This window comes from Dromaius novaehollandiae, chromosome 26 (assembly GCF_036370855.1).
Source record: "Dromaius novaehollandiae isolate bDroNov1 chromosome 26, bDroNov1.hap1, whole genome shotgun sequence".
NCBI lineage: Eukaryota > Metazoa > Chordata > Aves > Casuariiformes > Dromaiidae > Dromaius > Dromaius novaehollandiae.
In genome coordinates this window covers 8,562,590-8,666,679 of record NC_088123.1, presented here as the reverse complement: position 1 = coordinate 8,666,679, position 104,090 = coordinate 8,562,590, and the positions used below count along the sequence as shown (strand labels likewise).

Sequence of the window (104,090 nt, the reverse complement as noted above, 5' to 3'; positions counted from 1 at the left end):
GCCTCCTGTGATCAGAAGGTCCAATACGTCTCTAGATGCTGGCCTGTCACCTCCTGGGATGGGATGTGTTTCTGCTTTTTAATTATTTACGGCTAGCAAAAACAGAGCTAGGATCTGAACTTTAGCCCTGGATTTCTGTCCTTGCTGTGTGGATGCAGTCCCTTGCATTTACAGGCATCAAGATTCAATGCTCCTGTGCGCTGTGCAAGCTGAAGGGAACAGAAGGGACTACGTGGTTTCTGCAGCCTGCCAATGGCATTACAGGTCTTTGTGGCCAAGGAAAAGGCTGGCTAAATCATGTCTGTGAAACAGGCTGAGAAAGGAGCAACTCAAGATGCAAACAGCCCCTCTGATCAGCCAGACCCGTTCGGCTCCGTGCTGCCCGACAGCAGCTGCGCTGCTGCGCCGAGGCCCTGGCTGATACTGTGCCCTTTAGAAACGGGGAGATTGGCTCCGTTTTGATGAACACCAGACATTGATTTGGGTGTACCCTGCAGTGATGACTCCTTCGTGTATTGCTACAGAGAGGATTAGGCTACTGTGAAGGCACAGAGGCAGCAGAGTGATTCCAAGGAGAGAGGAGCGACTGCCTAATTCAGCGCAGAGCCTGGCAGTTTTCCCACACGCCAAAGCAATTAGTGGGCACATGGCTGTTTTCAGCACATCCCTGGCTGTGGCAGAGCACGCGGGAGACGCATGATGCTGCTTGGGAGGGAAGTGCCTGAACAGTGAGTATAATTCATCCGCGAGAGCAGGGGGGATTGCAGCAGGTTGTAATGGATGTTGCTGTTGCCGTGGTGGAAGCCTTGGGCTGACACGGAGCCGCTGGAAGCCCGGGCGGGCCGAACCAATGCAAGCGGAGAGCAGCGTGCCGCGGCCCTGCCCCGGCCCCGGAGCCTCCCCGCGCTTCACCCTCAGCAAATCCGTCAAATGGAATTGGATGTCAGATTGTCCTGCCTGGCTTCAGGGGGAGGCTTGCTGTCGGGGAGTCCGGGATTAGGCGGAGGGCTGAGCGAGGGGGTCATTCGTCACCAGTTCATTAAAGGCGGAAACCCAAAACCCAAGGAAGCGTCGTGCTCCGAGACGGCTCTCTGCAGCAGGTCGTCTTTGCAAACCCATCCGCAGCTGTGAACGTACACCTTTGTGGTGCCCCAAATCCATGCCCATATTAGGACATTCTGGTCATTTTTAGCATTGCTTACAAATTATTCCCTTTCTTTATCTTGAAGGACCAAATTGATGGTTTTAGTTACTTTTGGAGGCAGCAGCACTTTGTTTCTATGAGGTCTCTTGATAGAGTTGTGTTATTTTCACTTGCATTTTCCGTATATAACTCAGCGTGAGTCATGTAGAGAAAATGAGCTTCGTGCGTGCCGGGGGCCGGAGTGCCCCTCGCTCGCTGCTGCCGAGGCTGGGGTGGGATCGGAGCCGGGAGGCGATGAGGAGGACGGTCCAGCGCAGCCCTGGCCTGGGGGGCCGTGTCTGCCGCCGCTCGGGGCGGGGGGACTGCACCGTGGGAGGCAGGTGCCCGGCACTTTCCCCTCAGCATCTTCTCTGGGCAGCGACAGGGACAGGGACAGGGACGCATCCCGCGCCGGCAGGCACCCGGCCTGGGGGTGTTGGGCAGAGGATCTCACCTGGTAGCTGAAGAGTGGTTCCTGTAAAGGGTTTTTCATTTTCACTAGGGAGCAGCGTCCCTCTGCTCTGCCCTTACGGGAGAGCTGCTTATTTTGGAAAGGGAACGAGCCTTTTGGGCCCGCTGAGCCAGGGCTCCGTCCCTTCTCCCCACTGTCCCCATTTGCACATCAATGTGCTCTCCCTTGTGGGGTGAGTTCGGAGGAACCGCATTTGCACTTGAATATCCAGATAACATATGGGCAGGCAGCTGATGTCTCAATCCATTCCCAGGGCTCACCACTATGAGCACTTAACTTTGCCCTTGCCCAGATGTGCGTGCGTGTTTTATGTGCTGCGCGTAAAAAGGCAGAAATTGCACAGGGTGGAATGTGTCGGAATTGGCACTTTGGAAAACGCACACTCTGCTGGAATGTGCTAACATCCAGCTCGCACAGAAAGGCAATTAACTCTATTTATGTTCATGAGACTGAATCTAAACCCGGCTTCAGAAAGCAGCTCACTCACATTAAAGGGCTTTATAATCATTATGCTAAAGTATTTCTTTTGAAAACATTTTCAGTTTCTTAAACAGTTAGGATATTTATAAAATATGGCATCAATTACTACATATTTCTTTATTCACACTGATTATACAACCTATAATTATACTTAAGCCTCTTATTTGTATATCATGGCAGCATTAAGAAAAGCTCTGTGATTTGTCTGCATGTTGTTCTTTCCAAATAGCAGAGGGCTGCAGTCTCTCCCCTCCCTTCAGGGAAGTAGCACAGTTCTGTTGTCCAAATGACAGCAATCCAGGTGTCTGCTCCCCCCAGCCAGTTTTTCACAGAAAATAGAGGCTGTGGCTTACAATTTATCGTGACAGGTAACATTTGGCTTTGTATCATTTGGATCCAAACACTGTGTTTACAGCCAGCTCTCCACAATAATTTACTGACAGGAAAATATTTTTCTGGATCCCTTTTGCTTGCTGTAAAACAGCCAGTGCTGGAGTAATTAAGCTCTCGTGGTCTGTCACTAATAAAGGTAGCGTGGACCCCTGCCATCTGCAGCCCGCAGTGCCTGTCACCCTGCGCGCTCCCCTGGGACCCGATTCCCCGATAGCACCTCGTCGCAGGGGTGTGGGGTCTCGCTGCGGTCCCACGAGTACTCGGGGCTCTCGGGTGCAAGTCGGGATGGTAACAGCATCTTGGTGGCTGAAGTATTGGTCACTTTGGATCCCCCTCGTGTGAGTGGTTGCAAACAAAGGAATTGAATTAGGAAAACTGTCTGTGTCCTTTGGAAACAAAACTGGTCTGAAATAGCCTGGCTCTTGTTAACTTCTGTTACGGTTTCACTCAGTGTTGAAGTCTTGTTGCCTGTATGCAATGCCTTGTTGCAAAACTGCTTGTTATAGATGAGAAAGATCCCGCTGGCTCCTCCTGAGCTGGAGCAGCCGATTGCACAAGCTCCTCTTTGCTTCTGTGGTGACTTGCAGGGGGTCTGGGGACACAGAGGTTAAACCTCAGGCTGAACCTGGCATTAACTTGGGCTGACTTGAAAGAATTCTCTGCAGTGGGAAACTCATGAAAAACCTGCTCTCCTCCACTCTGCTAACTGTAATAACAGCTGATGCTTTTCAGCAAGCAGCTTACTGGTGCCCTTGCAGACTGGGAACTGATGCAAGTCCTTTCTTCTCGAGCCACTGAAAGTCCTCGCCCTCTTGGGCAGCACGAGCAAGGCATGAAGCCAGACTCCGCAGAAGGAAAAACCCTGAACGCAGAACATGAACGAGAGAGCCATAACCACTGAACCTGAGCTTTCTTTTGACAAGGTCAGTGGGAGAAGAAAATAAGCATTTCAGAAAGGAGAGGCAATTGGTTTTGGAGCATCATTTGTGGCAAGGTGGATGCTCTGGACAAATTTCAGATAGACTGTGCAAAAACGGGAGACAAATCAGTCTGAAGGACAGTCGCCTTCCCGTGCACCAACGTCAGCAGCTGTGGCACAGCCAGCACTTTTCTGCAGGAGAAGGTACTTGCTAAGCCTATTTTCAACCGCTGAAACACAGTGTCTTCAGAAAGGCCTGGAAGTGTATTTGTGGGTCACACAGCTGCGATGTTTGACTTACTCTTCCACAGCCAAAGAATGCTTTGGACCCTGACTAAATCCACCATCGCTTCTCTGCAAAGAAGCAGCCAAATCCCCATCTTCTGAGGGGAAGGATCCTTGCAATGAGAACAGGGTTTCGTGGGAGTCTCGCCTGCTGCAAGCAAGGTCTGGGAATCCAGGGCGCATCAGGGTGTGAGTAGGGGAAAAAGTCAGCAGCGGTGAAGTTATACTGAAGAGTCGTCAAAAAAAATATGGGTTCTGTGTGATGATTTGCTGCTGAGAAGTGCTGCAATTGCCAGCTCTTTGTATGAAACCTCCTGCAAGCAAAGTGATTCAGATATGAACCAGCTAAGGAGGAAGGCTGGTCTTGTGGGACCGGGCCTTGGCTGTGCTAGCTTCATTCCTGACTTGTTACATAGCTACGGGAAAGGATGGGGTGCTAACGGGGATGGATGTCAAGTGCTGAGCCTTAGATCTTTCTGCACCGCAGTTTCCCCGCACCATGGTGGAAAGAGCCGAGTTTGCCTGCGCGGACTGAGGCTGGGAGCTCCTCGAGGCGGCTGCGTGTGCTCTCCTGGGCTCCACGGGACCCCGACACCCCAACACGGACCTGTTTTGGGGGCTCGCGCAGCGGCACAGGCTTCCCACAGAGACAGCACCAGGCACTGAACCCTGTTCCCAGGGAGGCTGCTCCGTGGAAGCCTCGTTGAAACCAGCCTCTGTCAAAGCCTGAGGCTTTACAGCTCATGTCATGGGGGTCTTCCCGGGAAGGACAGAAAAACTGCAAGACAGTGGGAAAATAAACAGTCAAGGAGTCAAGGGTTGCAAACGTGTATATCACAGGGAACTGCTTAGAAACAGTGACATGCTATTTCTGAGAGGTGCAAAGAAACCAACATGTGCAAGGAAAGTCTGCTATAATAATTATACTAGCCATGCCCATAAATTATACTAATAAATCCCCAGAGGGCCCTAGCTTGTTTCTAAAACTATGAGAGCGAGTTGTTCTTTAATCAAATGTTGAACAAAGGTCTGGCCAGCATCACCAAAAGGTGTGACAAGAGGCAGAGGATGCTGCATTAAACAAGTCCAGGATATGGGACCAGAACAGACATCTCCACTCTGGACACCATGGGAATCCGTCCTTGTGGACTTGACGCATACTCTTGTCCTCCTGTTTTGGTTAAGCTAGTACTGCGGCATGTGAGCATATTAATGCAATTTAAAGGATTTTTACCTTTAAGCGACGACTGTGGAAAAGAGGCAAAGAAATGTCTACTTACTCCACCTCTGTTCTCACCACATTTCCCTGTGCGTGTGCATGGCAGCGCAGGGGTTAAGAGAGTGGAGCACTGAAATTTCAGTGCATAAAGAAACTCCCTTGCAGTGGATAAAGCATGTACACAGCTTTCCTTGTTACGCTTGACAGATGTGCAACAATAGACAATGAGTCAAAGTGGGGAGCCAGAAAAGAGCTCAGGAAAAAGCTGCTGAGAATTACTGGCATGGCCGGGAGACCGAAGCCCTCCTATAACGGAGCATTGTTCTCCTGGATATAAATCTCAGCTGAAATATGAACGCCAGGCTTCCAAGGACTTCCTAAAGCTGGAATGTGCATCATCAATAACCAAACCCAACGTGTCCTGCACAGATTCCTATTTATCACCTTTATGCTGAGGCACGAAATCCCCACCCTGCAAGGCTGGGCTGACAGACTGACTTCCAAGAGCTGGTAGAATCAGGGTCAGGCACCAGGAAGGCCTAGAGAAGGAGGCAATGCCATTTGCTTGGCAGGAGCAGTGGCCGGGGTGCGTGCAGCTCACGGAGGCCCTGGAAGTACGCAGGCCCTCGCACCTTGCTCTCACCATGTTTTTCATGAGGTTCTGTAATTGTGACTTTAAACTGTTTCTTTTGCCCTGATGCATGCGCTAGGAAAAAAAACAAACCTGGAGAGGACGTGTCCTTCAGCGTCACTGTCTTACCCTCAGAGGCAGGTTTCATCTACCCTCACTTCAGCTGCCTGCCCCGGGCGTGCTGTTGGGGTGTCCCTCCCAGCCAGCGGGGAGAGGCGAGGCACTTGTGTGTCACCATTCCTGCGTCGTCTTTAGCTGTCTGCCTTGGGCGAGGTCATGCATCTCTGCGTCTGGACAAGTACATCCTGCAGCAAGCTGGTGCAGTCATGCTGTGGGTCCACGCTCAATTAAGTTCACCAGATAATGAGCATTTTGGGAACGGATCATCTCATGCATCCAAAAGCCCCGAGCAACATCTCCTCCAAGCGTTCGGGGCGGCTCTGCCCTGCGCCTCGGAGGTGAGCAGCAGCTCTGCCTAATCCATCTGCCAAGCGCTTCCTGTCCCGCTTGGAGCAGGCACCTCATCTTGCTGCGAACGCATCCTTCTCGCACCCTCGGAGCTGCTGTGGGACGGGGCGTTTCTCACCCCGCTGTGCTCAGCCAGGGCGGTGCAACCCTCCTGTAACCGTGACTCGTGGTGTTGAAGTGTCTGTTGAGATACGGATGCAAGACACAGGTGTACAAAATGGAAAGCACATCTTCCTTGTTTTTTTGGGAAGGAATTCCCATTGTATCCCAGTACAGTCCCTGCAACCCGGAACATGTGAGTGGAGGTGACTGAATAACAAACCGAATGGAAATGAGTGTTATCTCTGCTCTTTGCCTCTCGCAGCAAGGAGCTACGCGATGTTTTTGTTCTCCCAGATTGCTGGTGAAAGTTTTCCGTGGATAATCCCTGCTCTGTAGCTGTTTACGGCGGCGCTGCGACCGTTCCCAGGTGGCAGTCTGGAATTCGCACTGCGCTGGCAAGTTATGAGCTATTGTTTCTCCCCTTGACAGAATGACTCTCTGCGTTCCCAGCACAGCAGGGGCTATGGATTTTCTTGTTCTGTTTATGCCTGTAAAACGCTGCATTGTTTCTGCTGACCTCTGGGTGCTTGAAATGCTTTTTCACTCTTGTGAAACTGGTGCTTGCCTTCTCGGAAAATTTGCAGGATCAAGAAGGTCGTACTATGGGAGAACTAAACCCGGTTTCATTTTTCCACCTTGTTTTTCCTCAGTGCTCCTTCCATTCCACTCAGGGATGAAATACTAGTACTAAGTCTGATAACTGATAAATAACATATATGCATGTACATACATATGGTAAGAGCAGACAGACCAGTCCAACTGAAAACTTTACTCATATTCAAAAACCCTATGGAATATTTCCTAGGCCACACCTGATCCTTAAAGATCCTCATTCTCCGTGATTACATCTTCTCCACTGTCTGTAGTGAAACTGCCTTACTGGGGGCTTCTCCCGAGCACCCTCACGCCATTCGCCTGGCTCCTGCTGTGCCTGTTTGCTATGGACCGGGATGCTTCTGGAAAGAAGGGCACCCCGACTCATCCCGCAGGTACATAACTGCCTTTCCCATCTTAACAAGGTCCTTGCTACTTCGGGCTGAATAGCTCAGCTGTAGCCGGCAACCGAAGGTCTTACTTTTTGATAAGCATCTCACAGTACCTGAACCGTTTCCTCAAAGTAAAAGGACTTAATGGCAGGATACTTGTATCACTTTCATGCAAATATCAGATTACGGTCTAGAAGCCAACTGTCTGCAGCTATGTGACTGAATTAAAGGGAGGCAGACAGCAGCAGGTAAAATATGAACAGGGCTCATTGTTCGCCTACAGATATTAAAATTTCTCAGAAAAGCACTGTTGTGTCTTCCAGAGCAGTATAAAAATTTGATCTGCTCCTGCTTTCAGTTTCGGGACGGAGCCGGGGAAGAATTCCCTGCAGATCACCTTACTTCCTCCGAGAACAGGAGCAGATCCTGCAGCACCGGTGCTGAGCAGACCCCGGTGGGAACGCTGCCGGTGACCTGGCGTGGAAGGACGCCTCCCGGCCGGGGATGCCGGGCCGTGGGCCGGCTGCCGGGGACCGGGCAGCGCCAGGCTGGACGCTGCCTTCCTGCAGCCCGGCCAGAGCTCCCTGCTTTACACTGGCCCCTCCAAAATGCAGTTTTCCCTGTTCAAGAACCTTTTAATGGCAGGAAAGCATGCGACTCCATACGAACACTCAAATACGGTCTGCCCTTAATGATGCTGCAGCTTTTGTCTCAAATCGCTTGTGCAGCTGGGACGTGCTAAGGCTCGCGCCTGCAGCCAGCACACCTGCCTCAAATCCTGCGGGAGAGGTTTGTTTGAGGACTTTAGCAAACAGGCTGGAAACTTGGTGACTTCGGCTATTTTGCCTTATCATCTCGACAGGCTGTGCTCGGGCGTCGTGCAATGAGCTGGAGCTGGTGCCAGCTTCGTGGCAGAGGTTGGTCCCCGTTTATGAAGCCACTGCTGCGTGAGTCGGCGGGTGGCTGCAGGGCGACAGGGCCTTCCCCCCCCCGGCGCTGTGATCTGGAGGAGAAGCAGGGATTTTCCCGTTTTCCCTCTTCCTTTACCCTTTGGTGCCTCCTGCCGACCGCGCTGCAGCCCCGCGGCGGCGTCGCTGCCGGAGCTGGGGTGGCGTTTGGCCGCCCGCCCTCCCGGCTTGGGGACCCCCCGCACGGTCCGGGCAAGGTGCTGGCCCTGGCCGTGCCGCGGGGCGGGGGGTCTCGGCTGGGCGCGGGACGGCCGTGCCGGGGCCTGGGCGGGGGTCTGCGCCGGTTCCCCGCCCCGGGAAGGGGCCCGGCCGGGCGGCTGCGTGGGGCGCGTCTTCCGCACCCGCCGGCTGCCAGGGCCCCCCCGGAGCTGCTGCGGCCGGCGGCGAGGAGTGGAGCCTCCCCCATCCGAGCGGATCCGCTCCCTTCCCGCTTAGACGAAGAGCAGTGGTGGGGGCGGGTGGCAGCAGGCAGGAGAGCGCTGGCGCTGGCCCGTGGCCCCCTCGTCCCGCGGGAACGGGCTGGGCCCGGGGGGGACACGTGGGGGCCGGCTGCTCTGCGGCCCGGGGGTCCGGCACTCCCGCGATCGCAGCCGGGGCAGCGGCACCGGCAGGGCCAGGGCGGCTGCTGGGGGCCGGCGACGGGGACAGCTGGGGGCCGGCGACGGGGACAGCGGGGGGCCGGCGGGCGCTCGCCCTCGGGCACCCGGTTTCGGGGCGGCGCGGGGCGCTGCCGGCGGTGCCCGGCTCCGTGCCGCCCCCGGGCCGGGCGTGCGGGGCAGGACTCGCGCAGAGCCGGTGCTCGCCGTCGAGGAGGCGGCACCCCGAAACCGGGCCGTTCGTTCCCCAGCCCGGTGCCCGCGCGAGCCGCCGGGCGGCGCGTTCTGCCCAGAAACGCTCGGCGCTTTCCCGCAGCGTCGCGTCCTGACAACGGCGCTGGATCCCCCGGCCGCGCTGTGCGCGGTGCTGAGGAGCGGGAGGAGGCGCCGGATCCCCGCAGGCAGAGCTGGGAGCAGGAGCTGGGGCTGGGGGCTTCTACGGTTGCTCTTGCCTCAGCTCAAGGCCTTTTCCTGCAATCGCGGCTCTTGAGAGAGTTTGCAAGATTCCGTTGCCCTAAATACTGCATTTTTAAAAATAAGTCAAAATGCTAGAAGCAGCTTTTTGAGCGTCCTCTGGCCAGATAATAATGTGTAAAATGATTTATGCTGAGCACATCATGATATTTGTGAGAATATACTTCTGAATTTTGCACGTCTCCTGTTTTGCAGTATCAGGTGCAGCAGTCAAAAACTTCCATTCCGGTCCAATTAGGATGGTGCCTCTTTATGGCATAACCAATCTGGACATTCAAGCTGCTGCTGTATTCGTTCCACTAATTGCTTGCGGCTGTTAAAGCTTTTCATGATTAAAAAAAAAGGAAAACTCAATCCCCAGAAAATTCAGAAATTGATAACCGTCTTCATGCTGGAGGAATGGAGATGAGAAGACTTTTGATTTGTAATTTGCTGTCTAATAAACTAATTAGGTAGGAAGGAAAAATAACGGATGCTTTGCTGGTTTTACATAATGTCTCAAAGAAAAACCAAGTCAGTTAACGTTTGCTACGTGTCTTTGAGTGCTAATTGCGGGGTAATTGGAGACCTCCCCATCGGGTGCCGGGGCCGGGGTGGGGACCGGCCCCGGCTCCGGGAAGCTGGGCGCTGCCTTTGGGCATCCCGGGCCTCGTCGGCCTCGTCTGCGTCTGCCGTGCCCAGGGGCAACCGTAAGCGGGAGATGGTAAAAACCGCTTGTTGTACGCGAATGGTGCATGGAGTTGAGACCTGGGAGCAGGGGAGGCCAGCCCCTGGGACGCGCTGAGATTTCGATCCCTGTTTAGCTCCACGTGTTGTTTTCTCTTCGTCCTGTCCTTGATACAAATGAGTTCTTAATTTCCTTTGCAGAGAATGGGCTATGATACCAAAATCCATTAAGTTATGGGGCCTGCAGCAAGGCTTAATGACAATTTAAATGAGGAGACTGAGTGGTGGCGTCGTGGCACTGGAGCAAATGGTGTAATTAGGAAGGTGGTGGTTTCCCCGTGACCTGCTGTTTTCCAAGCGTTTCAGCCTCGTCTCCGCAGCCCCCCCGCGAGAAGTTCCTCCCCAACGTGGGCCGTGTCGCCGCTGCTTGCAGGTGGCACGTTACAGAAGCTGCATTTTGCTTTCCAAAGTTAAAGTGTCTTTGAAATATGATTTTGCATCTAATGCGGAATGTAATAAAAAGACTCTAAAGAGCTGCTGACGCCTTGTGGAAAGCTGAAAAACACTGTCGAGAAACAATTCTGCGGCCTGTCTTATCTGCTGCTCCCTTTGCTCATTTTTGGTAGCAAGGGGCACTATAAATATACACAGTTATACATAAAAATGAGAAACCTTGGCAGCCGCATAGGAGGCTGGTTGTTTTCCCGTGCTCGCGCGGGGTGGAGCGGGGGGCGAGGGGAGCGCGTTCGCCAGCCCGGGTTTCGCTTTCGCGGCTGCTGGGCTGGCCGTGGCCCCGCTCCGCAGCTGCCGCTCTGTGCCGGACCGTGTCCGAAGGGGACGCGGGTGCCGGCGCCGCCTCTCCCGGAGCCTCTGCTGGTCTCGCTCCCGGAGACCGGGCGGCACAGGGAAGCCCGGCGGGTCCCTCCCTGGCGCGTGGGTAGGGGGCTGCAGACAGGACTTGCGGCACTGCCGTTGCGGAGCGACGCGCACCTTGGCTGCTGTGTTACCTTTTCCAGTGAGTTTCCAAGGCAAATTATGCAACTACCATTTTCTCAGCAGAAAACATTTTTTGCCGTAACCATCAGCCTTTCAGTAAGTGAAGAGTTATTTTGGCACCTAACTACCATACTTGACTTCCCTCTGAAATTGCATTTTATTTGTGCTGTCATAAATAGGAAAACTTACAATGCAGAAGGCAGTTGGAGTGATATTTCCATCTAGTATTTCCATCTACATTCCTACTATTAGCATTTTCAAAATTAGACCGCTGCTACAGAAATTCCTCTGTGCGCTATTAGCAAATCACGTGGAAAAGAAAGGTAGATGTTTGACAAAGGACAACTCGTTTTCAGCACACGTGTGCAAGTACTGCAACAAGCTGGTGACATGTGGGTAGCGGCGCAGCAGAGCAGCGATCGACCCTGCTGCAGCCTGGGCCACGCGAGCCTGCGAGAAACACTCCTGCTCAGCAGGGCAAAGCAAGATGCCTAGCAAATTAGGGAAGCCAATTTAAAAGAAAGGTTTAATTGGAAAACTGATATGAAACGTATCTCGTGTATGTATAGTCATATATGTATTCCAGATGTCTTACTGAATGTTAAGTACCACCTTTTCTGTTTTGCTGCACTTGTGGCCTGAGATTCTCTGAAATTGTGAAGTGACGTGCAGGTACGTTCTGCGCAGAGCAGTGCAGCGCGTGCCGGGGGAGGGCTCAGAGATCCGCACGGTATCATTCCCTCACCACCGACTGATGGTGATATAATTAGAAAAGTCATTAATCTTTGCTCAGCAGCGCTAGAAACTATTTATAGCAAGGCAGACAAACAGCACACTGCATCTTGGCATGGGGTGGGTGTGGAAGACATGGACCAAAATGACTCCTGGTACCATCTGTACTCTGGGGCCTGAATTCCGGAAAGATAATTTGCTTCTGGGAGGGAGACTCCAGTTCAGCTTTATGCAGACGGACAGAAACCTTCTGCTCTGACCAAGTATCCCTCTCCAGACTTGCCGTGGCGGATCATTTTGGACATCCCCTATACGTTAGCACCATCCTCAGTTTTGAGGTTTTCCTGTCCTGCCTCTGCCAGTGTCCCGATGGGCCGCAGGGCTCTGCACAGCCGCAGGACAGATGTGCAGGACGCCCGCCACTGCTGATGGCAATAGCACTGGCCCCGGGATGCACTAGCGGCCAACGCCAAGCACAGGCCCGAGCAGGTCTCGGTCAAGAAACATTAACGAATCGGCTCTGCTCAACGCGCCTCTTCCCCAGTGTTCCTGGAGAAAGGCACCAAAACCAACGCAAACGGCGCTCCTGATAAATCCGCAGTGACAACTGAGCAGCGTGCCGTTCCAGCTGGCACCCGGGTGCTGGGCTGCCCGTTTGCTGCTACATGCTTGTCTCTGGGCTGGGGAGCCGGGGAGCCCCGGTCCAGTAGCTTGAATGGTGCTAACGCCAGAGCAAACGCGTTCTGCACAGATCGGCCTGCGGGCAGAGCTCCGTGCCGCACGCGCTCCCTCTCTAACCAGGCTGCACCGCTCCCCGGCACTGGGGCTGCTGAATCAGCTCCCTCCATCTGCCCAGCCAGCCGGTCCTCTGCGGGGGGCTCCTGCAGCATCCTTTTCATCCTCTCCTGCACAATCCAAGAGGGTAACCGGGACCTATTTAAGGAATTAGCATGAGGCTTCCCCCTCCTTACAGTCCCGAACCGCCAGGCACAAGCCCTGGATTGCAAAGGCAGCCAGCACAGACGTGCCCTCTGCTAGCGGGGCTTTCTCGGGAGGCAGCGCCTGCAGGTGTGCCGGCTGCTCCTGCCTGCCCAGCTGCCCTGCATCTCCCATCACGGTGGGCTGTCCTCGCAGAGCAGCGTGAGCTGCTGGTGCTGCCCGTCCTGAGCCCTGCTGCTCCTGGTGCCTGCAGCACGCTGGATCCTGGCCGTGGCCCGGAGAGGGTGAGGGAAAGCAGAGCTGCGAACGTGTGCCGGGAAAGGTACCCGCCTGCGTGCCCGTGTCTGGGACAGGCGGTCTGAGACCAGCCTCCACCTGCCGTCTCCCCGTGCCTGGCCTTGGCCATCAGCCAGCGTCTTCCGAAGGCTGCGGCAGGTAAGTGTTACTCACCTCGGCTCCTGTTTGGGAGGCTCTCGTGACGGCCGTGTGTTCCATGCTGTATGTTGTTACTGCCTCGCTCTAGATCGCCGCTAGCGCTGCGGGCAGAGAGACTGGTCACCGTTTGCATTAGCCAGAGAAAACCCAGGGCGTTAGCGGCGCTCAGCTCTGCGAGCTGCAGCCCGAGCCAGGCTGTTATGTGCAGGCTCGTGAGATGCTGCCCAGCCTGGGCTGGGGTCCATGTTTTCCCTGGGCAGGAGCCAACCCTCCTGACCGGTCTTCCGCCGGCGGTGGCCCGTCCCCGTGCTGCCTCCTCGGCGCTTGGGCTTTGCCCTCTGTGCCAGACCTCAGCTGACCGCTTGCTGGCTCGCTGCACAGTGGCAGTTTTTGTGCTGTTTTGTTGTAAAGCGTGCTGGGGAATGCTCCAAGCTTTCTGAAGCAGCCGAAAGAGGCTGCAATGGAGAACTGCCGGGTGCAAATAGCGGGCAGAGAGCGAGCTGTGAGAGGGGTGCTGCGGAGGAGCTGGGGTGTCTGCGCTGCTGCGCCGGGGTCAGCTGCGTCGATGGTGTTTGGTGAAACGCTCCCGTCCGCGGGTTAAACGCTCTATTCGGCTCTGCCTGGTGAGGCACGAGCTGCCTCTCTGCACGCTGGCAGCTCGGCCCCAGGGTAACCCCGTGGAAAACGCGTTTCTGCCTAAACCAGTGCATCCTCTAGGCTTTACTGTGACAGTTTCTCAGAAGAAAACAACATTTTTTAGCCTGTAAGACTAGCGTAAGACTGCATTTCCACGTATCTCCTGCTACCTGTGAGCAGTGGCGTTGTTCCCAGTGTCTCAGGCCGGGACTGCCTGGGGCTCTTTGCTCAGGCTCCCCGGGTGCGGCAGATCCTACGCACGGAGCTGAAGATGCTCTGCCAGGGTCTGAGATCCCAGAAGGCGGCTACAGTTCAGGAGCTGCCTTCCGCTGTCCCCATGGACTAAAAGCTGCAGCCGAGGATAAGCTAACACAATTAAAGTAACCTATCTAGGGATGTCCCATAGGCATGTTTAACAGTGTGATGGAGCCAGGGTCAGCTACTAGATCAGGCTGCTTCAAACTGCACGAGCTGGCAGAACGGTCCAGAAGCCTCAGTGCAGAGGGACGCAGATAACGTCTAGGCCTGCTTCAACTTTGCACGTTGACTTTGCTAAAAGGATGGCCTCGCGTTGCATGCGTGTGGCTGCAGGGTTTGTGAACTCCAACAAGGAGACACGGGCCTGAGCAAAGCTTCATTCTCCAGGCATGCTTGGAGACTGCCGCTCCTGGAGCAGAGCTGCTTTGTGCCCTGCGTCAGGCTGCAGGTCTCTGCTCTGACCAGAGATGGGAGCTGGATGCGGGAGGAGTGGGTTGGAGTGGTGGTGGCGGTGCTGGGGGCTGCTGCAGCCCTCGCCTGCCCGCGGGCTCCTGCCCCAGTGCCACGCCAGGCAGCGGGCCCGGGAAGCTCTGGCAGCTCTGCTTGTCCCATGTGTCGCTGGCCGTGTGGAAATGGGAGTTCTCAGTTCAGTTTGCTGTGAGGATGTCTTCTAAACAACACACAGGTGACCGTATCTTTGCCTGTAGTTGTCTTTCCCCTCCCTTCCCCTGTGCTGGAACATGAATGCCACAATATAGCCCAAAGGAGAGAAGGGAAATGGCAAGCAGGGAGAGGAACAGCAGATGATGCTGCATTGCACAGTGGAGCATCATCCAGCCTCTCTCCAGAATGGACTCAGGATCCATGGGCTGATGTCGGATCAGCGGTGCTGCAGGGGAATGCCCGGCGCTGCCCTTTGCCGTCCACTGGACGACGCAGCGTTTGCCACGTGTCAGTTGTTTCACTGGAATGAGATAAAAGTAGGTTTTAAAGCACTGAATGCAGCTACTTCCTGCAGCGTCCCCTGTATCGGACAAGGTGACCTGTGTCTTGCTAGCCCTGGCTGCGGAGAGCTCGGGCAGCGTCCTCTGACATGCTCTGATGTGCAGGCATCGAGCTGTGAACGCGCACGTGAGCTGGGACTGCTGCGCATTGTGAAAACGCAGATGTTAATTTTCCTTTGTCTGTTTCCCTTCCATCCAGTGCCTTTTCCATGCCCCTTGACCTGGGCGGTGACACCTAATTAGCAAAATGGCTTTTAAGACAACTCCCCCCGCCCTGCCCTTGGGAACACGGGTAAATTGAGCTTTTCTATCAGGGCAGATCAATAATCCTGCAGGGCCCGGTTCTTATTTACCCTCTGGCCACGTTATGCCACAAGTTCCACTTCCACACTCGTCACTGCGCTGATGTGCGGTCTTAGCACCAAGGAGACCCAAAGCAGTGATTCGTATTCCCGGGTAGTAAAACAGCATGCAGCTGTGCTTGCAGCTGTGCTTGCAACTGTGACAAAAGTCTTGTTCGTTTCCAGAGATATTGTAATTATTCACTGATCCAGGAGCTTGGTGGTGCCTCAGGAACTGGGTGTCAGAGCAAAGCAGTAGGTCAGTAGCAGGCAAGACGAGCAGCGGCACTGAGAGCGGAGGGTCTCCGGTACCCGGGCCTGGAAGCGACCCAGCCCTGCGGTCTCGGTTCCCCTCGGCTCCTCTCCGTGTACGTGAGGTCTGTTTGGAAGCATCTGAAGGAGCAAGGAGCCTGTGTTTCCTGGTGAGAAGGGAGGTGCAAGATGCAAGGTTTCCTCAGGTGCCTCAGAGCTCTGCCCCCACCTCCTGTGGTGCTCCGGGCTTTTCGTGTGTGCCTTGGCGCTCTGTTTTCAGGCTGCTTCGGTACTGCAACGGTTGCTGCAGGACTTCTGGTAATTACACTGCCTTGGGAGCATGAAATGCCGTGCAGGTGCCGGGCGTTCGTTAAGCATGCTTTAGGCTGGAGCTGCACGACCACGTCTGATGCAGCTAACCAAGTGAGAGCGTTCCCGACGCTGGTGACTGGCCCTTGCTCCTCGAGCACGCCGACGCGGGAAGGGACGCGCTGCAAGCAGGGGTCCCCGCGGCAGCACGGCGGTGACCGCGAGGAGCCGAGCCCCGGCCTGCGGGCGCCCAGGCCCCACGCGTGCTGCTCGCTCCTCGCCGCCGTCCGTGCGCGGCGCGGCCCGGGTTCGGCACGGCGCTTTGGTCCGTCCGCTGCAGCGCCGCGCTGAGAGCCCCGTTCCCTTGGCACCTCTGCAGGCGCCTTGGCTCCATGAGGTTTTTGCCAATTAATTGCTGACCAGATAACAGTCCCATATTTTAACTGCAGGCTGAAAAATATTTACTAAACAGCCCTGCGGGGTGGTGGATCAATGTAAAAATGTGTTTGCCTTTGACAGAGCTTGCCCCCTCCTTTGGGGAGGAAGTAACGTTAGTGGAAGAGGCAATTAATCAACGTGACTGATGTGCACCGGAGTCAAATTAGAGAGAATTGTTTGTTTTCTTTTTTCTTTTGGATGGGCAAAATGGAGTGTTTCCATTTAAAAAAAAAAAAAAAAAAAAAAAAAAAAAAAAAAAAAAGGAATCTGAAATATTTCACAGCCATAACGTGTGTAAGAGGAAAGCTTAGCTTCCTTTAGGCAAAAAGGCTGGATGGGAAATTCAATTATTCAGCAGGCAGCAAGGCTGTTAGCCTCTCTGGGCGAGCGGAGGGAGCTTTGTGCCTCCTTGCCGAGGCACAGAGCAACCGATGCCCTTCGGACCGGGAGCTCTGGCGCGGAGCCGTGCGTGCTCCGTGCCCGGCAGCAATCCGGCGGTGAGGACGCGGCTCCCAGGAGACCGCCTGGACCGGCCTTTCCCGCGCGGGCAGGAGCAGCTGCTCCAGACGGGATGCAGCTAGGGATGTGCAGTGATGTTATGGGGAGCGAGCAGGTTTCCCAGACAGCGCGTGCCAAGGGAAGCGGGGGGGATCTGGGCTGGCCGAGGCTCCTCCAAGGGACGAAATGCCCCTGCTTGCCCCCGCAGTGCCGAGCTGGCCGGAGGCAGCGTGAGGCGGTCGCTGAGGGTTGCAGGGCTCGGCGGGGTCGGGCTGTGTGAGTCGTGCGTGCACGCTGCTTCCCAGCGCCTGGCCTCAGGTGCCAGCCAGACCCTTGCCTTGCCAACCAGGCAGCCAGCCTGGTGAGTGCACTCATCCGTCTTGATCTCTTTTTTGCTAGAGGCACTGTGAGAGACAGCACAGCCTGTTCAGAGCCTTTCCGGGAGGAAAAGGCCCTGCTTTGTGCTCTGCTTTGTTCCGTGGTTGTGGTAACCTCTCCCTCTTTGGAGAATAAGATGTTAAAGAGCTTTTCAGAATGATCAAACCCTTCAGCTTCGCTACTGTGATTAATCAATCACAGCTGCTGCTTTACTGCTCTGTATTTTGATGCATTTCAGGTTGTTCCAAAATTAGCCCAGTTCTGGGCCAGTAAACACATTCCTAAGCCCTGGCAGGGCGCTGGAATGGAGCAAGAGCTGAGTTTTCCAGGGCTGCTCTTCCTTCAAAGCCACGGCTGCCCGGGTCTATCGGGAGAGCTATGGGGCAGCCTTTTGTCTGGCACAGAGGAGGGCAGTAAAGAATGACTCAGTCTTGCTGTTTTCTGCAAAGGAGAGTTCTGCTCGGAGGCACTTCCGTCTGGGAAGCCTTGAAGTGGCCTCCCGGAGCCGCGCTGCGCGGGCTCGCTGAGCCGGCATCCCTGGGATGCTGCCAGGCTCCCTGGGAAACCTCGGAGAGCACCTGGGACCCTGCAGCCCCGGGGAAGGAAAGGCTCCTCATCTCTCCCGTGTAACAGCGGTCTCGGCACGGCATGCCAGCTTTCTGCCGGCCAGCTGGGACCAAGCGGCGGGAAGCCATAAAGCCTGTTCTTCCGTGGTTTATTTAACGACTTTTGGTTGTATACTGCGGCCCGCCTCTTCACTGAGGTGCAGAGCTGCGTATCCGGACGAAGCTTCCCCGAACGCGTGCGGGGGATTGCGGGGCGGTCGGTGCCGCTGAGCCTGCTGCGCCCCAGCACGTGCGAGGCAGCCGGCGCCTCCGACGCTGCCAGCCGGGCACCGGCACGGGGAGGGATGGGGGACTCCTCCGTCAGGGAGCCCACGAGGTTGCCGGGGCCAAAGGAGACCTTTTTTCATCAAGGGCATGTGGGTGCAAGGGACCTTTCTGTCCCTTTCTGGTGGCTCCTGGGGCCTTGAGGGAGTGATGTCCAAAATCACAGGGGGAAGGAGCAATGTGGAAAAACTACCCTGATACTTAAGTCCTTATGCTCCATAATAGACAGGGGTGAGTTTGCTAGGAGTTATGGTCATGCACCTTGAAAAAAATTTGTAAAATTTATTAACTTGTAAGTTATTTCTAACATTTCTTGTGCTGATGCTGCTATTACAAGAGAGCACGTGATGTTCCTGGGAGTTGTGTAATCTTAAAGAAAGTGAGGAAGAGATTTAAGAAATATCTATTCCCTGAACGGCAGCTGTGTCCCTGTAAATATTGTCTGATCTGTCCTTCTTAGCACTGGAGTATCTGAGGCTGCAGGTGGCAGCTCTAAGGAGCTTGTGTCAATTTTGGAGGCTTAGATGCTTGGCTTAAATGCTCTTTAACTTTTTTAAGCTAAAGAACCAAACAGGATCCTGGAGCATCACAGCTCAAATAGTTTGTAAAAACTGCTTGTCAAGCAGATTAAACTGGAAATGGAAAAATTGCTGGTGAAGTCTTTTCTTTCTAATGTTTCCATGATGGAGAGCAATTTAAAGTCCATTTCACCACCTTGGTGAGTGTTTCAGACCCTCGGTAGTAAGAGTGCAGCAGTGCGGCTCAGCCAGCTACTTGGTACCAGCAAAATCCCTGGGACTATCAGCACAGCATATTTAATAGAAACAAATCAAACTAAATAGACTCATTTCTTAAAGGTACTGCAACCACCACCATATTATAAGCATCAATCATAGCTCAACCGCAAGCACCTGGGAGACCTCCCACCAGCCAGGATTTTGCTGTTACCCGGTTATGTGTGCAGCACAGGCTTTCCAGTGAGATGTATTGCTTAAGATACAGCATTTTTATCAGGCTCTGGCAAAGGAGATACTTAGGAGAGCTCTTCCATGACAAACGGAGGAGGCCTGTAATCGCTTTGATCAGCCAAGCATTTGGAAAGGGAATGCAGCATGCTCTGCTTTACAGGGCTTTGGAAGCGAGGGAGCGAAGAAGTTTTCCACACTTCTGCATGGCAGATGAATTTCCCTCCAGGATGCAAGCCTGTACTGCCTCGAGCAGCAGTGAGCTTCGGCAGATCTCCCCTCCCGTGCGGAAGACCCAGCACCCCCGTCCCTACGGCGACGTGTGCTACGGGAGCAGAGGCGTGCCGAGCCAGATCAGCTGTCTGTCTCTGGGTTGTATGTATAAGTGTTACGGGCTGTAAATATCGCTTCCAAGCCTTGGAGCAGAACCTCGCCACGTACCAGGCAGGACAGGAGCTGGGGACTGGCTCGGAGGGGAATCGGACCACAGCGGAAAGCGGTGCGGGAGCGGCCAGCCCCGCGGGAGGGGATGGGAGGGCAGCGTTCGCCTTGCCCGTGGCAGCCGGCAGGTTTGACACCACGCAGCAGCCTCGTGCGAGCTCATTGCTGCAGCGCTGTGCAACTCCTCCAGCCCCCGTGTCCCCCGAGCAAGGTGGTTAGCCAGGTCTGTCCTGTCCAATGAGTTACTTAGTCTGGCTGTGCTAGCAAAAAATTGTGTTGGTTTCTTTTTTTTCCTCTCCCCTTTCCCCTCAAGACACTTCATGCAGAAATGGTGCTTGCTGAACATCACTATAATAATAATATCATTGTGTATTTGAAGAGATCTGATGTTAAATACAAATCAAAACAGCAGCAGGTTTTTGATATTTATAAGCATATTTTCTAAATCTCCAAAGTAATTGGCCTGTGAAACACAAAAGCAGTTTTTGTGCCATCAAAGAGAATATTTATGAGCTGCTGAGCAGGCCCAGGGCAGGCGAGCGCGTGAGGAGCGCCGGATCCTCTTCCAAGCCCTGCGCGAGCCAAGCTGCTGAGCTGGGACCCGCCACGCTGCGGCTGCGCGGCTCTCCCTGGCTGAGCTCTGCAACGGGCTTTCCTGGGGGATTTTGTTCCCCTCGGCTTTTCCCGTGTGTCGGATGGGATCTGACACCGGTCGCCTCTGGCTGGGGTCCGTGTTTTGGCTGGTGGCAGGCGACGGCAGTTCCTGTATCTCGCAGGCTCCCGCAGCAAATGCAGAAGCCCTGCACGGGGAGGAGGAGCCGCCCTGCTCCGATGTGGACAATGTGGCTGTGTCTCGCTTATTTATTTTTATTTCTTTTCAAGAGCTTTTGCTGAGGAAGTATTTACCCTAACGCGTGTAAATATTGTGGCACCATCAACACACACACGTAAATTGCACCACCCTCCTCTCTGGATTTGGTTTTAACTTGATCCTGCAGCAGGGAGATCCTGCTTGAGCGTGTTGCAGAGCCTCGGGCGCGCGTGCACGGTGCTGCACGAGGAGCTTGCGGGGTCTGCACCCCCCTGCTCCTCCCCTCCCCTCCCTGCTCCCGGCTCGGGCACCTGCCCGTTGGCCTCTGGCAGCGAATCCTGCAGCGATCGCGGCTGCGTGGGACTGGCTCTGCCCGAGGGCAGCCTGAGCGAACGCCCCCCTGCAGCCCGCGCGGCCGAGCTGCGCTGGGAGCCCTCCGGGACTGCGCTGGCCGGGCCCCCGTGGCAGCGGTGGTGGCAGAGCCGGGGCCTCGCTCCCGCCGCCCTCGAGGGCGCTGCGAGGTCCCCAGCGCGCTGTGTGCCCGGGATGCACGGCCGCGAGAGCCCTGCGCGCCGGGGAGGGCAGCGGGGGTGCCGGGAGGCTGCCGCAGCCTTGCTCCGCTACCTGCCTTTATCTTCTATCCCCTGTGCATGCGGCGTGTGTATTCCTCGTTGTGTGGGTAGATTTGCAGAGATGGGTGAGGTACCGACAGGCCTCGGGTCTGAAACGCCATGCGAGTAGTCCTTATTCGGCCGTAGCGTCCTTGATTTCCACGTGCATTATGCAAAGCGTTTGGCTCCCAAGACACCGGTGTCACGACATAGGGGCTGGGGGCTGTTCACCCCCTGTGCGGGGACGCAGGGAAGCGGCGACAGCCCTTTGGCTGGGGGTGAACCCCCCTTTCCCTCCTTCACCGAGGCACGGAGCGCGGCGGTGCCCGCAGAGCCAGGCGTGCTCCCGCCATAAACCCAGAGCATTAAAGCAAGTGCGTCATCTGCAAAAGTGTGAAGCTGAAAGTAAATTCCTTCCCCCGGAGCCCCTGATATCCTTCACAGTCTCTGCCTCGCAAATCAGATTTGCATGTCTTTACAGCCTCACAGCGAGGAAAATCCCTCTCTGGTGCCTCGATCCAGCCTGGGCTGCGTGCAGCCCCACTGCTCTGCCTTTCCCGACCCGCCCAGCCCGCCCCGAGGCCGGGGCTGCCTCGGCTCTCTGGAGGCTCCCGGCCCGGCGGCAGTGGGAGCAGGGTCTGAGGGAGGCTGCCGGGGCTGGTGCAGCCTTGCAGAGCACCACGGAGCCAATCGCAGCTGCCAGGGGTGGAGCCGGAGCTCCAGCAGATCGTCGCCGAGTGCCGTTCCCGCACAGTTGGTCTGGACTGCCGAAAGATCTGGTCGCAGGGAGAGGAAAGCCGCAACCTTAGCTCCGGCGTGCTCCTGCCCCGGCAGCATCCCTGCTGGCTCCCTGCCTGCTCCGCGCCAGCCCGGCCGGCGACAGAGGTACCGCCCGCCCCGCTCGCGGTCTGCTTGTTGCTCGGGTCTGCGCCGGGCAGAGTTTGCGGAAAGTTCGTCGGGAATCAGAGCCGTGCAGTAACGGGGCGCTCGCGGGGAAGCGGCGGGGGGACCTGCTGTGCCCTGGGGCTCGGGCGTGGGGCGGCGGGTGGCTGGGCAGCCCCTTCCCCCAGCACCACCAGTGCTGCTGGAGCCAAGCCCCGCTCCCCGTGGCGCAGGAGGGGCCGGATCCGGCCCAGCATCCGTGTCGGCCGCGCCGCCCTCGGACCCGCGGCGGGAGGTCGGATGCAGTCTCAATGTGTTGCATGAGCGATCCAGACCCATCTGGGGCTTTGAAGCGCTTTCCCCTCGGTGTTTTTACCGAATGCAGCGTTTCCCCTGTTAGCAGGTGGCTGAAAGCCGAGCCGGCCGTTGGGGGCTCCTCCCGAGGGGGTCCCGCGCTGGGCGGCTGGCCGAGGCTCGGGGATGCTCCTACTGAACCGGCTTCACGCGGGTTTTCCCACGATCCAGCTGGGGAACGCGAGGTCCTAGGGCTGCAGCATGCAGGAAGGACCGTCTGTGGATGCGGGAAAACGAGCCTGTTCCCTCTGTTGTTTGGAAAGTTTGGAGAACTTCCCAAGCCAGCGCCGCTTGGAAAGCAAAGGTGCCTGCGCGCAGGCAGCGTTCCCGGGGCCGCGGCGGTGATGGGGACAGCGGCGGTGGCCCTGGGCTGGGGGTCGGTCCCACCTCTCCGTGGGGCCGGTCGCCTGCCCGTGGTGCGCAGCCGGCTGCAGGTCCGACAGCCTAAAGCAAAGCCAGACCCTTAGGCGGTGGGAGCCAGCGCCTGCCGCTTTGGGCTGCGCGGAGGATCTCCGACCGGCTCGTGACAGGTCTGAGTTGCTGGCGATCCCTGTCCATCGATTAGAAACCAGAGCGGAGCAGTGCCCGGCCCCGAGGTAAGCGCGCTCCGTCCCCTCCGGGCAGGCACGTGCTCCTCTGATGTCGGGGTGACCTTAGCGTGCGGCACCGGCTGGTGAAGAAGGAGCTTCGCGAAACCTTGAGGAGCCAGTTAAAAATTGCCGGTTGGCGTTTTCTGCCGGAGATTGTGCAGTTGGCTCTCGCCCGAGCACGTGCTCTCCCTCCGCAAAACCCACACGATCAGCCCCAAAACGCGAACGGCGAGCGGGGAGGGAGCGAGGGGCCGTGCGGGGAGGGGGTGCCGGCAGCCGGGCTTTGGCTGCGGGGGCGGGAGAGGGACGGCGACCTGGCGGGTCTCCTGCTGCTTCTGCTTGTGCTGCGCCCGGGGTGGGAGCAGCAGCGACTCGATAAACAATTTGGAAAGAGATGTTGTGATAAAGGTTCCTAGACAGTGACTCATCTGCTGTGGGAAGGGACTGGAGGGAGGGGCACGGAGGAGCTTTTCAGGGTAAAAATGGCTCTTTCCCCCTATTTATCAGAAATAGTGAGGGCAGGAATCCTTTATTACTCCTGCAGCAGTGGAGACCTGTCGATCGGAAGCTCCCGTCTGCGTCCTCTGCGCCTGCTCCAGCGCCGTCTGCATCCCTTTCCCCGGGGAGAATCCTGCCTTCTGATCGCATCCCTAGCTGGGACTTTGTTCCAGAGTTTGGCTCAATTTTTCTTTTTTTTGGCTTGGCTTTCCCCCGCTTCCACCCCTTAATTTTATCTGATCGTTCTTAGTCACTTCTGAGTCACCCTAAATAATTAATTGTTGTCCCTGTGTAGCTGTTTGCATCGCGTTTCTGCGTGCACCCGGCAGACCTGCGTGTGCACGTTTCGGAAGTCGCTCCGCTTGGATCCGTCTGTATCGCTTTGTTTTAACCCTCCTCCCGAATCCAGCCGCTTCCGCCCCTCTCCGCGCTCTCGCCGTGCCGGAGTCGCGGAAAGCCCGGAGGGGCTCGGCTGCTGCCGCTGCGCGCTCAGGTGTGCCGCGGAGCACCTGCCCCCGGGGCTTCCCGGGCTGTGCGCAGCCTTGCCGGCTTGGCCCTACCCCCCCGTGAAAGGGCACTGAGCTGCCGACCCTCGGGGATGCTCCGCGGGTACTCGCTGTGGTCTGGTTCAGTCTGCTGTTTCCCGTTTACTACAGCACTGGTGCAGCCGGCCGCTCTCTGCTGGTTTAGCACCTTATTCCTGGTGAACAGCCCTGCTTTCTCTCCCTGGATGGCCTTACAGCACTGTGTTATGCTAGGTAATTCCTCCTCCTCCTGCCTGGAGAGTTACCTGGGAGCATTAGTGGCCAGACCTTTCCTCTGTACCGGCTGCTGACCTGTGCTCCAGCTACGAACTCACCATCCCTCCGTGCAGGTGTTTGTGCTGTGGAGCCCCCTCCCCCTAAACCCACCACCGAAACACACAAAAAACTCCAAGACTTCGGTGATGAAATAGGTACAATAACAATAGCGGCTTGGGGTGTTTTTGAGAATTATTCCTTTGCAAGAAGCAACTTTTGTCAAACAGTCTGCATCTTTTTCAGACCCATTAGTTTCTGATCAGGGCTGTTCTCGTTACAAGGTGTTTTTAAAGTCAGAAATCCTCCAAGAAGGTTGAATATGTCAGCGTAAAGTGACCTAAAGTCACTGCTGAGGTTTGAGATGGCCAGAAGCTGGGAAAGGCCGTGACTCCCGGGTGCTACTTCTGGCTGTGGCTGCTCTAGGTCGCTTAGGCTCAGACTGTCAAATCTGGGTGTCTTGCTTCATCTGGGTTAAGCTCCCGAGGAATGAGGTGTGACTTGCAACCCAGAACTGTTTTGATAGATCAGAACTGGGCCAGTTTCTAGGCCAAAACTGGGCCATGGATGTTCCTGAGGGTGGATTTGGGTGCGGAGGCAGGAACTACTCGGTTTCAAGGTTCCCGTCTCCCTCTGTCGCATGGATAGCTGCCTCGTCTGAACACAGACCCTTTTCTTCCCGGCAGGTAGCAGAGCTGTTCGTTGCTGCCCACAGAGCGTGAAAAGCAGCCCTGGCTGCGAGGCGCAGGCGTGCCCGGCGCGGGGAGGGCTGCCCTCGGGGAAGCTGCGGCTGCAGGGACGGGAGGGGAAGGCTTTCCCCATGCCGTGCCATCTTCCCCTCCGCCCGAGCATCTACTGTGTTTGCATCTGCTACAGGAAGGCTTAGCAGAGCCGGGCTTGGCTGTAGCGGTTTTGCAGCTGTGACCTTCAGGCAGCTTGTCTCAGGCTGGCTCGGTGGGGAGTTGCAGCTTTGCCCCTTCGTTTTGGTTTTTCTGTAATTTCTCGGGCACTCTGGCACCCAGCTTGCTGACTCTGCAGCTCGCGGGGCAGGAGGGGCACAAGGCAGTTGCATTCGCTGTCTCCTGCCCTCGCGGGAAGGTCGCGCCCAGACCGGCCTCCCCAGCCTTGCTGCGGTGCTGCCGAAAGCTCCTCGTGCCCCGACCGGGACGCAGCGGACACCAGTGCCCGGAGGATTTCCTGCTCCTTTCTGCAGCGTGCTTGAGCAATTCGGTTAAGCAGGTGCTTAACTCAGGTAGATACACGAGTGAGTTAAAGTCGAGAGGAGTTAAGTGCGTACTTCTCTGGGCTGTGGCTCTCAGTTGTTGTGAATAGGAAGAAAATGGGTGTTCTATGGTCACTGTGCAAACCAAGAGCCTGCGGCGTTATGTTTTGCCTCCCTGTCTCGGGGGCATCGCAGAGCGAAGGACGGGGTGCCCTTTCTGCAGGCAGCACCTAAAGCTCCGTAACGAGCTGCTCGGCCTCTATTCGGGGTGCGAGGGGGAGCTCGGGGCCCCGGGAAGCTTGCACGGACCTCGCCCCGCGCCGCGATTCCTGCTCGCAGCCTCTGCTCCCGGCCCTGCCGCAGCCGCGTTCCTCCCAGCCCGGAGGCGTGAACGGCTCCTGCCTCCGCTCCCGAGCACGGCAGCGCGATGGTGCCGGGCAGGGCCAGGGGAGCCGTGCCATTCGCTTCTGCATTTATTAATTGCAAAGGAATAGAGTTGCAGGGAGTGATCAGATCTTGAGAAAGACCCTGAGGTCCAAAATGTTCCCAGAGGAGAGATCCCTAATTGCTCTCTAATTGCATTAGGGCTTAATTTGTTCTTTTTACTGTAATGTTCCCATTTTTCTAGATAGTTTGTTTTGTTCCATTAGCTAGAAACGGTTGGAGATGAATATTCTCAATATGAAAACTTGCCTGTTGTGTAATGCCTGGCAGCTCTCGGGCCTGCGACGTGCCGGCAGGGGAGGCCGAAGGCTCGGCCCGGTTTGGCCGGGCAGCTGCCTGTGCCGGCCCGTTCGCACGCGCGCTGCAGCACTCGCCCGCGGCAGCGTTTCGCTCTCGTAGCCCAGGTCCGAGTCGTGCACGGGGGACCCTAGCAGTGTCGCTCCTTGCCCCTTATAGATCGTATACGTTGGACAGAGGTGCATACCGGAGGCGCAGGGCGCGGCGTTGGCGAGCTGGGCTCTGTGGAGCTGCCGGCAGCGCTGGGCAGCCCTGTTACCCTGACCTGTACCCGTCAGCCGTACCCGTACCGCCGAGGGATGCTGGTAACCGCGGGGCCAGCTCGAAACCGCTACCGCCGTTCGATCCAGGCACCTGAAAGCAGTGGGTGGATTTGGTGGGAAATACCTGAGATGCAGGTGTTTAAAGCTGTCTTGAAGGATGCAGCTACAGGCTTGACACAGCCGCGGGCTCCTGATATTCGCAGGCGCTGGTCTCGAAATCAGAAAGGGAAGGGAAAAAGCTCTGCACGCTGGGAGCCACGGTGCGGCTGACGGGAGATTACCCGCGAGCCGCGTTCCCGTCCCGGCGCCGGTGCCGGGCTGCAGCCGGGAGCATGTCCCCTCCCGCGGAGCCGCTGCCGGCCGGCACGGCTGTGTGCGGGACGCTGGCCTCTGCCCTGCACGCGCTCGCTGCTGCCGCGTTCGTGGCTTTGGGGATGGAGAAAGCCAGAGTCTGGTTTGCTTTAAAAGAAAAACAAATTTAATCAATTTTGTGTTTTCCACCTTACGATATCACCGAACGAAAGCATCAAAATGATAACCGCTGGTCCAGCTGTCCACTCGAAAATACCGGGCGATGTTATTTCCAGCCACCAGAGATGCTCCATGATGCTACTAATTGCAGTAGCAGTTAATTGGTCTAAGTGTCGAATGCGGGGCCGTAGCTTGCAGGAGCCTGGCGGGGGCTGGGGCTGTGCAGGCCGCGGGGACCTGTTATTTTCTCTCTTTAGTCGTCGGGTGTTTTTACAGCAGTTTCAAGTTGCTGCGCAGACGTGCAATGGTTGTAGCAGCCTCGGATGGAGCTGCACCGTGGCTGCTGGCGCTCGTGCCCGTGCCCGTCCCCGATGGCCGTGGCGTGAGCGGTGGCGGGGGACCTCCGCGTGCCGGGGCCGCGCTGGGGCCAGCGGAGACGAGAGCACGGAGATGGGCGCGGGGGGCTGCGCGGCGCCGGCGGGAATCGCAGCGCAGGACGGGGACCGGCCCGGGTCTCCCGGCTCTCCGCAGGCGCCGTCGCTGTTTGGTGCTTACGGATAAACTCCCCAGCGGCTTCGTAATCTTTTTCTGTAATAAAGTTGCCTGGTTTGTACTTGGGGCTTTCAAACTGGAAAGCTACGCCGCAGTTTGAGCGCGAGTTTTTCCGCCGTTTGAGCTGGGGGAGTTTCGTACCACTTGTGTCACCTGTGCCGGTCATCACCAGCCCCGTTACGCTCACTCGTTTCGGGCATAAGTTGTGATTTAAAGCGAGTTTCGTTCTGCGGATCCGATTGTGCCGAGCGATGCTGTACTGTGGGAGTTTGGTGTTACCTGGTGGATGCTTTCCTGTTTCCCAGAAATTCACTGATTCTGCCAGGTCTTGATCTCCTGCCTCCTGCTAGGCATCTTCAGGGCACCAGAAAGTCTCCTTGCTCTGCTCTTGGGGAGAGGTCTGCACCTCTGGGGAAGTTTCGCATCTGCATGTGCGTGGTGCAGAAGTGTTTTGCCCTCCCCCTAAAGCACAGGGATTTTCTGGTTTTGTAGATCATATTCCCCCCCCCCCCCCCCCGGGGCTTTTTTACCTCCTGGCCCCAAGGGAGGGCTGGTGGCCGTGGCCCGAAGGGTAACGTATAACCCCACTTTGAGAACCAGCATCGTACCAAACGTGCCGACTTGTTTTAATCCCCTCCTGTCGCTCCTCGGTGCCGCGGGGGCTGCGCAGTAAGAGCTGAGGCCCTGGAGCGCCCCAGGCCGGGGGGGGACCTTTCCCAGCCCGGAATCGGAGCAGCTCCCGGGAGGAGCGCGCGGGCCCTGGAGCTCCCGGCTCCCGGCAGCGGCAGCCGGTTCCTCGCTGATGGAAGCAGAGCAGCTCGCATTGCCCGAGACCCTTTCACCCAAGGAGCGGGAATCGCACAATGGGCATTGATTAACCATTTCTCACTGCTCGTCTGTTAGGGAGAGAATAGGGGTTTTTTCCCGGAGATGGGAAATGAAGCATGCATTATCCGAGTGGCTTGCTGAAATGCTCATAAATACCAGGCAGGGCTGACATAAAAGTCCAGCCTGCCTCTGCTCTAGAGGGATGAACATAGAAAATATCCCTGCTTCTTTGAAGAACACAAATGCAAACAAAATAACGATTTTTAAAAGTCAAGGACAGACAAAGGAAGAAGCAGAAAGAAAGGGAAGAAAGCGAATGTTTTGCTTTACTTAAGATAAAGCTCCACTGCGTTTGCTGTTGCACGCAGAGCTAATGGACAGATTAGATGATCATCTGAAGCTGTCTAATGGAATTTGCTGATCCCCGTTAGAGGATGTGGAATTAAATTAGGAGTCCAGAGGTTCAGCTGCTCCAGCGAGCGAGGGGACCGAGGCGTGCAGCGCTGGTGCTCCTGGCGTCTCGTCTTTAGGTGATTTCATGGCTTGCAGGAAGCCCCGCTGCAGCGAGGGCACTGCAGTGCGCAGCGCCCGTCGATCGCCGCGAGCAGGGCGGTTTGCGCGTGCCGTGCGGGTGTTGGTCCTGCCCCAAGCAGAGCCCCTCCGCCTCCTTGCAGCGTCTGGGTGTCACCCGGCAGCGAGCCCCGGCTGGCAATGTCAGGGATGTCTGGGAGCAGGGAGGATCATCCCGGGAGGGAGAGGAGACCCGCTCACCCGCGGGAGTCGGAGTGACAGCTGGGGCTGCCGGCAGCATCTCCGCTTCCACTGCCACCAGCTCCTGACCTTTGCTGGTAGGAAGCTCTTGGTGCAGTCTGCCGACAAGCAGTGACGTTGGACTGATTTGTGGCGGAGGTGGCCAGATGCTCGAGGTGCTTCTGTAAGAGGTGCTTTAGCTTAGCCAGCTGGGCCAACATGGAGACTTTTATCAAGGAATACAGTATTAATATAATCCCGCAGCAGTGATAGACAGATTTGTTCTCCAAAGGATTCTTCTAAGCTCATTGCCACCTCGGATGGCTTTGCCTCTTGGGTTTCTGAGCTGAAGCTGATGGGGAATGACAAGCCCCGATTTATGCAAAGTACCAGAGGCTACAAGATGTAGGCACAGGATTCAGCTTGACTTGCTTCCGACTGTTTTGTATGTTATTAGGGAGCCACAGGAAAAAGTGGGTCTCGCTTATCCAGGAATAAAGCGGCATCCTGACTGTAGCTGCGCGGAAACGTTGCACGTGCGAGCTGCGCCCTTCTCCTTGCAGCACCAGCTCCTCGCCCTGGGGCAGGGACGGGGCGGTGGCCGCCGGCCGGGTGGCAGGAGCTGGTGGCTGCCGGGGCTCCTGCAGCCTGGCAGCGCCGGCCTGGCTCCGGGGAGGCTCCCGAGACTATTTCTGCATCCCGGTTTCCATAGCGACCGCGAGCATCGCGTGGCGGCTGCGGCTCTGCCGCGTGTGCCCTGCAAGGCGCCTCGTGCCCGGCGCCTCCGGCCCGCCGCGGCGGGCACCGCGCTGCCAGGCTGCATCGTCCCCGTCTGCTGCGCCGGAGCAGCGCAGCGGCACCGTCCTCGAAGCGCGCGGGGCAGGAGCCGATGCCCTGGGGCTGGAGACACGGATGCTCTGAGCTCCCTTCCCGCTAACTTCACTGAAATGGTCTTAATATATCAATCTCCTCTTTAAAATACATTTTTGTTTGAGTCAGCACATGTTGGCAATTAAATCTTACCACACTGCGAGCAGTGTGAATAATGAGAACAGCTCGTGTGTAGCTGGACGCGCACGTTCGTGGAAGAGGGATGCTGCTGCCCTGAAGTCGCAGCGCAGCTCCTCCGAGCGCGGCACCGTCCTCGCCTTTGCTCTCCGTCCGCGTGCCGCTGACCGCCGCTGCCCCTCGGGGAGGCGGGGGGTCGAAAAGGCCCTGGCTGGGTGTCACGGCCAGGCACCGCTTGCGTCCCGTTGTCGCTCCCTGCGCCGGCTGCGTCCCTTCTGCCCCAGGCTTTGGGGGGTTTTGCTGCGTGTTCATCACTCTTTATTTGCTTGGTCCTGCTAGTTTGAGGCCGTACCCTGCTGCTGCCTGCAGCCCGGGGAGGAGGTGGGAACGCCTGGCACCTTTCCTTCCTCCCCGCTCACGGAGCCGTGGGGATTCGGTGGGAATTCCCCGAGATCCCGCGCGCTCGGCCTGATCCAGCGGGGAGGAATGTGCAACCGGTCCCTTTTTCCCTGAGCCTGGAAAAAAAGCCCTGGAAAAGGGCTTTTCTTGCCCTTTGCTGGCAGAGGGGCTCGTGCGGGGGCTGGTGCAGCGTGCTGCGTCCCAGCCGTGCCGCGCTGCTCTGGGGGGCTGGAGCTGCGGGAGGCTCGGCGGCCGGCCGAGGAGCCCCGGGGAGCCCTGGCCGAGAGCGGCTGCTGCTCGCTGGGTGAGCTCGGCGCTCGGGACGCCCGGGAGGAGCCCGCTGCCGGCGCGGAGGCTCCGTCCCCCTCTGCCGCGCCGCTCCGCAGCCTTTCCTCTGCTTTGACACATGGAGCGGACACGTGCAGGGCTTCTCCTGCTCCCCGGCTCATGCCACACACAATCTTGTTCTGATTTTCAAAGCTCCAATAAAGCGTGTCAAAATGCATCAAAGGCCGGATGCAGCAGCGAAGCAAACTGGCTCTGGAGAGGGTTTCAGGGGAACGGCGGGGAGCAGGGAGACGGCGGATAAACCTTGGGCCCCGCGAGGGTCGCAGGGCGGGCGACGTGGGGCAGAGGCACGGGGGGACCCGCCACCCCGCCGGGGAACTGGAAAAGCTAAAAGCAGCAGGGGCTGCCCCAAGGACGGGGCTCGGCTGAGCCCGCCCCAGCGTGCCCGTGCCCCGGCGCAGCGGGGTTGCGGCTCCCGTCGTCGCTTTGCAGCAGGTCGTCCCGCGCTGGCTGCCGAGGCGGCATCCGTCGTCCCTGCAGCAAACGGGCCCTGGGTGCCGTTTCCGTAACCTGCCTTTCCCCGGGACCCGCGGGTGCTGCCGGGCGTCGAGAGCGCGCCTCGCCAACGCCGGTAAAAGCGTGCGGAGAGCTTGCACTCACTGATGGGCTCAACCATCCGTCATGCTGGTGGTGCTGGGAGCGAGGCGCTTCAAAAGGCCGTATTTTGCATTTCTTCAGATGCCTTGTTGTAAGTGCAGTGACACAGTTGCTAAAAGCACATTAATTATTAGGAAAGACTTTTTTTTTCTTTTTCTTGCAAGACAAATTAAACGACTGAAGAAAACAGGAAGCGTTACATGAGAAGTTAATCCATGGGTGAGTGACAGTACCAAAAGCCACAAATAACTCACGATATGTGTAAGCCAGGGCATTTAATTTTTGGCTTGTTGTTTGCCTTTGGCGTTCACACACATGCTCGGTTGTCACATCTCTAGTGCTTCAGGATGGAGGGTTTTGGAAGCTGTTAATTCTAGCAAAGGTGATTAAGGCCTTTGAGAATAAATTGAGTAGGGGACCAAAAAGGTTTTCTTTTTTTATTCCCTCTTGACTGAAACACACCAAGTTGCTGCATTTAGTGCCTTATCACATAGCGTGACTTGTCCTTGCTCATGCACAATGACAAATCAGCCTGTGCGGAAATTCGCTTTTCATCGCAAGGAGCAGACGATCAAGCAGCGATCTCGGTGGCGAGGCTCGGACGAGACCTCCCGCGTCCCCGGCGCCGTCCCCGTGGCCCCCGTTGTCTGACGAGCGCGTAGCAAAGCGTGTTGGTGTGGGGCAAAGCGTGACCTGGTTTCAGGGAGCTGGGCGGAAGCGTGGAGACCAGACTCTTGTGTTTCTAGGCTTGTGCAATTCCAGTTATTAAATGGCTGTTAAAAGAGCAGAGGGAACCGATTGTCCGATTGGAAGGGTTTCGCCCTCCAGAGCCAGTGTCTGTTGGACTGCGAGCGGGCCAAACCGATGGGACTGATGCATGCCAAAGTCCCGATGCTTACTGGTTAAAAGATGATGCAAAACCTGTTTTCCTGTGCCAGTTACTGATTTCGTGAGGCTGATCCGGGTTTATGCACACGTGGGAGTGAAGCCGCCTGTGTTGCCGAAGAGGAGGACGAGGTCCGAGGTGTCGCAAGGAGAGCGGCCTCGGGCGGGGGGTGGTTCGAGGATGCTCCCCAAGACCTGGTAGCAGTGTTGGGAGGTGGGGGGGAAATTTGGGCAGGGAGTAGTAGTGATTAAAAAAGCTTGGTCGAAAAGCCAGAAACGTAGCTGGAAGCGAGTGGCGAGAGGCAGTGCGGTGCAGAGGAGCGGGGGAGGCGGTTCCCCCCGCAGACACCGCTGTTTCCCTCGCCGGGAGGGTGGTGAGACGGAGCCCAGGCCCGGCGGCGCGAGGGCTCCCCTTTCCCGCGGGTCTGGGCACTGCTGATTTTTCATGCTGTCTCTTTTGGACACTTTGGACAGGTTCCTGCCCCCTCCTCCTTGCCGTGTCCTTCAGGTCTGGTTTTCACCTCCTCCAGTGAAGACAAGGCTGGGCGTGTGAGGTTAGCATGTCTGCAGCGCAGAGGAGGGAGCAGCTGCTTTGATGTTTGCCCGTAACTTTTACGCTTGTACCTGAGGCGTGTGCTGTAAAGTTTAGACAAGAGTTACCCAGGGATTTGGCTCTGATCTCAGATTTAGGTTCTTTATTTGCCGTCTCCATTTAACATGTCCTCCGTTGCTCTACGCCGTGGGACCAGCCTGTGCGGGCACTTGCAGACAGCACAGAAGGAGCGCTTGGAAAAGCTGCGAGCCGTCTGCTTCTGGCACCGGGCTGGTTAGTGCGAGGATGGTGCTGCCTTTCCAGGCTCCCTACCCTGAAATGGCATGAAATGGTCGGCAGCTGCTCAGAGTTTTCATGGTTTTCTGCTTATTGTTGTTGAAATATAGAAATCAATAACAGTGTAAAATAATAACTGTAGTCTGTGAAGTGATAGAAAAGGCAAAATATGGAATGAGAACAACTCTTTCATGTTTAAGAGCTGGAACATGGGCCACTTACTCTGGGACACTTGCATTTGTGGATTTCCCACTATTATTCCCACTTTTCCTGCTCAGATCAGCTCATTGCTCAAGAAAAAAGGGGGTGATGCACTTGATAGCAGCATGATAATAAAAATAGAAGCAGCTTGCTGAGGGAGAGTTTGCTGGAAATGAGATTACCGCAGTGTTTGTTGGAAACGTGATGGGAAGTATCTGCTGGAGGTGAGTGCGGAGTGTGCTTCCCTGTCCCCGGGTTGTAAGTGAAGGTCTCCGAGAGCTGTCAGCACAGCAAAGGACTGCTGCAGCTCGCAGCGACGCAGCCGGCTCTCTAGCCCTGCACGAGGTCTTAGCAGTCCCGCTGCCGTGGCTGGGTCGGGATTGCAGAAGCATTTATTTATTGCAGGTGCACTTCCAGCACTCTCCTGTGTGGCAGCTGCACGTGCAGCGCCTGGCCGTGTCTGGCGGAACTGAACTGGCGTGAAGCATGTCCTTAAAGGAGGAAGTTGGCTTTGAATGTGTCTCTGATGTCAATATCTGGATTGCTGTCCTCTAAAATTTAATGCAACTTAGCTAGAATCTTTCTAGCAGTTGCCAAAAGCTGGAATCAGCCCCATTAAATTGATTTTCATTAAGCTGTTATAGTCCCTGAAACTGCTGAGAAGAATCATAGCCATATGGCACAAGGTATTTAAAATGAAGTCTCTGATGACACAGTTTGCCGTTCTGGAGATGCTGAGCTGACATGTGCCGAGGTTACTGATCGGAAGCGGGGAGGGGAGGGCGTCTTCAACGCTCGACTGCCAATAAAAGAGGAAATAATAAATAATAAACCCCGCTGAAAGAACAGGAGACAAAGCGATCAGTGTTTGGAGGCACCGCTGTTTATGCCTCCGCGTAAGGAAGAGGAGACAAAGAGAGTCTGAAATGTGAAGAACTTGATGTGCAGTCCAAGTGCTTCTGCTCAGCTGAGGGAGTTGAGTCCAGCTGGCAGGGATGAGACTCTCACATTAATTCTTCAACTTTCTGAAAGACAAGCCTCCGGGAAGGTGCAGGGAACATCTCCCTTCTTGCTCAGCGTCTGCGCTTCCCGACACGCGTCTCAGACGCTCGCGGTGCTTCGCAGCCGCGCTGGAGGCGGAGAGCTGCCTCGTGGCAGCGGAGCAGGACGCCCTGGTCCACGCCGCTTCTCGACCAGGGCAGGTTATGTAGGGGATCAGCCAAAGACTAGTCAATTCTAGCAGTCGTTAGGCGGACAGGGAGAGTTAAAGTGGAATTAAGTGGTTAGAAATACATAAATAATAATGTACTAGCCTATGTACTTCCTTTATGACACTTGCAGGTGGAGGAAGTTCATAAATCCTCTGTTAGCATTGACCCACAGAACAATAATGCAGACTGTGTCTGAGAGGAGACAGAGCGGGAATGAAAACAGCTTTTCTGGAGCGAGAGAAAACACTATGTATTTAGGTCAGGTACCCACACAACAAAGCTGTTTTCTTCCTCCCAAGGCTTCGTGTCTGGAAGGTGCCCTTTGCTGCGGGCTGGAGCCCCTTTGCTGCGGGCTGGAGCCCCTTTGCTGCGGGCCCCGCGCCCTTGCAGTCGTGCAGGGATGCCACCCGTGGGCTGCGGGGACCTGGCTGTGGCTGCAGCGTCTTGCAGAGTTCCCTTTCGGGAAGCGGGCGGGTTCCTCTTGGTTCGTGCGTGGCAGCAGGGCCCTGCGCAGCTTCCCGGGGAGCATCCGCCGGGAACCTCCCTCGCTGTCCGCGCGTAGAGCGGCCGGGGCGCCCGGGGGCCGTGGCAGCGAGAGCACCCGCTCCCCGGTGCATGGAGCGGCTCTGGGTGCGGGGCCAGAAGGGACCCGCTGCCCGGCCGGCCGCGCAGCACCGGGAGATGTCCTTCGCAGCTCAGCCGCCCCGAGAGGCGCGCCGGCACGGGGGAGGCAGCACTCCTGCCTGCCCTGAGGACCGGGAGGAGACGACCAGCACTGCTGCAGCAGAACGAGGAGGGAGAGGCGATCTGGATGGGTTTCCTCTCACCACCGAATGTGACGCTGTGTCCTCGAATCTGCCAGCTCCTTGGACGCCGCAGCAGCAAGGGAGACCGTTATCTAGCTCCCTGTCGCTGATTTGTTTGCAGGAACACCTAGATGAAATCAAGGCAGGTCTGACTTTTAGAATGGAAAATCAACTTTGGAAAAAAAGTAGCTATTTTCACTGCACTTTTTTGCTACCTTGATGTTCTTTGATGTACTGCTGTGGAATGTTATCCTATAAAGGAAAATGTGTGTGCTGGACAGAGAAGGGGGGGAAAAAAAGCAAAGAAACCAGCTAACAGCCACCAAACAAAAGGTTTGTTTAGAGCCAGAGCAGGATGCACCAGCCGGATTTAAAGAGCTGGTCTTGGGAAAGGCTGTATGAGAGTGCTCCGGCAGCCCAGAGACAACCAGGAGGGCTTGGAGAAGGGCCACGCTACAGCCGCTTCTGCTGTATTTATGTGGATCAGGTGAAAGCCTGTGTTTTCTCAAGTCAGTGGTCAATGCTTGAGTTTAAACTTGTTCCCAGCCTGTGTGCATTTCTAGGGGCAGCTTTTAGGGTGGTTTGTATAAATGGTGCTGGTAATGGCACGCTTACGTGGAAATCTTCCCTCTAATGCAGAAGCAAATATCCCTTGCTAAGGTGAATCCTTTATTTTTGTCGAACTGTTCATAATAAGTTTTGTCCTAAGCAGTTATTGTTACCAAAGCTTTCTAATTATTTTAAGTAGCCAAGCTTACATATGCCTGAATCCTCTCTGCAGTTTAGCCTAATACGTTCATGCAAAAGCGTAAAGGAGGCTTTGCTTCCATTCATGCTCCTGTTCTCCCTAATCTCCGTCCCTCACTCTTCCGCCTTTCTGTCATTTTCGTTACTATTGGAAAGCAATACATGCAAAAGCAGGCGGCGAAGCCCTCTGGCAGGCTCCTCGGCACGGTGCGGGCACTTGGCTCGGTTTCTGCTCCCTGACAAGTGGGGTCTGTCGCTCCGTAAGCCCAGCGGCCTGTCCCGGCGATCCCGGGCCCGCTCCGCTTCCAGGGGCCCTGCCTGGGCAGGGAGCACCGTGGCTCCTGCAGAAGGGGAGGATGTGGAAAGTCACTTACAGCAAGTGTTTCCCGGGAGCAGGGCAGAAAAACGGGACAAAAGCAGCTGTTGCCCCAAGTCAAAACGGTAAGGGTTCGCTTTATGGGCCAGAGAAGCGGTGCCAGCACCAGGCAGTGACTCGGGAGATACGATGCGTTGCACAAGACCAGGCACACGTGGAAGGTGGCTGAATCCTGGTCTCGTAGGAGTGGTGTAAACCAGGAGTCGCTCCACGTCAGTCGCTCCAGACAGCCCTGGAAGGAGAAGGCAGCTGCCGGGGAAGGGATCGAGCCTTAGCTGAAGTGAGCGGGGGAATTGCTGCTGTTGTGCCGTAAATCATCTGCTGAGGAGGTCAGACGTGGCCTTGGATCTATCCCGGCACAGAGGCCAGGAGGATGCTGGTGCTCCCGTGACTGCTGGCTCGCGTGCTGTGTGCTCCTCCAGCCCAGCTGCTTGGCATCGGTCCTGTCCGCTTTCCGCCTCGGGGACACGCAGTTCTGTGTCTGCATCAAACCAAGAGCCCTGATGTACATGCTAGAGCTCCTCGGTACTGCAGTGGTGCAATTAATACGTGTAGCCATCAGGAAGAGCACAAATTGCAAATGCGGGAGTCACAGGAGTAACGTTAGCTGTTGCATATTGGCCTCGCTGGGTGCTCATGAGCGCGTGGAAACGCACTCCTCCCTCAGTGTCCAGTGCTCCCTGGGGCTGGTCAGGGAGCCAGCAGCCCTCCAGAGCCGAGGGGAGTCTGGGGGGGGCTTGCTGGGGCCCTGCCGTGGGACCTCCTTCCTGGAAAGGGAAGGATGCGTCTTCAGGTGACCCTCCGGAGTGAGGAGCCGGGCACCCGCGCTGCTCCCCGTGAAGCCGCACGCGCAGGCCGGAGGAAGAGCTGCAGTCCGGGTTTGGGGAGGATGCCTGATCCAAGGTCCAATCCCAGATTTCCAACAGGCAGCACGTTTTTTTGTGACAAAATTGGTGCTGTTTAAGATGTGGTTTTGCTGGTGTGCAGGAAACATAGCGAGGGGTTTTGGCTCAGCTGTAGCTGTGCGTGTCCAGCACCATACGAACAGTCGGCTGTGACTGCTGGTGAGGGAGATGTCCTTCAGCCCAAGTCCCCTTTAACTTTTTAGCACCGACTGAAATGTCACAACTTAATCACCTTCAGCTGAAGGTCGTTTCATCTTGTAGGCTGAATGGTGGGGCTCACCTGGGAGGTGCAGGGTCCTGCAGGTGTTGGCGTTTTGGGGAGAGTTGTGGGCTTCCCGAGTCAGATCTGAGTCAGTGCAAGTTTGAGCTCTGCTCGAGTCTGTGCTTGGAAGAGTTTCCAAGCGATGTTAGCAAAGGGTCCTTGACCGTCCTGAGCGGAGCAGGGGCAGAATTTGGGTTCTCTGACTGAAGAAGATGAATGGTAGGTCTTTAAATTCTCCTTGGCTTTCTGGTAACAATTTATTATTAATCAAAGTCCTTTTTTCTATTGGCTTGTACAGCCAGTGGGATCCACGGCACTCAAACTTACCTCCAAAGATAGCACATGGGGGATGCTTCTGTAACATGCAGTGTGTAAGTTGATGCGTTACTTTAGGGTATGCCGTTAGAGAGGGTCTTTATTCGGTAAGCTGAATAGTTGTACGTGAGTCACTCCACAGCGCTCGCTGCACGGCATTCACGTTGTCGGCATAATAACTGTATTCACCTGTTGAGATGCGTTATATCCTCGTGTAGTAACAATAGTGTGTAAAACCGAACAGGCAGCGTTGAGGCTAACAAATCTTATACCTACACCAGAAGCTACTGCTTAAAGACGAGACATTAAATCCTGTCGCTGGATAAGCCTGTTCAGCCCCCACTGCTGCAAAGGGGGGCAGAAAACCCCATTCATGTGCACGCGTGTTAGAAGCAGAATAGACTTGGTATCTATTTTCAGAGCTTGAAGGGATAAGCTGATACTGAGTAGCTTTTGGGTTGCTCTGATTTTTGCAGTGAGAGTTTATACTGGGAGCATTGCACACTGCCTGCAAATGAAGGCAGCATTACCTGCCTCTGCCCTGGCTGCTGGATTAAGATTTAATGAGATTTTTTGCTTTGCCTTGTTTCAATCTGTTGTACTTAAGTGAGGGTTGTTTTTTTTATTTCATCTTGTCTTTGATGCAATTTTGCAACATGTCTTGTACTCTTAAAAGGGTCTTTTGGTGTCTGGGAAAGTTTCTCAATGCAGCATTTTTCTAGATGGAGTAAATGAAGATTAAATCTAGGCAGATAGCAAAAGAAAACAAGCAAGCATCTTTGCAGAGATGGAGCCAGCAGAGCAACTCTGAGGTTTGTCTCTTGTCTGACAGACCATGAACACCAGAATAAGCCTTTTTCTGGAGGGAGGCTGGGGCGGGGGGCTGATCTGTCTCTCCATGGCGAGAGTCTGCTGTCTGCTCAGCCGCTTGTTCTTATAAAGCGTGCAGGGATCTCTCTGCTCTTCAGCCGGCAGCGCAGCCGGGGGCTTGGCTGCAGCTGGCCCCTCGGCTCGGCAGCTCCGGCGGGCAGATGCGTGCCCAAAGCGCGGCTCCGCGAGCTGGCTCCCGCGGGAACCCCGCTGCGGCCGGCCGGTTTGGCGCGTCCCCGTGCCCAGGGCAGCAAAACAGCTGCCCGGGTCTTTGCTGCAGAACCCTGCAACTGCCAGGGCTTGCTCCACTCCATCGCTTTGCTCCTAATGATATCTCCTAACTTGTTTATTTCCATGTTATTTTTCCTTCCAATCAATGAAATTAATGATATACAGTCTGCATCATCAGTCTTCGCTGTGCCGGGGTTTGTTATGACTGCGAATTAATAGAGACTTAATCTTGGCAGTTCTCAGGAGGTATCAGCCTCTCTTTCCCTCTTGAATTGCAAAGACTTATTTTATTTATTTATTTTTAAATACTCTGCCTAGGAAGCTACTTCTGGTGGTTTTTTGGCTCCCCTGCGTTTGGTTTCCCACAAGCCTCGGCCCTGCCGATATGCGTTTCGGCCATCAATTCAGAGTTTATGCAAGCAAAATTGGGCTTCGCTGAGGAAGGTATGAAGGAGGACTTAAGGTCTCCTGTGACTGAAATCACTCCTCAAGCTGCTTTGTGAGTGCCCTTATTGGAAGTTGCAGGGAACACAGAAATACTTAAACAGCTGTTTGGGAACTGCAAAGCCCAGTAAATCACCCAAGCAATTTCCTTCCATGTCTAAGTTGATAAATAGAGCACCTTTGCAGCTCTAAAACACCTTCCTCCAGGTTACAATGATTTCCGTGTTTTACAGTAAGCTCCTTATCAGCTCTTTCTAATTGTAGAACAAACGGTTAACCGCGTTTCGAGCCGGGAGCGATATGAGGTGTAGCTGGTTGTGTGTGCGGTGTTTCTGGATATGAGAGGTATCGGAGAGCCGTTTACAGCCGTGATTCGCACGGGAAACGCGGCTACGGAGCAGCACGAGGGTCTGCGAGGTCGGTGCCGGCGTGCGCCCAGCCGGGCTGGGAGCCAGCGAGCGGGGACGAGGGGCAGGCGCGAGGCAGCCGGTGTTTCGTGCCCCGGGGTGCCGTGGGGACTGCCAGCGTTTCGCGTTTGCACCTTAACGAAGCTGGGCTCGTTTGCTCGTGGTGGCAGGAACTGTTCAGCCCGGGTATCGCCTTACCCTCGCGTCTCTGGGAATCCTCATCAAACGCAACTGCCCCGGTCTGCCAGCGTTTTGTAACTAACTCCTTGTTGTCTCTTTTCCTTGCATTGCTGCGGACAGATGAAATCATCCGACATCGACCAGGAACTGTTCACCGAGAGCTACTGCAAAGTGTGCAGCGCTCAGCTGATATCGGAGTCGCAGCGCGTGGCGCATTACGAGGTAGGATGCTCTGCGCTATTGGCAGCTGCCCCGTCCCCGGCTCCGCGTCTTGCAGGGCGGCATCAGCCGCTGCACTGCCAGCGAGGAGCTGCGCCGGCATCCCAAGTTCCTCTCTTGGAAGTCGAGATTCGAAAGAGCGTTTTTATTGGTGGCGTATTATTCTGCAAATGATGTCACTGCAACATTGCCTGCCGTGTTTTCTTCCTGCTTAAATTTGCAAAGACGGGCTGAAATTTGAACGCAACTCCAAGCTAGTTTTCAAAGAAATGTAGTTAGCAAGAAGATCAATTAAGAGTTCAGCAAAATGAACTCTAGTTTTAATATTAAATGTGCTGCACTATGCTTTGCTAAGTAGGAATCACTGATTGTGCAGAGAGTAGATTAGTATTTGTGAATGTATTTAAGCACTTAAGAAGTAGGCAAGCAATAAACAATTAGAAAGGATATATCATTAGGGGCATGTTAGAGCAGCAATTTACAGCGCTGCATATCTTCAAAACAAAATTAAATAAATTCCTATTAAAAAGGGGAGGAAATTACTGAGGGATATGCTGCTGTGCAATCCTCTGAGAAAGGAAAAACGCGGCACGGTCCTTATCTTGACACGTGCTCTTCGCGGGTGTGGGAAACGCGCGTGTGGGCTCTGCAGCAGAATGGCATAAATCGCCATCCAGGTGGGGCTGCCTCAGCGTTAACCAGAAATGAGAACAGGAATTTTCCCGTTCGTGTTCAAACTGAGGGTGACAGGTCGCTTTCTGTGGTGGTTGTCGTTGGCGAAGTGTTGAGAACAGGCAATCATCCTTCGCGTGGTTGAGTTACCTGGGGCCGCGGGACCGTCCTCTCCCGTGGCCCCGTGCAGGGAGGATGGGCGATGTGGGCCCAGCCCGTCCCGGAGGGCTCTAGGAGACAGAGGTGATGCAGGTGGAGAGCTTGGGGACGAGGGATTTCCGCATTCGTGCAGGCTACGGGGCCTAGACGAATTTTGCCCCCGCTTTTGCATGTGCTAAAACCATCATTGTCTGAAGCATTTCAGCAAAACCAGACTCTGTGCTAAAAGGCCTTGAAGAGGACGTTTCCCCGGACTTTTGCCCTGATTTGAATGCTTGCAGTGGGTATAGAGGGTAGATAATTGTGTGTCTCCGCTGGCCACACTGGCACAAGAAGCTTAATCAGTGTGCAGTAGCCAGGAATGCTGTGTTGCATTAATAAATACAGGCAACAGTAATACACATTTACTTATAAGGCACTTCACATGCCCGAAGGAATTTGCCGAAGCAGACATTCCCTGTAAATGCTCCTCTGGCTGCCCTCAAGCGTGCAGCGGGGATCTCTGGCAGCTGCCGTGAAGCCTAAGGCAGCGGTTTTGGGGGCACCTCCCAGCTCGTGATGGCGTGGGGGGGGATGCCAAGCCAGGGCCCGCAGCAGGCCAGGAAGCCGTGCTGCAGAACGGGGTGGCTGCCGGCGGGCGACGGGGTGGGCAGCCAAGCGCTCCTCTTCTGCGTCTGTAACCGTAGGTGGGAGCTGAATCACTAACTCGTAGCAGATGTTTTGGAAATGTGTAAAACAACACATTTTCTGTTGTGTATTTCTGGTGCGAGGTGTTGTGCTCATTTGTCATCCCCTGCGAAATCCCAGTAGACGCTGTTGACGTTCGGCACAATAATGCCTTTATATAACCTCGCCTGCCGGTTGCATAACGCGGAGCAGCGCGTCGGAAACCTGCAGGGACGGAGCCAGCGAGCCCGTCGGTCCCAGCAAGGGCGGCGTGCCGGGCCCAGCCGGGGCTCCCTTCTGGCGGACCCGGAGGTGGGCGAGGGCTCTGCTCCGCGGCGATGCCACGCTCCGGCCACGCGTCTGCAGCAGCCTCCGCTGCGGGTGCCAAGGCGCGATGCTTGGGGCGGCTGTCCTGGTCGCCCCCCCGGAGCGTAGCAGAAATGCTTGTGACGTCCCAGTCCGGGGGCAGCTGGGGATGCAACGAGAGAAAAGGTGTGAAAACCTGCCCGAAGGTTTCATGAGGAAGGCGGTGCTGGTGCAACACGCGTGTTTCCACGAGTAGATCTCTCTGGGGCTTGGGCAGGTCTGGACATTCTTCCCCGTGGCTGTTGAGGCAAGTCGTTTTTGGGCTGCCTTCAGCTCAATGTAGCATCGAACCTTGGGGGAGCGGTTCCAAAGAATCAACGTGCTTCAACTGCAAATGCGAATAGCAAATCTTTCTGCAGCGCTCTGGTCTCTTTTCCAATGAGCTGGATGTGGCTTCAAGAGACCTGAGCAAATAATTTGTAGTGAATCATTTATTAGGTGAACTTAGCCTCTTTTTCTGTGCAGACATTGGACAAGCAGTATGTGATTTCCCCACATACATTAATCATTGAAAATTATTGGAGTGTAATTTCTGCAAATAATTCTTGCTCTGACACTGTTTCATAAGCAGCTTGTTCCGAGTACCTGCGACGAGAACTGAGAGGGCTATTTTTTTTGTTAGACACTTGAATCATAAGGTGTTTGTATTCCTTGGCCAGATGAATAAATTAAGTTTGTGATGCAAGTATTCACTTTTATAACATCAGGATTCACAACTGGACTGTTCTTTTACAAAACTGTTGTGTCAAATATATTATAGCTCCATCTTGCCAAGAGACCTCCAGCTCTTGCTGCGAGCCAAGTAGTTAATAGCACAAATGTAAAAGTCACTGCTTCTTCCTAATCAAAAAGCATCTGGTCATAATTTTCTCACATTTTATTTTCCTGTTAAAAGGCATTCTATGGTCAAAACTGACTTTTTTCATGGGGAAAATATCAACTTAAGATGACTAAATTTTCTGCAAGGCTATTTTCACCTGATTTTCTAAAGCTGCTTTGTTTCAGCTTTTTGACTTGGAGAAAATTAGTGCCAATATAAAAATGTCAAGTAAAAATGAAATGTAAATTACTTTTTTATGGAAATGTTGGTTTTGGAGGAAAACTTCATTTTGAATTTACTTGAAACTTTATGGGGAGAACTGAAACACTTCGAAAGGTGAATTCCGTAGTGTCGTGCACGCGTGCCATATCGGCATGGTTCAGTGCTTCCGCCTGGCTCGGGAGGCGCGGGAAGCGCGCTCGCTGAAGCGTTTGGAGACCTGCGTGGGAAGGTGCCTTCAGCTGAACGGCTTAGAGATGCACAGCCTTAATCCAGCCTGGGTTTCCGAAAGTTCACTTTTCCTTGGTTTTCTGGAATCAGCCGAGGGGAGACATCAGGACAGGGTTGGGTGCGAGTCCGGCCGACCACGGGCAGTGCTGGACCTCGCTTTTTTGCAGCCCTGTGAAAATGAGGCCCTGGTTGCTGCTGGGACTTTGGGTCCTCCAGCAGTGCCACCGAACAGTGCAAGCGTTGGGGCGGGGGAAGTCGAGCGGGGCACTAAAACACACTGAAACGTACGCTTGGAGCAGTCTCTGCGGGGTCCCGGCAGGTCCCGCGCGTGCAGCAGTGCCCGAGCCCTGGCCGAGCTGCGGAGCGGAGGGAAGGGACCCGTGACTTGCTTCTCCAGCACCGCCGAGCGAGAGCTGCGGCCTTTCTGCAGGCCCTGAAGTGTTGGCTCCTCTGTGCATGCAAAATAAGACGTTTCCCTGTATTAAAATGAAGGGAAACGGCGTATGAAAGGGGGATGTTTTTATCTTGCCAAACAGGAATAGTCGCATCCAATCACTCTCTCGTCTCCCTCTGCAAATCATCAACCAATAACTCTTCTCTTCTTCTGTGCTACTTTGCCAGGAATAAAAAATAATTTGATGTCAGTCGCGCAATATTAAGCAGCATTATTTCCAAGGGCAAGTGTAGTGGAAAAACGACAAAAGAATCAGTGTTTGAAGCATATTTTGGCTTAGAACTTGACATACAGCAAAATACTGTTCTTATTTTATGCGTTTTGTGTAACTCTCTCGTCTATGGTATTGTCTGATATCTCTGTCGGACTTCTGCTCTCCTCCACGGTAAAATCCACAAGCCTTTCCCTCTCCGTGGAGCTGCCAGGTGCTGCTGGTTAATCCGGGATTCGCTTTGGGGCAGCTGACTGGAGGAGCTGCCTGCGGGTTGTTGACTCGTAACGAGGTTGCAGCTGCCCGATGGGAAGATGCCGCGAGCGGCTCTCCGGCACCGAGCGTGGCGGGAGGCTGCTGCGGAGGTGGCGGTTACCGTCCGCGCTGCGGCAGGTAGAAGAGAGGGATCTTGCTGCCTGCCGTCAATGCCCCAAAGATCAGGCATCTGAATGTTTTAATTCGTAAAGGAAATTAATACCGTCATTTGCCTCCTGTAGCATCAGCAAGCTCTCTTCCCGTTTCTGCTGTTTGGAAAAAAGCGTCCGCACCGGGATGCCCGGGAGCATCCCCGCGAGGCAGCGGCAGGCCGCGGGGCCGGGAGGTGCCGGCGATTCCCCCTGCTCGTCGGCTTCTTTCTTCCTTCTCCCCGCGGGAGAAACAAAAGCCAAATGGGATGACGGACCCGATAAGAGTCACCGAGGAGGACGCGGAGTGGCGCAGCACGTGCTGCCTGCAGCGGGCAGGCCCCGGGTGGCCAGACGTGCAGGGCCTGGGGCAAATCGCCGGTACGTCGAGCCTCGCCGGCTCGCCCGCTGCAAGGAGCGTGGGGGATGCGTCCCCTCCCCAGCGAGCGCGGCGGACGGGCGCCCGGTAGCACCGTGCCGGCGTCGTCGAAGAGCCGCCAGTGCTGTGAGCTCCTCCAAGAGCATCCTCTGCGCTGGCCGCGGAGCCAGGCAGCCTCCCGCAGCGAGCGACCTTTTTGCTCCAGCTTTGATTGCACAGCACAGTGTGTGTCTTTAAAGCACAACTTTGAAATAAGGGTATTGATTTTTCTTTTTTTCCTTTTAATGATATCTATGGGTGAGGAAAAACGGAAGCCAGTGGCCCAGAGCCTGCGTCCTGGTGCAGCGGAGCCGGTGAGACGGCTCGGACTCGGAGCAGATCTGCTCCATGGCAGCTCTATCTCCTATTGGGCTCCTATGACTCTTATCAATGAAGCGTTGCTGTTCAGATGCCTTTCCGCAAGATATTCGGGCAGCGCAAGCAACAGTCATGGCGGGCTCTGATATACTTCCACGTGCATTTTGACCCTGCCAAAGCCCCGGGGCGCTGGTAGCGCTGGAAGGGCTTTCGGCATGTGCCTTCTAGTTCAGTGGGCTAAAAAAACTCTCATCATCCCTTGTAGTTTGCTTGCTGCAACTGCATTGAAAGTCTGTGCTCCAGAGATGGGTTTCTCCTTTTCTGCATTTCTACATCTAACCTTCCTCTGGAGTGATAAACCTCTTTGCTGCTGGATACCATCTACATCACCCGTAATTTAATGTTTCCTTCCAGCTCTGTCTGCTGTAGCAATCCCTTTGGTGCATTGCTCTGTAAATTAGAAAGATCAGCTGTCTTAGCAGGCTCTGCATCCTCATCTCTGTGCAGAAGTGTTCACAGCCATTAGAAAGATGTTACCATTTGTTTTTGAGTTTCTCCTTGAAAATCCTGCAGGAAAACTACCAGATATGCAAAGTTGCCTGCAGAGTCCACCTTGAGCTGCATATTCATCACCACATTTGCTCCTTAAGCTGCTGTAACACTTTCCTTCGTTGTAATCTTTATTGCTTCAGGTGTTCAGACGGTACTTCACTTTTTCATTTAAAATGAAGAAATATGCCAGGTTTGTGGGAAGAGAAGCCCAGGGTGGTGTAGTGCGAATGTGCTGTTGTTGACTCACCTTGCAAAGAGCAGGAATGACGCTCGGATGCTTGCTCTCATGTCGGGGGGGGAGAGGCAAAGTTTATTAAAATTCCAGTGCTGGGAAAACTAAGGAGAGCAAATAAAGCGCGGGGCCCTTTGGGGCGGCCCGCAAGAAGCGAGCGTGCTCTGGGATTTCCCACCCCGCTGCAGACACGCGGTGCCCGCGAGCAGCATCCACAGCACTGCTCTCGTCCGCGCGGGTTGAGCGGTGCTCCGGCTACTCTGCTTCCAGCTGGGCTGTCCTTCTCCAGGAAACTTTGCATAACATGCTCTCTCGTCTGGAGGAATAACAAATGCTGTTTACCACTGGCACATTAGTGCCTTAAGGGTCGGGATGTGTGCGCTCGGAAAGGCAATCCTGTATCTGAAATATTAATGCGGTGGAGGAGCGTGTACTCTGTCTAGCAAAATAAACGCTGCGCTGCAATAGTGCTCGCAGGGTCTGTGTCTGGTGGGAGCTGCCCACCCGAGGGGCTGCGGGCTGAGGGGCTGCCGCCTACCTGCAAAATCCCTCTTTTTTCTTTTGTTTTTTCTGCTTCCTCCTGTTTTCCTTAGTTCTTGGTCCTCCAGCCCGTTGATGGAAAGGGCCCGTGCGCGTGCCCCGCTCTCCGTGCGCGTGGGTCTGTCCCGGCACCCCCGGCCGCGGCCGGCCCAGGGGAGCTCGCGGGGCCGGGCGGGCTTTGCTGGCGCTGCCGGCGCGGGTTTCCCGCCCGTCCTGCCGCGGCTGGGGGGAAGCTCGGGCTGCGGAGAGGTTGGGGTGCTGCTGCCGCAGATGCGGGTGCTGCCCTGGGCTCCGGGCGTACGTGCATCGGCCTTCTGGGAGCCGCTTTGGTGCCCGTTTTGCGGAGCGCTGTTTAACAGAGGGTGAAAGTTGAGGTGACTGTGGCCGCACGTCACATGCGAAGGTGCACGGGATGCCGATGCTTCGCGGCGAGGTGGTTGTGGTGCCTTCGCTTCCTGCACGTTTGTGCTCAGCAGCGCAGCGTCGGCTGCTGGGTCGCTGTGCGCTTCAGAAAACCGATTTGGATGAAACTGGTACTTTACAGGGCTCCGTATTACCGCCCTGTTGTCAGCATTAATGGCCAAGCGTTATTTTTAATGTACTCGCAGTGCCAAAATCTACTGCTGAATAGCAGCAGCAGCAGAGCAGATCGAGCCCTCCCGTTCGGCTCTGTCCCAAGGCTCCCTCCGTCCGAGGTCACGGCCCGACTGAAAACAGCCCGAGTTCAAAGGTGCCTTTGGAAGGTGGCGAAACCCGCGGCGGAGGAGGCCCGAGGTCAGCGGTGGTGGGGAGCCGCGGGGGACGTCGGGGGGGTCTGCCGAGCCGAGCGGCAGAAAACCGGCTCCTTTTATCCCTCGCAAGCTGTTGACGCTGGGTGCAGTGGGTCGCTGCTGTTTGTTTCCCTTGGAACGTCTGAAATCTTGTTTTTTCGAAACTGCAGCGGCTGAGGTCTGGGAGAAGCTGCGGGGGCCGGTGAAATGTTCCCGGTCACAGTCGCACCCAGCGGGGACTTGGAAGGGCGACGGTGCTCCCGGTGCACGGGAAACCTGTACCGGCTGCAGCTCGACAAGCAGGGAGAAAACGATCACGTTTTCAGGAAAAAAGACATGGACTAGTGGTTGCCAGGTGAACAGATCATCAGGGAATTGCCTGTATGTGTAAACAGAACGATATCTAAACCAGCGATACGCCGACCGGTTGCTTTAAGGGAGCTGGTTTCATGGTGGTGGAAATTCGGTTGTGCGCGATTGGGGATTGCAGACACGTACCGAGGTGCCCGGAAAGTCACCAGCATGAGTAGATACTTTTTAAAAAATTAACTCACGGAGGAAAAAGGGGAAGTGAATAGAAAAGAATATAAATTATAAATGAGGCTTTGCAAAAATTTCAAAGGGAGAAAAAGGACATTGGCACCCAGCAGCGTCTGGAATAACAGAAGGGAGTTTGTCTCTGACTAACAACGGGATCTTGACAATGGTGTTTGCTGGCTGTGTGGGCAGAAGAGGCAGAAAAAAAGAAGGTGTTTTCTGAAAATGTCTGTCCTCTATCTAAAAAAAGGCAGAGGATGTTGTTATATCACAGAATGAGGAATAAAAGGTTTCCATTCCAGCAGAAATTTGGAAGTTTGTTAAACAGTGATTATGAAATTCAGATTTTTCGAGCCGGCAGGTCCAGTAATTTGCAACCAAAGGGCTGAAGGGAGCCGGCCGCGCTCTGCATGGCCGGTGCTCGGCGGCGCTGGGGAGGGCGGGGGTGGCCGAGGGCAGGCGAGGCGGAGGGCTGCGGCGAGCGGTTTGCAGGGCAATGCAGCGGGTATTCTGCAGAAATGAATCTCGCCAAAATAACTTGACGGCTCTGACGGGATTACGAGCCGGGCCAGTACCGATGATGGAGTCGATGTAATCACGCGACTGCGTGTTTCGTGGCAATGTAATTAACAAACTGCCAGGATGCAAAAAATCAGCGCAGCGCACGCTGGAAGGATTGAAATCTCACCAGCGGGTTTGCGGGCGAGAGCTGGCTGCGCCCTGGGCGAAGCCGCGGCCGTCGGGCTTTGCGGGAGCGCTGCGTGTGTGTGTCGCCCCCGCCGTGCTCCCCGGCGAGACGGGCAGCGGGGACGGCCGGGGGCAGCCCGACCTCCGGCGCGAGACGGCGAAGTGCTTCAGGCTGCCTGGAGCAGCGGTGCGAGGCGGGAGCAGACCCCGCTGCCGAGCCCGGGAAGGGCCCCCCGGGAAGGGCTCTCCGGCGTTTCCGTGCGTCGTCGTGCAGGCCGGCGAAGCCGAAGCCTCCGCGGGAGGTTCTGGCGCTGTAAGGGCGGACGGGTCTAAATGACGGCAGCGGTGAGCAAATCTTCCCCGAGCAAAATCACATCCAGTTTTGCAGCGCGGTGCGGCTCTGCTCTGCCCTTTTGTTTTGAGCTGAATTGTCAGGGCTCTTCTGCCTCTGCCGCCGTCCGCTGTGTTAATGTAGATTTGATGCAGACAGAAATGATCTGTTTGTTTACTGTTACTGACGGGCCCCTGTGCAACCGCGCGTGAGCTTGCAGTGCAGGAGCCCGCAGCTGCTGCGTGCAGCCTGGCTCTGCTTAGGCTTTTTCTCGTACAGAGATGGTTGTTTTTAAAGTGTGTGGTGTTAAGCAGGACCTTTTCCCTTCTGACGGAGATGTCTCCAGACACTAAACACAGAGTTTAGGTGAAAATGCTTTTGGCATACTACTTTGTAAAGCTATGAAAGAAATACAGGCACTGAGCTACTCTCTCAGTTCACCTGCAGATAAAACTCTGGTGACTATCGATGAAGAAGCAGGTACCTTTAGCGGCAGGGTTCTCGCCCCGGACTGCAGCTTTACAGATGCGTCAAAGCTTTGTCTTTCCAAAAGGTTGTGCGTGCTGTGAGACGTCAGAATGGGAGCTGTATGAGCCTGGATCCCGCTTCATCCCGGTGTCCCGACTCCTGTACTCTGTGGTTCTTCTTTTGGCCCTTATTTCTCACGTATCTGCGCTAGTTTGGATGCCAGTTGTTTAGGGATGGTTAGTTAGCAGAATTTGTGCCGGTTACGAGCTAGTCTGCAGGAATCTCCCGGCGAACCTTTGCGTTCAGGATCGACTCAAGGATCCTGCAGCGCGGCGGGGACAGAGCGTGTTTACGCAGTATTTATGGCCATTTCTTACCTCTGGTTGCTATTCTCGGACATTCTTACGTCGTCACATTCTCCACAACTCATTAAGCGTGCAAATCTTCCAGCTGGATCACGTGGCTGGGTTCGGGCCCGGGCGCGCTGCACGGCGGAATCGCCGGCCGTGGCTCCTTCGCCGCCTCTGCTAGCAGCTACCCTCTCCGTACGTCAGGGCTGCGAATTTCAAGTTGCTTTGTGGAGGGGAAAAGATAACCAGCAGGGCTGTTTGCAAGCAGCGCACTAAGAATAATCACTTCGCTCTTGCCTTGGTGTTAGGATGATAAATACACATGTAAATGTAGAAAATACCAGAGATAAAAAGGGCTGACAAATAGGCTGTGCTACCTCCGCTCCCTCAGCGGGAAGGAGATGCTTCCTACATGCTTGCAGAGGACAGGGAAGCTTTTAAGCTCTGCTCTTAAAACCGTAGGATAAGGCTGCACTTCATCCACGCAGTTTTAAACTCTGCCGAATGCAAGCTATTCCTTTTCCTTAGCATTCATAAATTCAAACAAATGCATAAATAAAGGTGAGAGGTGTTTTACCGAGGGCTGCAGTTTCATTGACTTTTCATGCTGACATTTGGACATCGTTTATTGCACAGCTGAGTGCTACAGAAAAGAACACTAAAAATGATTACTGTTAACATCTTTCCATCTTTTTTTTAAAAAAAATATAAAGTCTTTTTTAACCTATAAATTCGGCCAGGCAGCAGGCTGTAGTTGCACACAGCCAGGCACCATGCAGTGCTGGATTAAACTAACCCGAGGGAAGAGCCGCGCGATTGCGGGAAGGACACTTTGTGGCTGGCTCGCTGTTCCAAGAAGTGTAAATATTAAGCGCTGGGAAGGCGCTAAGCTGCAAAGCTCTGGGTTTCAGCCAGCCCTGGCCGCGGCGGGAGGTCCGGCGCCTTGCTGCGGAGCACCGGGCGCGTCCGAGCCCGGGACCGAGGCGCCCGGCTGCGGAGGCGGAGGAGCGAGGCGACCTCCGTCGCTCCGCGTCCCGCCGGCCCGCGCCCTCCCCGCGGTGCGATGGCCCCTGCCCTGCGCGAAGCAGCGGTGCGGCGTGTCCGGGGGGACGCGGAGGTCCCCGGGCTGCGGGTGCCCCCAGCGCTGTGGCCGGTTTGCACCGCTGCAGACCCAAGCCCTGGGTCTCCAGCATCTACCTGTCACTGCTTAATTGCACCATCGCTCTCTGAGCTTCTGCGCGCCGATAGCTGAAGCTTTGGGGGCTTCTCGTGCTTGTCTCTCGCTGCACCAGGTATGGAACGAGCTGAGCTCCGTCAGAGAAAATCACGTTTTCTAAAAGCATGCAGGAAGAAAAGTTGGGGCAGGATATTTGATATTATTTATCCTGAATGATTTGCTCCATTAAAAGGAAATTATTGCATAGTCCCATTTATGTATACAAATTTAGTTCCATGCAAATTTAGCTCCAAGTTCACACCCGGGGAAAAAGAATGTTCCACTACATTCTAATGGTAATTTAATTTTTTTAAATTGCAGATCTGTGCTCTGAAATTATAATATTATTGTGCCGTTGTTCTGTGAGGCAATCAGAAATGGAAATTCAGAAAAAACATTTGCATAATAATAGCTGCTGTGCATGTCTGGGTTCTGGATGCATTTATTTAGTAGTAGCTGGGGTTTTTTGGTTTTTTTCCCTTTACACCTACTGGAAGCCAAGGACTCTGATTGTAAGTTAGCGCAGACATGTTTTGAAGGTGCATGTCTGAGCTCCTGCTGCTGTAGAAGCTTTTAAATCTTCCTTCGCGTTTTGGAAATCACAGGGATCGCTTTGTCTATTGATGCCGACTCGAGCAAAGCTCCGGTTGTGCCTGAACGTAGCGTGAAACCTGCTCTTGCCATCTCAGTCTCCTGATGCATCCCTCGCAGGAAAAGCCTCATCCAGGCGTCTCTCAGCTTCTTCTGATCCCTCTACAAAAACCCAGGTCCCCTGAAAACTCCTCCGTGGTGTGAGCGGTGTTTGCTGGTGTTTGCTCAGCGCCTGTCTCGGAAGGGAGCGTAAGGAATACCCGAGGCTGGCGCTGAGCTGGGACGCTCCGTCCCCGAGCGGGGGCTGTTGGTGGGTCGGGATTTCCCGCGGAGGGGCCGGTTTTGGGACGGCACCGTCCGAGCGGGGCTGTCGCTGGCAGGAGGGCGATGCTGGGCAGGACTCGCAGAGCAGAGCAGCCTTGAAGCGGGGCACCGCTCCGGGGCTGGTTTCTCCAGCAGCAGAAGTGGGGCTGGATCCGGGTTTTCCTTGCTGGCGCGGCTTTGCCCGGAGCAGGGGCCCCCGCTGGAAAAGCCTGGGAGAGGAGAAAGGCTCCGGCCGGGGACCCGCGTGGTCCTCGTCCCCTCTCCGCAGGGCCAGCAGCAGCTGTTTCTGAGGAAAACATTAGAGTTGATAATGCACAATTATCTGATAATTTACCCATAGGAGAAATTTCCTTCAAACCTTTGGCAGCTATCAGTTGGCTTATTTCCTAGAGCGAGGTTTTACCCCCCTCGTATATCTTATCCTACTGGAAGCTTAGGAACTCCGGATTTTCCTTTGTTTGCACGTGCGCGTCCAACCCCTCGCGATGCCGTCCTGCCTCCCGCTGAAACCAAACAGCCCTCGTCTTTGCAGTCTCTCCAGCTACAGAAATTGCCTGATGACAAAAGCTGCCGCTCTTTCACCTTTTCCCCCACTGTATCTCCGAGGGGCTGCAGACAGCAGGGCGTGGGCGGTGTTCGAGGTGAAGGTGGACCCTTCCCTTGCCAAGAGCGGGTGCCACGACCGCTCCGCAGGTCCCTTCGCTCCTTGGCGAACGCTGCAAAAGCCCGTGGGCTCCTCCGTGACGTGCAGATATTCCTCACTTGGGTCTTTCTCCCTTTTCTTCTCCCATGTCAGATAGGTATCTCAAGGGGATGTGAAATCTTGCTGCATTTTGGTTTTGTAGACAGTGCAACAGAGCAGAACATCTTGGGTTTTGTAACTTCATTTCTTGCTTTTTTCTTTTTTCTTTTTTTTTTTTTTTTTTGCAGAGTCGGAAACATGCAAGCAAAGTTCGCCTCTATTATATGCTTCATCCCATAGATGGAGGCTGTCCAGCTAAAAAGCTCCGATCAGAAAATGTGGGTATGATTTGAGTCCCTGATTACTCAGCTGCTTGTTGAATCATTGACTCTGTGCTGCGTTTTTTCTGTTACAGCCACAGATAATCAGGTACCCAGAGGTAACGTTTAAAATAACTGAAATGCTAAGTAACTGGAAACAATTTTCCATAAACTGTCCAAGAAATATTGTGTGCATCAGCAACAGTAACTGTATTTTTAGGCTTTTTTTTTCTTTGAAAAAATATTGTTTGAATGCTGTTTCGTAAGAAAAACATGTTGATGGCAAATACCCACCATTCATTCACTTGGTTTGATGGAGACCAGTCACCTGCAGCGGCCGGTTTCTTGCTGGGGAGGGTGATCGCGGCGGGGAGGCTGGGGCCGTCGGGTGCCTCTGGGGGGGCAGCGGCCTCTTCTTGGAGGCTCTGGCTGGGCCGTAGAGATGCTGTGCTTGAGGTCTGCACTTGGGCCGCTTCTAGACGCGTTCGGATGACTTTCAATACGCACCTTTCTTCCCAAAGGGCACCTGGCAGAGAGCAAAATCGCCCGCGTGGCCAGCGTTTCGGGTGCAGCGCAGCGGGTTACAGGGCTGCAGAGGAGGGCTGTGCCGCGGGTTCAGCGCCTGCACGGGTTTTCTGTGAGTCTGAAAAACCGAGTGCTGCATCTCAAAGACTGCTAGCAAAGTCTTTGTGATCAGTCTGCAGAATTTTTTAAAAATTGCAATCATTTCTCAATTGCGTTCTAAAAAAACAAACACCATAAGGAAATCAGAGCAGCTCACAGCCGTTCGTTAGGCAATAAGGGGAGATTAAATTTGTAAGTGAACAGTTCGCAGTGAATTATTCATTCAGCTCTCTCCCGTGTTGTCAGGCCTGGGTGAGTGCCGCAGATGAGATTCCCAGCAGAGAGCTTCCAAACCATTTCAGATCTATGGGAGAGTGACTGGTTTAATGCTATCAATATTTAGTGATAGCTTCTAATTAGAGAGAAGCATGTAAGTTTTGCCAAAGGGATCTGAGAGCTCCTTCACACAGTAATTAAAATTTTAGCGCAACTTTTATGTTGCACACGGGGTAACTGCAGATGCAATCTACCCCAGAACAACAGAATCTCACACAATTTTTACTGAGTTATTAATTACAGAATATGCAAGATAGAGTGTACACTTAGTAAGACTCGGATACAGACTTGGAGCATAAGCCTATAATGAACTTCACTACGACTAGCCAGAAACCACAAACTGACATATACACATTGCCACATGGATGCAGTGAGAAGCAAATATAACATAAAAAAGTCAAAGCTGAACTAGTTTCCATTTAATTTATGGGAGGAAATAGTGAAAATTAAGGAAATTCTGTATTTCCTGGGCTTGACTGTGCTCAGAGTAGCCCTCAATGGAGGATGAGCTGAACAATCTTTATGAACTATGTGAATGACAAAATATGCAAGACCCAAATTCTAAAGTCATTTATATTTTAAAAAAACAGGAGGGAAAAATCTACCAACATTTGCAGCTCAGTATTTGCAAAATTGGCGTATTGCTGATGAGATATTATCCAAGCCTTTGCATTTAAGGAGAACAGAAGTATTTAGGACATCTCTAAGGCAGCGTGATAACATCGTTATCGTGTTCAGGAGGCAGCCGTGCTCCCCACTTCAGATGTCTAGCAGCGTTAGTGCAGCCGTGGCACACCGACTTTAATGAATATTAGAAACAGTCCTTGAAAACCAATTAAATGTCTTTGTAGAAGCATATGAAAATAAAAAGGGTATGTTAGCTTTCTTCCATCAAAAACTGCACTGTTAGATGAGCTTGTATTCCACTTCTTTTGAATCATTTTGGCCATAAAACTGAATGCCTCGTCTTTCTCCCAAATGACGGTAAAGGGTAGGAGAAGCTGCTTCCGTTGCAGATACCTGATAAAATCAGCTTAAAAATAGCATTTGCTACCTGACCTTTCAAAGACATGGAAGGTAATATTTGCTGTTATTTGACACTCATAAAAATATTCCTGATTCCTTAAATACCCGTTATCCTTCCCCAGCAAGAAGTACTAGACTTGCACAAGTTGTCGTGCGCGGGATAGCAGCCCAATTGTCAGGCTGGTCCTGGTTTTGATTGTGGGGGGCGGAGGGGACGTGTCTCTGGTGTTTTAGTTTAAATTTCTGCTTAACATTTCAGCTGAAAGTAGCCTGAGAAGGTCGCAGGTGTCCTCTGGTCTCAGAACTTGCAAACTAGTTTCTTTGGCCTTTTCCTACTACCCGTAAAAGTAGGACCCAAATTTATGATCAAGGTGGACGTGGTGAGATTTGCTGCTGTACGCTCGCTGGGAAGGGAGAAAAACCTTCCAGTTCTCCCTGGCCCTGTTTGTAGTATAAACAGGGCGGTCGCTCTGTCCCGGTGCCCTCCCTCGGCAGGACGGGGCCGGGCGCGAGTCGCTCCGGGGACGGCGGCTGGTGCCGGTTCGGTGGCCGAGGGCAGCGGGCGTCTGCGCGGCGGCACCGCGGGAGCCCAGCGAGCGCTGGGAGGCTCCGCTTCGGCTCCGGATCCGCGTGGAAATTGTCCTTTTTAGAGCTGCTGGTGCAGGATTTACTGCGGGGTGTAACCGAAATCTCCCGTGATTGCGCAGGAGCCAGGATGAAATGTCTGCTTTTAGACCCAAAGGTCTTGCTGTGTATTTTGTACCTGCTCACAGGTTTTTAACCAAAATGTCCGTGACTGATTTCGTGGAAGGCAATTAGTGGTGGATGACTTTAACTTACTCCCTGGCAGGAGGCGGGGGTTAGAGCAGAAGCGCTGTTGCTGCCTGCGCTCCCCAGCCGCCGCTGCTCCGGCAGCTCGGAGGTGCGCGGGACGCAGCCGAGGCAAAGCCGGGACCTGTGCAAACGAAACGGGCTGTTTTGCGAGTCCCCCTTCGCTCGGCAGCCCCCCAGCATGGGCAGAGCCCGCTTGGGCACGAGCCCCCCGGCCGCGCTGCCGGCTGCTCCCAGCCCCGCGCAACCCTCGTGCAACCGTCCCCGCACTTCGGGGACAAGCCGAATATAGAAAAAAATAATTAGGCAATTAATGTCCCATTAGATAGAGAAATAACCTGTTCTCTTTGGTAAATTCTCCAGTGCTTTGTCCTACCTAGTTTTAAATGTCTGCTCCAGCTGAAAGGTGCAATCCAAGGTCTCCGGGCGCGGAAAACCTGTCCGTTCCCAATGAGCTGCGGTGGTTTGTCCTGCCAGAGCTCTGAAGCTGGAGCACGTGTTTGTTTTGTGAATCCTATCCTGTACTTAATTTAGGGCTTTTTTTTTTTTTTTTTTTTTTTTTCCCCAGGGAATGTGTAGTTCTTAAGATGCTCTGAGACTTAACGACCGCCTCAGGTTTAGGTAGCCGTAAGTCAGTGCTTGCTCTTGGCTTGTACCGCAGGAAGAGCAGGCTCCAAAATGGAAGCTGCCTAGATTTCATGCAGAGCATTATGGAAAATAGCTTTTTAACAGCAGCACCTTCTTCGTGCACAGAAAATTAACTCAAATTTAAAAGATACTTCACAGCGCCTTGAGTGCTATATTTTTTACGGCTATATTTCAAGGGTTCATATAATCTTTTCTTCATAGTAAAACCTAGGAAATGAAGAAGGCAAATTTGTATCTGTGGAATAAAAACCGTTGCTTTTCCTGAGGATTGCTTGAGGGACGTCCAGCACGGGACTGCAGCAGCCTGGCCCCACTGAGGATTCTGCCTTTTAGCAGCTTGTTAACAGGCACGTGAATAGCTGCCGTTAATTCTGTTGGATGCACAGGATTTGCTTTGAAGTTTCTAATATTAAGAAAAGGAGTGCTATAAATTAGCAGATCTTTGGGAAGCAGCCACTTTACTTCCAAGGCCGCGGTGGGTTGTGTTGTGCCCTCGCTGATGCAAGGTCGTGGCGTTCCCAGGCAGCAGCAGCAGCAGCGTGCTGTGCGACACGTGCCGCGCCGGGCATCGCGTCCTCTGGAAATCATCCGAGGGCGGGCGACACTTCTCACAGCACCAGCCAAACTTGTGGCGGAGCTTTGCCCCCCTCGCTTTCGCACCTTTGCAGACGGTGGAGAGGGCGGAGTGTCTGGAGGAATTTGCAAAGCAAGCGGCAGAAACGCTCCGTGCGCGTTGGCTTCGTTTTTGCGGAGGGATTGGAGCCGCTCGCGTGGGGCAGCGGGCGTTTGCTCGGCTCCAGCTCCCCCGGGCTGGGGCTGCTCTGGGTGCAGCGCTCGCTTCGTGCGGGGTGCTGCAGCCCGGCTCGGTGCGGGCCGTGCCACCGCCGGCGGGACGCGCTCCCCGGGGGGGAGCAGCACGGGGAGGCCCGGGGGGGAGCAAGGCGTTCAGGCAGGCGGGCTGCTGGGGCTGCGGAGCCCATCCGCCCGCTCCGGCTGGCAGCGTCCGTCCCGGGCGCCCGGAGAGGCCGGGGATGTCGCTTCCCAGCTGACTGCACGGCGCTGCCGTCTCGGTGCCGTCCAGCTGGTGACGGAAGACGCCTGGATCAGGTTCCCCGCGGCCCATCTGTCCGCAGGTAAAGCAGCCCCTGAGCAGCGACGCACCGCAATTGCCCTCCAGGCATCTCCGCTCCGGGGTCTGGTGGTGAAATCCCCGTCCCGGCCGTGAGACGCTGGTCAGAAACTGCAGCAGCCGGCGGAGCACGTGCACGAGCTGCGCGGTGGTCTCTGCATCGGCATGTGCACCCGGGGCCCTCGTGAGGGCTCGTTCGAGGGCTTCTGCGGTTTTTGTTTTCCTTCGTTGTGCTCTGCCTGTGAAAGTAGGTTGGAAAGAAGAAGGAGGTCGCTGGAGAGCAGAGCAAGCGCAGGGAGAGACCCCGGCGTGCAAGCGCTGAAGTGCATCAGGCTTTCAGCTGGGCTCTGCTGGAGGCTCTTCAAGTGCTACCACCACTGGTGATCAATAGTCTGCGCATTTTTTACTCCGCACTTAACTTTCAAGCGATTTCTCTTTGAAGACATGTAAAATATCTTGAGAGAATCCTCTTTAAAAGAAGTGCAAATTACACTCAGAACAGTCGATATCACCTCTTGAGATTTCTCCCTAAAGTTTAAGTTGATTCATAGTTAACAGCAACAACAACAACAAAAAAAAGGGATGAAAAACACTCTTTTTTTCTAATCGAGCTTATTCTTGGGAGAAAATGACCCTAACCCGTGGGCTGGGTGTCAGCTGCACGGCCAGCGTGCTGTCCCAGGCGTCGCGGTGCCCCTTTCCCGCCCCGTCGGTTGGGGGGGATCAGGGAGTCCCCGGCGCGGGGGCTGGGTGCGGGAGCCGGGTGTCCTGGAGGAACCTGCCAGACGTCGGTCAGGATAAACCGGCAGCGTCCGGCTCTTGGGAACGCCGTGCTGTCCTGGACTGCGGCTGTGCTTGGTGAGGGCTCGGCGGTGCGAGGGGGTGTCGGGGATGGATGCTCCTGTGGAGCTGCTGCTTGTGCTCGTACGGGGCGGTCAAATTTGGATGTGAAATTTATTCTGTGTCCAAGCATAGGAATGAGATTGCAGAGGGGAGCGGAATGGCTGCATCCAGCTCTCTGTTGGCCTCGGGTCTCCCGTTAGTGCCGTCTCCGTTCTCGGCCGCGGAGCGTGTCCCCTGCGAGCAGGGACGGCCGCGGGAGGCAGCCGACGCCGCGGCGGTGCTGCGGGTGCTACGTCGCTTTCGAACTTTGCGTGTGGATGGCTTTCAGAAAGCATTTAAAACTCTCTGAAAGGCGGTTGCAAAATGAAGATTTCCGCTTCTAAAGCGGCCTGTGTTCTGCACTGAGAGTCCACCCGCGGTTGGCAGGATGCTCGGTTTAACAGAGGTTGCACGAGGGCGTCTGCGGACGGCCCGTCCCGGGCGCTTGGCCGCAGGAGCAGGGCCGGATCTGAGCATCCCGTCAGGGAGCGACCGACGGTGACGACGTGCGCCCGACCCGGGGTGAGAGCAGCCGCCAACCCAACGCGGCCGGGCCCCTGCGGCGGTTCCTCCCGGCCGCCCGATCGCGCCGGCTTCGCTTCGAACAAGGGAGAGGGCGTCGCGGCACCGTGGGTCGCGGTCGTCTGCAGGAACGCGATGGGTGCACGCGGCCTGTTTTGTGCTCTGTTTTGAGAACCCTTATGGCCGAGGTACGGGGCTGCTCTGTCTCCCCGGCTGACTGTTTTTGCCGGTTCTAGTCCAGTTTCCCGCCCCATCCGCAACCGCGGTAGCAGACGTGCAGCCCGTGGGTGTTTGTGAGCGTGCGGAGTAGCAGCTCTAAGGCACGTTGGCCTTTATTCTGGCCAGAAGGACTATAATGAATGGTGGGGATAATTAATACTTTCGCTGAATCAGGTTTTACTTGTAAAAGTGAAGACGCAGTGATTCACCTTCACGGCACCTCTGCGAAGGTGACACCAGCCCCCGCCTGCGTCGGTGCAGCCGGGGAACCTGCTGCTGCACCGAGATGCCGGCTGCTGAAACGCACAAGCGTTGAACCCGCCGTCACCTGCGGCTGCCTCGCAGGGGCTCTCAGGGGTGACGTCTCCGCGCCCAAACGTTTCTTTCCACAGCTCCTCGGACAGGGCCGTGGGCCGCGGTTCCGAGCTGCTGTCAGGTATCCGATATCGGTTCCTGGGGGATGCTTTTTTCCACCATTGCATGCAAAGAGCCTTTGTCTTTTACAACGGCCTTTTTCAGATCGTAGCAGGCAGCTGCAATGTTGAAGTACACCTCCAGGAAAGGAGCAAAAAGTGGATGCTTCCACTGTTCTGCTTTTCCCGCTTTTGTGCCAGTCCCGGAGCAGGCAGGCGTTCCCATCCTTGGCGCCTGCCATCGGGAGAGCCCGGCCCTGTGCCGGGGACCAGGCGTCCCGGAGGTGCCGCGGTGGCTCGCGGGAGCGGCCTGGGCCGCGCGGGAGGATTGCTCCTTTCCTGGGGAAGAAAAGCGCGGGAAAAGCCTTAGGCTGGCGGCGACTCTCCTTTCTCCGTGCCCGTGCTGGGGGGCTCACGCACCTGTCTCTGTTTTTTGTCTCCACCCAGGGCAGTGATGGTGACTCGGTGGACAAGAACAAATGCTGCACTCTGTGTAACATGTCCTTTACCTCGGCAGTGGTGGCCGAATCGCATTACCAAGGGAAAATCCATGCCAAAAGGTTAAAACTGTTGCTAGGGGAACCGCCCGCGTTAAAGGCCCCAGGTAGGTCGGAGGGGTGGGCGCGCGGGTGCTGGCGCGAGGACCGGACCGGCGGCAGCGGCCCCTCGGCGCGGATGGAACCACCCGCGGGAACCGCTGCTGCCCTTGGCTGCCCGTTCGTCCCCGCGGACGGGTGGTCCGTCGGCAGGGCCGGCCCCCACCGTGGAGCCCGTCCCTGGGTCCGCGTCTCCGAACGCTTCGCTCGGTGCGATGCAGCGTCTCCCCGGGCTCCAACAGCCACCGCTCCCTTTCATCACCAGGGCTTGCTCGGCTAATGTATTTAATAACCCTCTGCCCTCGCTGCACGGTGCAGAACACCACCTGCTCCTAGCTTAGAGGGAAACCTACTCTTTAAAACTATTTTGGACCGATGGTCCTTTGCCCGGATGGGAATTCGTGCTTTCCTCCGTGGTGACTCCAACGACGCAAGCCTGTTAACGCTCACGTTTAAAAAGTCAAATGTTGGAATCAGATAATTTAACCATCTTATTGTTTGCTTAACCGTAAAATCCTTCAAAACCGCTAATATACTGTGAAACAAAACTTCCTCTGTGCTTGCCAGGCCAGAGGGTGCTTGAGCAGAGCATCGCTGGTGCTGCACAGGCAGTAAAACTGCTGCAGTCGTGCAGAGATGTGTGTATTTCATTATTACTACCAGTGGCACTTCCTGCAGAGCAGAATATAAATTTAGCTATGCATTTTATATCCTGTCTAATGAGATGCGCATAAATCCTAGATATAATTAAATAAGGGGGCTTTGGCTGTGTGTGTGTGCGGGTGGTGGTAGGTTTTTTTTAGCTTTACAGACTGTAGATGGTGATGCATAAAATATCATTTGTCCTTTATCAGGATTGGCTTGGGAACTGTTATCTGCTTTGCCTGGGGGAACACAGGGCACCGCTTCAGATTGTGCATTACTTGTTTTAACTCAATAAAGGGTTCTCAGAAGGCTCATTAAGTCTCGGCACAGCAGAGTTCATGAGCTGCTGAGGTGCCTCTGGACGCTTTGCCCTGTGCTCCTCGGCAAAACCCGTGGGAGCTGGCGGGCAGCTGCGGTGGGGGACGTGCGAGCTCGGCAGCGTCTCACCCTTGCCGCCGTGAGCCGTGCGGATGGCTCTAGCGTGGCACCGTGACACGGGTGATTTGCAGCTGACTCACTTCAGGACTCCTTGGGCTCTGCTCTGCAGCTGGCAAACAATTACCAGGGCACCGGGAGAAGCAGTGTACACATTTGTGTTATTTAATTGTCCAGTGTTTGCCTTAGTGCTTAAAGACCCAGTTTCTTTGTGATTGCAGCCTTCTGCTCTCCCCTGGTTTCTTCTCCAGCAGAGACCCGAAGGACCTAGCCCCAAACCTTGAATTTTCAAAGTCCAAGTGAGCTGCTGAGGGTAATAAGGGTGCTGAATTGAAGGGAATAGCATATAGACAATTTCCTATGTAAGTCAACAATTCAGATTCACCTGCTGCCTCCTGCTACGGGGAAAGAGTCACTGTTTTGGTTTCCTATGTAATGGGAGCAGCTAGGATGTCTGGTCGTGGACCAGGACCCCCTTGGTGTGGTGCCGTGCAGAACAGGTCAGCGAGAGCAGCCGAGCATCAGAGGGCTCCAAATCTGAGTATAAAGCAGGAGACGTGCAAGGAGAGGCACAACTGTGAAGAGCAGGTTTTGATCAACAGCAGAAGAGAAGTGGTCTCACCATACCAGGTGCTAGTGAAGATCCCGGGTTCTGATGAACCAGCACATCTGCCCACAAAATCAGAGACTGCATGGACCAGCAGTAGCTAGATGGGAGCAAGTTGTGCCGGAGACCTCCCGTGCCGGAGACCTCCCGTGCCGGAGACCTCCCGTGCCGGAGACCTCCCCTTCGGGACAGTGCTGAGAAGGAGAGACCGCAGGGCTCTGTCGAGGCAGTGCTTTCTAAGAGCTGCAACTTTGCATTGTGTTTTTATCTAATTTTGTAATCACCTGGATTGGCCTCGCTGAGGCTATAAGCAAGCTGCGCTGTGTGCTCCGTGAGAAGTGGGCTCTTCAGTAGCAATCAGCAGGAAGGAATAACTCAAGCAGCCATCAAGCCTCCCAGGTACTTTGTCGGACGAATCCGAGCCCCAGGAGTATGTTAATAAGCACCTTCTGGCTCTCCAGTAGCTCTCAGGAATTGCCCTTTGGACACAGCATTTTTCTGGGCTTTCTACAGAGTTTCTCAGCGCTTTCCCCCCGGAGCCGTGCCTGCTCCTGCGGGGCTAGCGAGGCGGGGCAGCTGCGGCGCCCGGCAGAGCTTCGCAGGCGGAGGAGTGGGCGAGTGCTGGCGTCGCGCGTGCAGCCCCGGGCGTGCTGGGCACCCCCGGGCAGGAGCATCCTGCCGCCGGCGCTTCCTCGCGGGTCGCCGCCGGCAGCCGATGTGGGAGCGGTGCCAAACGTCCCGGTCGCGGTGCCGGGTTTGCGAGGCGGCTGCGTTGTTTCTGCTGTGAGTCTCATAACGGAGATTACCTACGGGGTTTTGTTCCTCAGCCCGCGGAAGGCCCCTCCTGAGACTCGACTGCACCGTCGTTAAAGCCTTGGTCACTGGAACGACCGTGGACTTCCCAGCCTTAGCTTTGACCCCGGTCGCGGAGGTTGCAGTGCAGGTTGTGGCCGTGGCCTTTGCGCGACTCCCGTAGCTGGACGGTGCTGTTGAGTGCTCCCGGCCCGCGACCCCCCGTCACCTTGCCGGGGCTGCGAGGCGGGGACGTGGCGCTCCCCACGTCACCTTTCGGTGGGATGAGTCGTAGCTTGCTGCTTCTTTGTCCATCTCATTTAAGAAAGTCAGCGTTTAATGTACGGTGTTTTTAATCTGCTCAAAGTAAACGGCCGGCTTGCGGCAGATGCACCTCCAAGGTCAGTTTGTGGCCACCGAGGAGTGCAACCCTTCCCGCGGCCTGGGCCCGGGAGCTGTGCCCATCGGCCTGAGCCCTCTGCGGCCCCGGCTGCGGGAGCGGGGGGCTGCGCGGGGGCATGTGCCGCTCGGCGTTCACGCTCCCGGGGCGAGCACGTCATCGGCAGAGACCGTCCCGCTGGCGTGATGGAGTGTGCACTTCTCACCTGGTCCGGGACAAGGGAAACGCGTGCGTTGTTCGGTCGCACAGAAATCTGGTACCCGATGTGTGTTTCACGTGGCCGAGGAGCAGCTGCTGGTGGTTCAGGAGGCTCGAGCTCACGCGCGCAGCGTGATCAGCCAACATCTGTACGCCAGCAGGGATAGGATCAATCCGTTAGTCTGATCTTTACATGGTAATCCTTCGTACGATTAAGTGCGTTGTATATTTTATTTGGTGTCTCCTTAAGCTCTTTAGAGTAAAGCAATTTTTACCTTGTATGTGGGATCAAAAACAGTGAGAAACTAAAATCTCCACAAACGCTTGAACTCTCATAATCTTTTAATTCAAAAATGCTTAGAATGTTTTGAAACTTCTCCAAATGCTTTTATTTTGGCTGAGATTAAATACGTACAGTTAGCCTAAAAAATGTTTTAGAGGCAATAAGGTAGTAAAAATAAGTATTAATTTTCAGACTGCAGTGTCTGGTTTGCAGTCTAGCACGTATATTTATTCTGCTGCCCTAGGCTGTTGTGAAATTCTGCATTGAGCATTTGCTTAAATAGGGGGTCTGTTTGTGAAGGGAGGAAAGAATTTGTGAAATTCTTTGTACAACCGTCTTTCCAGAAGTTATTTCATTCGCCACAGACATACAGTCGCGTATGTGGAGGGTAGCATCTGTCTAAATTATACAGTAACAAAACGAATTTAGGGGACAAAATGAAGACTAATGAATGCAGTTGAAACTGCAGGGGAAATTCAGAGAGAATTCTTGAGCTGTTTGAAGAGCAGCAGGCTTTTCCAGTAAAAAATGCACTGAAATGCATGCAATGCTTTCACAGAAAGTGAAAAATTTGGAAAATGTCTGCAGCTGGAATTCTGTTCCCGGTCAAGGTCCCTGGAGGCGGCGGCAGCAGCACTGGCTCCGAAACCGTCTGTGCTGTGGGGCTGCACCTCGGCAGAGCAGCTCCTCCGGAAACGCCGGGCCCTGCGGCGTTATCCTGCACGCGCGTCCGTCCCAGGGGAAACGTTTCCCTCAGCTCTGTTGAATTTGTGGAGAACAGGGGCTTCTCCATCATCAGCATGGAAGTTGCACAAATCCCAAGCTTCGAGTAGCATGTGCTGTGCCTGGATCACGCGGTGCAAAACGTTAATCCGTATCGTATCTGGTGCAACTGCAGTTCTATGCTCAGGGAAGAATCACCCCCGTATTCCTGTCGGATAATCCAGGTGCACCTTCGGATCACCTTAAACTGGCGTGTTTGTCACCGCGGCTTCGGGAGGATCGCAGGTCTGTTTTGCAGATGCCTTCTGTGCGCGCTGACGACTGCATCCTGCCTGTGGACAGGCTGCTGTTTAGTATTCTGTGTTTTCTGTCTCATCAGTCCCATAGAAAATTCGGTCTATTCTCAAATTTTTAAGGAGTTAAAACTTTCCATTTTACCATCTCAGTGAAATACTGATCTTTAATTTCTCTGGTGCTTTTAGAAGAGGGAGGAGTGACTTGGCAATAAGGTTTTCACAACAGGAAAGTGATGTCTCATCACCGTAGTAAAATATTTGTGATGCTTCTCTTGCTTCTGCCGTACAAGGTTGACTTGTTCCCTCAAGCGGCTTTGTCACCTCTACTTCTGATGAATCTCTCCAGTCGTTTCCAACCTCTTCTGTCAGCTTGCATCCAGGCATCGGCGTGAGCTGCAAAACGAAGCATTATGGGAAAATAATAGCTGCTGCCTTCGTTTATCAAAGCGCAGGTACCCACAGACCTTGTTTCGGGACGGTGGGAATCGGCGCTTCGGCAGCGGAAGCCTCGCGCGGTCGATCGTGAATCATCTTCTCGGGAAGCGCCGTGGCTGCGGGGCTCACGGCCCTGTCCTGCCCCGAATTTGTCTTTTGAAGAAAACTGTGTTTTTTCAACCCCTTTGTCATGATTCAGTTCCTTTCTCACTCGTGCTGCGTTCCTGGAGGATGGCAATTACGAAAAGTTGGGTGCCGTTTAAATATGGCTGTGAACGAAAAGCTTTGCATGCAGAAATAAGGCAAACATTAGTTCTTTGCCAGAGTGCTAAAGTGTTTCTAACTTTACATTTTGCTTCTTGCAGTAAAGTAAGGCTTTCTCACTTCCCTCCCACAGCGAAAGGGAATGTAAGGCAGACTGTCATGAACTACTTAGCATTTCGAAATAGTTGAAATAGTCAAACTTGCAGCTTTCGTGTTTGTGTTTTAGGATGGAAAAACACGTTTTTAACATTTGATGTTTTGTGAGTGTTTATTAATTTTCTTGTTGCTGCGGAGGGAATGATGATTTTCCCTGTGCTGCAGTAGTTATGCAGTGCATATCAAAAAGATAAACCCACGTTTGTACGGAAGTCAGCTCTCATCTATTTCTCCGCAGGAGGGTTTGGAAGGTGCTGGACGTTTTCGTTAATTGTCAGGTTGGTTCAGCACGCCTCGGGGCTGGCTGGGGCCGCCGAGCGGATCTGAGGCAGGTACGATGGCCGCGAGGACGTCGCGGCCGGGCGAGCGCACCTGGGCTCGTTTGCTGGGTTTTCTCCCTAATTGCCCTGCTTCGTCCCGCGGCTCGGCCCTTGGATACGCCTGCGCGGCTGTTTCTGTTGGCGGCAGCTCGGGGGGGTCGGGTGCGTCTGCGCTGCTGCCGCGTGGGGCTGCGCACAAGGGACCGTCCCGGGCAGCGTCCAGCGCGTTGCGTTTTGGAGCACGCCGCGGGCCGGTCCCTCCCGAGCCCCCGTTGCTGCCCGCCGGCGCGTCCAGGGACGGTTGCTGCTGCCGCTGCGGCCGGGCTCCCGGCTGCCCTCCGCGCGGGCCAGGCTCGCCCGGACCGGCCTCGCGGCCCCCGGCACAGAGCAGGCAGCCTGCAACGGGCGAAGGAGAAGGAAAAGAGCCGTATTTGCCGGCATTTTACCTCCTCTCCACCTAGGCTAGTGACGCGAAGGCGAGGCAGGGGCTCCTCTTGCGGGAGCAAATAAACCCAGACCGAGCGAGTGCACGGTTTGCCAGACATCAGAATGAGGAGGAGGATAAGTGTCTTCAGCAAAAATCAGTTCCGTAATCACTTTATTAACTAATGTCCAAGAGAGGTCGTTTTGTTAATGCTGCTGAGCGCGGGTCAGGTCAGCGGAAACGGCTCAGAAACGTCTTCTCGAGGCGTTTCTCTGCAGAAGGCCGGGAAGGAGGGCGGCGGCATTTCAGAACCAGCAATAACTCAGGCGACGAAAATCTGATACCTCTGCAGTTGTCATCAAAAACAATAGAAGCTTATAAAAGCCTGAAAATGGATAAGGTTGTAAGTAACGCTATACGTGAGATACGGTTTCCTCGAGGAAAGTTAATAGACATCCGTTCCCGCGCAGGTCAGCAGCATATTCGTAGCGATATTAATTCTCCTGAGCCGCGGAGGCGATCGTGGTGGGTCCGGTCACGATTACACGTCTGAAGGGACCCTGGACGTGCTCGCTGCTGCCGCCGGCGGAGCCGGATAGCGAAGTCGCCCCATCACTCTCGGAAGCTCTTGCAAGAGCGAGGAGCCCCTTGATCCGACGAGGAGCCCTCCAGCTCCCTTTCAGAACCGTCAAATTGGCCTATTCTTGTACCGTGCAGCGAGCACGGTTTGTTAATTATTTAGATGGCAGGCATTTCATCTAAAAAAGGAAGACCACATAAAAAGGAATATTTGAATGAGGTGTGGTAATTAAGCGCTAGTCACTGTGTATTTTTACATACCAATGTTACCTAAACTTTGTTTTATTTTAAACTATTTTTCCATGGCTTTGTCATTTATATCGCACAAGATAGAAAAACGGTGGCAAACAAGCTGCTGCTGCATTGTGTAAGGACTAATCACCCATTTTTCTTCTGAAATTATTTGGATCAGGCTTGTGTTCTCAGAGAACCACGTAGCGAATCTGGTGGGAAATGGAGCTAAAAGCAGGTCGTGTGTTGCTAGCACCTGTCACTTCATAACGTGAAGACATTTAAGTGAGGAGACTGGCTACTGAATATCTTTGGCATCTGTGGCAATTTAAAACTATTACAGCTTTCCCTATTCCTTCCGAGATCAAATAAATTGAAAAATAAGAACCCTGAGATAATTATAAGTCTGTCTCCCTATCTCGAGGAGTAGACGGCTTTGCACGTTTTGTTTATTATTCACTGGCAATTTTTCATGAAGTCACAGCTTAAGCGAGAGAACCTGTGCAGGTTTAGTCGTGATAATGATAAGCCAGGTAACGGCAGGGGAACGCAGACAGCTGAGGAGCGGTTTTGTGCTGTCTCTTCATTCTGCTTTTTATGAGGAATGGTAGATTTCCAAGCGGTACCATCCAAAAGACCCAGTGGGACACTAACTGCTGCTAATTACTCCTTGTGTCGAATGTGGGCTCTGCCTCCGGGGCTGGTGTTTTCTCGACAGCGGCACCAGCCTGGAAAAAACCGCCTTCTGCCTGCTTCCTTTGCAGAAACGGCTCTGGGCTCGCTGAAGCAGCCGCCCGCGGCGGGGTCCCCGGTGGTGTCCCCGGCCCATCCCCGGAGGGACTCGGACCGGCACTGCCAGCTCTGCGCCGCCTGGTTCAACAACCCCGTGATGGCACAGCAGCACTACGACGGCAAAAAGCACAAGAAGAACGCGGCCCGGGCCGAGCTGCTGCAGCAGCTGGGCAAGACGCTGGACCTGGGCGAGCTGCGAGGTGAGCGCTGCCCCGTCCCGCCGGCCGGCTCGCAGACGAGCAATAGAAGCGCGTGCCGTGGGGGCACGGACAGCCGTTCCCCCGCTCTCCCGGCAGCGGTGAGCAGCGGTCCCGCACGCCGCGGGGCCCAGGCGTCCGGGGGTGCCCAAGGGGCTGTGTTTCCATTAGCAAAAGGGGCCCGGAGTGTCCCACCCGGGAGACCGGGATGCCGCTTGTGCGGGAGCGCGACCCTGCTTCGGGCCTCTGCGCTCTTCCCGGGAGCTCCCCTTGTGCGCGAGCTTTGGGGATGCGCCCGGCCCTGCCTGCTCCCGCAGCCCCGGGAAACCGGCAGCGTCTCCGGTCCCTCTTTCACCGTCCTGCCTTCAATAGCCGCTTTGCACTGAGAAAGGACTGGCTCCGATCCTTGGCTGGCATAAAATTCCCCGTGTTTATAGAGATGCACTAATTTATACCACCTGAGGATGTGGCATAATACTGAATTCTTAAAAAACCCTCCTTTTTAACACTGAGCTGCAATTACAGGAGAAGAGGTAACGCTCTCCTTTTGAGAGAGTTTTCTCTGTGGTCCCTGATTATAATCCTGTATGCACACAGTATATTTAGCTGAAATGGGCTGAGGAAAGAGTGCAGGTTTGACTTTCAAAGCCCTGTGGGAGAGGATGTCTGCTTTGCCAGCAAGACATCCCATTAACGTTTTAAGGTCTCATTTTTTTCTCGCTAAATGAAATAATTTTCCTTTAAATACTAATGACTATGCAGTAGGCTGTGCGTTTCTTGATCTCCGATAAACCTTGTAATGGTTATCCAGATCCTTCATGTGCTACCTAGGATGAGTCACAATGCCATAAATGATTCATGGGGCTGAGTCACTATCCTCTGTCGAAAATAGGCAGGGAGAAACAACCTGGGACGATGACATGGAAGCGCTTGGCGCTTCGCACTGCGCCGGCCTCAGGAGTGGCCGAGGATGCCACTGACTGTCGATAAATCACTTGCAAAGTGCTTTATCCATTAGTTTGTGCCTGGGAGTGTTGCAATTGGAGGACTTCATGTACTTACCAGTCCATGCTTGTTTTTAAATTTACTGCGGTCTGCAGCTGGATTCGGCGGTGCGGGGAGCCGTCCCGGGCAGGGCAGCCCGCTGACGGTGCTCTGCCACGCGTGCCTCCGCCGCTGGGGCAGGTTCTCCGCTAGAAAACCGCCTTTTCACAGGCCTTATTAGATGGTGTCTGTGCCATACCTTGCCTCGTGCGTGTGGCGGTGAGGCTAGAGCAGGCGTCTACAGACGCAGAAAGCAGATCCCTGTGATAAGTGACGTGGAACGGGATCTCCCGTACGTCTAAGAAAACAGCTTTACCGTGGCGGATAGAAGGGTGTATGTTACTTCAAGAAAAACAGCAGTAGCGACAGATCGGGGATACCCAGCGTTAGCCTGTCACGTGTTGGTCGGTGAAATCTCGCGTTTGACCGTTGCTTTAGACGCCCAGCAGTTCTGGTGCTGGCCCGGACGTGGCAGGGATGGTAGCGGTGATCCCTGCGTTCTGCGCTCGTTTGGCTGCCTCGGTATTCACGGGAACGCAAACTCATCCCCTTCCGTGCTCTCCCAGGTGGCTTATTCCATCACGATTTAAATATTAATTCTGTTTTGACCGCTGCGGGAGCCCAGGGTTTGATGCATTGTGTAAGCCTGGGATGAGCAGTGTCGGTTGAAGTACGACGTTTCAGCAGCCTTTGATGCTCTGATAATGGCTATAATAAAATATTTATCGATAAATATGAGTGTGTATTTGCAGAAATAAGAATAGGGATGTATTTTTGGACGACTGATGTTTGTAGGAACCAAAAAGCATTGATTCTTCTTACCAAGGGTTCATCCTGCAATTTTGAAGTCTTATTTTCTTTTCAGAAATGAGAAAGGGGGAAAAAAAAGAAAGAAAAAAGAAACTTAATAACAGCACCGCTTGGCTGGTCTGTATTAAGCTAAAGCAGACACAAGCGAGCGCTCGGTCGCGGTGTCCCAACGCTCTGGCTGAGCAGAGGGTGCTTCCCGATGCAGCCGTCTCTGCCTGGGCACCAGGTCTCCTGCTGCTCTTCTCCTGGATTTATGCTGTGAGATCTAGTGTTTTTCATCCCTCTTGCAGCTATCGCATAGGTTAAGCCAGGAGAAGAAACAGGCCTCAACAAGACTCGTAGAGAACGTAGCTGGAAAGAGAGAGAAATTACAAGTGTTTCCGTCCTGCAGCACTGCCCTTGCACCCCAGCCACCCCGAGGGGAGTCGTAAAAAGACGAAAATTGGTGAATGTCATAACAAATCGTGAAGTTTGGGATCTTCCGCCCGACAGCTTGCGCCTGCTCAGCACCACCGCGTCGACGCGGCTGCCTCGGCACCGGGGCTCCCGTCCGGCAGCGCCGAGCTCCCGCGGCCGTGTCGTGCTCCGGCGGGTCGCGTCTCTCCGGTCTCGCTTCGCGGCCGGCCTCGCTGCTCGCCGAGCCCGATCTTGCTGCCCTCGGAGGCAGGTGGCCTCTGCGGGGGCAGAGGGACGGCGTTCGTAGGAATTTAGTTAATAACGGGCTCCGCTTGTTGCTAGTGCTGAGCCGAACGGCAAAGTGCTTCTGCTTTGGAAGCTGGTGCGGCGCCTGGAAGTCGGGGCGTCGTTAAGGGGTGCGGCGTGTCCTTCCCTCCCCTTCCTACAAACACCTGGGAACGGAGAAGCGGAGGGAAGGCTTGGCGCACCGGCTGACGTCCAGGAGCAGACCCGCTCCGGCGGTGCCGAGGGTCGGCTCTTGCCTTTCCGCCGGCGCTCGGGTGCCCGCCGGGAAATCCCTGAACTTTCCAGTGATGGAGGCGGATTCGGGACGGGCTTGTGCACCCGGTGCGGGTTAGCTGGGATCCACAGACCGCAGCAACGTGAATTTTCTTCCCGGAGCATTTCGGTCCCTGGGGGACGAGCCATGCACGGGCACGAGGGGACGAGGTCCGAGGGGGTTGCGCTGTGAATCCCTGGGGAGGAGGGGAAGCGGCCTCGGCGGTAAGTCGGAATGGGAACGGCTGCGCAGGGATGTCGCCACCCAAAGCCTTCGTGTCCTCCACAGCCAGGTAGATTGCCGTCGTTGCAGACACCGTCTTGAAAAGCCCAGCAAAGGGCTGAGTTTGATTCCTTCCCAGCTCATAATTTCCCTGTGTGCCCTATAAATATTTTCTTGTTCTGTGCTGTCACTTTTGCTTTGTAAAGAAGAGTTTAACAAGTTCTCCCCCGGAATGTTTTGTAAGGCGTTTTATGCAGAGTGACATTAATGACTTCACTTTTTAATATTTTATTTAATGGGTATAGGAGTGCATTCAATTTTACATTAACACATGTCACCATTCGGGGAGATGCTGACGTGTCGTGAGGATGCAAAAGTAAACGGTAACGTAGGCCGAACCCGGAGTTTCCTGGCACAAACCGTTCGGGTGAGACCCGCCTCGGCGCTGCCGGCCGCCCCCCACGCGGATGCTCGGTCCTGACTCGGGTTGTTCGGGCTTTGGGCGGGTCTTTTATGAAATCACAGTTTTGATCAGGTTGGAAGTCTTTGCGAAGCTGAGTCCGATCAAACATTGGATTTGATAGTTTTGATAGTTTTGATGGTTTTCTGTGGGTCGCACAGTAATTGCTGCCGTTGGTTTCATTCCGTAGTTTTTCTGGAGCGAATTTCATTCCTCCGTGTCTCAGTTCTGCGGACCTGATTTCACACTTTGGATTTTCGATGCGAGTGTCAGTCCCAGAAGGTTGGGTTTGGGCGGAGGGGCCGTGGGGAGGGCTGGGGACGCCCCTCCGGCAGCGCGGGATGCCCCTCCGGCCGCTCTTCCCGGCCGCTCGCTTCTCCGCGGCGGCGGTGGATCCGCTCGCGTTTGCGTCGGTCCGGCACGCGCCGTGCGGGCGGCACGCGTTCCCCGTCGCGGGGTTGCAGGGCCGGGCCGGTGCCGCCGCCGCGCGTTGCAGAGCGCCGCAGCCGAGGGCTGGAGCTCCGTCATTCCCCCTCACGAGCGGCTCCGACGAGCTGCCGGAGAAAATCCGTGTCCCCGGTTAGACGCTGTAATCGCTGGCAGTGTTTCCACCTACACAAGTAATTAAGATTCAATAAGGCTGTGGTTAATGTATGCTGTTAAATTAGCTGCTGAGCATTAGAGCCTTATTACCTTAATTTAAAGCGTTACCAGCCTCTCGCGGCCGCGGTCCTGCTCCCGGGCCGTCCCCGGGCTCGCTCCGCGGAGCAGCACCTGCCCGGGACGTGCTGCGCGTCCGCCGCCGCGGCTGGGGTTAGCAGCCTGTGGGGCCGGCAGGAAACCGCCGTGGAAGTTAAATGAACTAAAAACCCCTGCGTTTTTCAAAATAGGTGGTTTTACTGAGGGTCTTTGGATATAGCTGGGGGGTGATGAGTTGTAGCCCATCCAGTTAATTATAGTAAGCGTCGACTGGTCAAATCTGAGAATGCCACGCATTACACATCCTAAATGAATTATTTAAACAACTTCTGTGAAGAAATAATGCTGTGGGAAGTCAAAAGCAACTGCTACATGGCACATTAAAAATGTCCTTAAAAAGCGCAGCAGCCCGTGGTACGAATTCCACAGCTCTGGTATTTTTAAACCGAGCCCTTCGATTGAGCTTGAAATGCGCTGTTCAGGTCTTCGTGGAAGTGAGTCAGTGCAAAACAGAAACCCGACCGCAGAGGCGCTCTAAAATTTGCAATTTCCTTTTTTTTTTTTTTTTCTTTTAGGAGAATAGGACAGAAATTACTTTAGCATCAATGGTTTACTGTAATGCCACTGTATGTTTAATGTCAGCGATGATAATACAGCCTGTGACACCAAGGGAATTATTAGGAGGTTAAAATACAAAAGAGAGGCGGAGAGAAGAAATCACTCTGCTACACGCAGAGTATTAAGGGAGACGAGAATCGGGGAATTGGAAACACTTAGGCCTGAATTTATATGCTTAATTTATGTCAAGTTTTGCCCATTATAATGGGAGTAAGGACCCGGAGATTGCCATCTCTTTCTCAAGGATGTCCAGAAGGGAAAAAGGCGTTTAATGTACGTTCAGCCCCACTCTGTCTTTTTGGTGAAAGCATGTTAGCTGAGGCACAGCCGCGACTGTGGCTTTCAGAGCTCTGTGCTCGTTTCCCAAGGTGAAAGCGTGATGGAGTTAAGTTGTACGAGCACCGCGGTGAGCAAGGAGCCTCGGTCCCTGCCCGGGGACGCTCGGGGCTGTGCTGACCCGCCGCGTCTGGCTGCCGCGTTTGCTCCGTTTGTGCAACCAGGAGTCGCTTCCGAATTCTCCCCCCAAAAAATACATTTTGAACCCAGCTAATGGCCTGTCTCGTGGCCCAGGTCACTTAGTTATGGAAGGAGAAGGAAAGAAAGAAAAAAAAGAAAAGAAGCAAATTGAATCTGCTGTGCCTGAAAGCTTTTGCGGCTCTGAGAGGACTCCTCTAGCAGTATTACTTTCTTCTGTGATTGCAAAAGTCATTAGGGAATGTTTTAGGTGAAAACCTGTCTAGAAAAGCAAAGTCAGAATATTAGGATGTAAATAATTACTTGATCTGTCATTTGCTAAGCAGGCTCATATCCCCTCCAGGGGAGGGAGGAGTCCACCAGGACGCTAAGAATAAATACCTCAGACGGAGGACCAAAAGTCTCACTTTTCCAGGAAATCTGAACTGACACGAATCAGAAATAACATTGGCCATTTTGGGCAGCCCCTGGACAGCAAACTGTCTTGGGAAAAGGCCTTTTCCCTTTTCCCTCTGATTCTGATTGTCTCCTAGGTTCCTATTTTTGGATTTTCTTTTTTTGGGGGAAGGCAAAGTCTGTATTTCCCTGTACTGCAGAGAACTGAGGATACTCTCAGCCTGGAGTCATTAAATAATAATGCTGGGAAACAAACTATCAGATGAGGAAAAAATTGGTTTCGTATTTGTACAAAACTTTAGGAATAGTTTTTTTGTATCTCTGGGCCTCTCAGGTGACTTTTTCTCAAGCTGCGCTGCAGAGACTGAATTGCTCCGTTTCCTCGCCTCCGAGCTTCCCTGTTCCCTGGGAGCCGCCCAGGACAATTCGCTTTATTCAAAGTTCTGAAATTACCTGGAGCGGAAAGGATGTTCTCAGAAGAAAACCCACAATAATTGTCCCATTCTGAATGCTAGTCTCCAATACAAAACTGAGCTTCAGAAGCAACCAGAAGCTGTTTCAGTTTTTAAATGAGCACTTTTTATGGTATCCGCAAACTGGCTTCTGCCTCCTGCTTTTGTGTTAGGTGCCAGTCAGTTAAATACTGTTTATATGCAGCCCAGTCAGAACCGTCTCCGAAGAAGGCGGCTCGTCTCCGTCACCGCGCTCTCGTTCGCGCTGCGGCTGCCGTCGTCGTCCCGCGGTCTCTGCTCTCCGGCTGTGCCTGCGCGCTCTCGGGTGAGCAGGAACGTCCCGTCCGTGGCGGACGCCTCGGAATCTGCGTCCAAGCTGTAATTTGATCTTAGCTGAACAGACGAAGGACAGGCCGGTTCTGTTCGATTCAGTCCTTCGGCTCGGATGTTTCCAGTGAATGTGCAGGGAGAATGTTTTTGTGACTTTGTGTTTTTGTGACGTAAATCGTTTTGCAGCTTCTGTTTGAGATGTGCATGAATCTGCTTAATTGCCTGGCTTTTGCCCTGCAGCCTGTGCCCAGAGGCAGCTCAGTGAATTAGGGGAGAAATGCTGTTCAATCCGAGCACTTTTCCTGTAGATGAGAAAATTATGTGATGTGTAGGAAATCCCGAGCGTGCCTCTCCGGGGGGAGGTGGGTCTCCGGGGTCCGACGGCTGCTTCTGGGATGCAGCTTTGGCCTTTGGACACGAGAACAGGCCGGGCCGCAGTCGCTGCTTGCGTCGTGCTGGGCGTTTTCCTGGGGTTCGATCCGGTGCTTCTGACGGCCATCGTCTCCTTCCCGCTGCCCGTGGGTGAGGTTTGCACGCGTGACCCGCGTCCTTCGTGGCGGCCGCACCGTCACCAGCACCGTCTGCCCCGCGTCTGCGCGGTGCTGGACGGCTGCACTCGCCTGCTCTGCACGTTGCATCACGACAACGTGAAACGTGGTGTATTGACTGGGAAAATAACCTGTCGCTGTGGCAATCAAATAAACAGTGAAATGGAAAGTAGCAGAGCTGGTGGAGAAATTTGCTGGAAGGAAAAAAAAAAGCCGAAAAACTCCCCAGTTCTGATGGCATTTTCACTCTGAGCCCACTGATGTGTTATTTGTAGTTCGGCGGTGCTCGGTGGGCCGGCAGCCAGAGCAACACCTTCACAAATAGCTGTTTGTTGCTGCACCTGTGAAGGGCTGAAATTAGTAAAGCAGGGGCTGCTTTGCGGTCCGGAGCCGTAGACAGGTACCGCGGCCAACAGTAAATCTGCCAGGCGATTTAGCTCCGGGCTTCCAGCTTTGGGTGCGGCAGCCGTTAACCGCCCCGGGCTTCGCTCGCGCTGCGGAGGAGCTGGGTTTGGAGCAGGTCAGCAGCTGCTGTGTTCAGCAAATCCAGCCGCTCGTTCCAGGAGCTAAATGAGAATTGATCCCTTTGGAAAAAATGTTCCCAAGTGTTCTGGCTTCTAAATGCAATAATGAGAAATTGCCCTGATTTGTGCAATTAACAGCTCTGGGTTTTCTCCGCAGGCCTGAAGCGCAGTTACACTTGTAATATCTGCAACGTCACTCTGAACTCGATAGAGCAGTATCACGCTCATCTGAAGGGCTCCAAACACCAGACCAAGTGAGTACCTCCGTATGTTTCTTGATAGCCCTCGGTCTGTCTGTATCTGTCTAGGTGGGTATGTATAATAACAACACTTCACACACCAATAAGCCTGTCATCCGCGGAGCTCCGAGTGTTTATAAACACAGATATTGGAGGTACCTGCAGGGACAGAAATGCAGGGCTGGATGCCGATTGGTCTCCCGTGTCCCCAGAAGCAGAGTGCTGTTTGCTCTCTGTTGCCGGCAGTCGGGGCTCGCCATCGCGCCCCGCGGGAAGCCGGCTGCGCTTGGCTGCTGGACACGCGCGCTCCTTTCTCGGGTTTCTGCTCGCAGAAGTCGGGTTGTCCCGCAGGCTCCCGGGGGCTGGGGAGTCCTGAACCTGCCGACGTCCCGGGACTGGAGGCCCTTGTTGGGATAGTTAAAAGGAATAGATGTCCTGCTTTCCCGAACATCCTTCGTCTCTCCTGGAGACCCCGCCTCTAAGCATCCCTCCTCTGGGTATCTCCACGCCAGGTTATCTTTCTGAATGTCCCTCTGGGTCTCTGCCCTTTCCTTATCTCCTCTCCCTTAGATCACAGGCCTTCAGGCAGGAGAGCTTCTTCCCTGTGCTCTCCGCAGCGCTGCGTGCGCTTGCAGCCCAGCCCAGCACCCTGCGCCTCGCACGTCTCATCACCCGGCTGAGGACACTGCCGCTCCTCCCCGCTGAAACAGCCTGGGCTTGGGACCCGTCCGAGGACGGTGGGGAAGGGCGTATCCGCCCGTACCCTCCTCGCGCTGGAAGGTGCATCCTGTTTTGGGACGGATAGAGGACAAATGGGCAACAGTGACCCAGCAAGCGGACGAGCTAACAACATCCAGTCTCGGTGCCACGAACGTTCATGGCTAACGATACTGAGTTTGGAGCCGCTTTCATGCGATAAACCTCGGGAGAGACACTGAGAGTATAATGGGATTAGAAGTTTCCAAGTGAAAATGTTTGTGCTGTGATTTAAAGCAATTACCTATTAGCCAACTTTCTGAGACTTGAAGGGAATCTGCTCTGTCAATTAGTACAAATTATTAAAATGAAGTGATAAAGATACATGGTACCAAAGAGTAGATTAATAAACTAATCTCTTTTAATGCACTTACATGTGAGCTCTGGGAACTGTTTCAGGCTGAAGCACTGAGGACTGCCCAGATTCGAAGAGGGATATAAAAGGTGTCATTAATCACTGGAAGATACTTCAGGTAGTTTTAGCAGCAGTCCGGAAGATGAGGCAGGATGATCAAAACCAGCCATAAGTAGTAATGTCTAATTTTGCTTAAGATACCAAAGGACAAACCCAGTCTTTCCCCAGCTGATGTTAGACCTTCAGAGGTTCCCTGCATTATTCACATTAGCTCTCTCCTATTTATTCACTGAGCGTTTGAATGTCTCCCAGATATTACCTGCCTGGACCGGAGCGTGTCGTCACAGTCAGGATCTCAATTAAGAGAGCAGACTGATGGCATCGGGTTCCTTACGGAGGTGTTGTTCTCCCGCCCCGCTTTTTGCCGAGGATGTGTGGCGTCCTGCGGAAGGAAGGGCGTTGGCTGAGTGACCGCTGCCTGATCCGGCAGCACCCGCCAGTCCTGGGGGTCTGCAGGGCAGGGGCTGGGTCGGGCGGTCCAGACGCAGCGGGGCTGTGCCACAAGCGCTCGCGAGCCGTGAGTCCTTCGTCTCCTGCCTCCGCGCCCCTGTTCCCCCTTGGTGCCTCTGGATGATCGTGCGCCCCTGCTCCGCCGGGTGACGTACGTGGCGTGTGGGAGCGGTGCTGGTGCCTGGCACGACGAATTCCCGCTGCTGGGAGACGGAGCTGGCAGTTCCTCCCGTCGGAGACCTGAACGGCGAGCAGCTGCGACGTTCTGCCTGGACACAGAGCTGTAATTTATCCCTCCCTTGCCAGTCTTTCCGAGTTTGCATTATCATTACTGTTGTTGCTGCTGCTGTTATTGCAAAGGACAGAGCAGTTCATTTCAAATCAGAGCAGCCTCGTGGATAGGAAGGAGAGATGGGCAGAAAAGATGCGCTTCTATTTTCAGCATCAGGAGAGGTGCCTGCCTTCGTGGTGTGGTCAGACCTGTTCCCTCACACTCTCTATTTTATGCCCACACCTTCTGCTTTTGTTTTTCAATCACCTGCAATTAGCAGAGGGTCTTCTCCAGCCCTTAGGTGATTCCTGCAGAAAGATAATTCCTTCTGTATCTATTGCTTTCCCAAATGCGTTCTTCTGACTTACTCTGACAAAGATTTCAAAGACTGAGGGTCTTTCTGCTTCATCCCTTTTTCTTCAGCTGCTCCCTAACAGGGAGCGTATTCACTGCAGAGCTCTGGATTTTTTTTCCTTGGCTTGAGCTGAATATCTGAGTAAAAAACCAGCAAGAGTTTAGATGATAATTCACGTTCCTCTATTGCTCCCCGTAGGAGAGAGGAACCTGGACTCCGTAGCTGAGAGTGGGACGGGAGGTCCGGCTGTAGCTCGGGGGGGCCGGGGAGTCCCGGCTTCGCGGCTGCAGAAGGACCCTGCGGTCACCCGAGCTCGCGAGAGTGGCTCTTCCAGACCGGAGACACCCGGGAACCAGAACATTGGCCAGGAAGTCCCAGAATTCAGACAAACCTTGTGCTCAGCAGCGAAGGGCCGTGAGGAAAGACACGGCGGCCGGTGCTGGGAGGACTGGGCCGACGTTCCCTCCCAGCACCTCGGTGCAGCAACGGGGCTAGGAGTCAGCAGTCCGGTTTATGGAGGCTCTGGCATCTCAACCAGTCTCATTCGGATGCCAGCAAGCCAAATGCCGTTATGTCATTTTAGTGTCAAGGCTGGGTGAAATCCGCAGATATTCCCAGAGATTTCTGAGCTCCGAAAAACGTGAGGAAAGCTGATTTCTCTTTCAGCTCAGTAAGGACAAGTCAGCCAGTGCGGGGAGCACCAGGCTGGCTCTCAGACCTGCAGGACTTCCACGGTTCTTTAAGGACCTTCCTCTTTTGCAAATTAATATTCTTATCAGTCTTTCTAAATTTAGTGTCTGATCATTTATTCATAATGATTTAAATCTGGCCCCAAGAGATCTTCATGGGCATTCAGTACAAGAGGAAACAAAGTAATAAATTCATAAGAAAGTATGTTACAAATGTAATAACGGAATGCCAATTAGAGACATTCATCTGACCAATTTCTGTGGGAAATTGCACTGATTATTCTATTTCCTCTATTCACTGTTCATTCTTACACAATTTTCTTTGAGGCTAAGCACCTCGGTGTAAAGCACAGGTCTCGTCAGCTCCCGTAGGAAAGTACAGCAGCACGCGGGACAATAGTGGGCAGCTCGGGCTGGTACAAAACAAAAGCTTTTCCCTCCCGGTAATTAGTATGTAGCAGATTTTGTTCTCCTAGTCTAAAAAAATTTTTGTGGCTGCATTGTCCCCTATGTGGGGCTGATGGAATGAGTTACCGTAATCTCTTGTCCTGGATCAGCTCCGGTTTAAGGGGTCTGTAACAGTCGCCTGCGCTACGAAACGTGGCTGGACCCAGGGATGCAGCTCTGGGGTAAGTCTGGAGCGTGTCTTTAAAGCAGCTCTTTTATTTGTCGCATACACAGAGATGACCTTGTACACGGTGTTTGTACAGAGCCGGCTGCACAGGAGTATGCTTACGATAATAGTAAGTCATAAAAGAATTCAGAGAGGTAACGCGGTACATACAGCCCAGGCTCCTGACTATAGAAACTGCTGCAGACAAAGAGGACGAAATCATCATTGCTATTGCTGTAAATCAATACCTTGTGAAAAGGTATTCTGAATGCTTTCGTGTGCCAGTGACTAAAGATAGGTGCCCTCAGCTGACCCTTGCTTCCAACGCAGAGGAATATACGGAGAAGCAGAAACACGACAGACTTTGGCAGAGCTGCATCTCGGCTTTTGTAGCCTGCTTTCTACAAGTGATTCTCTCTTCCATGCATGGGAAGTTCATTCTGAAATCCAGACGTGATGCTTCTACGCGAGTTTCCACTGCCGTTTTGTTCCTAGGCCTGGAAGCGTCAGGTTATCGAGGTTTAGCGCTCGGAGCAAGGCTCGGTCCCCGCAGGAGCTTGGCTCTCCCAAGCGTGGGGTGAGGCACGTGGGCTCTGCGTCTGCGTGCCAAGTGAGCAGCGTGCCTCTTGCAGCCCTCTTGCATACCTTGGCTGGTTACACCTTTTTGCTGGTTAGTGTCAAGACCGTCCTCTTCCTAATAGTTTGGTTTGAGGCTAGTGGATTGCAGTTTCCAAGGCAACAAAACATTTTAGGTAGCTGTCATAGTTAATGTAATAAAAAAAGAGATTTGTAAAGGAGAGAGATTTCTTTTGGGGACAGGTTAACAGGGAAAGGTGATCACAGGCTGGAAGCTGGTGGCGTCCAGAAAATGCCTGGCAGAGGCATCTTCTGAAAAGCTGCTTTAGCAGGGAAGAAATTATATGAGGAATGAGTCAAGTAATAGATATTTATTATAGTTCTTGAGAGCTCTCCAGAGGGTAACACACAGCCAAGCCATGCCAGAGTGTGCTTTAAATAACCCGCTATCTAGCAGCCCTTGAGCTACTGCTTAGCAGACCACGTTATTTGGACCTTGCATCACTTCTCAGCGGGGGTGCTGGTGGCTCTGGAGCCCTGTTAGCAAAACAGCTACCCTGACCCTTTCTTCCTCCGGTAGTATCTGTAGGGGAGAACTTAGCTGTTTGTTTACTGGAATTTCAAGGTCTTGTTTGAATGCTTCCTACTGAATTTGTTTGACCAAAAGGTGGGGAAATGGAAAAAAAAAATAGCTGGAAGTGCCTTGGCTGGTATCCTGGTGTTGAATAAAAGATGTAGAGGGAGGTAGCTGGTATTGAGCTAGTTCTTATCCCCCTGGACAATGAATATGCAAAGCAAGATAATGTCTGCTAGCTACCATTGTTTTCTCCAGGGTGCAGATATTTTAAGCTGTATATTTGAAAGTGAAGGAAAAATATGCATCTTTTTTTTTCTTATCTTTTAATAAACTCAGGAATTTGGGGTTAGAATCAGATACGAAGTATATTTCTGATAAGGTATCACAAATCTGGCATCTGTTCTGTTTACATCAAGGTTGGGCAGCGTTCCTCGTGGCTTTGGTGGGAATTAGGCATTCACCCAGAGCAGCCGAGCAAGGGCTGCTTTTTAAACGTCTTATAAAAGCGGATCTCCGGTTCGTGGCTCCGAGGCGAGCCCGCGCCCGCCGAGTGCCCACGCGGTGCACATGCACGCACAGAAGCAGGTTTGAGCGTGGCTGGACTCTGGAACATCTGCAGCGGGGAGGAGCACGAAACCTTTAATTAGGGATTTACGAACTGTGTAGAGATGATTGAGTCATTGTTTGACTTGCTTTCCAGAAATAGATGCGTGGGTTTTTTTAATTCCCCGCCGAGTAAGCAGCAACGGCGCAGGACGACAAGCGGGGCGCGGGGCGGTGCGGGCGCCCGTTGTCGCTGGACCGTGGTCAGCAGAGGCAGCCCGGTTTCTATGGGGACCAACGGCAACCGAAAACACGGCTTGCGAGGAGCAGCAGGAATGAGGTCACGCTATCTCCGAAATATTGGAGGAGAATCACATGCCGGCCTTGCTCTTTGCTGCTTACAATGGGCTGAAAGAAACAAAACTCTTCTCTCTTTTCAGGTTTATGTAAACTGGAAAGATCTGCTAAAAATAATTTTTCAATAAATAACAGAGAATTAAAGTCCTGGGTAGGCAAGAAAGATGACAGAACATTCAGCTCCTGGGGTCAAAGAAATACTAGTACAGAATATTAACTTAGGGCTTTCTAAAAAGCGCTTCTCTTTTTCGTTAGCATGCATGCGCAGTGGGACTGGGGAAAGTGTGCTATGTTCATTGCTGTATCCAGGCGAAAATAGCCGTGTTTGGGGGAAATGAATCGCAGGGCCCAGTTCCAGGTTTGAAGCAGTTCCTCGGGGGGTTGCAAATGAAAGGACGGAAGATCCTGTTGGCGAGGATACCGGAGCCCAGATCCACGTTTGATGCAAGTGCCGTGTCTGCATTGGTTGCAAATCTATCAAATGCTGTAATAAAGTGCAGAGTACCGAGAGCTTTGAGTTATCCTCTGCCATTCTGGTTGTCAGCGATTGGAGGCTGAGATCCAGCCCTAGTAATTAAGAGTCTTATGATATGGGGATAATGATTCCAGCTTCCATAAAGAAGAATTTTATCTTCTGGCCTTTATTTTGTCTCTTTGATCAGCCAGACCTCTCTGCCATATCTGGAGCTTGCAAATGCATTCTAGGGTTTTATAACCACTCATTTACACATTCATAGATGCTAATACAGGCCCAGGTTTCCCTTTCAAATTCATGCTTTCTGATTAATTTTAGGATTTTTGCAGAGATGGGACCTGATCCTGTAGCTATTGCTCTGGTAAAACAGTTCAGTGGGAGTCTGAACGTACCAGGGGAGTGCAGTACGCAGTCTGAATGAGTGCCTGGGGACTGCAAATAATCATTTTTACTTTGGAAGGTGTGTTCGGAAGATCTTTCTTCATGGCCCTTCATGTAGTCGTTGGGTTGCATCCCGTTACAGCCCCGATGATTAATGGCCTGCTGAGGAGCAAGTGACAGCAGGCTTGGTGCCCGTGAGGGCTTTTTTTTTCCCCCCCGATTGAGAACACAGATGTCTAGTTGGAATAGGGTATTTATTAACATAAGCTGCTTTGCTGTTCCGAAATCGGAGCTAATCAAAATATTGTAAATTTTGTGCCTAGAGAAATGTCACTCTTCACCATGATTGTGTTTCCATTTTTTTTTCCAGTCTATTTAAGAAAGTGTAAACAAATATTTGCAGCCTGTTGTGGCTGAAACATGTTCTTAGTTGTGGGGTTTGTCATAGCAAACGTGCACTTAGAAGCTGAGAAATGAATGAAGCAGCATCGCGCCCTCTCTCCTGCTCCGGGGTCGCCGGGCTCTGCTGTGGAAGGTCCTCGGCGTTAACCGCACGGTCGCCAAAGCCGGGGCGGGGGCTCGGCTGGTCCCGCGGGTGCCGCGAGGTGGAAGGTGGCCCAGGGTCCGGGGCGCTCCTCGGAGGAGGGGACCCGTTAGCCATCTCCTGCCAAGAACTCACCTGCCTTGCTTCTCCACCAGGGCGGAAAGCAGCTTTCTCGCGGCTTCCCTGGGACGAGCAAACGGGTCGCGCGCAGGCTGCCTCGGCGGTTCTGCACCGGGACCCGCTGCCCCCGTTGCCCTGGCTTTCCCCGTCCCAGCAGCGTCCGGAGATGGTGGTTAGGAGCCCGTCGTGCCACGTGCTGCGGGGGCAGGACCACGCTGCCCCTGCTCTGAGGGGTCTGCAGTTCTATTGCATGCCAAAAAGCAAGAAATAGGATTAAAAGGAGGCCTGGAGGTTCCTGTCCTGAGCTCCTTCATGTTGGATCTTATGCAAAAAAGTTATTTCTCTGTGCCCCGGGCTCGGTCCCCCTCCCGTGCGCCCTGGCAGCCCGGGGCCCGGCGCCCTGGGCCCAGCTCCCGCCGCGCGGGTCGAGGCGGCCGGTTCTCGGGATGGGACCGTCCCGTCTGCTCCCCGGTCTGAAAGGCACGTTATTTCTGAACGCTTCCTTGCAGTCACTAAATTGGAGTTATATTCTTAGACGTATGATCTTTTAATCATCATTTACTTGTTTTTATTTTGTTTTACAAGTAAGTTCTATTCCTGCAGAATCCATACAATAAACCAAGTTTATTTTCCAAGAATGGACACGTTCTTTGATATAAGGTTTCCATTAAGTTTCAGGAAAATATTTTAAGTACTTGAGTTGTACCTTGTACCTGCCTCACATTGAAACAATCTTTTTCTTCTCTTGATGCCTGCAACTTTTATTGGTAGCAATGACATTTTCCATGTGCTTTCTGTGAGATACTGACTGCTGCCTAAAGTATGAAGAAGCCTTTAGAGTGATGATAACTCCAGAAGATGGATAGTTATAAAAGGTAGATGGGATTGAAAGGCATTTTAATTTGTCATTATTTCAGTGGTTCCAGACAGCAGCTGAATAATTACACTGTCTATAAAGACCGAGTGTGTAATACTTTCTCTCATTATAGGATTAAATTGTCTCCCTTCCCTTTTAATGTAGGTGAAAATAAAGGTACCTCTGATATCTTCTGTTTTGATCATAATTTGAAAGCTGCCAAAAGGCTGGTGCATCTTTGGTTTGTGTCTGGATGTGGATTAATTATTTTAACGTAAAGCGTAAACATTAGCCCAGTTTCTCAGAGTATAAATCTGAGATCATCTATGCTTGCTGAATGAGAAATTCCTCATTTGCCAATAATTGCATTTGGGTCATTTTTAAAATAAGCAAGTTTTGCAGGGTTTGCTAGTCTCTTTTAACCAAGTTTAAATTGAGGACCTAAAGAAAATACGCTTTTTTTCCCAAACCATTACAGCAATTTTCTATCATAAAATTCAAAACTGTGCTTAAAATTGAGGTTATATTTCAGATAGAAATTTTAGTTGCATATTTTCTTGGAATGGGAGTGTCCCCATTGTTCACACAAAACTTTTTAGTTGTTAAAAAGTTGCATGTTCTCCCCAGTGTCACTTTGCCCAGAATCAGCCTCCGCCTGCCAGATCTTGTGACAGCTTTGGCTGCTAAAAGGGGGGGTGTGGGGAGTCCACGCGGTCTGCCGGGAGGAAAGGACGCGCCATGTCCCGGCAGCCGCCGCGGTGAGGGGTGAAACAGAGATGCCTAGACGGAAACTTCAGGAGGTGCAAAGAAACCGAGCTCAAAACTGGAAAGGGCAAGGAAGAAACTTACTGCTGCTTCTTTTCTGTGTTGCAGCCTGAAAAATCAGTAGTAATTCACCAGTCCAAAAAAGGAAAACTACCAAGACGTCTTCTGCGGAGAGGAACTGCTTAGCAAGAAGGAAGGATCCTTTCTTGGACAATGAGCGTTTCCTGTGTGGATTCGTTAATTAACATGTAACTAACCTTCGCTTTGGACAAATACATGGATTTTTCTTTTTTTAATTTTGTGGTGAGTTAAGATATTTGGATGGATTTTTTTACCCTTTCAAGATAATATTTATTCAGCACAGAGTCTAAATATGATAACTATCCCGTAAAAGCAGCATTTAACCGTCACGCAACCTCAGAGACAGCGGGAACAGAGTATTTTACTTTTTCATATTTATTCTTAGATTTCTTCCAGGAGTATAGAATTATTCTATTACATTATCGATGACAGTGATGTAATCAAGTCTCCAAGCAGAAATAAACGTGATTTCTTCACCTTCTCCAGCATGGTTTGTGTCAACAGCAAAACCAGAGAACCGGGGATGTGCGATGGACGGATTCCTTCCTGCCCCCCTTCCGACGAGGAGACGGTTCGCTGAGCGACGGGAGGTGAAAAGGGGCGAAATCCTCCGCCGGCAGCGGGACGGGCCGCGGCGGCTCGGGACCGCGCGGGGCGGGGGGGGGCGGGGGGGGGCAGCGCGGCGCTGCCGTCGGGGCCGTCGGGAGAAGAGCCGCGAGTTTGTGCGGGGAGGCAGCCGGGCGGCGGCGGTTCGGAGCTCAGCTGGGGGAAGGGGCTCGCTCCCCCGTGGCTGGGGGGCGAGGGGCCCGCTGGCAGTGAAGGAGCTTGCAACGGCTCCGCTGTTCTGCTGCAATCAGCAGAAGGAAAAACAGTTTCGTACCTAGCCCACCCCAATTCCAAGAGCCAAATAAATACGGTCCGGTTTTAAGTGGGCACCGCAAGCGATGCAAAGCAAAGCTCGCTGGGCCCCGTGTTGCACAGGCTTGGTCAGTGCACTTTGCATGCGGAGAGCCTGTCTTGCGAATGCTGATGGAGATGAAGTACCACCTTTTTAAAGAGCAGTCTGGTTGTTTTATATATGTGTAGTAGCACAATTCTCCTGGGATTGTGGCCATTTCCCTGCTTCTGCATCTCTGAAGTAACAGGCTTTGACATTTCCTTTTTGTGCACACTGAACTAGAACCTGTCTTATCTTTGGAAATGAGCAGTGATGTTTATGGATCCATCAGTTCATTTGCCAGAAGTCCCAGCAAGGTGCAGATCTGCTTTTGCAGCATCTCAGGGAAGAGCAGTGACCTGCAGCTGCTGGCTCTGCGTCAGGGAAACTTTTAATTTAATCCAGAGCTCACCACAGTGGCCTGCAGGTTTGTGAATTTTCTGCCAAGTGAACAAATCACATATAGGCGATTAACGTGTGTCCTCCATCCGCTCCCCTGCACCTTAATAAGCCAAAGCAAAGAAGTTTCTTGCTCTGCGTTTTGGTGTTGAGCAGTGCTGCACATGTCGCAGAGAAGTTACATTTGGGCAGGTCACTTGGAAAATTGCAGTTACGATGCAAAAGTAGTTTTGAATGTTCACAGAAATATTATTGTCTATTTGCAGCGTGGCGGCCCGCAAACTGGCAAGGTCTGTAGCAGGGCTGTGTGCAGAAGCCTTAATTCCCCCCTCGCTCTGGGGGGAGCGGTACCCAAGGGGTTTGTGCGGCAGAGCGGTCGTTCGTGGCTGAGGTGCAAGTGAAGCCAAGGCAGCTTCGCGGTCAGCCGGCGGTTGCTTTGGGCGGATGCAGTGCTTAAAGCCCGCTCCGTTATTGAGGCAGTACGTGCAGAGAAGGGGCTGCACTGGAACCATGGTGGCACCTGCAGGTCTCGGTCGCTGAAGCCGGTTCAGTTCGTTGGCGAGCCCACGGGACGGAGCGAGAGCAGGCGCTGAGCCGAGGGGCCTTGCGGTGCCGGAGGAAGGAGTCCAGTCCCACCTGCTGCCGCTGGGCCTGCGTCCTCCCCTCTCCCTGCCACGGGACGACGTGGGTCTTCGGCGGCCGGCTGGACCTGAGCTCCGCGCGTGGAGCCGGCCGCAGGGGTGTCTGTTGCAGCTCCCTCGGCACACGCGGAAGGCAGCGATGCTGGAAACAGCCGCTTTGGCTTTCCGTCTTAATGATAATAACGTATAACTAGCTTTTTATTACTGCCTCATCCGGGACGGGGAAGTCCCTCCCTACCTTGCTGCCAGAGTCACGCTTTTAATGAAAAAAGCTATTTATGTTGGTGAAAATGCCTCTTTGTACCTCGCAAAACCAATTATAAGCCCAGACTCACCAGTTCTTTTTAGAAGATTGTTATTCCAAATCTTCAGCAGAGAAGAGAGAGAATTCTCCTAAATCAGGAGGAAGATCAATAATAGATGTTTCTCTGTGGCAGCCTGTGTTATTTTGCCTGCCAGCAATGAAGACTAAATAGACCCTTTCTAGTCTAAGAAGAAATGAGACTTATGTGATTATGCTCTTCTTTGCTGTAGCATATGAAAATTAGTGGCAAATATACTTAACAGGCAGTCTTTGGTGCTTTTTAGTTTCATTTGGCATTTAATCAAAGGAATTAAATCTGTATAATAGCTGGGTTAATTGACACACAGAACAGCACTATCATGTTGGCCATGTTCATATTTTGAAGAAATAAATAGGAATATCATCATATTTGATGGCAGAGATTGCAAACAATTTGGAGCAATGTGCCTAGCTCACGTTTTACCTGTGATAGGCAGCAGGTGTAGATGGAATTCACACTAAATATTAAAGTTTGTCTAAATGTCTCTCTGCTTTGGAAAATCTTTCCTGTTACATTTTGTTTATGCTTGGCTTAGTTAAGCTTTAGTGGCGCAGTGCAAGAGGAAGCTAAGTGCCAGTCTTGCTCCAAATTAGCATTTAGTGCTTTTAGACGTCCTCCCTGCTCACGCATGAGGTGAAGGGTAGCAGCTGGTGACTCAGAGGACACTTAAATAGTCGCACAACCCACGGGAGCAGCAGGGCAAACTCAGATTCCTGCCTCCACCGCCCCGAGAGCAGCATCAGGCCTGTGCTGAGAAGGGGCTGAGTTTGGGGTTTCAAACAAATGCAGAGTTTGCGGTTCTGTACCTGAAGAATTTCCTCTGATTACAAAATGGGCAGGTGGAATAAATTACAAATTCTTCTTGATTACAATCTTCCTGGAAGTGATTTTTCCCCTTCATCTCTTTGGTTACAATAGAGGGGAAAATTTCTAGTGGAGGAAAATGATTTAACAGCAAATATTCTTTAGATGAGTATGTCTAGGGCGTGCTCCTCTCAGAGGAGTAAGTGGGAAAGTTTTGGTGCAGTAATGAAGTGCTCCATCCAAAAAAGCTCAGCACCTTGCTTGCAAAGGTACCGGGCTCCCCTAAACTGCTGAGGGCAGAGAGCGAGAGCACATGGAGCTCATCGCAAAAATTTTCGTCCCTTCAGTGCTTTCACCTCTTGAGTAACTTGCCAATTTCATGTTACATGTTTAAAAAAATATTTTCTATATAATTGGGATAACCTGTCTGCCTGTATTTGCATATGTTCACATGTAATACTTGCATTGTTTTTATATGTATTACAGTCGTATGCAGAGGCTCCAGCCTCAACTTTGAAAAACTTCCTCCCGTTCGAGAGCTCGTAGCCCAGGGGGATGCGCCTGCCAACGGGCTCATCCCGCGCTGTGCTTCAGCTCCGTACCGCGCCGTGCACCCGCGGCAGCGCTGCGTTTCCTCGCCTTGCTGGGAGGATCTAGGCGTAGGAAGAGAACCAGTATCAACGAGGACCTGTGCTCGTCTGCATCCCGCGGGCTGCCGGGAGCCCCGCTCGCCCGGGGGTCTCGGCCCCAGATGGGCCGCGGGGTGTTTTTCTTGCCTTTAGCCTTGCGAAGGGAAGGGTCAGGTGCCTGCGGAAGGTGACCGCTCACTCTCCAGGGGCAGTAAAAGATACCAAAGCGGCTCTATATGATTAATCTGTGCTCTCGCATCAATGCCTTCCATATGTGGAGGAGAATGGGTTGTTTACAGATGAGTAAGCATGTCCTTATGTTTCATAGCTATGGGGCTCTTTCATTTATTGTGTTCTGGTAATAACATAAGGAGACCGTGTTTCTGAAGCTAAACTGCTTCTTTACAGAGAGGATGATTTACAGAAATAGGGCGTATCGTTCATGCATGCACAGACAGGCTTTTCTGAGCCCCCCCCAATTCTTCCCTCCTGCAAGTCGCACCCCGGGTGCTGCAGAGGTGATTTTGGCAGGAGAAAACAACAAAAACCCTTCTCTAACTTGTGTGCTCAGGTAATCACTAGAAGCTAACTGCAGCAGATTAATCACAGCACAAACACGATTTCTTTGCCCGGGCAGGTGTGTAGGCAGCTCCGACCGCTGCGCTGGGCCGGGTTAGCTCGGCCCGTCCAGCCCTCCCGGCTGCCGCTCATCTGCCCTCGGTGGCTTGCGCGGCCCGAGAGAATGGCCGGAGACAGAGGACCTGCCTCTGGCTTAGCAAAGAAGCGTTTCGTGCCACTCTGGCAGCCTTAAAATAGGCCTGTTTGTCCCGTGACGCTGCAGCGGTGGTGCAGAGAGGCCGCGCGAGCAGGAGGGTCGGTGCTGCGGGCAGACGGGCGCATCCCCCGCGGTCCATCCCCGGCGGGCGAGAGGCCCCGTCGCACCCCAGCTCTGTCCCGTTTCACAGCGAAGCAGCCAGAGCAGCACGATGCTTGCCTTCGTTGCTGGTGTTGTCCCGGGCCAGTCAATCAGGCTTTGGTCCCTAAATCCTTCTAATCTTTTGCTTTTCTTAAGTTCATCAGGCCTTCAAAGCAAGACATAAAAAGACAAGTCTCCTAGGGGGAAGTCGGCGGTCCCTGCAGAAATGTCTCCAGACCGCATGCGCTCCTCTGATGTTGAGACTAGCACATCATACCTGGCGTAAGCGCTGTGTGAGTGTGTTACTAGGGATCTTTGCAAAGGGATGCGGGAAAACCCTTGCATCCCCCACGGTTACTTTAAATTGAGGGGTGAAGGCATCTGCGTTTATTTTCGCCATAGGAAACACACACTGCGTTTTTCCATGCAGAACATCCATACATCACAAGCTGATTTTGTCTGTCATGGTCAAACATTTTCCCAGCCTAAAATGCTGTGCAAGACAGTCTGTACATCTCAAAAACTGAGAGCCTGCTTGTGTTTTGTCGCACGCCGAGGAGCCGATGCTGACCGGCGTGCTGCCGGTGCTGGGAGGCAGCTGGAGCTGTGACCATCAACACTGCAGCCTTCGTCCCTCAGTCCTCTTCCCTAAGCGTCTCCTCGCACAGGCTGATGGAGCTCTCACGGCTCTGGTGCGGATGCTGCAGGGTATGTTTCAGAAAACCAGACACTACCTTTCTGCAGTGTTTTATGCTCAGGCATAATACAGCACTAGTAATACATGTTTTTTAACTTGCTTCTTGTGCTAAGGCAATAAAGCTCTATGGCAACAGTGTGTAAAGTGATTCTACCCTGAGACACACTACTTAATACAAAGAAATTAATCACAGGAGAAGAATGCTCCTAGAGCATAAGTGGTACTTTCTTTGTTAAGTTCCTATTGCATCAACTTAATTAGCAACTCCTGACCTTTAAAACCACCTTCCATAATCTTCAAATTATGTGTGCAAAAGTCTGCATTCCTCCTTCTGGCTGTGCTAGCAGTTTTCTGCAGTTCTCTGGATTCATTTGAGCTTAAGTGTGCTGGTTCCTGCGACCAGCTGCAAGTCTTCTCCCACCGGTGCGAGGTCGCTGGGAACATCCAGGTCGGCACGCTGCAGTGCAGGATCGGGAGGACCCAATTTGGTTGTTAAAATTCATCATCTCAAGCAAGAGAAGGCAAATATCCATTAACATTGCACCATGTTCCCCACTTACATTGCTGCAGTGAGGGCAGTTCAAGGCTTAGGATAAATTTTCTAGCCTCATTTCCATTTGAAGTGTCTGAATAGGGGTGATGGAGCTGTTCCTGTCGACCCAGTAATGTTTATCTTTACTCAGTGTGTTCCTCCAGCTATAAAGAGCTGGGTCAGGAGACAGCTGCAGAACTCTTCAGGGCAGGGCAATGTATTGCGTTTTTATGTCTCCTCCTCATATACTGCTTGTGCCTTAAGTCACAGGAGACATAAACCAAACTATAAAATTCCTGCTGTATATCATTTCCCCAGCACCTCTGTGCGTGTCGTAGTCCTGCCAGGACTACTAAAAACCATCTCTGAATGCAGCCGACTCCTGCTCCGACCAGGACTTCATCTCCTTTCCCTTAGCAGAGAGGCTGCGGATGGGCTTCGCTAAGGGCACGCGACAGAGCACGGGCAGCCGATGCTGGATGCTTGTCTTGGGCCTCTCTCCAGGAGGGTCTTGCTCCCCTTCACCCCCCCGGGCTGGTCAACGGCAGATGCCCTGCCCCAGCGGCGGAAGGCGATGCCGAGCCCCGGTGCAGCGCTGGCGGCAGCGGCTCTTCGCCTCGCCGGTGCCGGGCGGGTTTGGCGCGCGGTGCCGGGCCGAGCGCGGCTGAAGCCAGCTCCTCTCCGTGGCCCGCTGCTCGCTAATTGAGCCTGGTGGCATGCTCGCGGATCTTTGACAATAGCCTTTGTCTAATACGTTTTTAATCAGTGTGTGCGTTTCAATTTGCATATTAATAGCAAGGAGATGTTATTGTGCACTGGTGCTGATGAGATGGTTGTCATGCCTGTCCTTCCAGGCTCAGCAAGGAAGGAAACTATCGTATAAATAGGAAGTAGCAGGAGACGCATTGTTTAGGATCTGCCATTCTCTGTCTCTATTTATTGCCGTCTTTATTTTTCTCTTAATAGCTCATCTGAGTGCATTCATTAATCTTTCTTTTTGTTGTTATTTTTTGTCTTGGAACGAGTGCCATTTAACAGGAGAGTAAGACAGGATTTTGTGGCTGTTGTGACAAGTCTCAGCTAGCCTAAATGTCACTTTTTTTGCTGGGTGTTTTCAAATTGTGAAATGGCAAAAGCTTGACCCAACTCAGGAGTCCACTTACTGCAGCCGCCTCCGGCAGAATGATTAAAACGCCGGTAATGGAGGGTGGCCCTGCTCGTTCGCCCGGCCCGCAGCATCCCATCGCTCCTCGTCCCGTGCCGCCGTGCCCGGGAGGCGGCATGGGGACACGGTCCTGCCGGAGCGGCCGCGGCCGAGGAGGCGCAGGGGGTGCGACGAGGGAGGGCTCGGGGAAGAGCTCAGAACAAGCCCTGAAGGCAGGTTCTCGGTGCTGCCAGCCTTTTCCAGAGCTTCGCTCCGGAGTGAGCAATGTTGTCCCAGGTTTTCAGGCTGAAGAAGGATGGATGGTTCGAAATGTGACGAGGTGTCTCGGAGCAGACCTCCGTCTCCTTGCAGTTCCCGCCCCAGCTGCCGTCAGCGTTAGACCCCGGATCAGCCCTCGGGGCTTCCTCCGAGCGACGGGACGGCACGGCACGGGGGATGGCTCCTCGCGGTTTCCTTCTGCTTTTCCCGTCCCCTCTCTTGACTTCTTTCCCTGCTCTTTCAGACGCGCAGACCTCCGCCCAGCAGAGCCGTGCCCAGGGGCTCTCTGCGCCCCTCGGGTTGGGGAGGCGATTCACCTGCTCTGCTTTGGCTTTCACGGCACCACGAGGCTCAGCCGGAAAGTGGCCCGACGGCAAAGGCCAGGACTGAAAGGAGAGAGATGAAAAGAGACCAAAGAATAATCGGGAAGCAAGAGAAAACGGTCCAGAGGCAAAAGCGCGTCCCCGGCAGCCCGGCTCGTCTCGCTGCCGTGGCGGATCCCGGTGCCAGCGGGTCCGGGGACGAGCCGGGGCCAGGGCCGGCGAGGGCTGGAGGCGATGGAGCACGAGGGCACCGCTGCCAGGGCGGCAGCAGCGTCGAGCCCGGCTCGGTCTTGGCACGGTGTTGCTGCGTTTTAAACACGCTCCCTCCGTCTGGGAGCGAAGGATGCGGCCGGTAAAGGGCTTTTGGAGGAAGAGCGAAGTTTGGGCTCTCCCCTCCCCAGCACCCCGGGCGCCGGCGCGAACGCGGCAGCTGACGCCCGGAGCAGGCGCCGCTCGCGCAGACGCTGCACAAATATTGAGTGACAATATTTTGAAAGCGGAGGCTGTCGGAGATGGGTGAGCGAGGCGGCAGCGCGGAACGAGGAGTCTGCAATCACACCACGTCTATAAAAAAAGAGTCGCTGCTGAATCTGAATCTGGAATCGCAGTCAGCAGCCGCCCACTGCGCGGCGGGACTGGGACGGGACGGGGCGGGACGGGACGGGGCGGGACGGGACGGGGCGGGGCGGAAGGAGCAGCACGGGACTGAGAAAAGCCCGTGAAGGAGGCGGCCGGAGGAGCAGGACTGGGGAGAGGCACCGGATGGACGTTTCGCCCCAGACCTTCGATCCCTTCATATACTCATAGCTCTTACCGTAATAAATGTCAATGACTCAACGCGCTCAGATTTCATGTTTGGCAGCACTGACCGTTTGTCAGTACACACCGAATTCCTGCAGAAAGACTTCATTTCATCAGACAATCTAGCAGTATTTTAAACAGTCCTTTAGGCATTTAGTTAGGACCATATTTTGTGTTTTTTCTCACTCCTGGAAATGAGGGATGTAGTCTCCAAAGCATAAAGCCTCTTACAAGTTCTTGTTTTAAGAAATTACTTGAATCAGAAAATGTGGCAGTTTGGCAGCCTGCCCGTTACTGCATTGCTGTAGCCTGCAATAACAGCAATAATGTTTGTTACGGGGAAAATAGGAAAAAGCTGTTTTGCACCTTGTCAGCCCAAGGCAACAGATACCCGGACACCCTGGATTTACTTTCTCCAGGATGTGGCGGCCCTCGACACGCGGCAGTGCCCAGGGCAGGCGCACGGACCCCGCCGGAGCACCGTAAATCCCCGCGCAGCCGCCTGTCCTGCGCCAGATCACCTAAATTCACGTGCAAAACTCTGCTATTGATTCAATAGCTTCCCTTAATGAGGAAATGAGCATTTTTCTTGGGGAGCGTAGCAGGTGCAGGGTGTTAATAACGGACGAGCAGCTTTGCCGGCGGCAGGGTACGAGGCTGCGGCCGCGTGGGAGGATGGGTCCCCCCGGCCGGTGCGCGGATGCTCGCTGCACCCGCGGCCTCGCGCAGTGCCGAGGCTCGACGCCGCGACGCTGAGCTGATGGGCGTTTCGGTGCTGCCGGGAGGGGCCGACTGAGCAGGTACCGCCGGGGTCTCTGCCCTGAGCTGCCCTTGGGGCAGTTTGCGCCCCGACCGCGCACGTCTGTGCCGCCGAGTCCTTCTGCGGGTGTGAACAGCGTGCGCCGTAGCGAGGTCTGGCCGGAGCCCAGCCGCGATCACACGTCTCTAAATCCGCACGAGCACTGTCGCACGCCTTCCCCCGCGAGTCACCTCCGGATGCAGGTCTGGAGTTCGTTAATGCCGTGGTGCATTAAAAAGACCCTCAGTAAAGAGGCGATGCTGCTAAAGGAGCTCCTCCTCCACCACCCCCCCCCAGCCAGACTTTCTTGGGTTCCCCGTTGCAGAGGGAAGCACCGATGTCCTGCAGAACTGAGTCTGGATGAGGCCGAAGGGCCCCGGGAAGCAGGCTGTCGCCGGGCTGCTCCCGCCCCGGCAGCGCGGTCCCGCGGGGCGTCTGTGCGGGCTGCGCGGGCTGCAGGCGCCTGGAGCGAGGCCGGACGGCGACCGGGTGGCCGTAACCCGAAGCAGCCCGCGGAGACCAGCGCTGCCCCGGGAGCCGCCGCGCAGCGTGGGGCTGGCAGGCCGGGTGCCCGGCGTGGGGCTGGCGGGCCGGGTGCCCTACGCGTCTCCCGCGGTCCTGCCCCGTGCGCAGCGAAGCACCGCTGACGAGCAGGGCAGCGAAAGTCAGCAGAGCTTCCGATGCAGCCCAGCGTGCACTGGGGTGACCTGGAAAGCGCCTTAAGCCAAGCTATTAAATCATTTGCACAAAAAAGCAGTCAAGTCCTGCTTTACCAGCATGAACCAGCTCTTCTGCAAAACTCATCTTTACTTCACGCATTGTCCTGGGCGTTGCATTGGTGGTCGCTTGACGGTAAGTGCCTGCAAGCTCTGAGAACGGGAAGGTGCAACCACAGAGGCTTTCTGCTCATATCACCGAAGATTTTTTTTCCCTTTGCTTTCCTTAGCAGGACAGTAAACTAATAAAACACTTGATGCTTGCTCTGATGATGTCGCCCGCAGGACGCGTGTTATTTCCCACGGATGCGGGACTGCCCCCGGCGTCTCTGCTACCGCCCGCCCTTGGCGAAGGGCCGCGCCGTGGCAAGAGGCACCGTGGCTGCCCTGGGCTGGGGAGCGCGGCAGAGCCCCTGCCCGGCGGCGCAGCAGCCCCGGACGCCTGGCGCTGCAGGGAAGGACCCGCGCGCGGGCAGCGACCCGGCTTCGCGTGCGGTTCCCTCCCGCTTGGAGCAGCAGCAGCAGCAATCGTGTGCCGGAGCACTGCACCCTCACAGTCACTTCTGCGTAATTTAGCGTTAGTGTTGTAGTGATGCTCTAGGGATATAGGCAAATTAAGGCTTATAGTGACATGTACTGCTTTTTTATTAGAGTAACCAGCATAGTTAGAAAACAGACAAGCTTTAGGGCATGTGGATCCTTAAGGGGGTCTGAAATAGAAACAATAAGCTTCAAGCTAGGTGCAGGCTGGAAAAAAATCAGGTTCAATTTAACCTAATTATGGCAACTAATTAGTTTGAATGAAAAAGATAGTAAGTACCTATAGAATTTATATAATAAACTTCACATACTATTTGAAATTTGGGAGCTTTGACTAGTGTTATAGCCCTTGCCTAATTTCACAGCATTTGAAATGAATTGACTGTTTTGCATTGGACAGAATCTGCAGCTGCCGCCGGGCAGAGGTGTTACACACGTGGGGACCTGTGTTGGGGTCGGCCTGTGCGATGCCCTGTGCTACACGCAGCGTCACGCGTGCTGCATGTGAGGCTGCCCAACCCGTAACCTCTGTTCTGCGAACAGGCTGTTTGTGTCTGTACCGTTTCCAAAGTGAGCACAAGCGTAGAAATGTATTTCGAAAGCAATGTCAGAAATAAACAATTTGAACTCTATGCTGTATAGTTGGCATTTTTTTTCAGGGATTTATTTCAGTTGCATCGTTTTTCTGGCAGTTAAACACTGCTCCCCTGGGACGTGCTCTGGGGCGGGGGGGTGATTTTGCTCACGCGAACACGTTGCATCCAGCAGCCTTTCCCTCGCCCACCCCCTGCGCAGCTCCGGTGCAGTTTGCAAGTGAAGGACCTGGCTCCGGTGCGAGGAACACTCAAACCCGTCCTTTTCCCGTGACAGAACCTTCATTCTTTGTGCTTAGACTGGGAGCTGCAGTCGTATCGCTTAGGTCTATCACGGCTGAGCTCCGCTGGGGATGAGCGATGGGGATGAAGAGCCGCGCTGCCTTCGGGAGCTGCAGCCGGCAGAGGAGTCACGCACATCAGGTACCGCCCGGCGCGGCCGTGCCCGAGGCGCCCGCTCGCTCCCGGCCGCATCCCCAAACCCCACCGCGAGCGAGTGGCACAGCTGAGGGGTGATGCCAGGGCTGGAGCACGTGTCCCCGGCGGCTCGGGGACCGGTTCCTCCTCCGGGCGTTCGCCGGCCGAGACCCCCTCCCGGCGCGCTGTGACCCACGCTGCTTTGCATTCGCACCCGTCCCGTGAACTGCTCTTGCCAGGAAAACAAAACCGAGCCTTACAGTTCCCGCTGAGCAGCCAGCTGCTGGCACAGGCCAAGGGACAGGGGACCCGGGACCGTTCGCTAGCCCGGCAGCCCCGCCGCCCCGTTCGTACCGGGCACCCGCACGCAGGCGCGCACGGCCAGTTCCTGCCAAAACCGTCCTTATTCGGCCCGCCTCACCTCGCTGGGATTTAGCATTCAGGCTGCCTCGCCCGGTCCCGCTCACCGTTTTAATGAAGTCAGCAGTCATTTAAGGCTGGGAGATGGGAGCCATGAATAATTCACCCTGCGCTCCTGCTCGGGCTGCCCGGCGCGGCGGCTGCTGCCCGGCTCGCTAGCTGTGATTTTACCGTAGGGCGTGCCCGTTGTGCCCCCCCCCCCCCAAAAAAAAAACCCTGTTGTATTTAGGATGTTTTAATGCCGGAGGAGGGAGCGGGGCTGCGGCACTTGGCACCCAGCACCCCGAGGGCTGCAGCACCGGAGCTGTTGGCAGCCGGAGCATCGTCCCTGGGAAACGGGGGGCAGCTGCCCGCTGCGCCGGGAGGCCGGCGGGGGGGGGGGGGGGGGGGCAGATTTGCTGCCCGGCACCGCGGCGGGGAGAGGCGGGTGCTGCGTGCGGGTACCGCGTGCCGCCGGCCCCGCGAGTCGCCGTCCGGCGGGGGCAGATCCCAGCACCCCGCTCGCTCCCTCCCGCTCCCAGCAAACCCCGCCGGGGCGCCCGGTGTCTCCAGTAGCCTCGGTATGTTCATGGTGGGGAATAAAGCGGGACTTTAAAGTTTTGCCCGGTTGCTCTTTGCGCGGGAACACCAGGCGGTCTGCCCGGGGCGATGGGGAAAGGCCTCAGGGAATTTAGCAGGGCTGTTTTCCCCAGGACGGGATGTTATCTGCAGAACAGCTCTGGAGCCGTTCGGTGGGCTTCAATACACGTTATAAATAGCTGATGCACTTTTAATATAAAGCAAGAGTAGTCTATGTGCTTGACCCTGCCACTAAAGAGCTTATACAACCCGCAGCGTGTGGCCGGCAGCTCTGCGGCTGGCGGCAGGTCCCCGGGGCACTGAGGGCTGCTGCCTGCGCTGCACGGAGCCCCGCGGCTGCGCTGCATGGAGCTGCTGTGGCTGCGGTGCACACAGCTGCTGTGGCTGCGGTGCACGGAGCTGCTGCGGCTGCGGTGCATGGAGCTGCTGCGGCTGCGGTGCACGGAGCTGCTGTGGCTGCGGTGCACGGAGCTGCTGCGGCTGCGGTGCATGGAGCTGCTGTGGCTGCGGTGCACGGAGCTGCTGCCTGTGGTGCACGGAGCTGCTGTGGCTGCGGTGCACGGAGCTGCTGTGGCTGCGGTGCACGGAGCTGCTGCCTGTGGTGCACGGAGCTGCTGTGGCTGCGGTGCACAGAGCTGCTGCGGCTGTGGTGCACGGAGCTGCTGCGGCTGCAGTGCACAGAGCTGCTGCGGCTGCGGTGCACGGAGCTGCTGCGGCTGCAGTGCACAGAGCTGCTGTGGCTGTGGTGCACGGAGCTGCTGCGGCTGCAGTGCACAGAGCTGCTGCGGCTGTGGTGCACGGAGCTGCTGCGGCTGCAGTGCACAGAGCTGCTGTGGCTGCGGTGCACGGAGCTGCTGCGGCTGCGGTGCTGTGCGGCAGTGCCGCGGGGAGCAGCGGGGATGCCGCGGGGAGCGGGGCGGGTGGCAGGCAGTGCCCAGCAAGCCCGGAGGCTGGGCAGCGTGGGCATTGCAGCGCGTGTGCCTGCGTCGGGGCTGGGCGGGAGGATGCTCACGGACACAGCGTTGCCAGCAGCCCCGCGCCGGGACGTGTCGTGGTGCCCCAGCTCCGTGCAGGAGCCGTCGGGGAGGAAGGGATCAGCGTGGGAAGGGAAGGGAGCTGCCGCTCTCCCTGGGTCGCCTGCTGCACGCTCCCTCGGTGACGGGGCAGCTCTGACCCAGCCGGTACCCCTGGTCCCATCGTAACTGTTGATGTAAACATTAACGGTCTGCAATCACCCCGGCTGCCGAGGGCGTCTCGGAGGAGAGGCAGAGCGGGCAGAGGGAGGCCGAATGGCCTCTGGCCTTTGCTGCCGCGGGGTCTGCTCCAAGGCCGGGCTGCAAAGGGGGAGCGCCTGTGCAAGCCGAGGCCTGCCAGCCGGGGGGGGGGGCGGGGGGGTGTGTGTGTCACATTTATGAGAGTAACTCTGGGAGAGCCGTGGAGCAAAAGGGCAAGGCTTTAGCCAGCCCTGACCAGGGGAGGCTTGCCGTGCTGCTGGACACAGCGAGTAAAAATACAAGTGGTGCAGGACAGTTGGGGGGGGGCAGTGGACAACAGCAAAAGGGAAAGCCGGAGGCCAGGGCTGGGGGGGGGGGTGGATTTGCCTGGCCATGGGGCAGTGCAAGGGCTGAGAGCTGGATTTTGCCAAGAGGTAGAGGCAACCCTGCTGCTTGGGCACCCCACGGCCAGCGGTGCTTTTCCATGCCAAAAACGTGCTTGAAATTTTGGCAGGGCTGGGGGAGAAGAGCTGCACGTCTCAGCACAAGCCAGTGCTCCCGCCTGGGCCCGAGCGCGCTGCTGCAGCCAGGAACGCGGCCAGCCGACAGCGGTTCAGTGCTCGTGCAACCGCCTCGCCCATCCCCAAATCCCCCTGGGCCCCCGACCGCAGCGTCCTGCCCAGGGTGTCCTGCCCCCCCGGCTGGGGATGACTTGGCGGGGGGGGGGGGGGGGGGCTGCACGCCTGCAAGCACCGCTGCTGCGCAGGGCCAGAGCCGGGTCTTAAACAAGGCGCAGCTTCTCCAAAACGGCAGTAAATGAAGAAGGGTGGGTTTTTTGCTGCTTGGATAGTTCTGTTTTTATTTTTGGGTGGGTCTTGTGCCCGCTCGTGCCAGCCTCGGTGCTCCCGCTGGAGCGGCGGGGGTGCGTGAAGGATGCTCCCACAGTGGGAGGGCTCCGGCGCCTCTGACAGCCGCCAAAGAGCTGCTGCACCGCGGGACCCAGGGCTTATCGCGACCTTTGGGGCTTTTCTGAAAGATTTATTCACGTGGCCGAATGCAGACGCGGCCCCTCTGCCCGCCGTGCGCAGGGTGGGCTCCTGCGTCTGGGGAGGTATCGGGTGATCAGTCTGGGTCATCGGACATCTCCTGGCTCTTCTCCCTTAAATTTTACCTAATTTTATTGTCCAGGTAATTCCTCCTGCCATTTCTTTTTTTTTTTTTTTAATCTGCATTTTTTTTTTTTTTAATCTCCCTTCTCGTTCCCTCACGTACCAGCAACGGGCACGTATCAGTGGCCATTACCCGCCCTGGCAGGCTGCATAGGTGGCTTCGTATTAAAGACGTGGAAATGCGGTGCATTGTTGTGAGTGCTTTCACACACGTGACACGAGTGCGGGCGGTCGCAGCTCCTGCGGTGCACAGCCCTGCTGGAGGCAATGGGGCCTTTGCTGCTCAGGAGCAAAGCCCAGTTCCTGCTTGTTAGCTGGTCCCTGATGAGGGATCACCCGCACCTTTGAGCCCAGCTGGCGCCGGCTGTGCCAGCATCACCGCTGGAGCGTGCCCATAAAACTGCCGGGCTGGCAGGGGCACTCAGGGCTGCTGCCTCGTGGTGTGGTGCTTTGTGGGGAAGGAGCCTGGAAACCCTGGAGCAGAAAACGTGGAGCTGCATGGGAGCACGCTGCAACAGTGCTGCTGTGCTGTGGGGCACGGTCCCGGCACCGGCTGGGAGGACGCAGCAGTAACGATGCTGTGCCGTGGGGCAGAGTCCCAGCACCAGCTGGGAGGACACAGCGGTAACGATGCCGTGCCGTGGGGCACAGTGCTGTGCTGTGGGGCCGGTCCCAGCACCAGCTGGGAGGACGCAGCGGTGACGATGCCGTGCCGTGGGGCACAGTGCCGTGCCGTGGGGCACGGTCCCGGCACCAGCTGGGAGGACACAGCAGTAACGATGCCGTGCCGTGGGGCACAGTGCTGTGCTGTGGGGCAGAGTCCCAGCACCAGCTGGGAGGACGCAGCGGTAATGATGCCGTGCCGTGGGGCACAGTGCTGTGCTGTGGGGCAGAGTCCCAGCACCAGCTGGGAGGACGCAGCGGTAACGATGCCGTGCCGTGGGGCACAGTGCTGTGCCGTGGGGCCGGTCCCAGCACCAGCTGGGAGGACGCAGCGGTGACGATGCCGTGCCGTGGGGCACAGTGCTGTGCTGTGGGGCAGAGTCCCAGCACCAGCTGGGAGGACGCAGCGGTGACGATGCCGTGCCGTGGGGCACAGTGCTGTGCCGTGGGGCCGGTCCCGGCACCAGCTGGGAGGACACAGCGGTGACGATGCCGTGCCGTGGGGCTGGGTGCTGTGCTGTGGGGCAGAGTCCCAGCACCAGCTGGGAGGACGCAGCGGTGACGATGCCGTGCCGTGGGGCTGGGTGCTGTGCTGTGGGGCACGGTCCCGGCACCAGCTGGGAGGACGCAGCGGTGACGATGCCGTGCCGTGGGGCTGGGCAGCGTGGGCACAGGCAGCTCCAGGCGAGCGGGGTTGGTTCCCGAGGGAGCCGGGGTGGCGGGGGCTCCCGTCCGGCAGCGGCGGTGGAAGGGAAAGGCTCGGGGAGCAGCGGGCAGATCAGCCCCGTTTCTGGGAAGTGCGTTCACCACTGCCGGCAGCGTGCAGCGAGGCCGAGCGGCAGCACGGTCCCCTCGCCAGCCCGTGTCCCCGGGAGGGACGCAGGCTCTGCCAGCGCGGCCTTGGCTCCGGCCCCAGCGAGCTGCCTCTGCAGTTTCGGGGCTTCGTTGCTGAGCCGGCAGCAGGTAACTGCGCCCCGAGCCCTGCATCGCTCTGCCCTCGATGCAGCTCGTACCGTAAACGGCTTGTGGAGCGGTGACCCGGCTCTGTGCATTAACTCCCAGGTGCTGCAGCCAAGCGCTTCGGGGCTGGAAGCGCTCGGTGACCTGGACCTGGGCAATCTGGGCTGCGTGGTGTCGTGGTTCCCGTTCCCGACCAGGATCCGCTGCTGGAGCGGGAGCTGGGGTCGTCAGCCGAGCAGGTGGGGAGAGGAACCGAGACCTGCTGGAGAGCGAGGGGGAGCAGGAGCCGGGAGCAGGAGCTGGGACTGCGCTTGGGCGGATGAGGCCTGGTGAGTAACTGAAATTTCCTTTTTATTTCTTTTGCTGTTGCTGTTCCTTACTCATTTAATGTCCACAAGCAACTTGTGCGTGAGCTGTTTTATTTACAATTCGGAATTTCTCAGCAATGTTTATTTCCTATTTAGTTTATTCAGGGGCTTGCTGCATAAAAGCTAAAATTGTGGATACTGTGCTCGGTTGTTATTGCTAGCAAAGGGACAGAACTTTTGTAATCCCCAAGAACATGAGAATTTTCTCTAGCAGGTGTTTTTGGGGGTGCTGCTTTGTGGTAGCACCATTTGAAATTGAGCTCTCTGAGTTAACATGCACTGTGGTGTCACGTGCACGTGGGGCTGCCGTTTGCAGGACGATGTTTTTATAGCATCAGGCAGCTCTAATGCACTGTTCAGAAAAAGGCAGCCCTGAGTGTTTGTCAGGAACTGGGGTTTTTCCGGAGTTTAGTGCGAACTGCTGGTGCTGTGCAGCTCTCAGGGAAGTGCTAAGGAGCAAAACAGCCTGTGGCAGAGGGAAGAACTGGGGCACCAAACCGTGGACCAGCTCAGAAGCTTTTGCTTTACAACTGTGAAAATTATCTTGCGTGTTCAACATTGCTGTAATAGTTGCAACAGTGTTTGCAATCCCAATCAGCCAAAAACCTCTGCAAGAATTGTTGTAAGTGGCGGTTGTAGAAAGTCGGTTTCTCTTTGCATTACCCAGGAGGGAAATGCAGGGTTCACTGGGGATTCCTGCAGCGGGCGTATCCGCGAGGAGAAGGGCTCATTAGCTTGCTTATCTCCCCTGCGTGCGCAGAACAGATTGTCTGCAAGGCACTTGCAGGCATCAGGTTGGCACAGGCAATTCTGCTGGGCTTGTGGCTGTACTTTCTAGAAAGACACAGAATAAGCTCTTTGGAAACTCCAGTACAGGCGGTTTATTAATTTGTCTGTCTTTACCATCAGCGAATGCACTGCAAAGCCCCAGCCAGGCCCCGTGGTTCAGCTGAGGGGGCACAGTTGATTGTGCTGTGAGTTAATTAAGGATGAATTGCAGAAGGGCTAGGGAAATGCTATTGCAAGGAGCCGTGGATACCTGATTGCTCCCTGTTTCCTGCATCTGCCCCAGGCTAGGCTGCTCCCCTGCTAGGTGATGCCTGCTTTGACCCCCGGCTGAGCTGGGCATGCTTCTGCACTGGTTTTCGGTCTGAGCAGTGCTTGCAGTCCCTTGCCTGCAGAAGCCGCAGTGACGGGGCTGGAGCCTGCAGGGCTGAGCGCAGGCAGCGGGCAGGGAAACTGGCTCCTTTCTCTGCCTCCGGCTTGGCGGGTGCAGGTGACCCGAGAAACAGCGCGAGGACGGCTCGCGTGTGCGTTTGGGGGGAACGGGGACGGTGCGGGCGGCTGACATGGAATTGCAGTGTCCCCTTGTAGAGGAAGCGGTGCTGCCTGGGGGCTGGCAGAGCGGTGGGGCGAGCAGAAACCCCACGGCAGCCGGGCACGCGCCGGCGGAGACGCGCGCCGGGGAGCGGGAGAAGCGGCAGCAGAGCTGGCTAACCTCAGCGCTCTGCCTCGGCGCAGCGCGTCCCTCTCTGCTGTGATAACCGGGAATCGGACCCACAATACCAGCGTATTTTTAGATACAGAGCAGGATGCTGGACCACAGTATGAAGCAGCTTCTTTGCAACAGCTTTCTTAGCCCTGGGGCCAAGTAAAATCAAATATCTCTTTGGATTGGGAGATACAGGGCTGGTCAGCTGGAATGATTCATTCTGCCAGCCAGGTTTGCTGGTGCTAATTACCTCCTGCAATGCATTAAGCTAATGGCATTTGTGTAATTACTCAGGTGAGAGCAATTCTTAAGGTATGTTTGTCTGAAATGCACTTAAAAATATTCAATGATAGAAACTCCACAGTCTCTCCAGAGAATCTGTTCCAGGGCTTTTCTTTCTGGTAAAATGCTATTTTTCCCCATGCACAACCTGTGTTGCCTTTGCTGCGATTTGCCACTGTCAAACATGAACATGGGAGGTAGATTGCTTTTTGCTCCATCCTTTTATGTATTTGAGGATTTGGCCCATCTCCCTTCTCCAGGCTAAACATCCCCATTCAATAGGGCACAATCAGTGCAATTGGACGGGTACAGATTTAAGGTGTGTGACTCTGATAGTTTAAATGTATTACTCTGCTCGCTGGGGTGACAGATGGGTGACATTATGAGCTGAAAAGGTCCTATGCCACATGTATTTTGCAGGAATGTATGTATCTTAAATGGCAAACCTGCACATGTTTAAAATTTTCTATTTGCAGTTAGTTTTCCTGTGTCTGTTTCTCCTCCTGGCCTTTCCTCTGCAATTACAAGTGCTTTGCTGAGATGTCTTTAATGTTTGCTAAATTATCTCATTTGCTTTCCTTTTGAAATGGATCTAGTTTGCTAACACATGCTGCGCGCTGCTCTGCAGTAGCAGGGGCTTTTGCTTTCGGCACAGAGTTCTTTAAATGATGTTTGTTTTTTTGGATTTCTAGCAGTATTTCTTGCATATAGAAAGTCCCTCCAATGCTGCAGGAAACCAGAATGTGTATTGATTAGACGCACGAACTGAAAATTTTTGGTTGCTTTTTCATTTGAACTGAGCTGGGGTGCAGGAAAGCTACATTAACACTTAGTGGTTTCTAGCCATCAAAGTTTGAAAAGCTGCTGCCTAAAACTTGTCCACGCAGCAAAATGAGCTTCTGCAGCCTCGTCTGGTCTCTGCCCCTGCAATCCATTAAAGCTAATGCTCCCCGTCCCCCTTTAACTCCAAATGCGTTTTTCCTGCTGCGCAGAAAGCTGCTGCCTTTTGTTCTGCTCTCAGCGAGGCTGGTGCCTCCTTTACAGATAAGTGGTCTGCAACGAATGCCATCTGGGTGCCGGCAGCGCAGCTGCCCCGCGGAGCGGGAGACGTGTGCGCCTGACAAATGCTCCGCGTCGCAAACAGAAACCCCGTGAGTTTGTCTGCAGAAGCTCCCCGTGGCTTAAGTGCATGTTACTGACAGCTGAAAATCCCCAAGACAGCTCTGTGTCGGAGTGCAAATCCCAGGGATGCTGCTGGGGGGCAGAAACGAAAATACTCTGAGGTCGGTCTGCATGACGGTGCCCTCCGCGCTGGGGGAGCGTCCTGAGCGGGTCCCTGCCGCCCCCCGAGCCGGGGGCAGAGCCGGGGAGCGTCCCGGGGGCTGCAGGGCC

General features: G+C 54.5%; 1 protein-coding gene across 6 annotated transcripts; it reads left to right on the top strand.

Annotated features, from left to right (window-relative positions):
* The first annotated feature begins 421 nt into the window (after window positions 1–421).
* ZMAT4 (zinc finger matrin-type 4) lies at window positions 422–84,521 on the top strand. Of its 6 annotated transcripts, none has more exons than XM_064497719.1 (7): window positions 422–728; window positions 39,866–39,967; window positions 52,431–52,520; window positions 59,520–59,676; window positions 67,221–67,448; window positions 75,135–75,231; window positions 84,068–84,521. In XM_064497719.1, the coding sequence occupies exons 2-7, from the start codon at window positions 39,866–39,868 to the stop codon at window positions 84,081–84,083; spliced, it is 690 nt and encodes a 229-aa protein (XP_064353789.1). In that variant the 5' UTR covers window positions 422–728; the 3' UTR covers window positions 84,084–84,521. The 6 variants fall into 6 exon arrangements, with proteins under 6 accessions (XP_064353789.1, XP_025968024.1, XP_025968022.1 ...); XM_026112239.2 differs by lacking the exon at window positions 422–728 and adding an exon at window positions 12,886–12,944; XM_026112237.2 differs by lacking the exon at window positions 422–728 and adding an exon at window positions 21,378–21,661.
* Window positions 84,522–104,090: the final 19,569 nt, after the last annotated feature.

Coding starts and splice junctions, on each gene's coding strand:
- ZMAT4 (XM_064497719.1), top strand. CDS start 39,866: ATGAAATCATCCGACATCGACCAGGAACTGTTCACCGAGAGCTACTGC. Junction 39,968..52,430: donor AGCGCGTGGCGCATTACGAG/GTAGGATGCTCT, acceptor TTTTTTTTGCAG/AGTCGGAAACATGCAAGCAA. Junction 59,677..67,220: donor GCCCGCGTTAAAGGCCCCAG/GTAGGTCGGAGG, acceptor CTTCCTTTGCAG/AAACGGCTCTGGGCTCGCTG.